This window comes from Epinephelus fuscoguttatus, linkage group LG17 (assembly GCF_011397635.1).
Source record: "Epinephelus fuscoguttatus linkage group LG17, E.fuscoguttatus.final_Chr_v1".
In the NCBI taxonomy this organism is placed as follows: Eukaryota; Metazoa; Chordata; class Actinopteri; order Perciformes; family Serranidae; genus Epinephelus; species Epinephelus fuscoguttatus.
The window spans coordinates 13,023,727-13,164,714 of record NC_064768.1 but is presented as its reverse complement, the minus strand read 5'-3'; the positions used below and the strand labels follow the sequence as shown (position 1 = coordinate 13,164,714).

At 40.7% G+C, this 140,988-nt stretch overlaps 7 protein-coding genes and 1 long non-coding RNA gene across 14 annotated transcripts in view; 1 reads left to right on the top strand and 7 right to left on the bottom strand.

Moving 5' to 3' along the window:
* Positions 1-4,184, top strand: part of bmp8a (bone morphogenetic protein 8a) — a 15,347-nt gene extending 11,163 nt beyond the window's left edge. The window contains exons 3-7 of the mRNA XM_049603084.1: positions 346-494; positions 623-802; positions 923-1,002; positions 1,200-1,310; positions 3,605-4,184. Of these exons, the coding sequence (XP_049459041.1) occupies positions 346-494; positions 623-802; positions 923-1,002; positions 1,200-1,310; positions 3,605-3,754 (670 nt within the window). The 3' untranslated portion in view covers positions 3,755-4,184. The remainder of the gene's footprint in view (positions 1-345; positions 495-622; positions 803-922; positions 1,003-1,199; positions 1,311-3,604) is intronic.
* Positions 4,185-5,204: 1,020 nt separating this feature from the next.
* On the bottom strand, positions 5,205-11,312 carry zgc:91910 (Zinc finger protein 706-like). Its single transcript, XM_049603015.1, has 4 exons — positions 11,184-11,312; positions 8,580-8,730; positions 7,324-7,445; positions 5,205-6,314 (listed from the first exon to the last, which is right to left on the bottom strand). Exons 2-3 carry the CDS (start codon positions 8,712-8,714, stop codon positions 7,350-7,352), a joined length of 231 nt encoding a protein of 76 aa, XP_049458972.1. The 5' UTR covers positions 8,715-8,730; positions 11,184-11,312; the 3' UTR covers positions 5,205-6,314; positions 7,324-7,349.
* A 1,928-nt stretch (positions 11,313-13,240) lies between these two features.
* On the bottom strand, positions 13,241-14,358 carry LOC125904366 (ladderlectin-like). Its single transcript, XM_049601718.1, has 4 exons — positions 14,209-14,358; positions 13,967-14,101; positions 13,431-13,542; positions 13,241-13,311 (listed from the first exon to the last, which is right to left on the bottom strand). The coding sequence occupies exons 1-4, from the start codon at positions 14,356-14,358 to the stop codon at positions 13,241-13,243; spliced, it is 468 nt and encodes a 155-aa protein (XP_049457675.1).
* Positions 14,359-36,718: 22,360 nt separating this feature from the next.
* On the bottom strand, positions 36,719-39,518 carry LOC125904778 (ladderlectin-like). 2 transcript variants are annotated; one of them, XM_049602402.1, is made up of 7 exons: positions 39,233-39,518; positions 38,119-38,898; positions 37,788-37,832; positions 37,454-37,620; positions 37,239-37,373; positions 37,002-37,113; positions 36,719-36,897 (listed from the first exon to the last, which is right to left on the bottom strand). In XM_049602402.1, exons 2-7 carry the CDS (start codon positions 38,165-38,167, stop codon positions 36,830-36,832), a joined length of 576 nt encoding a protein of 191 aa, XP_049458359.1. In that variant the 5' UTR covers positions 38,168-38,898; positions 39,233-39,518; the 3' UTR covers positions 36,719-36,829. The 2 variants fall into 2 exon arrangements, with proteins under 2 accessions (XP_049458359.1, XP_049458358.1); XM_049602401.1 differs by having other exon boundaries at positions 38,119-38,191.
* Positions 39,519-40,396: 878 nt separating this feature from the next.
* On the bottom strand, positions 40,397-47,585 carry LOC125905287 (low affinity immunoglobulin epsilon Fc receptor-like). 2 transcript variants are annotated; one of them, XM_049603194.1, is made up of 10 exons: positions 47,510-47,585; positions 47,302-47,397; positions 47,059-47,085; positions 46,281-46,325; positions 44,717-44,898; positions 44,271-44,402; positions 42,976-43,078; positions 42,818-42,877; positions 40,637-41,011; positions 40,397-40,512 (listed from the first exon to the last, which is right to left on the bottom strand). In XM_049603194.1, the coding sequence occupies exons 2-9, from the start codon at positions 47,351-47,353 to the stop codon at positions 40,755-40,757; spliced, it is 858 nt and encodes a 285-aa protein (XP_049459151.1). In that variant the 5' UTR covers positions 47,354-47,397; positions 47,510-47,585; the 3' UTR covers positions 40,397-40,512; positions 40,637-40,754. The 2 variants fall into 2 exon arrangements, with proteins under 2 accessions (XP_049459151.1, XP_049459152.1); XM_049603195.1 differs by having other exon boundaries at positions 47,059-47,082; positions 47,510-47,576.
* Positions 47,586-48,508: 923 nt separating this feature from the next.
* Positions 48,509-71,243, bottom strand: gsk3aa (glycogen synthase kinase 3 alpha a). The gene is made up of 11 exons (XM_049602263.1): positions 70,908-71,243; positions 63,958-64,043; positions 60,874-60,975; positions 60,606-60,689; positions 60,054-60,164; positions 59,729-59,859; positions 57,834-58,038; positions 57,501-57,596; positions 56,100-56,286; positions 55,762-55,839; positions 48,509-54,833 (listed from the first exon to the last, which is right to left on the bottom strand). The coding sequence occupies exons 1-11, from the start codon at positions 71,080-71,082 to the stop codon at positions 54,772-54,774; spliced, it is 1,317 nt and encodes a 438-aa protein (XP_049458220.1). The 5' UTR covers positions 71,083-71,243; the 3' UTR covers positions 48,509-54,771.
* Positions 71,244-72,106: 863 nt separating this feature from the next.
* On the bottom strand, positions 72,107-123,804 carry cica (capicua transcriptional repressor a). 5 transcript variants are annotated; one of them, XM_049601698.1, is made up of 22 exons: positions 123,679-123,804; positions 115,785-119,501; positions 113,973-114,249; positions 104,559-104,690; positions 102,337-102,490; positions 97,759-97,858; positions 97,462-97,644; positions 95,486-95,612; positions 94,975-95,147; positions 91,574-91,706; positions 91,101-91,183; positions 88,559-89,444; positions 87,903-88,045; positions 85,821-85,981; positions 83,996-84,239; positions 83,103-83,409; positions 82,113-82,294; positions 80,603-80,745; positions 78,532-78,683; positions 77,252-77,386; positions 77,038-77,166; positions 72,107-75,408 (listed from the first exon to the last, which is right to left on the bottom strand). In XM_049601698.1, the coding sequence occupies exons 2-22, from the start codon at positions 119,289-119,291 to the stop codon at positions 75,158-75,160; spliced, it is 7,602 nt and encodes a 2,533-aa protein (XP_049457655.1). In that variant the 5' UTR covers positions 119,292-119,501; positions 123,679-123,804; the 3' UTR covers positions 72,107-75,157. The 5 variants fall into 5 exon arrangements, with proteins under 5 accessions (XP_049457655.1, XP_049457653.1, XP_049457656.1 ...); XM_049601696.1 differs by lacking the exon at positions 123,679-123,804 and adding an exon at positions 122,986-123,157; XM_049601699.1 differs by lacking the exon at positions 123,679-123,804 and adding an exon at positions 122,986-123,157 and having other exon boundaries at positions 77,038-77,163.
* A 4,381-nt stretch (positions 123,805-128,185) lies between these two features.
* Positions 128,186-133,447, bottom strand: LOC125905039 (uncharacterized). The gene is made up of 4 exons (XR_007451615.1): positions 133,359-133,447; positions 132,167-132,408; positions 130,772-130,841; positions 128,186-128,259 (listed from the first exon to the last, which is right to left on the bottom strand). It is a non-coding gene; the product is annotated as an uncharacterized LOC125905039 (long non-coding RNA).
* Positions 133,448-140,988: the final 7,541 nt, after the last annotated feature.

Sequence of the window (140,988 nt, the reverse complement as noted above, 5' to 3'; positions counted from 1 at the left end):
GGTGTGGACCAGCAATTAGGAGCTCCATTCTTCAAACAGACTAACAAGGTTCAAGCCCTTTATCCTCATAAAATAAAATAAAATCCCCCAAAAGATCTGAGGTGCTTATCTGTAGCCGAGTCTGACCTTTGACATCTCCCAGTAAATTCTGGGTTAAAGTATGACAAAAGAACTTCCTGAGAGACAGAGAGAAAACAAAACTAATGCCAGCTTTGATTTTGAAAAAGTGTAACACTGTCAGATGTGCAGCTAATGTATTATTTATCATGACACTTCAAAACATTTTTTAGGTGTGTGCTTTGATTAACTGATTAGATGTACATCATTTTCTGTCTGTGTGCTCAGAGAGCCAGAGCTGGTGCTGCTGGACATGCAGTCGGTGCCTGCAGGACAGGAGGGCTGGCTGGCCTTTGACGTCACCTCAGCCTCCAACCACTGGCTCCTCCACCCCCGCAGCAACCTGGGCATACGTCTCTATGTGGAGACAGAGGAGGGTGGGTGTACCGCAGAACCGTCATAATCCTTTTTTTTTTAAATGTACTTAATGGGTGATTTACACCTAAATTATTTTAAAAAGGTTTATTTTGAAGTCGTAGAATTGTTGCTCTGTTTCTTCTCCCAGACCGCTCCCTGTCTGCAGGCTGGATCGGGCTGGTGGGACGCCGGGGCCCTCGCTCCAAACAGCCCTTCATGGTGACCTTCTTCAGGGAGAGTCAGGTGCCGTGTCGGCCGCCACGAGCTGTCAAGCCACATCCCCGCAAGAAGAAACCTAAATACGACCTCCCAGTCCCCAGCATCCATAGTGAGGCTCCAGGCTGTGTTGGAGTACAGCTCTGAATCTGATGCTTTCATGTTACTTGAATACTCTCATCTTTTGTTTGTGTCTGACAATATTTCTAAATGTTTCGTCTTCTCTGCTCAGATCGAAGCCCTGCGAACAACGGAGGTCAGCCCTGTAAAAAACATGAACTCTACGTCAGCTTCAGTGACCTGGGATGGAAGGTCAGCTCCGACTTTAAGTTTAAGTAGCAGTAAATGTGAAGGATTTTTAATCTCATCTTTTACATTTCAGCAGTTTGATAGATGCAGGCAATATTGATCCTTCCTTATTTTCTGTCATTATTATAATGATATATTTCTTAATAGATAACGTTTCTTGAATTTCCTGACTGCGACTAAATTTCTGTGGTTCTGCTCAGGACTGGGTTCTGGCCCCCACCGGATACTCAGCTTACTACTGTGACGGAGAGTGTTTTTATCCTCTGGGCTCCTGCATGAACGCCACTAACCACGCCCTCATCCAGCAAGTGGTCAGTACAGTGACGACGCACATCTAACACACTGTTGCTTCATCCTGACATTAGACAAGTGAACAGAAAGTAGAATACTAACACATGCTGCAATACTGCCCCTTTCCTGTGTGGGGCTATGGTGCTTTACATACAGTTATTTCTTTACCTAAAGGGTAACTTGTTTATTTTTTTTATTTCCTCAAATTGGTCCAGTATTGAGCAAGTACATTTACTCAAGTGCTGTATTTAAATACTTGAGTATTTCCATTTCATGCTACTTTATACCTTCAGAGGGAATTATTGTACCATTTACTCCACTACATTTATTTGACAGTTATAGTTGCTGGTTAATTTCTAGACAAAACAACATACAGTGGTGGAAAAAAGTTTTCGGACACCCCATGCATTTGTGAAATATTGCATTAAGAATCACTCTTAGGTCTTCAAGTGCAATTTCTTTTAGTACAGTCACAGCTAAAATACTTAATAAATCCTAAAAAAGCCAATTAAAAACTTAAAATTGATTGGTTCCATAAAAATACATAAGAAATTTTGAGTATTGGGTCATTTTGGTACCAGTGATGAAGGTCGTTCTTTTTATTAAAAGACACAATTTTTGTTGCCAAGCTTCGTGTCTACATAAAGCCAGCACATTTGAAAGTTCTTCAGACACAAAAATGGCTAAAACAAGGAACCTAACGCAGGAAACACGCCTGAAGATAAAGATTCTCAGCCAGGAAGGGTACAGCTGCCGCCAGATAGCCAGGAAGTGCAGATGCAGTCCTTCAGCAGTTGGATACACTCTGCAGAAATACAGACGAACCAACAGCTTGGAAGACAAACCAAGCTCTGGGTGTCCAAGGGTTTCTTCAGCAAGAAATGACCCCATCCTGATCCGCATGTGCAGGCAAAACCGCCGAATGACATCACAGGAGCTTCAGCAGCAGTGGTCAAACCAAACTGGTGTCCAGTGTTCCACCCGCACTGTACGTGGCCGACTTTTAGATCATGGCTTAAGGTCCTACAAGGCTATCAAGAAGCCCCTGATCAATGAGAGACAGAGGTTAGCCCGGCGTTGTTGGGCCCAGGCACACAAGAACTGGACAGCCAGGAATTGGAAGAAGATTTTGTGGTCAGATGAGTCCAGTTTCCAGCTTTATCTTCCTCCTACTAATGTGAGGGTACACAGAAGGCCAGGCGAAGCATTATCTCCAGCATGTACAGTGCCTACTGTCAAGCATGGTGGAGGCAGTGTCATGGTTTGGGGATGTATGAGTGCTGCTGGTGTTGGTCATCTCACTGTCTGTGATGGCACATTGAACTCTACCAAGTATTGTACCATTCTCGAAACCCACATGCTCCCTTCTGCGCGTGCACTGTTCCGTCGAGGTAAAAACTGGATGTTTCAACAAGATAATGCCCCTTGCCCCTTGTTGACTTTGATACCGACAATGTTGGGAACTGACATATTGAAACTGTCAAGAATTTAGTTTTGTTAGTTTTTCTTGTAAACAGTAAACAAAAAAATATAATTTGTATTTGTTTGTATCTGTCTAATGCAGCCACACCTTTTGAAACACAAAAAAGATTTTTCCACAAATATTTCATGATAATATTTGAGATTGTGTAAAATTTTAAAGGTGTCCGAAAACTTTTTTCCATCACTGTATGATTGGCTTTAGAAATACAATACAATGATATATATATATATATAAAACCAGCGGTTCACAACCCTTTTGGCTTGTGACTCCTTATAAAAATAGCAGTCTAGTGAAGACCCCTTGTCACATTTTAAAATTCAGCTTTGTTAGCAATTCCCCTGGGGTTAGTTAGCATTTATTCTCCTTTTATAATTTCCTTTTGCATCTATGGCAACTCTCAAATACGACCAAAGCAGAAAAGATTCACAATTTGTGTGGCAGAACTTTGGTTTTATTCTTTCCTCTCCCACTGATCATCTTACAACCCCTCAGATTTTTCTTGTGACATTTGGAGGGGTCCGACCCCTAGGTTGGGAACCACTGGACTTAACTATCTTACCGCATACTGAGTATGTAAAACCAGCATCAGTATTAACGATCTAACGTCAGCATGAGGTGGACATGTGTCTCCAGAATGAGTAATTTTGCCTTTGATACTTTATGTACATTTTGCATGCAGGACTTTTATGTTTAATGGAGTAATTCTACATAGTTGTATTGGTACTTTTACTTCCTAGTAAAGGATCTGATTACTCCTTTCAGTGTAGTAAATGGGCTTTAGTTTAATACCTTAATTATCAATATTAACTGCATTCCTCTCTGCTGCTGCAGGTCCACCTCCTGAAACCTGACGAGGTTCCTAAGGCATGCTGCGCCCCCACTAAGCTCAGCCCCATCTCCGTCCTCTTCTATGACGACAACAACAACGTCATCCTCAAAAAACACCGTAACATGGTGGTTAAGACCTGTGGGTGTCTATGAGAATCAGTAAGGTTCCAGTTGGACCCTGAAGAGTCCAAAGCCAATCAAAAATGTACATGGATGATTTTTTTTCCACCCCAACAGTCATGAACTCTGCAGAAACCTTTAACGCTGGCTAACAGGTTGATTGACAAAGGTAGCAGAAATCTAATTTAACAGGTTTGTGATTATGTGTCAAAGTTCTGATTTAGGAGTTAATTGCAGTATTTTCTGGGTCTTTGGTATCTATATCCAAATTTGCAAACTTTTCCCCAAACTGGGAAACAACCTTTTTATGCCTTTCTTAACAGCAAATTAATTCAGATATCTCCATAGACAGGTTTAAATGGCAGATTACTCAGCAGTACATACCTTTAGAGATGCCTGTTTTATTTTTAACAAGAAAGAAATTAAATGAAAGCACTATTATTGTTGCAACACAAAGGCTATATAAAGAGAAAATGTAAAATTGTATTGAAATTAATAAAAAATTACTTACACTCTCTTGGCTTATGGTTGTAATTCAAAATGGCTGAAATGGGCTGAAGAACTCTAGTGGCTCAGTGTAAATGATACATCGAATGTCAAATCACTGAAGTAAATGTGGGTTTTGGACTGTTGGACTTGGGTTCTGTTGGGTTTAAAGTTCTGTCACAGACTTTTTTTTCACAATTATCTGACATTTTATAAACCAAAGGACTGATCATGAAAATGTCATCAAAAAGCCAAAACATTAAAACCACTGACAGTTGAAGTTTGATTATTTTGTCCCAGTGCATTGTTCTGCTGGGAAACCTTTGGATCTGGCATTCATGTGGATACCACCTGACATGTTCCACCCACTCAAACACCGTCGTGGACCAAGTACGCCCCCTCATGGCATCAGTACTCCCCAGTGACAGTGGCCCCCCGGCAGCAAAAAGCAGCATGCCTCACTACAAAAACTTTTTAAATTTCCCTGGTCCCAATCTGCTCAACGATTCTTGTGTGCGCCAATACGGAGTGTCCTGCAGTGTCTGGCACCAGTGTGTTGGCAGCAGATCCATTTAGTTCAGTGGGTTGTGAGGTGGGTTAATGGCACGTGCCACAGATGCTCATTCAGATTGGGATCTGGGGAATTTAGAGGCCAGGTTGACCCTTGATCTACTTGGTCTGTAACGGTGATTGGGTGGGTAGAACATGTCAGGTGGTATCCACATGAATGCCAGAACCAAAGGTTTCCCAGCAGAACAATGCATTGGAACAAAATAATCAAAGTTACTCACTTCACCTGTCAGTGGTTTCAATGTTTTGGCTGATTGATGTAGGTCATAGTATTGTATGTCACAAAGAATGTCATAGTATAGTATGTCATAATAAATCTCTGTACACTTTCAGAAATTATGCTTTACATCAACACCATAACTGCTGTAAATGTAATTAATCACATCTTTCATGTTGTCATGTACACATAATCAGCTGAGGAGACCAGTCACATTAAATACATTGTTCAATTTATTGAAAAGGGTAAAAAAAAAAAAAAGAAGTACAGTGAAAGCAAATTAGTGAGGTTTTTGCCTGCTAGTGAATATATTAAGAACCTAAAAAGAAAAAATAAAACAGGGATCAATCATTCTGGCAGTTAATGAATTAATTTCTTTACTGTAAATCTAATTCAATTCTTGGAGATTCTTCAAATAATGAACAACCAATCTGCCAACTGCTTAAAGCATACATGTGCACAGAGCAAATCGTGTCCTGGTTAAACTGAAGTGGGACAAAGATGGTGTTATTGCCAAGACATGCCTGAGAAGAACGACTTTAAAAATGAGAAGAAGAATTTTGGGAAAAATAGGACATACGATGAGATTTGCTGTGTGGTTTAATGTGAGGTACTGTTGTAAGGTGTTACTGAGTGTGGACACCTGTGGAGCAGCAGCACAGAGGAGGCAAAGCTGTCGAGTCTGTCTTTCTTGTTGAACCTAAGAAAAAAGTTTGGAGGAGCTAATATTCTGCACTTGCCATTATCAAAAAAATACTGAGCTTACACAATATGATTGTAGTCATTTTTAGAGGCCAATGGTGACGAAAACTCATTTTTCAAATACTCTCTGCCCGAATGAAAATACATGATTGGCATTACAAGATTAAAACTCAACAGCAGTGCCACATCCATTGCAGATGAGTGATTTTACAGGGTCAGGGTCTTTTATGTGCCATCTATTCCTATCAAGCCACATATTCAGATATATGTCGTTTTTTTTTTCCATACCCACGGTAGCGTTTTCAGACTCATAACATCTCCCAGTAATTCATCACAACATCATTGAATTCAGTGTTAGCAGGCAATCTTGCAGGTCCCCTCCTGAAATAGCAAGGTAGTTTTACATAATAAATATAAAAGTGGGGTGCTGGTGTACTTTTGCCCCGTTGTTATTGTTTCCTCTTACACAAACACACATGTACATACACAGCACATACACACATCCACCCCCTCCCTGCATCCCAACATGCTGTCCATGAATACTGATGGGTCCCAGTGTTCGTCATCAACATCCTTCAGGCGCAGCGATTCAATGTTTAGTCCGTGGTCATTGTGCATCTGCAACAGTTTGTTGTTTTTTAGTATTATGGTAATGGTTAGAAAATATTAAGTGTTTTGTTCATTGTACAAAAATAGAAAAGTGACTGAAGTTTGGTGAAATAAAGACCCTGTCCACACATATACAGATTATTGTATATTATATCTGTTATTGCACATTACAGATATTGGCACTTTAGCCACAATTTGGACATGTTCACTGTGGGGTGTACTCACTTATGTTGCCAGCTGTTTAGATGTTGATGGCTGTGTTTTGAGTAATTTTCAGAGGAAGGAAAATCTACACTACTATACAAGCTGTACACTGACTTTAAGTTATATCAAAGTGTCATTTCTATAGTGTTGTCCCATGACAAGATATAATAAAATATTTCCAAAAATGGGAGGGGTGTACTCACTTATGTGAGATACTGTGTGTGTGTGTGTGTGTGTGTGTGTGTGTGTGTACATATATATATATATATTTATAAATTTTTGGGCTTTTGCCTTTTATTAGACAGGACAGACTTAAGCATGAAGGGGGGAGAGGAGGGGGTGACATGCAGCAAAGGAATGGAATCAAATCCACAGTCTGTTATTTGGACCACCTCAGCGTCTGTAATTTCAAATCCACCAGAAACACCAGTTAAAGATCATCAAGACTGGTTGAACCAGCAGATGGTGGAATAACTTTGAGAGTGAGATTGTTGTTGATGAGGAGAGGAAGAAAAACTTGCATGCATGTCCACGCAGCACTCATATGAGTGAGCTTCTTTGTCCTGATTTCAAAGGGGACTGAGATGAGATCTCCAATAGGTGTTTTGAAAAAGGTAATGTGGACAGGATTATTTTTAAAGGGGAGGCTAAAAATATCTGTTTTCAAAAGTATCTGTATACGTGTAGACAGGACCAAAAAGTTGTTACTGATTGCAATAATTTGACTGCACCTTGATAACACCAAATAAAAGGAAACTTTGAGGGGTTTCATTTAACAAGCAGTCAGAGAGAAAACTTTACAACTCTGTCTCACCATGTTTGGATCCTGTCAGCAGTTGTTTATGCCTGAACATCCACCAGCTCAGGGGGCATGGGAGACTTGGGGTGTTTGCTCTCAAAGTGCTGTTTGAAGGTCTTGGGGTCGGGCATCTGTGTCTGAAAAAGACAGAAAAAAAAAATCATAGTTTCAGTTTATTTTATCTAGTCTATTAATAAATCAGTTGACTGAAAGCATTTTAACCTTTGTCATAATTGGAGAGTCCTACAGACAATTATTCTGTGCTTAAACTGTCATTTAATGAACTGGTGTTTTCAACTGTGACGTTGCTTTGGATTTAAAAAAAAAAAAAAAAAAAAAAATTTAAAAGTCAAAACATAGTACATCATAGAAAAAAGAGTCATAGTATAGTATACATACTATGCCATAAAAAGTTTTTTTTTTTTAAATTCATAGTGTAGTGTGCCAGAAAAAAGTTCAACATGAGTCATAGTGTAGTATGTTGTACAAGGTAAAAGTCATAGTATATTATGACTCCATTAGCCTATCAAAGACATACCAGTATCTGCCTATATGTTGTCTTATATGTGCCAATATGAAAATGTTTTTACAGAATTTGAGACATAAAAAGATGCCTGGAAACAAAGTAATTACATTGTTTGTCCGGCAGACCGCGGTAACCTACTGTCTGACTTACAAAGCTGCAGTAATGTCTACTCTATCATGTCATTCAACACATGGAACAAGAACTTTTAGAGTCACTGTAACAAACTATATCTGAGGTCAAGAAGTGTAACAGCCAACTCACTAACAGTTCACACTATAAACCAGAACAAAAATGACTATTATTACCATAAACCACCATGTTCTGAGCAGACACATCAACAAAAAGTAACATCTGCTGTTGAAACAAAAAAACAGCAAACTCAACAAAATATTCAGTCCCACGTTAGGCAGGCATGATGGGAAATTAGGGTCACTGCTATCGCTAACACTAGCAGCGCTGGCAGTGCGCATCATAGCTGAGCAGATAATGGAGTGGTGTCAAGTCTTAATGATTAGTTGCCATGTAGTTTGTGAAATACATTACAGATGAGCTAATAAACGTCATGATCACTTTTTACTATATCTATGACTGAATAACAATGACTGAAATATCTGAGTTCAGGATATATCTACCGATATTTCAATATCAGAATTTTTTACTCCCTAATATTGGAACCGGGATCGGCTCCCAAAATAAATTATCTGTCAGGCTCTAACCAGCAGTCAGCTGCAGGTGTTGTACTCACCCGGCAGACAGGGCAGGTGTGGACCAGTGCAGCCTTTGCTGCACTCTTCTGGTCAGCAGCTTGACCTTTCTTCTTTTCTGCTGCCTTCTTGGCGTTCTTTTGCTGAGACTGAATCTTCTGCTGCCCACGAGCCATGGCCCTCGACTTTGACCTAAAGGAATAACAAAGAGAGACCACCGATTACTTCCATGGCACATATTTTAGATCACAGCCTGCACAGGTCCATTTTTGAAAACCAGCACCCGCCAATCCCCGCAAAGCTGAGTTTGAGAACCAACCCGTTACCCGCCATTATGTCTAAGTCAAAGCCGCACACGCCCACACCTGTTCAGTCCTGCAACCCAACCCCGCATTTGTGATCAAACACACACAGGCTACAGCCACATTAAGTTGGGTTCTCTGCTCTTGAATTACGAATCCAACAGAGTAAAAGTCTCTTTGCATTCGATGCTGAGCAAAATCATTATGTGCAATCACAGCCAGGTTAGGAAACATTTTAGCATGCTCCTTCCACCACCATAGAACCTCAAAAGGATCCTCTTTGGGTGTCTTGAATACGCTGCCACGTCATCCTCGGGCTGTAAAGTTTCATTGCTGGGGTCCTCCACATTGGTGACGAATGTGACGTGAGGGTCAAAGGTTTGATTTGTGTCATTAACTTTCAAAATAAAAGGAACTGCGGCTTCATAATAGCGATTTAGATGTCAAAATATTAATTATATACTGCAGATCTTTTTTTCCCCCATTTGTATTATTCTGAAAAATAAATGCAGGTCGGAAAATGACCAGCAGCAGGTACATTTTGGGTATAAAAAGCTAGTTTAAGTAAAAGAAAAAGAATTAGCTAGATAATATTTTTGAGGTCAAAATTTCATATATAATGATATATAATTTAAATATATTATTATTGGTTGTTTCCTACGTTTAACTACATACACAATCTTATTATGAATGAAAACACTCAATCAGACCCAAAGACTGACACAACTGTCAACCATGTCAATCACTGCTTGTGAGCTGCGGTCAAACTGTTAACCTGGGCAGCGCTGATTAAATATGTATCAACATTCTCAAATCTTTTCTGAAACATATTTTAGTGTACTGTTCAGGTGTAAAATGAGAAAACGTGCTCCAGTCAGTGGGCATTGTTTGATACTTTGGATGACCATTTCCAATATGGTGCAGGACAGGTCAAAAACGTACTAATTTTTCAGCTCAACAGTATGCTAAACGTTTCCGAAAACATCTGAGGTAGGAGGTAGGCAATTCAGGAACTGAATCTTGATTCATATTTAATCAGCGCTGCCTAGTTTGACAGTTTGACTGCAGTTCATGAGCATAATTGACAGCTCCTGTGCTCCACCTTGCTGTTTTTGGTGCACTGCAGTACAATAACAAGAGGGAGAGGAGGAGGATGAGGAGGAGGAGGAGGAGGAGGGACATGAGTTTTTTCCCACAGATCATCTGTCTGATGCACTTGTTGCAGAATATAGTGACAGTAGTAACAAGTATCATGCAAAGTTACTTTTTATGTTACAGAGCTCCAAACTGACTAAACTTAAATTAAACTTAATATTACACGCATCTCTTTATATAACTCTGTTAAATTCAATCATACAACAAATTTCATCCTCCAAAATTACCATAAAATCCTATCAACAAACCCTGAAAATTATGACCTCAAAGAACAGAGAATTTATTGCAGGACTGTTGTATTTAACTGCAGTAATTAAGCCGGGTGTGCCTAATAAACTGGTAGCCCACTGTATCTCCTGGTTCCATTAGTAAGTTTTTCCTCGATTACAATCATTCATTTGTACTTATTCGACCATGTGTGATGTATTTAAGCGAGTATCAATGTGGCTCAAACCCTTAGCTCTTCACTCTTGGAAAAGTAATTATGATACGACATAACTATGTTTATTTCACTAAAACTAGGTCTATTTAAGTCTCGTTCATCCAATGCCAACCCGTTCGCGAGCACAAGAGGGAGAAATAACAGCACCGTTAGCATCATCTTTAGCGAAACTGATGAAAGTTAGGTCGATAGCAATAGTCATCAAATAAACATCTTGCTTTGGCTGGCTGCTTGCGAGGCTAGTGAAGTAGATTTAACCTTAACGTCAAAAACGTAATCCTTTAACTCTTGACTTCACAACAGCAGTGACTTTAACTAGCTAGCGTAACGTTACAGTTATCCATGTTGATTACCACGCTAAAGCACCGTTAACATTGGTCTTTCCATTTAAGTTCTCAACCAGTTGTGAATAGCTTATTATTTATTGTTGGAATGTTTTGGCTAATTGTTCCCGGTCGTTGTTTCTAAATAACTTATTTTAAACAACCACTTAAGCTACTTGTTAGCATCCTCCGAACAGGCCTTTCGTCCACCGGCGCCGCCTTGCTAACACTGTTAGCTAAGCCAGCTAGCCAATGACGCTGAGACCTAAGGCTGAGACGGCATGTGACTCCGAGTTACAACGCAATACAGTGTTGTTGGAGTATAAATGAAACAGTTTCGAATACAAGTCACTATTAGATAATACCGAAATAATTTGCAGCTGCTGAATAAAAGCACAAATTGTCGTTTTCAGTCGGATTTACCTTCGAGATGTGACTCCCTCTTCGCTCTTTTGTCGGTTTCTTTTTATGAAAACCAGAGAAGCGTTTAAAGAGGGTCTTTAATCAGTGAACCAAAACCCGCCAAAGACACGGGCAATGCCGCCAGCAGGCCTGGAGCTGAACTGCAGCTTTATTAGCAGAGGCAGCCCCATTCAGTATTCAGGAAATTTTGGGGCTTTCAGATAGAGTTAAAAATGTTTTTTTTTTTTTTTTTTAAATGATGTTTTAGGGCTTATTATTGTATTATAGTCTATACTTAATAAAGGATTTGGGATCCTATACGGAATTCCCCACCAAAATTCCTTTCAGTGCAGAGAACTAAATCTAAATGTGTTAAATGTTTTAGTTGGGGGAAAAAGCTTATTGACCACAATACTAATACTTTATTTTTTTATATATATATGTTTATATATGTGTGGGCGAAGTATGGCCATACAGTATCTGCATTAGTAATTGGGGTGTATATAGCCTAGATTTTATTTTATATTTTTTACTTTTATCTAATTTGTATTTTTGTAATATTTGTAATCATATTTAACACTAATTTAATTTAATTTAATCTTTTATTTTATTCTATTTCATTTTATTTTTTTGCTTCTGAGCTATCTTATCTTATCTTATCTTATCTTTTTTATTCTTGAAATTTCACTTTATGTACGCAGCTACAGCTTCATTGTATACCAACTTTTGTTAAGTCTAGGGAGGTATAGTGGTTAAAAGAGTGATAAACAGAATGATACTGTTTTACTTCAAATTACATCATAGGTTGAATGAGTCCTTCCACATTATAAAGGATGAGTTTTGTATGAAACAAGTGTCGCCTCACAGCAAGAGGGTTGCCAGTTCGATCCCGGGCGTGGGAGCCCTTCTGTGCAGAGTTTGCATGTTCTCCCCGTGTCAGCGTGGGTTCTCTCCGGGCACTCCGGCTTCCTCCCACAGTCCAAAGACATGCAGATTGGGGACTAGGTTAATTGATAACTCTAAATTGTCCGTAGGTGTGAATGTGAGCGTGAATGGTTGTTTGTCTCTATGTGTCAGCCCTGCGATAGTCTGGCGACCTGTCCAGGGTGTACCCTGCCTCTCGCCCGATGTCAGCTGGGATAGCCCCCCTGCGACCCTCAAGAGGATGAAGCAGTTAGAAGATGAATGAATGAAAGTGTATTTAGATTAGATAATTTAGGTTCAGATACCACATTGTCAGAACTAATATTACTGAAGATGTTAATAAAAATGAAGCTGATATGATGTACAGTATGATCACAGTCTTACATATAAACTGGGTGGCATAGCACAAAAATCTGAGCCCTATGCATATGCAGCTTCAGAGGGCATCTTTTCACCTTTTAATACATCCATCTTAATGCCTGTACATATAACTGAATCAGTAAGTAAACATATACATCTGCGGTGGTCATTAGGCTCATCAATGAGGTGTTTCTAATCTGAAATCTCAGGACATTTCAGACCATTTTTCTCTACTGTTTAAAGCTTTCACTGTGAGGTTTTAGAACATTATAGAAGATTATTTTGCGTTCCTTAAACATTTGATGATGTACTCTCTCTGTCCCCTACCCTGATAATGGATTAGCCTACTGCAATCAGATTTCATAATAAAAGACAACCAAATAACCCTTCACAGTGATATTTTATATATTATATATTTTATATTTTATTTGTAGAATTATGGTAAATTAGTTTTATCAATTATTTTACATTCTCGCTAAGGCCAGCCGTCCAAAAATGAGACAGATTTCTTTAAACGGTTTTATTTTGCTCCACAGAAATAAAAATGAAACTCAGACATTTCATCTTGCTTAATCACTTTTTTTATTTATTTATTTAAAACATTTTTTTTTACAGTTTTTAGACAAACAACACACTGAACATGACTGCTGTTATGAAACGGATGTTACATTATAGTAGTTGATGACTGAGTATAGAATTTTTTTGTATGTTTTTTACATTGTTGTGTGATCCAGTATCTTGTGCCCCCCCAAGTAAAGCAGCAGCTACAATAAGAATTTCTACATTCTGACTACTTAAACTGGTCTTGTTCCACAGACGAAGGAACGCCTCAGCTCACAGTTCACATCCCCCCACAGGAGGTCACCTAAGAGGCAGACGAGACAGAAGAGTTACAGTTAGTATTATAGAAGTGATATTTTCCCTGCAAAGAGTGAGCTGGTTTCATGAAAGTGTGAAGGTTGTTATCGCACAGTGTTACTGTACCTGGTCGGTTCATCACAACACATTTCTCGCTGTTTTCATGATTGTCAGGCTCAGCCATGCTCCAATCATGGTAATAAAACCCTGACCCATCGCTCCAGAGCCATACAAAATCCTGTAAAACGGACAGAATGAATTACTGTCAAACACTTTATTCTTCAGCAAGAAACTCACATTTATTGACAGTGAGACAGGCTCTTAATCTGAAGGGGAGACACTACAGGTACAGATACCACCATAAAATTTTCCCAGTTGATTACTCACTTAAGATATTTTTTGTTACTTTTGTTACTAAATATGCAAATGATTCATTATCTAATTTGATATTTGCCTTTTGCATACATCTCCAGAGCAGAAACCTGACCTGAGATAAACTCCTAAATGTGTATTTTGGATGTTTTCTTTCCATTAGTCTGAAAGAGCACATGTTATGGAAGGAAAAGCCCAGATTCTCAAAATTAACCACCTTCACCTGTTTTCACCTGCTGTCTCCCCTTAAATTTAATCAGCCTTAATCAGAAAAAGTTTTTGTTCTCTACCTTTATGGCATCATTCCCGCCAATCCAGGCTTGAGGAAAGCGCCCTGTGCTCCCCCTCACAACCTCCTGGATGAATTCATACTCTCCTGGGTTATGCACAGAGGCGAGATTGGCACCGTTACGCACACAGAATTTCTGTAAAAGAAGAGCAGCTTTGAAGACATATACATATGTGGATGTATAGATAAACTGGATGGATTTCAATGTGAATATCAGGGAGTGAATGAAGTGTCAGGCTTTACCTCTGCATCTACCCAGGGCACCTCTCTGTGGATGTAGATGAAACATCTAGATCCATATTTGGACCAGCCGGGCGGGCAGCTGTTTCGCTTGGCATCACCCTGAATCTTTTCTATCACCTCCTCCTCCTTCTCCTCTGTCCTGTCTAACATCTTGACTGACCCATCTGGTAGAATAACAAAAATGAATTTATCAAAGACTGGTTCCTTTTATGAAACCGTACAGTGAAATAACATTTAGTGTAATCAGAACAGCAGAAAAAGTGCTGAATGTCACTGTGAAGTTGTTGCAGTTACTTCTCTTACCTTGGTGTGTTTCTGGAGCAGCTGGCTCCTCCTTTACTGGCTCTATTGTGTGAAGAAAGAAGCAAAATTGCAGTTAACAATGTAAAAAAAAGCTACTTTTCGGGTATGCATTTGGGCATTAGATGACAAGATGCACCACCGTTCTTAAGTGTCAAAATCTAAATCAAAACTTAACTAGTCGAGGCTTTTCAAAATATAGAAATCAGATTTCAGTAATGATAATGTATAGATGTGTTGTGTGTTCTGTCCCACCTGCTGCAAGGCTCAGAGCGAAGGCGGCACAGAGAAGAAAAACGGTCCTCATTGTTCACAGTGATGCTGCAATGCAAGAATTCAAACATCATCACACAACATCTGGATGTGCAGTTATTCATACAGAAGTTCAAATGAAACCTCACATCATCATATGCACGAAGCCTGAAAGTCTCACCTGCTTCAGTAGTGAAATCTCTCAGCTGAATGTCTGCTGAGGCGCTGCAGAGCTCATTATATACACAAACAACACGGAAATCTGTTTTTATAACACACGTGTTAATGACTGTCATTATCAGTGGAGTTTGATCTCTGTGGTCACATCAGTTAAGTCTGAGAGTGATGAAATATTTGTTTCCAGGACTTCCTCATCTTTACCGATCAGACTGCTTATCTACTGCAATTTTATTTCTTCTGTTGTATTTAGGGCAATTTACAGCTTACTGTCGCTATATTTCTGATCTATTCCATTTGATTTAATTTTATGTATTTTATTCATTTGATTTTTTGAAAGTAACATTTTAATTGACTTCACTCTGGTTTTTATTGCTTATTTAATGACATTATGCTTTTCTTTGCCTCTTTAAAGTGCTTTGTGTTTGAAGTGACTACCTACTGTAATTAAAGCTGCTTTGCCTTACTGTTCAGCAGCATTCAGTGGCACCCCCAGAATTTTTTCATAGGGGTGGCACACCAAAACCAAAAGCCATGACTGAATTTCATAGGTTTGATTATGCTGTTAAAATATAGGCTAAAGGTGAGCTGAAAAACAGGGAATCACACACTGATATACTTTGTCTTCTTATTTTATGGTTAATATTTCTAATTATCTGAGGTGTATAGAATGATATCAGTGCAGTTAATGTTCTGAGTTCCACAACAGTCCTGTTTTAATGTGTTATGTCTATTAGGCAATTTATAGTTCTTCTAATAGGCTGATTGTCCTTTTTCCTTAAAAAGACAAATATACAGCTTTAATTTGAAGGAGAATATTGATTGTAAGGAACAAGAAATTAATTGGGAGCAACCTTTTTTAAGTTTGAGGGAGTTTGTGAGTACCCACTGATCCAGACATCTTGAGGGAAGAGTTCAAGGGACCCCTTTAATATTGGCCACGACAGTTCTCTAGTCAGAATTTAGAAGAAGAGGACTTATGGCTTATCATGATGTAACGTTGTTGGTTTAAATCCCCAGACTATCAAGTTCTGCTGCAGTTGTGCTCTTGAGTAAAACTCTTAAAGGAAATGGCCACTGTAGAATGAAAATACAGACAGTACTTACTGACCCTCATGCCGACAAGAAGTCCAGTGTGGTTTTTTAATCCACAAAACTCGTTCGGGGTTTAGGAGGATAACAGCTAGCCAGAATAACAGCTACACTTGAAGTGCATGAAACCCACATTTTGATAATGTAATAAAACTCTGCTAATGCTTTTCAAAAACGTCAGAGCGGCTCGTCCGTCATAATTCAAGTGCCCTGAAGCCGCAACATGAAAAACTGACTTGAAAAGACATAATTTAAGACTCAAGAATTAGCACCACCACTAGCCACCAGCTAGTCTCATGCAAGTTGCCATGTAAACACAGTGCGCCTGCAGGGCAGGCTAACTGACCACAGTGAGAAATGATGCTATAAAAGTGGAGTAAAATACGTCTTTTCAAGTCAATTTTGCATGCCGTGGCTTCAGGGCGCTTGGATTATGACGGACGAGCTGTTCTAATGTTTCTGAAATGCATTAACAGAGTTTTATTACATTTTCAAAATGTGGGTTCCATGCACAAAATCTGTCTAGCTGTTATCCTCCGATACCCCGAACGAGTTTTGTGGATTAAAAAACTACACTGGACTTCTTCTCAGCATGAGGGTCAGTAAGTACTGTCTGTATTTTCATTCTAAAAAGGGTATTTTCTTTAATACCTGTCTGTGCAGCAGCAGGGGGGAGGTCACAGCCCCAATGTGGTTAATGACATGAATCATGGATTGATGACTGAGTGGGCCCACTGGACACAGGCCCAGGGACCCAGAGTGTCAGGGGGCCTCTTAAATGTTACTGAAATTAACACATGCTGACCAGTAAAAGACTCAAAATGACCACAGAGAGACACAAACAGACCTCAAAGAGATGCAAAGAAACTGCAAAGACACACAAAAAAGCTATAAAGATGGGCAAAAGAACCTGAAAAAGACACAAAACAACCACAGCAAGACACTAAATGACCAAAATAAAAAAAGAAAATTTCATCAAAGTGACACAAAATGACCAAAAAAGATGGACAGATACCTCAAAGCAACACTACATTACCTCAAAGACACAACCACACCTTAAAGAGACACAAAGAGTTGCAGAGAAACTGCAAAAACACAAAACAGTTACAAAGACAGGCAAAACAACCACAAAAAGACACAAAACAACCAAATAAACAGAACAAAAAATTAACTTTAAGTGACACAGAAGTACCTTAAAAACACACAAAATGACCAAAAAAGATGGAAAATGAACTCAAAGCAACACAAAACTACCTCAAAGAGACAGAAAATAAACTCAAAAAGACAGAAAATGACCAGAAAAGATTAAAAATGACTTCAAAACAACACCATATCACATCAAAGTAACGCAAAAAATTGTTTAACAACCACAACAAGATGCGAAATCACCACAAAGTCTGTGTGTCTTGATCCTATATAAGACAGGTGCTGGGGCCCTTGCATATCTGTACCCAGGGGCCCACTGCCTCATAATCTGCCCATGGCTTGAATAAATCCTACTTTTTATTAACAAAAAATATCACTGATTAAAATTTGTGAATGCACATTTTAAAAATGTCAGTAACAGGTGCAAACTGTCTGTATGTTATGGGTTTGGTGTCATCACCATCTCGAAACAAAATCAAAGCGAATATAAAACATACCTGGAAACACTTTGGAGACTGTCCGTAACTTACCCTGTCATGAGTCTTTGATTGTTTCTAAATTGACTGAACTGAAGGTCAACATGAAAAGAATATGACAGCTAATAAAGTGTTGTAAGAAAAAAGGAGCCAAGTTATCAGTGTCATGACCATAAACGCTCACACATACACAGTCACAAACAGCACAATTAATTATTGGTTTTACGTCAGTGGATAAATGATCTGATGCCCTTCATCCAGCAGTTCAGCCTGAGCAGGTGTGACACAGCTTTTAGGATCCAGTAACACCAGTAAAGTGCTAGGAAATCTGCATCTTTAAAACACACTTATCAGAGTGTTTACTGGTTTATTACGAAAACTGCCAGTATTTCAGATAAACCCTTGTTGATCTGTCTAAATCTAGATTAACAGTAAAGGCAGTCATAGATATCAATCACAATAACAATAATGATTTTATGGGAAATAGGTCACAAACTGTGGCTGAAATGTATAATAATAATAATAATAAGTGTTGAGATAATGTTTAATGATTGACGTCCGATAAAAATTACTAATTCTGAAACTGAAACAAAATTTTAATGTAACTGGGACAACACAAATATAGGCTAAGGTAATTCACTATCAACACAAGGTTAGTCAGCTGAGACTTTTATTTCATTCTTTTTTATTCCTTAAATTCATATTTATACCACAATACTGTGCATAATGGATCTATACACTTTGTTTATAGCATAGCTGTTTAAATGTACTAATATTAGTATTACTTGAACTTACACATGCACTATATATTTTCTACTTCTACCTGCACTGTAATTAGGGGTGTTGTAGTGGAGGAAAAGTGGGACTGATTACACAGGGCCCCATGTGGGGTAGGGAAGGTGGGGGACTCCAAAAGTCTGGAATGAAAAGTTTGGTTTTGTTTGCTTTTTTTTTCATGTCAAAGTGATTAGTGTCATAACTACATTAAAGGCTGAAATAAAACGGTTAAAAGATTAAAATTATTCAAAAGACAGTGTAAGCTCTCTGAGGCCCCTCTCACCCCATTAAGACACAAAATGGTTTAGCCCGCCCCTGCACTGGGATTGATCTTTCAGTGTACCAAAGAGTACGAAAAAAGAAAAGAAAGAATGCAAAGTGATTTTGTGAAAAAAAAATTAAAGGTGTGTAAGAGAGACATGAATCAAGAGAGGAAGGATGGGGGCGGGGGCACAGCGACTACTTATGCACAGGGCCCAGAATTTTGTGCTACGCCCCTGACTGCAACTGATGCACATGTCCATAATACTGCATATATCTTGGTGTATTCACATCTACCCCTTACTGTTTATTTATAGATGCCTCTATACACATTACTCTGCACGTTTACTGCTTTTTGCTCCGAAATGTTTTTTCCCCAACAGCTGTCGGCAGTCACACCAGCTGTGCAGGAGCCAAAAGTCAGAATGACACCAGCAGCTTCCCAGAAGAGGAAGAGAAGAAGAAAGGCAGGAAGAGAAGGAGGAAGGGCCCTGAAAACGGACCGTCTTCTTCCCCTGCATCATGTAGTGCCTGTATCATTACTTACACCTTATTTTTGGTAAGTTCTTAATTAAACCTTCTTTGATGAGTGTGGAGGAAAGATACACATGCACATCCTGTCAGCCATGTGTCTTGTTAATTTTACTGAAATAAACCCAACAAAGGAGCCACAACAGAAATCAGAAAATGAACAGTAGTAGAGTAGTGGTGCAGAAGGATTTAATATTGTTGATTTATTCAGTATTTGCCTCACTGCAGTTTGTGTTCACTTATTAGCAATAAGTCAAGTAAATATACAAATTGAATATAAAATAAGATTCATTTTCCTTGAGCTGCATTAATTCTCCTCATCAGCATTTTGCTCGCTTATGAATACAGATGAGTCAAGCTAAACTACAGAAGTCATGCTTTATTATTACCTTGTATTTTATGATGTTTACCACGGTAATCATAGAAGGTAGAAGTCATATTATTGAAAACCGACCACCCAAATGATCATAAATCAGTCCAGCAGTTATCTACCTGCCTGCTATTTCATCCATTAATGAGTCTGTTCATCTGTTTAGTTATTAGATTATGAAATGAACTATCATAAATTAAAGACTATAACACTAACAAGGTAAAATAGGTCAGAACCAAACCTTAAAAAAAACCCAAACATTTTTTTGAGGGATAGGAAATACAGAAAACAGATATAACAGATGAGAGACAACAGTAAGATATGAATCAGGAGCAAGGGCCACTTTTGCAAAATGACAGTGGGCCAGTTAAAAAACAAGCACTGATGATATTAATCAGTATATATACTTTTTCAGTATATATAGGAAATATGATATTACTCCAGTTCTAAAATCCTTACACTGGCTACCTGAGAATTGATTACAAAATCTTGCTGCTTGTGTATAAATCACTCTGTGGCTCAGCACCCAAATATACCTCTGACATGCTTGTGACATATGAACCTTCTAGGACCATGAGGACATCTGGGGCTGGCCTACTGACCATCCTAAGGGTCAGAACAAAACATGGTGGAGCAGCGTTTGTTATTTAAGCAATATCACACAAGAGGGAGTGATGTTATATTCGTATATCGTCACAGCTGTGAGTAGCTACTCCAGTTCACAAACTGTAATTGTAATGGAGATTGCCGCAACCGGCAGTGCAGCTGCAAGAAGAATGGTTTCAAGTATATCTCAGCATGCAGAAGTTGTAGAGGCATTACATGCAAGAACTGTATCCATAATGATGTCTGGAGAAGACTCAGACCTAGATCCCGGAGACATTTGACATTGTAGAGCAGTATTGTTGTATTTGAGATACTGAAATAAATGAATAAAGCTACTTTTAAGTTTACTAATTCTAATTATAAATATGCAGTTCGTTATGTCAACAAACGTGCACAACAAATGAGAGCGGACTCTATGGCAGAAAAGCTCCTTGACAATGATATTACTGGTTTTTGGAAGGAGGTGAGAGCTTTGAACACAAACACCACATCTTTACCATGTACCTTAGAGAGGGTCTCTGGTGTTGATAACATAGCTGAGCTGTGGAGGAAACATTACTCTGCACTATTTAATTGTGTTAAGAGTGACCCCTACATAGTGGGTGAGATTGTCAATTCTGAGACTATGCAAATCGCAGCTAAGGAAGTTTTCAAGCCATCTCAGAGTTAGCTGATAATAAATCATGTGGCTCAGATGAAATGTCTGCAGAGCACCTTAAACTGGCAAGCCCGAGGGCAGCGGTTCTCCTTGCTATTTGTTTTACAGGTTTCATGAGTCATGGTGTGTTACCAGACTCTATGTTGTCCTTTACTTATCAAGGACAAAGTGGGCAGGGTGGGGAGTATTGATAATTATCGGCCAATTGCTCTAGCCAGTGTGCTGTCCAAAGTTTTGGAGAGAATTTTACTAGACAGATTATGTGTATATCTATACACCTCTGATAACCAGTTTGGCTTTAAGGCTAAACATAGTACTGATTTATGTATCTATGCACTGAAGGAAATGGTGGAAAAATATAGAAGACAGAACTCTACTGTTTTAATTGGTTTCATAGATGCATCAAAGGCATTTGACCGTATAAATTATTCTAAATTGTTTTTAAAATTACATCAGAGGGGAGTGCCTGACAGTTTTATAAGGATCCTGTCTTACTGGTACTCTAACCAGAGCATGCAGATTAAATGGGGAAATGCTGTCTCTGCTCCATTTGGGACAAGTAATGGTGTTCGACAGGGGGGTCTTTTGTCACCATGCCTCTTTAATATTTATATGAATGATCTTTCAGACCAGTTAAGAAATTGTAAAACAGGTTGTATGGTTGGTAGTGTACTTATTAATCATCTTATGTATGCTGATGATTTGGCAATTGTTTCGCCTAGCAGTCCTGGGTTTCAAGAGCTGTTCAACATATGTTCTGATTATGGTGTAAAATTTGATGTGAATTATAACGCTAAGAAGAGTTCTGTTATGATTTGCAGAGTAAAAGGGGATAAGAACCTCACTTTTCCATCTTTTTACCTGTCAGGACAGGTAAAAAGATGGAAAAGTGAGATTAAGTTTAAAAAGACCAGCATCTGCCGTCTGCGAATTTTGTTTGGGAAACCAAGATGGTATAGTGCAAGTGAACTTTTTTTGTAAAGTACAAGTTATCACATTTCATACTCTTTTGAGACAATTGATATTCAAATTTATATGTCGACTTAACAGTTCTTGTAATGCCATTATAATGATGTTGACTAACCCTGTCCTCAGTACTGTACGATACCAGTCTGATATGTGGAAACACTGGTATGACTGTCTTTTTTAAATATTGTATGTTTGTCTGTCTTTTTTAATGGACCTGGAGTCTAAATAAAAAGGTTGATTGATTTTAAAATTTACACGTAAAACTAGGCGTAGCCCTTTTTTCCACCAAGGAGTGGTTTTGGTGCAAAACAAATGCTTGCAATCAATTCAGAATCCTGAAAAACCTCTAGTTTGACCCCTCACAAGCTACTTGAGGCAGAGGTAAACATTTTCAGTTTTTCACCGATAAGGTTCAGGGTACCTGAAATTTCAGCAACTGTCACAGATTTTCCTATGGGAGTTGAATTTAAATCTTTTTATATATGTTATTAGACACCTTTACAAACACATTGATGAAGAAATGTTTTGCTAAGAATTTATTCCCAGATTTTCGCAATATTCCCTGACCATGAATATGTTATGAGCATGATATTAAATATCTATCCCTGTAGCTTCGTCTATCTGCACCCCAAGGTCCTGAGCCCATGTTTGCAAGATTGCACAGTTCACTTTACAGGAACGTGTATAGGGCCTCATAACATCATCTTACTATAAATCTATTGCTTGGTGTTTTATTTAGAATTGCTCCGTTGATGACATTTCCAGATTAAATTTCCACACAGTTTGATTCTGTATAAAACATCTTGTAGGAACCTAAAAAGTGTGTTTGAGGCTGTTTACATTTTAGCCTAAGTCTTTCAGAATTGCAAAAGCTGCATTTTTTCACATGGAAAACCCATTATCTGTCATCCCTGGTGGAAAATCTATCTATCTTATAATCTCTTTTTTATTTATAATTATTATGTTTTTTGTATTTGAGTGATTGGTGATGAAACATCACTTCTTTTTCCCCATTCCTTAATGATATCCCAAGTCTTTAGTGTAGATTTAACAATTAAATTACCATCTGTAATCTCTCATTCTCTCAGATTCAGGATTAATAGGAGACTAGTCCATAGCCATTGGTAGCTTTGTCACCTTCTACCTATGCCAATCCTCAATGCCTATGTGCAGTTTCACATAGATTGACCACGTCAGTGAGTAGAAAAACAAGGGACAGACAGAATGACTGACTGACAGAACGACACACTGACAGTTTCCGTGATTATGTACAGCATACCATACCATGACTTAGTCATACCAAAAATTAGGACAAAAAAAAACAAACCACAGGGGGAGCCACAGCGATCGGTTGCATTTTAGCCATTTTTAAGCATTTTTCTGTTGTTGTAGCGCCACCCAGTTGCCAATTAGAGTTAAATTTCTCCAGTCACCTTGAGGTGTCCTGTTCTACATATCTACCAAGTTTAGTAAAAATCGATATGGCGGTTAGGCCTAGATAAGAAATTAGCTCTCTAGTGCCCCCATTTTGTTTGATGGGGTCAATAATGGAGGGGTCCCCTCAGATTATGTGTGGTCATATGCCTACAAAGTTGCCTGGTGATCAGTGAAACTCTTGAGATGTTATACACCTTTATGTGATGAGCCACGCCCTCCGCAATATTCATTGCCTTATAGAAGCTCAGTTTTATTAAGTTTTCCAACTTTTGCCAAGAGGGAACTTTAGATATTGGTCCCTAGATTATGTTCACCGAGTTTCATGCAGATCGGTCAAACTTCATTGGAAGAGATCGATTTTAAGTGTTTTTCAAAAAAATTCAAAATGGCAGAAAATCTATATAACTGGAAGTTATGGGTTCTGAGGCAAATTTGTTCCTCGTGAGGAGAGGCATCTCTGTGCAAAGTTTCATGTCTCTACGACATACGGGGCATGAGATATGCAATTTCAAGTTTGCAATTTCAATTGGTTGCTATAGCGCCCCCTTTGGCCAACTGATGTAATATTGCTTCATTCGCATCCTCCCATGACCCTCTACCACTGTGCCAAATTTCACATGGATTGACCAAGTCAGTGAGGAGAAAAACGTGGAACAGAGACACAGACAGACACACCCACACACAGAGTTTTTGTCATTATATAGTAAGACTAGCTGGACTACACAGCCTGAATGCTCCAATATCTAACCACATTAAGAATCTGGATCATTCCGTACTCTACCAGATACTAAAAATGAGAAGCTAGCTGTTAAATGCTGGGGACTGCCATCCCTCCTTGATCTAAAGGTAACTGCAACTTACCAAATTTTAGTTGCGGTGTCTTACGGTTCCTAATAAATGTCCTAAACCAACTGTTAACTGTATTAATGGTGTTATTATTTCACAGGAGTGGAGTAGAGACACTTTTGTAAATTCCAGCTTAGTGTAAATTATTAAGTCCATCACTCTGTTTTTACTAAAACTAATTCAACTTATCTCCTCCCACACATTCTACACAGCATCTTCAGACTGTTCTACACAAACACATTACATACATTTTCGAATGATCTATAATTGAGCCCACAGTCAATTATAATGTGTCACCATAAACCGTACTGTAAACAGCTAATGCAATTTCTCTCTAAATAAATCTCCAGTAGTCATGAAAAATATTATTATTATTATTATTATCAAATTAATCTTCAGGTTCCCAGCTTATATGTGGTGTATACTTCTTGAATATGGCATCTACTGCTGACCTGCTATCTTCCCCCCCAGCAGGATTTTTTTATGCCATACCTATGGCAGACTCTCTGCGTCAATGCAGAGGCTACGCTGTACCCTACACTGTAGCCTGACCGTGCACCTTCCCAAAAATGTAACTACGTGTCGTGGCAACGCAGGCCTCCTGTCTATTTTTGTACACTGAAACCATTTCCCTCAGTGGACACAAAGCTTTTATTTACTTTTATTTCACAGATAAGAAACAATAAAGTGTGAAGGCAATAAAACCTCCACACACAAAAAAGATGTCTTGTGTTTGATTTATCCTAGCTTCATACAGTAAGTAGGCTAGGCTAGTCGCTAGGCTAATTTATACAATGTAAAATGCCATAGGCTTGTGCTAATAACGTTACCATGTTGTGTTTGTTTAAAAAAAAATGTGTCGAATACATGACAGTTGTTTTGTCTGCAAACCTTGTGAGCTCTAATGGAACTGAATTTTGGAATGGTACCTTTGTTAAATGATGCTGTTGTCCCTGGCTTCATATGAGAAGATTAAATCTACGCTAGCCTCTTGGCTGATTTATACAATGTAAAATGTCATAGGCTTGTGCTAATAACATTAGCATGTTGTATTTGTGGGGAAAATGTGTCCAAATAAAGACAAGTGTTTTGTCTGTGAATGCTGCAAGTTCTAATTGAGCTGATTTGTGTGCTTGTGTTTAACATTGTTGCTATTAAGTCATATTTAATGTGTGTGTTTGAAACAATTCAACTTTACAGCACTTCACAGAAACTCCACCCCGCTCTAGTGTTTAAGAGGTGTAACTGCAGAGTGACACAGACCACCTCCAAATGCTCAAAACGATGTAGGCTCAACAAAAACATATATTTAGAGCTATGGGTACCTTTCAGTATTCATCCCAAAAAATATTTTCACATACCACATCATATTAAAATAACATGAAGATCTGAATGATTATGGAATATCTTTGTTTAACATTAATAATACCAATTAACACTAACTGCCCATAACCAATATGTGGCCCCTGGTGATGTGAATCTAATTTCAGACAACCCTCTATTTTCATGTCAACAAAGTGCAGGGAAAATGGTGATCACAAATCCTTCAGTGCCTCTAAATCCAGAGGAATCCAGCTCAAGCTATTCAAAGACCCTCGCCCTCCACTAAGGTCTCTTTCTGACAGAAGGGTTTTCAGATGTGTGCCGTACACCTTTTGTCATATCCCCTCCAAATTCATGTCTGCAAGGCTTGAAGGTCTGCCCATTGCACAGGATCTTTTTTCATATTTAACTGTTACTGACAGAGGACCATTACTGTCCAAAAATAACTTTGAGAAACAGATTCTATGTTTGTGAAAACTGTGCAGTCTCTGCCACAGTGTGAATCCTACTGTCCAGGTAAAACTTTTTCTTACTTTTGTTAGTCATAGATTTTATCTGAGAACAAAAGATTATGATTGGTGTTTGATGGAGGAGGAGCCAGTCAGGATATTACTGACAGTCCTCATTCTCTTATAGTTGGATGGAGGTCTGCAGCAGAGGAGGAGTAAGTGAGGTACACATCAGATGTTTGACAGGAAGAGACGATACAGTGTGGTCTGAGAAAAACTGAGGTGAACATCACTCTCTGTAAATCCACAGAAACCTGTACACTGGTGTACCCCATACTGTGGGCCCACTTTACAACACACACACAGTCAAATTATTTGTTTTTAATATTTTATTTTATTGTGATTGTAATTTTCATGCACTTTGTGAAGCACGTTGTAACCGTGCTATACAAATAAAATTAATATTATCACTATTATTATTATTTTCACTATTATTATTATTATTACTATTACTATTGCTATTATTATTGCTATTATTATTAATATTATTATTATTATTATTATTATTACTATCCGCTCTGCCGATGCCTGGTGCAAGACGCTACCGAGGGCTGTACTAGCCTTGCCAGCCACAGAGGCCGCATGGGGCTTTACCCAATCACTGGTAAATGCATCCATCAACTATTACTCAAAAGTAAAATATAATTTAACAGCTCTGGTGCAAGACACTACCAATGGCTGTGTTAGCCTCGCCAGACGCAAAGGCTGCCTGGGACTTTATCAGTCCTTCCAGGCACAAAGGTTTCCCAATCACTGGTAAATGCATCCAGCAATATCAACGATAATAAAATAGTAAAAAGCCCTGGTGCAAGACACTACCGAGGGCTGTGCTAGCCTCGCCAGACGCAGAGGCTGCCTGGGCCTTTATCAGTCCTTCCAGACACAAAGGTTTACCAATCAGGTCCGTCAGTCTTCATCAGAGTGGCTGTCATCCCCCTATCCCCTCCTCGGGTACTGGAAAGAACTCGGCCAATATCTTCTGGGAACGGAGGAGCTGGTGCCTGAAGTGGAGGGTCTTGGCTCTTCATCGCAGTCCTCACAGGTCTTCCTCTGCCTCTTCCCACTTACCTGAGGTGTGTCGCTGTCCTCCCTGCTTCTTTCTGTGGATGAGCTGAGGCCAGAGGCTCGGGGAGCAGAATCTTCAGACCTAGGAGAGACTGGGGGTAGATCTTCAGGACACTCCACTGGCTGTGCAAGAGGCTCCGGGGAAGGAACAGGAAAATAACACCATCCTGGCCGAAATCTGTCGTCATCAACGTCCACCTCCTCCTCTTCCTCCTCGCTGGTGGACCTGGACCCGGAATCTTCATTGTCGTCCTCCTTGGCCTCAGACTCATCATCGTCGAGGATCCTGATGACTTCAGGGAGGCCATCCTCTGCTGGGCGCTCGATGACGAAGAACACACCACCTGAGGAAGGAAAAAATCAAATACTCGAATTATAATATCGGAGTGACTATTTGCACCCCAGTATAAATAGCCCTGGCCTCTTAGCTGGGCTATTTTCACCCCTGTATGACATGCAACAACAAACTTTGCGCATACAAAAAACCTATCTGACGCAGAACATTGTGAGTTGTAATGGAGCCAAACTGTGTGCCGTTACCTTTGTTAAATGTCGCTGTTGTTCAAGTTCAAGTTCAATTTTATTTATATAGCACATTACACACAACAAGGTTGATTCAAGGCAAACACTAAGAAGCGTCCTTGGTTTTATATGAGAAGAGGGAAAGATCACTAGTTGCTAGGTTAATTTATACAATGTAAAATGCCATAGGCTTGTGCTAATAATGTTAGCATGTTGTAGTCCAGATTAACACAAGTGTTTGTCTGTGAATTCTGCGAGTTATAGTGAAGCTGATGTGTGTGTACTTGTGTTTGAAATCATCTCTATTAACTGCTATTAACGCTGACTAACATTAGTGTTTTGGAGGTGCAGAGTGACACAGACACACCACCGCAGAAGTAAAAATGCTCACAACGGCATGGGCGATGTGCGTAGGGTCTACACACAACCATAAAGCCGCTTAAAGAAAGGTCACTTGGCATGGTTGCGTTGTAATGGTAGGATAGTTGACTATGTTGCTAATCTAGGTCCTGAGGGTTGAGGTTGAATAATAATAGTTTAGTTGTACAAAATGAGGGTACAAATATTTGCACCAAGGTGGGCATAAGCAGCACACATCACTATAATCCAGGGTACGGATAGCATGTATTTCTAATTGTACTAGCATACACTGCTATATAGCCTACACCAGAGTACAAATAGCATCCGCTTCTAATTGTACCCCGGTACAAATAGCAATATGTTGTTATTATTATTATTAATAATAATATTAATAATAATTAGCCATATATTATAAGAATTTCTGATTAAGTCTCTCTTTAAATATTTTGGATTAAATAAGCAGCAATCAAAATGTAGATTGGAAAACACTACAACATACACATAATACAGCTGCACTACATCAGTATCAAAGTCCCCCAACACACAAGGGGCTACACCTTCTAACAGTAATACTGCGCAGCCCAGGCTCCTAGTTTGAACAGATGACGGCATGACAATCAATTAATGTTGCATTAGGCTATATAGCATAAAATAAAGCTGCAGTAACAATGTGATCAATCCACATCACTTCAGTGATGACAAAACGCCTGATGGTTTGCAATAAACAGCGTAAATGTAGGCTATTTCATATGCGTCGCACTACATGCGTCATTACGCACAGTGCACCATGGCAACATTAATACAAAAAATACCGCAGTGAGCTCTGGGCAGACCGACCTACAAGTTTATAAGTTTATGAGCTGCAAATCACAGTGCGTGTAACGTTAGCAGGTGATCTCATCCTGGACGCAGGATGCACACACAGTCAGTCACAGAAGTCAAACAAAATATCACACTAACAAGTGAAGCGCATTTCAATATTAAATGTTAAAAATAGGCTAAGTTTATTTAATATGATATAGGCCTACTCTGACACTGAGAGGCCGTTTACACGTGGCCAGCTATTTTCATAAACGGACATTTCACCGTCTCCGTTTTCATGTGTATATATACACAAGGGCATGCCAAACCTGTAGGTGGCAGTGTAACGAGAAGCTCAAGCCTTCCATGTATCCTTTGTCACCATAGCAACATAAGTCGCACTTTTGACACAGGCGCAAGTTCCGGCGCATACTGTGACGTCGGCTGCCTATAACTCCGTTTATCTCTGTTTACCTCAGTTTACATGCAAACGTGCAACCGGAGTTTTCCAAAATCTCCACTCTGGCTGGAGTTTTTAGAAAGACTCATTTTCAGAGGAGAAATCTCCGTTTGTGTGTAAACGAAGGGCACAAATGAAGGAAGATGTCTCCGTTTATCAAAATCACCGTGTACATGTAAACGGCCTCTCAGAGAACCAGATACAAAAAGTCAGTCTTCAAAAATCTAAACAAACAAACTCAGGAGACCGTGCCCTGGTTTCATTATACCTGTGCGTCCTCACATCCTGACGTTCCATTGTTGCCATGGCGCACAACATAATAACATTTTTGATATTTAAAATTCAGCCCGGTCACCATCTTTTTTTTTTCTTTCCCCAGTAGAACTGATCACAGATTGTCACATGTCGATAAATTGATACCCTCAAACAAAATTAGTGTTTTCAACTCACTAGCCTATAGGCCTTTTAATTATTAACACATTCCGCACCTGTCCTGGTAGCTTTAACACATCCTGTCCATCAAATACATCTGTTTACACGACAAACGTGAATAAGTGTGATAACGAGTCATCATACTAATTCACGTTTGTTTGTAAACTGATGTGAAAAGGCAACTAAGTTATCACATGTGATAGTTAGAAATTAGCGTCTGTTTTCACCAAATCTGGAGTTTTCCGACAGACCTAATAACCTAATGCTGTGAACTGTCCAACTTTTAAACTGATAACACTTTTAACAATTTCAGAGGTCGTGTCAACCAGTAAAATGCTAAAATAAATCTGGAAGTTGTGTTACCTGGGGGGTTGATGTCCCTCACAGACAGGTGGTCCGCTGGGGGTCCGCCGGGAGCCATCTTTGGGTTTTCCACAAAGTTGAGTTGTCCAAAAGGTTGAAAAGTGTTTTCGAAAAAGTTCTGCTTTCTACTTTAAATCTCAGAGAGTAATCTTTCCACAGGTTGGTTCTGGTCCAAATCCAAGTGCAAAGTGAGAGATCACAATGATCTGAAGGCCTTATGTACATGACCTCAGCCAGGTCATCGTTCTGTTTCTATGACATTTGATGCCATAGAAACAGCTTGTAAGTTGCCTTTTCAATTTGTTTTTGGAAACACAAGTATTGCTGTTGGAGGGGCTTGATCTCACTTTAACAAAACTTTAACAAAGCTTTATAGCAGGGGCGTAAATATAGATGGTGTAGGCAGTGGTTGCACTGGGGCCCATGGGGTGGAGGGGCCCGACTGCCACCTAGAAATACACCCGTATTCAAAGAAGAACTCACATTAAAACAAAAATGGTGCTATTTTCCATACATGCCCTACATAAGGCAAACCCATCTCCCTTATGGTTTTCTGGTTTTGAAAAACAGTCTCAGTCTATAACAACTTTTAAACTTATTCTACATAAACTATTTAAAAAACTATAATTTACCAATAAAAAAGTATCAAGTTAAACTAATAATTTCCTCTTTTCTTTTGTAAATTTGTCTTATACAGATATGTAGTGACGATTGCTGTGTAATATGTATGTTAATGTGTCCATATCAAGTATATGCAAGTGGATAACGTAAAAGCGGCAGTCAGACACACTGTTGCTAAAATATATATACACCTAAAACTGTGTGTGTGCGCTTCATAACTCGTAACTAGGGCATAATAGGGCCCCTCATAATAGCGTGCACTGGGACCCATTGTAACTACCTTACGCCACTGCTTTGTAGTTAAGAGAAAAGTTCTTCACCAGCTGCATGACTCTGCTATGTTGCATCATGTAACTGTGTAAAAAAAAAAGGAAGATGGGAAGATGGAATAACCAAGGGAGAGATGAGGAAGAGGAGGAGGTATGCGGAAAAATAACAGATACAACAAATAGACTGACAAAAGCAGCCTATAAGTCTATAGCAGACAGTGATGAGAATGACTGGGGAGTTGAGGAGTGCCGTAAGAGATAAGTGAGCTGCACTATGTCTTGTACGATCAGAGAGCTGCTTGAGCTCAGCAGGTTCAGTTCGTCACCTCTCCACAGTGCTGGATGATGGACAGGGAGGGAGAGGAGCTCTGTTACCCTCTGCTCCTGAACTTGTCCTGCAGGGGTTTAATGTGTCCTCGCTCTGGGGCCATCCTTCTCTACACGCTTTTCCCCTTCATCAGTGTGCACTGTGCTGTAGCTCTCAACCTTATGGTTATTATCTCCATGTCACACTTAAGACAGCTTCACACCTCCACCAACCTGCTCCTGCTATCCCTGGCTGTCTCAAACCTCCTAGTTGGGGTTGTGGTGATGCCGGTGGAAAACGTGCGATTCATAGAAACCTGCTGGTTGTTGGGCGATGTCATGTGTGCTCTGTCTTACATTATAGGCTTCACTCTCACCTCAGCGTCTGAACATCGTGTTCATATCAATCGATCGCTTTGTAGCTATTTGTTATCCTCTGCAGTACCCAAACAAAATCACGCGCTACAACAGCCTGATTTTAAAGGACCATCTCAGGCAGCCTGACAGATACAACTCCTGCTATGGGGAGTGTATGGTGGTCATTAACTATATCTCCGGAACTGTCTACCTTGTGTTCACATTCATCGGCCCCTCCTCAATCATCCTCATTCTGTACATGAGAGTGTTTGTGGCAGTGTCTCCGCTTCGTGCCATGCAGTCTCACATTACAGCTGCTGCAGCCAGAAAAGTTCGAGTCACTGCAAAGAAGTCAGAGAGAAAAGCAGCCAGGACTCTGGGTATTGTCATACTGGTGTTTCTGATGAGTTTCTGCCTGTATTACTATCCCTCCCTCGCAGGACAGGAGATCTCAAAATGATGCTTCATCTTGGGCCATTGTGTCCTGGCTGTTGTTTTTTAATTCTTGTTGTTTGAACCCAGTCATATATTTTATAGACCAAACTATGATTTCATTAAACCAGAAAGTAATCAGAAGACTATTTTATAATTAAAATAGTTGTTAGTTGCAGACCTGGTATGATAATAGTTGTATTAAACATGTTTAAATTTTACATAAAGCCATTAGATAAAGTCTATCTATCTAATACAGCATGTTGTATACCTTTCAATATGAGCCCATGTGGACCTTAACAGACTGAACGTGATGGGCTCCCATCAGGTGAACTTTCCTCAGGTGGCTTCAGTTTGGCTTATGCTTCAGTCACAGCATTGTTACAGCACAAGTAACAAACACTGTAATCAGAAGATAATACAAGACATAATTTGGGATTCAGCAACAGAGACTAGAACTGTTATTATTATCTATTTGGTTGGATTTTGCAGACATAAAGCATGACTCTACCTCTGACTCTACGCAGTTACCTTTTTCAAATTGTTTCAAGTATTTAGGGGAAAGAAAATGTGAAAGTATATTCAGTTGGGTGGAAATGTTTTTCATCATTGTCATAGCAACTTCATTTAAACAGGATTATCAAGGTAATGTGTGAATTATAGATGTCAGGTTTCAGCAGCAATGCAAAACTTGTATAAAAACTACATCTACTTAATGAGAATAAATGTTCAACAGCAGGCCTCATGATATTTGTGTCTCACCTGGTTTGGTAAAACCTTTAATGCTGTTGTAATTATAAGGTCTGATTTCTGTCAGATCAAGAACCTGGTTTGAGAGACAATTAAAAATGGATGATGAAAGAAAAGTGTCTTTACGTAACATTTGAGAAGCTTTATTATGTTCTTAATGATTGAGCTTAAAGCAACACATAGGATTGAACAATGTGTAGGGAAAATGACTGCAATGAATGAACAAATGATGGAAACAAACATTCAGGTGCAGATATATTATATACATATATACAGTATATACTTTATTTTTATATTAAACGTTTGGTTTAGTACAAATCATGTTGAAAAAAATTTAACAAACGAACAAAGTTGATGCTTAAGTCTTCATCTTGTGGACTGAGAACGGGGCTGTCTGACTTCTGAAATGAACAGTAAAAATATTTGAAACATACAAGCAGACAGTATTTGCTTGTTCTAGTCACTTGGCAGTCATACAACTGTTCATTTTTATTCTATTTATTAACACATAAAGTAAGACAATATACTATGTGGTTTTAAAAGGTCAAATTAAGTAAAATAAGAGACAAAAGGCCAGAATATTTTTAAGTCCTTTTTCATGCAGTTATCTAATATAAATAATTTAGACAATAAAAACAGTACACCAGCATGTTGTACCACACAATTGCAAATGTATGATTATTTTCCAAAAATCAAAACAGATGTATGTAGGACTTTAAAAATATGCATCTATGTAAGTATCTTAGGTCTAGTAAGTGTGTAAACATTTTGCATTAATAAACAATAATTACTAGGGATTTCATGTGGCCAAAAGTCGTCACATGCCGGACACCGCGGCTCTGCTTTTCCTTTAAAGTATCTGGCCACACATGGGTTGTGTATTTTTATGCCACATGAAGAATTCTCACAAATTTGACACTGAAAAAAAAAAAAAAAGATCAGATCCATAAAGTGAGAAAATTTGTTTTGTAAAGATCAGGTTTGTCACACATTAGCTGAACTAAAGCAAAAATGATCACTGTTATGTCAAGAACATGTCAGCATAACACCTTCCCGCTTAGGTCCCTCTTCACCATGACAGTCCTGCGCAGCACCCGCATCACTGTAGACACCGCACCAAACTATCAATTCAAGCTCCATGCTCCCCTCACTCCTGATCAAGACCCCCAGATACTTGAACTCCCTCACTTGAGGCAGTAACTCTTTCTCAAACCCAGAGGGAGCAATGACAGAACTAATCAATTTCATTCAGGTATTTATCAGGGCGTATTAAGTTTATACATAGAAGAGAAACAGAGGAAACATTTACCTGGAAAGCAAAGTTGTGACAGATGTGGCACACTTTGACCTGGTCCTGATACAATGCGCGCATGTATGGCTCCATCTCTATGATACATTTGGTGGACAAAGTAAATTCACCCCGTTTCGGCATCAATGGGGAGAAATCAGTTACACACCAATAAAGCAACAAAGAGGGAGCAGTGGTCAAAAACTACAAAAAGAGACGGGTCAAAATGTCATCTAGTCAGCAGTCTCAGTAGTGAATCTGATTTTATTCTTCTAAAATATGAATCTAGATAACAAATGTAGAATGATGACTTGTGTTGACGTATTTTACATGTTACCGTTCACATCGTCTGGTTTTGAGAATATGAACTAGTCTGTCAAATCTATGATCATGACCTCCACATGTGAATTTTAGTTAGTCCAGTTGTGCTTGCTCTGTTTAAAGGCCAACAACAAACTGCAGTTCAGCAGTGAACAGGTCAGTGTTAAGATGGAGCATTACTAACATCTGCTATATATTTGTGTTGTTTACTTTTTCTTATGAAAAACATACCAGTATTTGAGTGCCTTAACTGTAGCAGTGAGCAGGGGTGCAAACTCATCAGGGGTGAAAGAGGTGACAAGGATGCTGTGGAGGACGGGTAGAAGACGAAAATGGACACAGAGAAAGCAGCAGGTTGTGTTTGCTGTGGTGGAATGTAAGTAAGTACATTTGCTCAAGCACTGTACTTCAGTACCAATTTGAAGTATTTTACTGTCTGTGCTACTTAATACTTCTACTTCACTACATTTCAGAGGTAAATATTGTACTTTTTACTCCACTACATTTTTCTGACTGCTTTAGTTAGGCCTACTTTTCAGAGTACAGTTTTTTGTTCACTTCCTGTCCAGTGAAAACCATGTTTCTCCAAATGTGTTGACGTGTTTGTGATAAAATGAATGATGTAATGTTCCTCTATGTGTTGAGAAAATTCTCTTACTTCTAGAGCGAAATAAACTAAATAAAGTTGGCGTTTTAGAGATACGTGGTTCTCACAGGACAGCTTCACTACAAACATTTAATGATCTTGCAGAATATGATGCATTCCTGTAGATTAAACTACCCAACAATATATAAAGGAGTTAAAATGAATTATACATTAATACAGCAGTAACAGTGATCCCAAACCATCAGATATGACAGGAAACATTTTACAGCATGATGACTACTTTTACATTGAGTACTTCAAGTACATTTTGTTAATGATACTTAACATTGTTACTTTTACTTAAGTATCATGTTGAATGTAGGACTTTCACCTGTAGTGGAGTATTTTACCGTGTGGTATTATTAATACTTTTACTGCAATGAAGGATCTGAATACTTCCTCCACTACTGCCTTTTTGTCAAGTACATGGGGACAAACAATACACCATGTTTTAGCCTAAATCCTTGCTGTAGTTTTTACCTGGGAGCTGTGTTCACGTGCACTCCATCAGAGCGAAGAACCTGAGGATTTCGGCTAAAAACACGGTGTAAAAGTTGTCTTTTCAAGTCAACTTGATATTTTGGGGCTTCAGGAGACTTGGATTACACCAGACGAACAGTATGGAGGCATTTTATGTTTTTTGAAGTTATTTTTTATGTTTGAAACTTCCCCGTTTACAGCAGTTGTTGCATGCTGTTGTTGCAAACATGCTTTGTCTTTCAAGATACACTTCTGTTTTCACAGGTAATTTACGTCGGTACAAACCGCAAATTGACATGGTTAGGTTTAAGCAACAAAAGCATGTGATTAGGTTCAGGAAAAAAGAACAGGGTTTGGCTTCAGAATCTTACGGGACACAGTCACCGCTCTCTCTGGTGAAAGTTCGTGTTTGTTGGACCCATCCACCACCCCTCCTGCCCACCCCACTCGGACTTCAGCTGCCGCAAAATGCACCCAAAATTGAAATTTCACCCGTTATCTACTCACCCATATGCCGAGGGAGGCTCAGGTGAAATTTTAAAGTCCTCACATCACTTGCGGAGATCCCAGGGGAGAGGGGGTAGCAACACAACTCCACCTAATGGAGGCTTACGGTGCCCCAGATTCAAACGTCCAAAAACACATAATTGAAACCACAAAATATCTCCATACTGCTCGTCCGTAGTTATCCAAGTGTCCTGAAGCCTTGACATAAAAAGTTGTTTGGAAAAACGTCATTTGATCCCTGTTTTTAGCCTCATTGTAGCCTGTAGCTCTAACTGCCTCTCTGTGCACCACGCTCATGTGTGCGCACTTGCGTGAGACCATGAGACATGGGCACTGTCTTCATGTGTGTTCACGTACTCAAGCGCACACACAGTTAGAGCTACAGCCTACAATGAGGCTAAAAACAGAGTTCAAATGACGTTTTTTCAAACAACTTTTTATGTAGATAATGGCTGAATTTTCATTTTTGGGTGCACTATCCCTTTAAGTGTTCTGCTCTATTTGAGGACCTTGGTTGTTTTGTTAGCACTCAAACACTACACCTCCCACAATGCCTTGTGAGCTTGATAATGGCTGAGACTGCCAGTGTTGAATGCTGACAATATACATATATTTTTTCATGTTTGAAACTCAACTCATCACAGAGAAATTAAGTCAGAGACACAAGCAGTGTTTTCAGTAATCAAATCTTACTTTATTACTCTTTAAATTTTATTACATTTCTAAGAACAAACACCTTTATGTTTCACTAAACTTTGTGAGGTCTAACATAGATTTATTTTTCTAAGTGATGTCCGGGCACTCACATGTCTTTCTGTGCATTTTAAACAGTATTGTGTGGCACAGGGTTTGTGCACACTTGCAGGTCAAGACACAGAAATAAGGATTCTAAAATACTTTTAAACAGAACTTTATGGTCTTGTTCCACAGACGAAAGCGAGCTCTAACTCACAGGGCAGATCGTTCCAGAGGAGGTCCTCTGACAAAGAGACAAAAGAGAAAAGTCACATTTAGAATCTGAATTTCACAACAATATGTGGTTTATGTAACACACTGCCAGGAGTAAAAATGACCTCACTGTACCTGAGTGGTTCATCTCAAGGCACTTCTCTTGGCCACCAACATTGTTGGGCTCTCCTTTGCCCCAGTTCTGGAAATTAAATCCTGATCCATCACTCCAGAACCAGGTCCCGTCCTGAAAGACAGTTTCATCAAGTTATCTCAAAGACTGACACAACCTAAAATCATTTACTTTTACACTTACTTTGACTTAAACCCTCTGCTGTAGAATGATTTTGGTCATTTTAAGTTCCTCTTTACCTTAATTCCATCGGTGCCGCCGATCCAGGCTCGAGGGTAACGACCCGTTTTCCCTCTTATCATCTCCTGAATGAACCCATACTCTCCTGGGTTGTGGATGGAGGCCAGGTTGGCACCGTTACGCAAACAATATTTCTATAAAGAGGAGATATAGTTTTGTGTACTTGAATACAGACACCATATAGTATGTATATATGTGCAGTATCAGGCTCTACCTCTGCATCTATCCAGGGCATCTCTCTGGGGATGAAGTTAAAACATCTGGATCCATATTTGGACCAACTGGCAGGACAGCTGTGCCAGCTCTGCTTGTCATCATCTGGCATCTTGCTCTCTTCCTGTTTCTCCACCACCGACACAGCCTCCACCTTCTCAAACATTCCTGTTTTTAAAGCCAGAGAAGAAAGATATCTATTTAATGGCACTTTAATTTCCCTAAATATATTACTCTGAACTGCTAGAAAACATCAGCCAGTGTTCTTGGGAAAACAGGATTCTGATAAAATGAATTTTAACCCATTAAAGGAATAGTAATTGGCAGAGTCTCACCCTGCTGTATGTTCTGCTGGACATCCATCATCTCCTCTAATGGACCTGTTAAAGAAGAAGATAATTATCCTCAGAAACTTCTGCCATGTACTTTGCAAGTTGGTTATATATCAGATTTTTTAAGCTTAATCAAAAGTGCACCAGTAATGTAGATGTGGTTTATTTGTTTGTTTTTGAGTAAAGAGAGTTCATGTCCACGTGGTCAATTCACACCTTTGAGAGATATGTGCATATATTTTACATTTCGCTATAGTTTTCCATCAGGACCAATCGGTGTAACCTTTTAAAAGATGAAAATTATTTGAAGTTTCATCCTCTCTCTACACCTCACCTGCAGCACTCAGAGCGAAGGCAGCACAGAGAAGAAACACGAGCCTCATTGTTTACAGCGATGAACTGGACAGCTGCAAGAGATGATTAAAAAGTCACATGTAAAACAAACAAAGCGATGACTTTGTCTTATGAAAGCAGTAGATATACAGATATCTATATAAATTGCATGCAACTTTACAATCTCACCTGCTTGAACAGAATCAAATGTGTCAGTGTCTGCAGGAAGTAGCGTGAAGAGAGCTTATATATACCAACAACAGGGAAATAAATATTCATTTTGAAATAATGATCCAAAAGTTATCACACTTCCAAAGTTCACTTTATTTATTGACTGCAGCTATCAGTGCAGTTTGATCAATTTATACTGCATCTTCCGGGCAGATGGATCAACTCTTCAGATCAGTTCCCAACTGAGCGTCAGATTTTATGGCGGTATTATGTTCTAACTAACCTGGAAAAAAAACTGATTGGTATTGGTATTACTGGGTTCAGTCAAAGATAACTCACAGCTGACACCATTTAAAAAAAAAAAAAAAATCACTCCAAAGTTCAGAATTAAAGTTCCAAAGATATCAGGTTGACAAAGGTTTACAGTGGGAATTTATTATTGGGATGATTATACATTAAGAAAGTGTTATAGCAGGTTTAAGAGCTGTTCAGATGAACCATTACTGACAAAGCATTACCAGTAAAGGGGTCACACAAGGACAGATTTATAGGATAGGAAGGGACCTGTTCACAACTTGGACGTCACAGCTGATGAAAAAACCTAAATTACCTTCATAAACAAAGGAAGTAATGCATCAATAATACTCTTACATGACAGGTCCTCTATAAAATGTTGAAAAAATGAACAAGTATTGGTAATAAAAGTTTATATTGTGAAGAGTGGATGTTATCAGTGATGACCCAGTAGCAACCTCTGGGGCTGAAAACTGAAGCCAACTGCAAGAGTGCCAAAACCTGCAGTTCCTCTAATGGCCACTTGAGGCTGGCTCCAGAAGCGAGTCGGTCCCCATAGACCCCCATGTTAAAATGCCCAAACTTACAGCAGAAATAAACATGTTTACAACCTGATACAAAAAATGTTTTGGTTTCTACAGCTAATTTACCTCCCCATGACAACTGTTGCTCTGTGGCGCTGGCTTGGGGTCCGCTCTCCCCTGGTGGAGTGGAGGGTGGCCCGGTTGCCAGGGGTAGCGGCTCCATGTGATGGTGTTTCCTCTCTGGTTCTTCCGTGCTCAGCCTTATTTTTTTTCTTCTTATTTATATATTTATTAGTGGTGTTTGGATTCGGTTACGGCAGACGGACGGCAATCTGAAATGGAATGAAGCCCACATACGGCAGACAGTAGCTACAAAACAGTAGTGGAATGCACCCCATCTGCCCACAGCACAATGCTCTTAAAGTCCTACGCTATCAAAAGCTGGCAAATACATTTATTTTATTTTATGGCCTTGACATTAATCTGTCATATTGTTGAGTTATCAAGGACACTTTCGTGTTTTTGTGTGTATACAGGAATGTTAAAGATATCACTGAGGAAAACGAGGTTGATGTGATGTTGTTGAATCAGGGAATCTGTGTGTCCACCACGACAATGGATCCTAATTGACCTTACACTGGCATTGTTTCCGTGGTACCGGCACGTAATTTTAACTCATTACATGCTGCCAACCCAGAACACGGTGTTAAGAGGTCATGGTCATTTCACATATTTCTGTGAGATCAGGTTGGGAGAAAGTCTTTTTGGGCAGTGAATTGCTGACAATATACATATATTTTTTCTTGTTTGAAACTCATCACAGAGAAATTAAGTCAGAGACACAAGCAGTGTTTTCAGTAATCAAATCTTACTTTATTACTCTTTAAATTTTATTACATTTCTAAGAACAAACACCTTTATGTGAAGGTTTCACTAAACTTTGTGAGGTCTAACATAGATTTATTTTTAAGTGATGTCTGGGCACTCACATCTTTCTGTGTGATTAAGACGTATTGTGCGGCACAGGGTTTGTGCACACTTGCAGGTCAAGACACAGAAATAAGGATCCAAAATACTTTTAAACTGGACTTTATGGTCTTGTTCCACAGACGAAAGCGAGCTTTGACTCACAGGGCAGATCGTTGCAGAGGAGGTCCTCTAATAACGAGACAAGAGAGAAAAGTCACATTTACAATCTAGATTTCACAACTATTCGTGGTCTATGTAATAAATCGTCAGATTTCCTATCCTATCTATCAGAACTGAGTAAGGAGAAAAAATGACCTCACTGTACCTGAGCGGTTCATCTCAAGGCACTTCTCTTGGCCACCAGCACTGTTGGGCTCTCCTATGCCCCAGTTCGGGAAATGAAATCCAGATCCATCACTCCAGAGCCAGGTCTGGTCCTGAAAGACAGTTTCATCAAGTTATCTCAAAGACTGACACAACCTAAAATCATTTATATTTACATTTATCTTGACTTGAACCCTCTGTTGCAGCATTATTTCAGTAAATCAAGTTCCTCTTTACCTTAACTGCGTTAGTACCACCAATCCAGGCTCAAAGGTTAAGACCTGTGTTCCCTCTTATCATCTCCTGAATGAACCCATACTCTCCTGGTTTGTGGATGGAGGCCAGGTTGGCACCGTTACTCAAAAAATATTCCTGTAAAGAGGAGATACAGCTCTACATGAACACACACATATAGTATGTATATATGTGCAGTATCAGGATCTATCTCTGCATCTATCCAGGGCATCTCTCTGGGAATGACGGTAAAACATCTGGATCCATATTTGGACCAACTGGCAGGACAGCTGTGCCAGCTCTGCTTGTCATCATCTGGCATCTTGCTCTCTTCCTGTTTCTCCACCACCGGCACAGCCTCCACCTTCTCAAACGTTCCTGTTTTTAAAGCCAGAAAACAAAGATATCTATTTAATGGCACTTTAATTTCCCTAAATATATTACTCTGAACTGCTAGAAAACATCAGCCAGTGTTCTTGGGCAGTTGAAGTTTTGGGAATTGAAGTTTAACAGTAGCCAACTGCAGAGGTGCCAAAAACTGCTGTTCCTCTAATGGCCACTTGAGGCTGGCTCCAGAAGCGAGTCGGTCCCCATAGACCCCATGTTAAAATGCCCAAATTTACAGCAGAAATAAACATGTTTACAGCCTGATACAAAAAATGTTTGGTTTCTATAGCTAGTTTACCTCTTTATGACAACTGTTGGGGCAGACTGTGAATCGTTGCTACAGTATATAAGTCATGCCCACCCTCTTGTCCAAATATGGTCATCTCTGACTCCAAAAACAAGATTATGAAGCTAAAAAGCTTGATTTGTGCAGTTTGAATTTAATCGTATTGAGCTGGTTTAGCACTCTGCTCACTTGTACGGGGATAAAACTATTTAATCGTGTCACTTTTCTAGACTTAAGAAATGTTATAGAACTGAACGGATCAAATTCAGATTAAATGAATCATTTTGCAGGGGTTGTGACTTTAAGAAAATGTTATCCACTGATACACAGACACCACTCTCCCTGGTAAAAACACTGACTAAAGCTAGTTCACATTAAGAAAAAATCAGTAAACTACAGTGGCTGACACTAAAATATGAACATGCAAAACTGCGAATGGTCCTGTCTGGAGCCAGTGTTTGGTTTGTCTGCTCTGGCTACTGTAGAAACATGACGGGGCAACATGGCAATCTCTGTAGACCAGGATCCACTCCCTATGTAGATGTAAACAGCTCATTCCAAGATAAAAAAAACCCCACAATGATTCTTCTTTTCAGATGATTACACACTAAAGAAGACATATAATATTATATTGAATTTCTGTCAATATATCCTTGTAAATCTTAGACACTGTACCTTTACATATTTTCTTTAAGTATATTTTTCGTCATGTAGCCCATTATATTACTATATAAATAATTTTGTGTTTATAAAGCGTCATGTTTGATGAGCTTTTTTCTTGTTTTGAAAGTGGAGTATTTCCATTTGATGAGCTTTTACACTTCACTACACATTGTATTTTTTACTTCACTACATGTGTCTGATAACTTAAGCTACTTTTCAGATTCCAGTTTTATATATGGCATAAAATTCTGCCACTACTTAAGCTAAATAAACTCTCTAGAAACCCTCTTGGATCAGCTGGAAAATGCATTGTCGCAAAGCTGAAAACAGGGCAGGGAAAAGTTGACTTTTTAGAGGTATGTGGTTCTCACAGGACAGCCATGCTACAAACATATAATGATCTTATAAAGTATGATGCATTGCTGTAAAATTAAACTACCCAACAGTACATGAACTAGCTCAAATGAGCACAACCTGAAACATCGACAGCGGTAACATGCAACATACACATGAATGCAGCAGTAACCCAATAACATCAGTGAGAAGGGTAAAACATTGACAGGGAACATTTTACTGCATGATAAGCTCTTTTAGTTTTGATAAGTACATTTTGCTGTTTATAGATGGAATTTGACAGATGTTCAGACAATCATCATAACTAACATCCAGTCCCACAGAAACTGCTGTTATTTTTATAATTACAGCATGTTTGAATGTTATACTTGGTTTTAAAATGGTTTCATGTGATTTCTCATGCAGACTGGAAGAGACTGCACACACTTGGCTCTAAAATACATAATGATGTTTTTCCTGATTAAGAGCATTGTGGTATATTTAAAACAGTCCACCTGGTCTCGTTCCACACACAAAGGGAAGCATGTCTTCACAATACCACTTATTCAGGAGGTCTAAGAAGAAAACAAGACAATAAAGTCACTATTTTTATTGATTTAGAAACAGGTTTACCACATTTCCTGCCCAGAGTCAGCCGATTTAGGAACTGTACCTGACCGACGTATTGCAAGACATTTTTTGCGTCTATCCCAGGTGCTTGCGGCCCAGCTCTCCACATCAGACACTGAACCGTCACTCCATAAGCTGTCCATGGGCTGTGAAAAAAACACAAGACAAAAAGCATGTAAATAACGGCCGTTAAACATTTTAAAGGGAATTCACCTCTAAATCAAAAATACCTAATTGTTCTTCTTACCCGTAGTGCTGTTTATCAGTCTAGACTGTTTTGGTGCAAGTTACTGAGTGTTGGAGATATTTGCTGTAGAGAAGGCAGCTTGCTCTCGGATATAATCGAACCACATGGCACTCAGCTTGTGGTGTTCAAAGGACCAAAAAACCCCAAAGCAAAACAAAAACAAACATTTGACTCAACTCAACAGCAATGTTCCTTTCCAGAAATCACGACCTGGTTACTCTGAGCTGTAGTATTAGCTAGCTCAGTGGTGCCATAAATGTATAATAACCAGATACTGGACTCCAAGATAACGGTTATTCTTTCAAAGGTAATTACTTGGCTGGTGCGTACACCAAAACATTTTTAGCTTCTAGGTTTACTGGTATGCGGGCCATACCAGTAAACCTGGGTATGCGGGCCACTGACTATGTGCAGTAGTGTTTCTCTTGCTGGCCCCGCCCACAAGTTCTTGCTCACCTCATAGAATTTACATTGTGATGATGTCAGTGATTTTAAAACCACTTTTGTTGGCTTGAGGAAAGATTTACAACTAGAAAGCCTCCATGGATCAAAAAAATCATGATAGAAACAGTTAGAATGGACCTTGTTTGCAGTTCAAGGTGTCCTGTCAACAATTTTACAGACATTTGGTTTATAATGGTGGCCTATGGGGAAAATGTTTTTTTGGGCCAAAGGGGATTTTTCTGCCGCAATAGTGGCCCAGTAGCCACTGGGAAAAATTGAAAGCAACACTGAGCGGCATTCCTGGAGGCCTGGGTAGTGATAGGTGAGCTAGCAGTAAATGGATGCTTCCTTGTGCACAGTGATACGGTTGGTGGATGTAGTTCAGTAAAAAGAAAGTTCCATGACCTACTCACAACAAGGTCTGTGGATTATCTTGAGTAACCGGGTTGTGATTTTTCTGGCTCTTTGATCACCACAAGCTGAGTGCCACCTAGTTCCATTATACTGGAGAGAAGGCACACATCTGTCCCTTTAAAGGTCCAGCGAAACAATCTAAAATCAGTCAAATTAACTTTAAGACATCTGAATTTACAAATATATACAAAAAAACAGGGATACATCTCTGTGAACTGATGTTTGCATATTACCCTGACTGCATCAGTGCCACCGATCCAGGCTTGGCCATAGTATCCTTGGTCTATTACAGAGTCCTGGATGAAACTGTACTCCCATTGGTCATGGATGGATGCAAGGTTGGCACCGTAGGGCCAACAATGTTTCTGTAAAGAGAGATTAAGAGATCTTACTGTACACAAACATAGTATGGCCTCAGGGCCGTAGCACTGACTTGGAGGTTGAGATAAAAAGTTTATATAATCAGTCTGAGAGTAATGCGCACATTTTCACACATTTTACCTCATTTTTAATTTTTGTGGGAGCAGAGTCAGACATAGCAGGGGAAAGACAAATCTTTTGAGTTGTGCTTTTAAACCTATTGTGTTTTAAAGTTACTTTAAGTATCACTTGAAACAAAATATGGCATTTGGGAATAATTTGGGGAACACCTGTATGTGAGAGTGGAACATCAGGCTACCTCAGCATCTACCCAAGCCATTGGGCTGTTGATGAAGACAAAACATCGGGACCCATATCTTTGCCAGCTGGCTGGACAGTCATCCTCCCCACTGTAATAGTCTGGAAACCGGTTAATTCCTCCATACTGCCATTTGGCCATCCTTCCTGCTCCCCGAGACAGCAGCTCCCCTCGTTTCTCCTCTGGAGGAAAAAGTCATGAACTTCATTCACAAGAAATTATTCTATAGCTGTTTGCAGATAATTTCACATGAGCGCACTGGCCAGAAGAAAATGTTGTTATTGTACGTTCCTGCAAACCACAAATATGTTACATTTACACATTTTATACATATCATATCAACTTTCCAAAGTAAGATAGTGTATGAGCTGACTTTTTTGTCATGAGGCGGAGGGGATGGTGGATGGTGTGTGTGATGTGATGTGTGTGCTGTTAACCACAGCGTTAACATGGTCTAGATTCAGTTTTCACAACTAACACTGGTTTTACATGCTGATAAAACTGAGGTTTTGCATTTCTCAAATGCTATGAAGAAGCCTGTGAACACTCCTGATGTTCTTACTGCTCAGGGAAAAAGGTAGTTACTTGTTCCCAATATCTCAGTATTTGGCTTGATGACTCCCTGTCTTTTATACCTCAGGCTAGTAATCTTCTGAGACTGAAGCTTTGGTTTTATTTCAGGTCCTGTTTCTCCTGTGAGGCCAGGGAAAGACTGGTTCCTGCTATGTTTCTACTGGTTCTGGATTATGGTGATCTGTTGTACATGAATGCATCTGCACATTGTTTGCCCATGTTAGATACTGCATATAGTGCACTGAGATAAAACCCTCACTTATCACTGTACCTTTTATTCCAGGGCTGGTTGGCCATCTTTGACCTTTCGTAGGCTCAGTCACTGATATGTGTTCATTTATAAAACCTCACTGGGTAAACTCTCTTTGTACATGTGTACTTTGATTGACCAGAGATCTCACAGTAGCTACAGTCTGAGATCCAAAGACTTAATTTTGTTGTCTGTTTCTCGTGTTCAGACTGAGCTACGTATCGTGAAAGCTCCCATAAGTACAAGGATGAATGAGTCGGTTGGTTCCTGTCATTGTGCATAGGCGTTCTAATATTTTTACATGTCACTGTGTATCTTTCATGTATTAACTGTGTGGTTGTTTGGCTGAAATTTTTTGTGTGCTGCTGTCTTGGCCAAGTCTACCTTGTAAAAGAGATGGCTGATCTAAGCGGGACTTTCATGGTTAAATATGGGTTAAATAAAATGAAACAGCGTTGTTGAAATGTGAAGTTTCAACATCAACATTATATTATTACATGCAATTATAACATATCCATGATTTGCAGAAAGGTATAATACCATTATTTTTTCAAGTGATTGGGGTCTAAGTGTTATATCTTATAGATTTTGAGCATGATTTATGGAGAGTTTCGGTCTTAATTTTCACCTCTTCAGCTACATTTCAATCTGTTATTCAAAATCTCTAGCTGAGTCCAAACAACTGCAGACAGGACAAAAGGTTTGAGGCTTCTATGTGTAGGCCAAAATATTCGTTCTCACCTCCAGTCTTATTTTGCTGAACAGGGACAGGTTCCTCCACCGGCTCTGCAGAGGAATAAGAACAGCAAAATATTATATAACTGCTTTTTTTTTTTTTAAATCTATTTTTGTTCTACTGTCACATTTGTGCAGGTTCAGCAGAACAGGACTCACAGTTTCATCCTGTGTCAAACGCATGGCTGTAACAGCTGGACATACCAGCTTAATTACAATAATCCAGCTGAAACAGTTAAATGCCACCATTTATACACTATTTTCTCCAGTCTCCATTTTTTAAATGTAAAGTAAAGCTACAAAACACACAAATAGTTTCAACTATTGCCTTCATTTAGTCTCTGAGCTTACTGTAAACATGAGTAAATAGATCACAGACAAACGTTAAAACATCTGTCCTCACCCTGTGCCTCATAAAGGGTGCAGGATGGAATCATTTACTGAACAGCATCTTTCCCAAAATGTTTTTCAGTACCAAAATCCAAAATACTGCATCGTCATGTTTTGTCCAATCACTGTAATTAACTGTAACTATAGCTGGAGGAATAACCTGACTTTAAACTGTGACTATAAACAGTGACAAGATGCATCACCACGTCTTTCCAGTCTTCTTGTCTCTCCTATTATTATTGTTAAATATATGAAATTACTGTTGGGTATTTCCTTCCATTTTATTTTTAGATAATTTAAATTGATTTTGTTTGCCTCATTGCATCCTGGTTTGAGCACTTTGTAACGTAGTTTTGAAAAGCGCTGCATAAATTGAGTTGTTGTTGAGTCTCACCTGGCTTCATCTCCTTCACTGGATCTGCTGTGGACGAAGATTCAAATCACAATTAACCATCTTTGGAAACTAGTTTTAATGACATGCATTTAGTTAGTTGGTAAAAAGATGCACTGCCTCCCTCAAGTTCAAACAAAACTGGAGCTGTGATGTTGTTGATCACGACTTTTCAGTTTTTCCCACTTTTTTTTTTTTTTTTTTAAAGTTGCATCACACTTCATGTTTGGTGTTCAGTGTTCTCACCTGTTGAAATCCTCAAAGTGAAGGTGGCACAGAGAAGAAAAATGACCCTCATTATTTGTGCTGAATAATGGACAGCTGCAGGACAAATCTAATATTCTGAAAATTACAAAAAATTATTCATATTAAAACAGGGTACTGGATATAAATACATCCATGAACTGTAACAGAAAACTCCAGATTAACATACAGTATAATCAATAAATCTAACCTGCGTCAGTAGAGTCGAATCCGTCAGCCAAGTGTCTGCAGCTTCTGATACACTGCCACTAAAAACACTTAAATACCAAAAAAACAAGGAAATACTCTTTGGATTTGTAACTGATCAACTTTCAGACATTTTTTGAGGTAACGGATTTCCTCTTGTAAGATGAATCACTAACTAACAACTAACTTTTAAAGAATCAAAGACATGTTTTGGCAAGCACACAAACATCATCAGCATGGTTAGTAATTAACACCAGCTGCTGAGTAAATGCTGGGAAAGTTTCTGGCCTGTGGTAAACTCTCGACCTGCTGGCCACCGTCACTGGTAAAAGTGTCCTCCATGTGCCACACTATAGTCGATATAGAAATATAGAGAAGCAAAGCAAACATTATGTCCTAAGGATTACATAAAATACATACACATATACATGTTGTTGTGCTTGTAAGACAGACTCTCCTCCCTGACCTGCTGCCTCACACTGATGACTTCCACAGACACAGTAAAGATAAAGAAGCAACAAAAATATCAATCAAATGCAATGCTTCTTTTACTCACTCATTCACGGCAGCTGCTCTCAAGTAAACACGTCAGTAAAATCTGCACAATAATTTTCAAGATTTAAATTCTGTAAAATTGTTCTGGACATTTTGTCATTGTGAGCTGCCAACTCCAATCTGAGTATCAAGGAAGTAGGACACTGATTTGCAAATATTGTACCAACATAACTGGTCAGCCTTTAATTGAGGAGACGTGGTGTACAGAGGGAGAGGTCATGACTTTACAGTGATTTATTAAGTCAGACTCTGCCAAAATACATCATGGCACACAAGTCTGGGTCAAATGACCATGATGTTGTTGGATCTGTTCACGGAAATGAACCAACGTGTCTGTGTGAAGAGGAGTCTGTTTGTCTTTTTTTGCATATTCAACCACACAGAAATGCAGTTTCTGCCTCTCAGCCGCAACCGACTTCGTAAAAAGAAGAAGTGCACACAATCTAAACACAGTTTCATCACTTTATTACAGTAAATGAGTCCATATCATACATACACAGAACAGAGACGGACAGGTTTGTGTTTCTTTCTCTCTCTTTCTCAGTCTATCTCTCCATCACACCAACACATCAGCTTGTAGAGATGCAGTAACCTCCCTCAGTCACGAGGAAGGTAATGTTAACACAACTGAGGTTTAGGAGAATTTAAAACCACAAAGTACAATTTCTCAGATTCAGTTTGAAACAGTCTGTCAACATTTCGGCGTATTAACTGGTAACAAACAAACACGCACACACGCACACGAGGTTGATAGGTGGCTCTGTCTGCAGTCACAACACAAATGTCTACTTCTGCCATCTTATAATCATAAGCAGCGATTCTGAATGCCGTGCGGCACATAATGCAAAATGCCCGTGTTGAGTACAACATGAGAACACATGATGCGATTTCAACTAAACAGTGTCAAGATCAAGTCAGACATGACGCAGCACTTTCTCTATAAGCGCCAGTGACCTGTAGGCAAAACATTTTGTCTCAATACTGCACAGTAATAATATATTGCAATCTTTCACAACACACCAAGTTCTGTTCCAAGATGAGAAAAGTCAACAATGTGGGAGTAAAACTGAAAAAAAAGTGATTTTAAGTGTCAAAGCTTTTTTGTGCCTCCAGAGGAGCTGCGTGAAATCTGATGAAACTGCCTTGATGTCAGATGGGATTGAAAACTTTCGATTTGAGAATGAAAAAGACGTCTGCAGCCTGCTCCCCATCTCTGCTGTGGGCTTTTCATTTTTATAGCTGCTGTTTTTAAATTAAAATTCATAATTCAAATTTGCAAAAATGGAACATATTTTCAGCAACGAAGTTCACATTGCTCTTAGTGTGCCCTATTTGCTGGACAGGAGGAGGTATTTTTATTGTTCAATAAAAGGGTAGGAGGCCTGAAGAAAAAGTAAGAGCTGTATCTTGAGTATGTTTCACTATAATTAGCATGTGTGGAACATCTCCCTCTTGTGGAGGATCTGCAGTCTATTAAATGTGATTTTGAGTCAGTTACAAGCCTCTTCAATTAAAGGGATAGTTCAGACCTTTTGAAGTGTGTGAGGTAATTCTCCTTATTGAAAGTATTACCCACAGTAAATGGCAGTCGGTACACCCCCAGTTTGTAGATAACAGGCTGGAGTAGTGACACAGAGGATAAGCAATGTACTGCTGTGGACAGGGGCAGCAGCAAAATGTAGACAGCAATTTGTGGAGGGCAGATGACACTGTGATATTGCTTTATATAAAGGCTGACTTGACCGGTTTATTTGTGTTATTGTGTGCCTTTGGTGTTTTAGAGTGTTGGTTTAGATTCACCGAAGTCACAGGGTTTTTGTATTTTTAACAATCATGCATACTTAAGAGGCCTCTTTGACAAATTCTGCATTTTCTTCTCCTTGACACTTGGTCATTGTTCTGTCCTCAGGATGAGGCAATTTAGCAGAGAGTAAAGGCTCTGCCACTATAGCAAGTGTTCAGCTCTTTACCTTGTCCTTATCCTGTGAGATGTATTTTAAGTTTTCACCTTAAATAATATTAAAAACTTTATGACAAACAATTTTTTACTATTTACCATTTTTTTTACAGAAATAAATGAAATACAGAGATGTAGGCCTACACCTCTTAGAATAAAGAAGGACTAACAGCCCCACACAAAGCTTGGGCGACCCCTAGTGGGGGTTGGGACCTCGTGGTTGGGAGCCACTGCGGTAGACCAGCAGCCCTCGAGTGCAATGAGCCAAAATGAGTCTGGTGGCTTTGATTAGAGCAGAGATGGGGAATCTGAGGTGTTAATGGCTTCCCTGTCAGAAGGAAAGGTAGAGAGGTGATAATATTCTAAATATAGCGCACACTTAAAATGATATTGATTTTTTAGGTGGCTTAAATGCATTTTGCTGCTGAGCCCTCCACAGCAGTACACAGCTTAGCTAGCCTGCTTCTCCAAAACTGGAGGCATACTGACTGACATCTACTGTAGGTCAAACAACCTCACTTGAAAAGATCTTATCTCTTTAAGGTGCTTTACAATAAAAAAAAATAAATAAATAAAAAAAGTAAAATAAACATAATTTCAAACGTTTTGCATTTATTATATTGTGTGGATCAACAGTAGGTATAGTTGAGAAGATTGGAGAGAGTGCTGTCATGCATCCTCGGACAGATTCAAACCCAAGATGCTGCTAACATGACTTGATGCCTCCAGCCGTTAGATTTTAGAGAGATCACATACGGAGCATTTTGGAACAGAACCTTTGAAATATTCATTCAACAGTAACTTTGTTCTACAGAGGACTGAACAGGGAGGACAGCTGATGATGTTAACAGCTACTTTTACAATATCCACTAGACTACAAGAAAGAGAACGAGAGAGAAAGATCATCAACAAACATGAGGAGTAGGCTGATTTTTTTTCCTTTGCAGTATTTACATTTTGACTTGTGAAAAAAAAGAAACTTATTTACAAAAATGCACAAAATAAGACTACTTCATCAACAGGATGGGAGGGGTGGGGGATAAGATATAAACAACTCTGTAATAAAAAGTAAAAAGAGGAAAAATAAAAATCAGTGATATTTACACGTGCGACAAGAGAAGGAGAGTGAAGGAGGGGGAACAAAATGGCTTCTGAGATTATATGAAGAGAAGAATCAGCCATGTCTGATTCCTCTTGGCTGGCGTCACACCTTTTCATAGCCGCAGAGAGTCTGACAGCTCTGAGTGTGATGCACCCTGCGGAGTAAATCAAACATGCTGGTTGGACTCTTTGCAGCAAAGAAAGCAGAATGAGAAATGCTCTCCACTCTCCTCGTATAAAATCAGTGTAAATGTGCCGAATGTGGTGGATTAAGAAAAAAAAAACAAAGCAAAAAAAGCATCTTCACTGATATTTAAAAAAAAAGAAAACATGGCTGCAGTTTAAAACCAGCAGGTGGAAGCATGGAACGACAGTATCAAATATACTATACTACAAACTTTCAAGTGGTCTGTACTGCTTATAAAGATTCTGTATTGTTGACTGATCTAGTCCCTAAAACACTGGCTGTTCAGACTGCAGGTTGGAACATGGTCAGACACACGTTTGCACTTCTACACTTGAGAGGACTACGATAATACATTCTCTAACCCGTGACCCTGAATCCAGCCTCGACCTCAAACGTCTCTTATCTCACGCTTGCCTGGGTAAAACTCAAACTGGTCCTCACAAAGATAGAAGCACAAGGGGCACACAAACACACAGTCACCTAACAGGAACTCCCCTGCTTGAAATTCAAATTGAACAACTATTCACATTAAGCCTTTCATTCATCTTCCTTTATGCTTCGCTTCTGTGAACTTTTCACAAGTGATGGCCAAATGAAGCCTCACGAAGCATTTTCTTTATTTTCTGAGCCCACTAGATGGTACTCTTGGTTTAAACAGAGAGGCTCAAAGGATGGCAATTCAGTGTGTTATCAACTTTTTGTTGAACAAAAAGCGCCATTTAGTGGGCTCAGAAAATAAAGAAAATCCTTCATGAGGCTTTATTTGGCCATCACTACTTTTCACTCATTTCCACTGATGGAAGTTTCCTAAAGAAGCTTCAACAATTTCAAAGCCCTCTTAAAGTAACGGACATCCAACTCTCATCACAAAAACAAATAAATAAATAAATTTACATGACGTATCCCCCCCTCCCCCACCACCAAGTTTAATAAAGCATTACATTTTTCTGTCCGCTGCATTTAATCAACAAGAGGACCAACATTCACTCTGCTCTTGGAGTAAGAAAGCATTTTCTTCTACACTAACAACAGGACAAGGAAGATCTTTGAGCTGAAGGGGAACCCCACCCAAAGTGACTTTTTGACTGGACAGCATTTGTGTTGAGTCTGCCAATATTTTTCAGGGGATTTTACAGGTTTTTCTTTTAGAGACATCTGTAAATTATTGTGACATTACAACAGAGTTTAAGACCACTAAAACCAGCCTATGGTTTCCTGTATGGATACATGTCAACAGACAGTTTGGGGGGATTGTAAAGGGAAGCCATCAAGTAACTATATTTACCACATTTAAATACTTTTCAGAACTTTAAAATGCATCATTTATCTTAAAACAATTTCAGGCTTTTTTAAAAGCAACAGCGTTTGCTCTAATACAAAAGTTTTCACTTCTTATCATTAACCACATCATGATCGCAATGTAAGGTTTTTGTTTTTTTTTCATTTTAAAAGCTCGAAATGAAAAACAGAAAAATAATCTTTTTTATTCATTCATTTAATAAGGGTAAGTTCACCCCAAATGAAAAAACAAAATATTTTTCCTCTTACCTGTGGTGCTGTTTATCAATCTAGATTGTTTTGGTGTGAGTTGCTGAGTGTTGGGGATATCGGCCATAGAGATGTCTGCCTTCTCGCCAATACAATGGAACTAGTTAGCTGTTAGCTTTGTTAGCTGGCTCAGTGGTGCTAGGTGAGCTACCATTAAATGCTCACTTCTGCACGTTGATATCATTGCCAGGTGTAGTTTGGTAGAAAATATATATTACACTGGAGAGAAGGCAGATATCTCTACACCTGATATCTCCAACACTTTGTAACATGCCAAGCAATCAAGACGTATAAATAGCACTACAGGTAAGAGGAAAGAAAGGTATTATTGATTTTAGGGTAAATTATCCCTTTAAGTCATTTCTGAATCAGCCGTTTCCACCACTCACTAACACTATTTAGGACAAGTGAAACCCGTGATGGCTTTCAGGTTTCTTTTTCTTTGGGTGTTTGAATAGGGTCGTAAATTTGGTTATTTTGTTCAGGAAAGAAATTATGGTGACAACTTCTTTAAGTGGAATTGATGTCGTCATCTCTAGTTTATTAGAAGAGCTCCAATATCTGTTTTCTATTGTTGCAATGATCTAGGACAGAGGCATCCAGACCACTGCTGGTTTTCATCTGATCATTAAGTGAATACAACTAACTAGTTGGCAGGACAGAGAACAAGCAGCGCAAGGTGCAGCTTCCAGTAACAAACTACTATTCGCACTACTATGGTTCTAATTTGTTTGCTTGATTTCAAAAGGCTCATTTTCTATATCTGCTTTTGCTGAGCAGCACATTCACACTTTCTTTACAACTGGACATTTACAGGCCTACACTAATTTTCCAGGTGACAAACAAGAGCAGGAGTTGAGGATTTTTTCCTCTGGAAATAACGTCTTTCCAATAAATTAACAGCTCTGCCCTCCTGAATGTGGAAACGATAAAAAAAATAACCTAAATGCATGAAGGGTTTACCCATATTTATACTAAAACAGTGGGCATGTAGGGGAACTGTTTCTTTGAGGATTTTTTCCCTCTTTTTCCAGACAAAACTCTCTAAAACAGGAAACAAATGGATACGAGACGCGGTGACTGGTGGAGTGTGGTTATTTCCAGTCCAGTCTGTATAAATGCAGCCACTGAACGATTCACATAAGGGGCAATCCAGTACACCTCCAACCAAACACTGATAACTGCTACCTGGTGCTGATGAGGTTTTCTACTCTACCCGCCATATAAGCAGGTAAATATCAAGATGAGGAAGTTTAATTTAAACCTAAACATCAGGCTGGATTGGTGAAACAATGTGGCTGGAGGATTTAGGAATTTATCAGTCCCTGCATCCGCTCTCCCGCCCTGAGTTGAATAAAACATCCTTTACCCTGATGGACCAGTTTGAGGCCAGTTCTGATCTTCTGGTCAGGCAGTGTACAGTTCACCCCTCACTAACAGGGATGCAGAAACACTGAAGAATATAAAAAAATAATCTGAAGTGGAAAAAAATCAAAGGACTAAATGTTTTTGTGACCATACGATGCTTTCAATTAGTCAAATAAATAAACACAAATATAAAGAAGAAGAAAAAAAAAATGTTGATTTAATAAAAAGGTTATATTACAGAGGACCAGCCCCGACTATTGAACCTTCACTGACCACCCGAGCAGCAGCGAGACGACTCTGTGTGTGTGTTCAACAATCACCTGCCGTAGTTTCAACCCTGGCAGCTAAAGAACTAATGTTTAGTTTGTTCAACGCATTTGCTGTACAAAAACAGATCATCTAAGAGGAGAGCAAGCAGCATGGAGGAAAGCCGTAGTGTGTGTGTGTGTGTGTGTGTGTGTGTGTGTGTGTGTGCGTGTGCGTGTGCGTGTGCGTGTGTGTGCGTCTGAGATAAAGGTGAGGCTGGCAGGCAGGCAGGTGAGAGGCTGCTTCAGATGCTGTTAAGAGATCCTGGTACTGAACTGTGTTGAGATGAATCTGAACCGGTACCATCTGAAGGACACAACAGGAAACAGAAAACAGTCAGTCGTAAATTCAAAGTCCAGCACTTAAAGGTAAAATTATATTAAATATTACACATTATGAGCCTTAAAGCTACAGTAGGTAACTTTCATAAGAAATAATCTTCTGTCATATTTGATTAAACTGTTGCTCAATCCTGACAGTGGCACATGAATTGGAGAAAATGCTTCAAATATGAGAACCAACTTATCTTGGGACTAACGGACACTAGAGGTGCTGTCCATCTTTCCAAAAAATAGTTGTTGGAAAAGGGGTCATAATCATAATCAAGGTGTCCTTATTTTCAAGCCAATACAGTTCATATTAAGTACGTTTTTATATTAGACAATGTGAGCACTCTGAAATCTGTCATGTCTGCATAAGAGACAAATATTTCATATCTAATACTGCCATCTTGTGTCAAAATACACCCATTACTCTGGTTACAACAAAAATATGTAGTTACAGTTAAAAATCACTTTAAAATTAAATATGCTGCATATCTTTGGTCATTTGCTATGTAATTAGTGGAAGGATGTGTAGGGATCAAATCAGAATTATATATTCATTCCATGAAATTCACAGAAAAGTTTCACATTGCTAAAAAAGGCATTTAAAATTATTTTTCGATACACATGTTCCAAGCCAGAATAATCCTGGAAGTCTGTCAGAACCAAAACTAAAATAAATATAATAGAAATAAAAATAAAATGATTCCATTCACTAGCTAATTAAAAATGAGTACAAAATAAAATCTAAATAACTGTGCAAAAACAATTGTTACTCGTGATGTCTTGGATTTTTTTTAGGTACTGATTCTGCACATTAATTAAACACATTTTTTCAGACATCACAAAACCATGGGATTAAAATTTACAATCTAGAAAATGACAATAACATTAACATAAGAGTTTCCTACCGTGGGCGGAAGCAGCTGTATGTGAGCGAGCGTGAGGAGGAATGAGGGTTGAGTTCAGCTGGGGCTGGATGGACAGCTCTGCGGAAAATAAAGAGGAGTTTTTTTCTAAAGATGAGTCATATATCAAGAGGACAGCATCACACAACAATAGGATAGTGTATGCTGAATTAATTGCACCTCCTCTGAGGTCGCAGCGTTGGCCCAAAATAAACCAAGAAACACCACCTGATTGTATTTAGCTGAACAGATGGTCCTGATTTGAACAAACACAACAGATCAATTTGGTGCTGAAATTAATTCAAAACCTTTAAGATAAGTGCGCTTGAATATGTGTGTACCTGTGGTGCTGAAGTTGAAGAGCATCGGCAGTTCTCGGCCACTGGGCAGTCGTGTGTTCGGCTGTCGAAGCTCGTCGAAGAAGGCGTGCGAACAGGCCTCTAGTGGGGAGAACCGTGAGGCCGGCGTGTACTCCAGCAGCCGGGAGCAAAGAGCAATGGCCTCGGGAGGAGTGCGAGGTTTAAACACCTGAGGAAAACATGATTTTGAGCCAATCTCTTCCACAATAGACAATTTCTATCATCAAAGTAAAGCACTCTGCAGTTTTTATCAAATTCTACAAGACAAAAACACAAAGTATCATTTATATGAAGGACATTGGCTCACTAAATTTACACTTAATACTGTTTCAGTATTTATTAGTATTTTATTCCAGTCCATGTGGTAAATGTAGGGCCTTAAAAAGAAAGACAATCCATACAGAGGAGTTCTGCATCTAAAAAAAGCCACTGCCCGCAGTTTTTGGAGTAGAAAGCTATCCGCTTTGTAGTAAATGTTAAAGGGCCACTTCTCTTGGTTTTACGTTGTTTCTGTGCTCTTAAGGTGTCACAGGGTTAATCGACTTGCAGAAGGAGGGCACTGAAGCACCTCGACTTCCAGATTTAAATAGACCGTGTGGGCAACGGCACATCCACAGGTATTCTCTTCTTTTCCTCTTGTAAGCTGGATTGGCCCAAACACCTTTGTATGTATATGGATGTCTCACACCATATGTAGAATGTCATAGAAAGTAAAATAACAGTAATAAATGACCTTTACCTCTGAACATTTTCTCCATATTCACAGATTTTCTCTCCCAATTCCATTGAGCCTGCTTATACCATGCATCTTGGGTAATATACTCACAAGTGGGCTCGAAGCCTGTCTGTTCATATCTGGCATTAGAATACATCTTCATGTGCCTCTCTAATGACAACTAGTGACAACTTTGTTCTATATGCAAATAACACATACATAAGTACATTCTGCTGTGGGAGAGTGAGCTCAGGGCAGGAATCCGTTGGTGAGAGTCTGCCTGCACACACACACAAGTATTGACAGGGCTAACTGTTAGCATCACATGGTTATTCACAGCTTTAACGAAATAGTCAAGCCGTTTCAGAGTCCATGTGAGTTCAGTGGGACTACTTCACAGCTGCTGCTTTGTTAGCTCATAGAACTGACTTATTACCAGGAGGATAGTGGCTGTATATGGTCCTTCAGCGTGGTTCTAACTTGTGTAAAACCTTGTTTATACTACCACGAGAAATCGTAGCACAGGCCTGTGAAATGGACCGCAAACTGTCCACCTGTGATCTGATGTTACAGCAGGTGTAAACAGGGCCAGAGACACATGGATTCATTCTACATGCCTTTCCAGATAGACCTGGTGAATACTGACTGCCCTGCTGGTGTTTACTCACCTTGGTCCATGGATGAGCTTTGATCTGAGGAAACTTGAATTCTGTGTAGTTTGGGTTCATCTCTCGGATTTGTTCCCTTGTTGGGGTTCCTAGCACCTGAGAACAGTTGTAGGAAGAGTATGAGCAGTATTCTGTAGACATGCAGGTCATGTAGGTGTGTGACTGACTGTGAATCTGAGTCTTTTATGATCCCAATACAAAATGATGAATGAGCATCCCCGCATGCACAAACCAAGTTAATGTCCTACAGAGATAACCTCCACTGAAAACAAGAATTACAAGTGGTCCTACCATCAGTGCAGTAGCACACACATGCCTATTAAACACACTCACCTTGATAATTTCTACGAGCTGGTCCACCCCACTGTCGCCAGGGAATATGGGCTGTCCGAGCAGCAGCTCAGCCAGTACGCAGCCTGCTGACCAGATGTCAATGTTTGCCGTGTAGTCTGTGGCACCAAAAATTAGCTCAGGGGCACGATAGTACCGTGAGCAGATATACGACACGTTGGGTTCACCACGGACCAGCTGCTTGGCACTGGGGAAACACAAGAAGTTTAATTTATGTTATAATGATTACTGCAAAGAATGACTCAGCTGAAAGAGGATAAAGAGTGTTAACTGTTGTGGAGGAAATAATTATTAAGAACTGGGGAGTATGGAGTTCCTCAGGGCTCTGTCCTTGGGCCAGTCCTTCAGTCACTAGTTATAATATTAATATAACCTCTTAATTGTACAAGTGTAATTTCCATTTTTTCGCAGATGACAATGTCCTATATTCCTGCTCAGACTCTATTCATGACGCCACTCTAAATCTACAGCTATCATTTCACCACCTTCAAAAGCACCTCCACAATCTGAAACTGGTCCTAAACTATGCAAAAACAAAATGGATTTTATTTTTGAATGCAAGAAATACTGACTATAGTAGTTCCGAAATTTGTTCTGCTAGAAATATCATAACAGAAAGAGTGCATCATTGAAAATATCTTGGCATTTGGGTTGATGAAAAACTTACTTTTAAGTCTATACTGACGTGCTGCAGTCAAAGTTGAGAGCAATCATGTTGAAGCGATCTTATCTCTGTATTGGATTATGGAGGTGTTATTTATGGGCGGGCGTCCAGTTCCACTCTCCAACCTTTACATTCAGTACAGGGTTTCTCACACATTTATTAATTTGTGGCGGCCCGCCCAGTCAAAACATCTGCTGCCACTAATAGATTTCCTATTTTTTTTTAGGATGGACTATTCATTAGGATCGCTGTTGAAATACATGTACTGCTTGGTTATTTATAGCACCACACTGTCTCAATGCAGAGTGCACTCTTGGCATAGATGGAGCAGCAGAACATCAGGTGCACTGACAGTGAAACTAATTGTTCATTCTGCTGGGTTCTAACTGGCCTCTGCAGCAGCTGCTCCTCTCCATTGATCTGATCAGATCAGCTCTGAATGGCTCGAAAGAACACTTTATATCTTCAACACTGAAGATATTTATGGGACTCACAATTGCCTAGTTTAAAAAAACTGGCTTGCCTCCTCTTTCAGTGAGGAGGGATCAGTATTTATTTTCATTATTTATAAAGCTCTTCTACGAAACCTTCACCCCTATCTCTTAGCCATGCTTTCTTGGAATGCTAGTAGCCACTGTACCCACTTACAGACATGGCTCACCCTGCAGATGATTTCATCTGACTTCACTAACACTGCAGAGATAATTTCAAGGTTTAATTGGTAACCTTACTGACTGTATCTGTTGTTGTTTTTAGTTTTTGTTTGTTTATTTGGTTTTACATTGAAAAAAAAAAAAAGTATATTTCTTGTATTACTATTGGATTTAAGTTGTATATGTTGTATGTACCTCGGCACCACAGAAAATGAGGGTTCTTCCTCAATGTGTTTTCCGTGGCTTTTAATCAAAATAAATGACAATGGTGAGATTACAGAAAATTTTGTCTGCCAGTGTTAAATGTCCCACCAAACATGGTCAGGATTAAGAGGTAGGTCTACCACATTGTATACAGTCCCATAATGCCACTGGGCTGCTTATAATTGTTAAATCCAGCCTAAACAGTTACATGTTATCTGGAATGTCACACACTAAATACCCCATGGGAGTTTAGATACAGATCTGTTTAATTCTGTTCTTTCTGCACATAAAAACTTGCTGCATCTCTAAATTTTGCTGATGTTAAAATCCTTCTTCCATCTGTTCACGCAGCTCACCTGCCAAAGTCACACAGCTTGAGGATGGCAGTTTCTGGGTCGACGAGCAGGTTTTGAGGCTTGATGTCTCTGTGACACACGCCCTGGGAATGGATGTAAGCCAGACTGCGAAACAACTGGTACATGTACACCTGAGGAGGGCACAGCATTAGAACAGCACTCTGTTTAAATGGAGGCAACCAAAAAGATATTGCGCTTTGAATCATTGTGTAAATAAAGATGCCTTTTTGTGAAATGTTAAAGAACAACAATTTCCAAAAACCTTTACGAACATTACAGTAATTAAACAACACAGAAATGTCTCATGGGAAAAGGATAAAATTACCTTCACATATATGATAGGAATGATGCTCTTGGCCTTGTTAAAATGCCTGGCAACCCTGTAGACCGTCTCAGGGACAAAGTCCAGCACCAGGTTGAGATAGACTTCATCTTTCTATACAGCACAGAGACAAAGAGAGATCACTTAAGTTTAAAATTTTTATGTTTTGAGTTTGAAACCCCTGCCCAATGTTATAAGTACCAATGTTATAGGAATACATAAATGACAAACTGCCTGCCTAGGCTGTTCATTCACAAGTCAAATATTTTTCTATTATTGTTTAAAAATAAAAGGACCACATAAACAGAATTTACTTCTCAAAAGTGTTCCTATATTTATACGTCCAAGAAATGGATTGCTTCCCTTTTTAAAGGCTGGGGTATTTCTTTTTAAACAACATCTGAGTAATTTGATGTTTAATGTGCATTTTAAGTGAAACTGTGATGCTGTGAGAGAAGAGTGTGTGACCATGGTGACGTGCCAAATGTTTATGTGACCATAAAACAGAATTAGATTTTTCTGCAAGAACAAATGAAAAAAGAACATGAGCTGTACCTTCTCTCCACTGGAGTAGAAGAAGTAACGTAGTCTGACAATGTTGCAGTGATCCAGCTTCCTCATGATCTGTAGTTCCCGATTCTGCAAAGACAAGAAAACATGAGTGAAGGTAGGAAAGCTAGAAAACAAACCAGGCATGAGAACTTGAATGTTTTAAATGCATTGTCTGACAAACAAGCAAAACAAAATGCTTGGAAGACAAAGTCTGAAAGGAAATGGAAAGAGAAAAAAGAATATGTGGAGAGTTAGTATATTATAGCCCTACCTTGAACCTCTTATCCTGCAGAACTTTCTTAATGGCCACCATTTCCTGGCTGTCGATGAGGCGAGCTTGGTACACCACACCAAACGACCCATTGCCAATCACCTGCGAGGTTTTCACAGAGGAAGAAACAGTGAGATGCTGGACTGAAGAAATCAAAGACAGTTCATCAGGTGAGGTGCAAATACAGATATGACTTATGAGGCTGTTGTTTCTGACTGCTGATATTACTAACTGATCTGAGTCGGTCCAGCTACAACTTCCCACCTTATATTTTCAGTGTCTAATGTGGTGCAACCTGTTTAAAACAATGACTGTATACAGATGGGCAGCATGACAGCTCCCCATAACACCTTGATCGCTCCCTAGTGGCTGGCGGCACTATAGGTCATGAACACCGCCCCCTTCATGTGAACAGATGGGACATGGGCCAGAATAAAACATCAAAATACACGTCAAATAAATTATTCCCAATGATGGTTTTCATTTTTTTATTTAGTTCTATCACACTGATGTTGTTTTAAGTGTTAATCTTTCTGACAAATTTGGTTTTAATTAGTCATTTGATAATATAACACAGGAGTTTGATGTTATGACATACAACTAGTATGCTCATGATCAATGGCGCTGCTCGCAATTGGTTGGACAATAGTATGTGTGAGAACTTAATACCATGGAGGTCACTATTGTGCAGACTCCGGTTCCAAATGATGTCACCAGCGCAGGATGGCAGTTCTTGTATCCAGGATATTTTGGCTTCACTTTATAAATCCTGAGGAAGTAAAGCTGCATCGTCCATCTTTATAGATAGTCTATGGTGTAGAGTAGGTCAGGAACAAATTGTAATATTGGTTTTGGGGGAAGAGTCTGTCCTTCCTGTGTTTTCCTAAGAGCCGTGTTCAGCAATGCAAAGCAAAGACAGGTTTATGCTTAATCCTCCTTATTCAGTGAGTGCACCAAGAAACCAGATTTACTTTACTTTACAAAAACACACAGCAAACAGGATAAATATCTTAATTTTAAATGTTTATTTTTCACTTATTTGTGGTTTTACTAACACTAGACTTGCATCAAAAAATAATGGGTCCGAACAACAGCAACAGTTACTTTTTTTATTAGCTTGGTTAAACTTTAGAGACCAATAGATCTCATTCAAATCGTATCTAAACATCTGTATATTATAAGTCGTTGTAACTGATAAGTCCTAGGGCTGGGCGATAAATTGATTTTATCGATTAATTCGAATGTGCAGTGTAGGCCGATTTGTTTTAATGAAAATCGAGTTTCTATTTAAAATCCGCCACCGCCGCTCCACGCTGGGCTCCGGTAGTTCAGAGTGGGCTCTCCCCTCTCCCCCGTGCGCTTGATACACAAACAACATGGCAGCGAGCGGGGAAGAACTCCTTCTCAAGAAAGGGAACGAGTTCTTCAGCGCTTTTGTGTGCACACCTGTGTCTGTGTCTGTGTGTGTGCGCGCGCATCAGGGCCGAACTCCGCTGTGCGCGACACAGAGAGCAGAGGAGGATTTTAGATGCGCACCATGCAGGGACATAAATGACATGCCGTTGTGTAAATAAGATGAATAAGTGTTACCAATGCCAAGCTGGCAGACCCCCAAACCGTAGTAAAGGGACCTCCGAAGACCATTAGCTCCTTTAGCTTGTGTTAGCTCCTTGTGGCAACAACACATAAATAACGGGACATCGTCTGCGTTAAAGAATGGCACTTTATTTTCAGCACTGCAGGGATGATGCACAGCCTCTCTCATCAGTGTCTGACTTTTACATAGAGGGAAATAACTCAAAAACAGCATGTAGAACTGCGTAGGCTTCTTCACTGTGGCTGCTCGATGTAAACAACATAGCACAAGCCTCACTTTCTTCCTGGGGCGCATCCGTCTGACGTCACACACCACAACCGGCGCACTAACGTCTCATACCTCCTACATCAACTACACACATACACAGCTCCACACACACACACACACACACATACACACACACACACAAGCCACACACATCAGGCTCAGCCTGTAACATAAGGCTATTTAGTTTGTTTAATAAAAGGACATGGTATAGATCTGTTCTATAGGAAAGGTAAACTTAAATGACTTCTGTTGTGAGCCAATATAATGGTAGGAGAAACACTGCCGTATGATAAGAAAGGGGTCCGGTGGAAAGCGATCACAGATGCAGTCGCAATGTATATTGCAATAGATGCCCATATATAGGCTACCGTGGAAAAGCTGGGGTTTATTCACATGCTGAAAGCTTTGAACCCCAGGTATGTGCTGCCAGGCCGCAAATATATATATATATTTTTTAACTAGGAGGGGAAAAAAATCGATTTAAATCGTGAATCGGATTTTTTGTGAAAAAAATTGGAGATTTTTTTTGTTTAGGCCATATCGCCCAGCCCTAATAAGTCCTAAATGAATTTCAGCTGTAAAATTATAACTAAAATGGCAATTAATGCACAATGACAGGTGATCATAATCACAGTTTTATCCTCATAGTTATTAAAACAAATCTTACAGTACAACTGAAATATTTCAGCACCATTTTATGACACCTTGATAACCTTTAACTGCTGCGGCAGACATTGAAAAAGTGAAATATTTCTCATAAGCCGGTATAATTAGACCATTAACTTTGAGATATAAAGTGTGACAAATGTATGTTAACACACCATTAAAGAGACATAAAGCAATCTTAGAGGTGATCAAAGGAAACTACCATAAGGACTTGCAAAGGTGCAAACAAAGCTTAACACCAATCTCATCCCGTGTAATGTCATTAGCCTCAAACCGAAACAATTATGTCACATTTCCAGATCAAAGACAAGATAGCAGAGGAAAACAGATTACAGAAAGAAGGCTATAAAGTCAGCACTGAGTGCCATAAATATCAGCAACTGGCAAAGTAATTATGTAGCCACTGGTATTGATCAACTACCTTATCGAGTTCAACCAGATATACTGCTGTCATTGTGTGTAATGACGTGATAAAAGTCTTAGTTCCAGTAGTAGAAGGTGATAAAGTTGTACTTTTACATATGAAAGAACAGAGCTTTTAGTTGTTTGCTCACCTTTATGTCAGTGTAAGAGACTTCCTGTGGGCGGTCCGGTCCCTGACCTGGTGTGGCCACAACTGTAGTCACCTTCCCGCTGTCTCCTAGGAAACAAGCAGAAACAGGGTAAACATGAGGCCAAGGGGATATGAGAATATAGTGTTATGATTCAGAAGACATAAAAGCAGGTAATCTGTTAATTTGCGTTATTGTGCTAAAACTTTAGGTATGAAAAGGATTAAAATGTGGTCCCTCTGGCTCCTTATTACAAGAGGTAACGATATGAAACCACTTCACACCATAACCACAACAATAGCCCTGACATTCAACCCAGGACACTCGCTGCGGCTTGCCTTCACATCTGGGCCGTCTCTCGGCTGGCCGTCTGAATATTTAGGTTAATGACAGCCTAGTGAACGGACGTCAACTTTACAAAGCCTCCAAGGAAGTAAAAAGGAATGGCAGAGTTCATATTCAAGACACTGTGACTAATTAAACTGGGAATGAACCCAAAAATAGACCGACCACTCTCTCTGTCCTGATAAACTGTTTTAGGTGATAACAGCCTTTTATGTGGGGATTATTTTGTTATACCCAGAGCGTCTCCAGGTTTAAACAAGTTAAATTTAATACTGTTTAAGACCTTTTCACTTTCACTTTAAATGAAATTGAAAGGCCAAACCTGTCATGAAAATACCCACCAAAAGTAAAATATAGTCTTTGTAAGTAAACACATTGATGTTTACTGTTCAAAATGAACAGTAAGATACAATGACACTGATAATACTCTCTGTTCTTACTGCTGTAAGCACAGAAAAAATAAACCGACAAGCTGGCAGCCTAACAATGCATTAGTTTAAAAATGCAAACTTATTGCATTATCTAAATGCACAGAGGGGGCAAAAATAGGGGTGCTGCATAGTGCATACATAGAGTTGTTATGTCAAAGTCTGTTCCCCTGTGAAAAAGTGTTTCTCTCCTATAGGATGTTTCCTGCCAACACTGGAAAATCTCACCGTGATTGACTTCACGACATTTAAGGCAAATCCAATCTGCATTTAGAACAATTTCATACTTTAAGGCCTTTTATCAGTAAATGTATAGTTTAGACAATTTACAAGGTTTCCACACATTTTCATGGACACAATTTCAAAACTTTTTCATGATTTTTCAAGGACCCATGATAACTTTTTTTCCTTGCCCCACTTGCTTGGTGTTTTTCAAACATATCAGATTAGATCATATTGGAGCTATGTTGTGTCATTAACTACAGAGAATAAATATGCTGTTGTGTTATTTTACATGGAAGGTTATGCACAGAATAATTTCATTACACACAACAAAATTCCATGACTTATTTTTTACTAGTTCCAAAATCTCTCAAGACAGATTCTGCAATTTACATTGTAGAAAGGAAGAAGAAAAAAAAAGTTTTTGTTTTTTTTTTAACCAATGGATTTCCAGATTGCTAGTTCCATGACTTTTCCAGGTTTCCCATGGTCGTGGGAACCCTGATTTTAAGACTTTTTAACAACCTGGGGCGTCAGTGGCTTAGTGGTAGAGCAGGCGCCCCATATACAAGGCTGTTGCTGCAGCGGCCCGGGTTCGAATGCAGCCCGTGGCCCTTTGCTGCATGTCGCCCCCCCCCCCCCTTTCACGGTTACCTGTCCTGTCCAATAAAGGCAAAATGCCCTCAAAAATATCTTTAAAAAAAGACTTTTTAACAACCTGCAGCCATGCTGATATCATAAGCACACATATCAGGTATAAAACCTTTTATTGCGTAGCTTTGCAGCATTTTACTCATTTATTTTTACCTCAGGGGATGAGTGAAGAAAAAATGCCACTGAAGCTTTCACAAGTTGACAAATCCTGCCTCAAAGGAGCATAAAACACTTTGTAATGCCTTTGCATTTGATAAAGTCCTTAAAACTTTATGGTTCATATGTTGTCATCTCAAGTGTGGTCAAAACATCTGTGTTACAATAAAATCGTTGCAATAGAGGAGACTGTCCCAGCGTCTGATTCAAAAGTAGTCTGAGGAGCCGATAGACACAAGTTGCTTTAACTGGCTGACTGACAAAATACGAGTCAACTTCTTTGCAACTGATGACTCAACTCGTCCAGTTTTATGGGGCAGTCGTCGTGTGTTCATCGTCTCATCAATGTTCACTGGAAAAGCCCAAAGCTATTGTGGAATTCTTTTTCTGCATGCCATCGATCAATAAATATGCCTCAGTGCAATATATAAATATACACTCCTGTACTGATAAAACACTTTGTACCTCTACTCCAAATCTTCAACAATCTTCTACTTCACCCTTAAAAAATGTCACAGAAGAAGATAGTACAAGGTTCTCTGGTTCCCTATGAGTTTAAGGCACAGATTATGAACAGCAATATCCCCCAGTTGAAGTCTAGCCTTGGATTTAAGTTGCATGTCAGTCCCCGTTGCCATTTCTGGTGGTTCAATACATGACAATTAAACCAGAATGTAGGCCACTGGTCCATCTGTAGCAGGTTTAGAAATTTACAAAGTTCAAATGGTACAATTCTCACTTGAAAAGGCTAAATATTCTGGAATAAAATTCCATACACTTGTAGCTCAAATTTTGTTGTTTAAGGAACAGTGTGTAAGATTTAGGGGGATTTGGTGGTATGAAGCAGTGAGGCTTGCAGACTGCAACTAGCTGAAAGTTCTCCTGGTTAGAATTCCTTTAGTGTTAATTGTTCTGAAGGTTTTCATCTGGAATCGAACTATCTGCAGAGGTGTCTTCCTCTCCAAAACAAATGGATGATTATGGATGATTTAAACTGGTAAAAATACTGAATAAAGTGCTTTCACATTAAAAAGATTTGTGTTTTTCTGACACACTCTTTGCGGATGGCCTGTGAGGTATGATGGCTGATGCCAAAACACGAATGGCCCTTTCTAGAGCCAGTGTTTGTTTTGTCCATTCTGGGCTGCTGTAGAAACATGGCAGTGCAAGATGGTGATCTCTGTAGCAGAGGACCTGCTAATGGCTGATTCTAAGGTAACAAAAACATAATGATTCTTATTTTCAGGTGACTATACGCTAAAGAAAACACACTTATTACATTATATTCCATTTCTGCAATATATCCCCCTAAATCCTACACACTGGACCTTAAAAATATTTAAAACACTGAAACAGTTAAAGCTGAAGTAAAAGTGGCAGTCCAAATACAATTGCCGAGAGGAGTTGAATAAGCAGTTAAACTGGTGATGCTGAAAGAAATTAAGAGAAAATTGCATTGAACAGTGGAAGTTCTGGGAATCAGAGGAGCTTGGAGGTTGACATTTTTGTTGTTGCTGTTGTTTTTAAGTGAAGACCTGAAAGAGTTTGAAGCGTCACAGTGCAACAATAGATATTTCAGTTGCAGAGAAAGAGATGAATGAAGTTGAAATGTTTGTTTGACTTCAGATGAAAGCATAAACAATCTGGCTAATTACGCTGCATAACACAATATAACTTTTCCCATGTGACAAGAGTGCCGGAGAACTACAGGGGCCAAGCCGAAAATGCTAATGACCTTATTCAGAGCCAGTGTTTTGTTTGTCCCTTCTCGGCTACTGTAATAACAACATAGTGGACTCAGTGGCAGAGGACCTGCTCCCCATGTAAATATAAATGGCTTATTCTAAGGTAACAAAAACACAACTTTTATTTTCAGATGATTATAAACTAATGAAAACATAGTTATGAACATTAACTCTATTTTTGCAAATAGACGCCCCTAAATTCCACACACTGGACCTTTAAATAATGAAGCAGCCTTTTGCCATCTAGCTGTCATTGTGCTGTATCACTGGAACCCTGACCATGTCCACATACTTAATGCTTTGTTTACCAAACAAGACAATGCACTTATTGATATAGCCCTCTTACAGCCAGAGCTGCATGTCCTGGTGCTCTTGTACGTCCATAACTACACACGCACAGTAAACTGTCCTCAGCCACAAAACTGTGGTGGTCATCCAATAGGCAAGCTGGTGATATCTGTTACAGCTGAAAGTGTGAGGCCTGCAGAGTGACTGGGTCACTGGGTTCTCTTAACTCAATAACTGGGTTCATGAATACACACTCCCATGGGGCTCCAGGTTAAAAGTAGGACAGATGGTTAAAGGATACTTTATGCCAACTGTCCACATTGCCCCTCCTCTTACATTTTTCTTGCTGATGCATAGTACAGTACACCTCAAGATATCAGGGCTCTCATTATACTGCCATTCATTTTTTTACAGTATGGAAAAAAACGACTTTCACAGGATTGAAACTTCCCTGGGGTCAATAATCTATCTTAATAAAGACGATGCCTCAGTCTGGCTTCCTCAGTGTGTCTGTTTTATCATTGTTTCATTGTGTCGGAGTTCACTGTTTGTGTCACACTCTGCTTCCTGTCATTCACAGAAGGAAACTCCAGTACCTAGGAGGAAACAGTCCCTTAAAGACATGCTGTTTTTTTTTTTTTAACTTTGTCACATCCATGCCTATATATTTTGTACTCTTAAACCCAGATAAGTCTTGGAGAGATGTTACAACAAGAAGCACATGAATACACACTGTCCACCAAATTCACAAATGAAATATTCAAACGATTCTGATTTATGCATTAAATGGCAGATATTCTATGTTAATGTCTTCATACACAAAAAACACACTGTACTTACATGAACTCCATATATTAAAGCAAAATGTCTTCAAAAGAATTAAATTTACCTTATTAATATGCAGTTTAATGCAGCAAGATGTTCCAAAAATCAAACCAGGTCATCTGCTCTATAGGGAGAACCTCTGGTTTAAGTGTGAGGTTTCTATCAATTATCTATTGTTCTGGAGTTACTGTGCTCATGTGACAGCCTGCCACAAAAACAGAGTCAACACAATGACCACTTCCCAGTGATTCATGATCATGCCTCTCAGTAAACAGTAGGTAAAATTTACATAAACCAATTGTTATTATTGTGCCATTAAAGGGAAAATCCGACCTCACTGACCCCCCACCCCCCACCCCCCACCCCAATATTTTATAGCTCAATTTAATTTGTGAATTTGAACATTTCTCATTAAGCCAGACAGCGGAGAGACAGAATGTGGTGATGATGTCATCCAGACACAAATCCTGGAGCTGCTCCATGGACAGTGAATAATGGAACAACTGCTCGGACACTGTCAAAGCAGCCGTGGTAATTACACTGAGATGTGGCGAAGTTCTCTGATTTACTGCCTTGAGTCTTATTTTCAAACCCCCTTGGGTGTAATACATTTACAATATACCAAAAACTCTGTGAACACAATGATTCACTGTTAGTGGACCAACACCAAAAGTGTCATCTCAAGGAATTATCAATTGATGACATGACGTTTAGTAAGTGGAATAAAACCAGTGTCTAATTAACTATATCAGGAAAAATGCCATCACATTTCAATAGTTCATTAAGTGTCATTCTGGTAGTACACTGCCACCCCTTTATTGGCTCTTTCACTGACACTTCATGTTTGGGCTTGTCAGTTTCTCCTTGTGACATTTGCACCAGCTGCTATATTGTGTCAGACACTGTGTATCTACTGGGTCTGCGCATTACAACCTAATACCTCAACAAATGGATGGGTAACAAACATATAACCACTCCAGCCCATAAAGTGGCTGATCAGCAGTTAAATATTTTTGTTTAGGTTTACACTGTGTTACCAAAAAAAGAAGTTAACTTCCAGACTATAAGTAAGTACCAAAATACCACACTTTAGAGTTACAGCATGAGGAGAATTTATATATATATATATATATATATATATAAACAGGACCATTAACATTTCATCATCAAACATCCTCCACTGTTTTTCATAATGACAGACCACTGGTTGGTATGGCAACACAACATCCTTAATGTTCCATGTCCAAGTTTAATTTTACCAGTAATTCAAAGTGTCAAATCACATCATTTTCTCTCACAAGTAACTGGCTAACTGGGTTAATCCTGCCTCTTGAAATAGCCTCCAGGTCTCACAAACCTGACCACAAATCCATCAATCATCCACAAAGAGTATCTTTACCAGCAACATTTGTGGCTTTGATGGCCGACAGTGCTGCAAAAGGAAAAACCAGAAAACAAGGGTCACACTGCTTTGAACTGCAGATGACCCCCTATTTGGGCTCTAATATCAAAGTCACACACCACTGCCTGCTAATGGATGATAAGGTTTGGATTAACACACACAGATCTCAGCTTACACCTGTCACTATGGTGATAAAGAGGCATACTATAACTCCATCTCAGACAGATGAAACCTACTCCTTGGCATCCCAGCAGACAGCCCAGCTCTTGAGCTGGATATGCATCACTTGCATCCTCCAGGCGTCGGCCACCTGCTGCTAAGCCTTTGCCCCACAGGTGACCTTGGTGAAAAGGCAACTTTCCGCCCTGACCCCTCTCCAGGCGAGCCAGACTGATAGCTGATGCCACACTCTCAACGACACCCGCAAAAAGATCCTTAAATGCAGCACTCAAGCTTAGGTATTAGGGTCTGGCTTGGCCACAAAGAACAACAGAGCCCCGTTTTACTGCTCGCTCATATTGACCACAGTGAAATCAATCACATCCTCATCTTGTATTTTAATATCAGTAAATCAAATTACTCGTTAAAAAGCCTAACGTTACACTGGGTTATAGTGATGACCAGGCAGATGCTTAGTTTGATATCAGTAAGGCTAAATACATCTATCGGCCGGACGGGGAACTAGTAACATACAAAACAAGTGGCTAACGTTAGCAGGCTAGCTAGTTAGCATGCTAGCAAGTTGGTTACCGCTACACAGGAGCAATAACGACTTTCCACCGGGTTGTGATACATAACACTGGTAGACATTTTTGAGGTAAAAGCACAGGATAATATTTATGATATAGACAGACCTCAACAAAAAGCTGGTGGCTAATTAGAACTTACTGGCAAGCTTAAGGTTCGAGCATCCCGACGAGCTGCTGCCGGAGGCCTGCGGGACCCCGGACTTTCCTGTGCTGCTCCCCACGGCAGCGGCTGATCCGGTGGACGCAGCGGCGGTTCCTGGAACACCTGGCGGCTCAGCAAACGAGCTGGTCCTGGGCCGCCCGCTGCCGCTCATATCTCTGTGCAGGGGTCAGGGTTGTTTTTTCCACTATTTTCAGCCAAGCGACTATTAATTATGAATACCTGGCAGCGAATAATCGTGGAAAGACACACCGAGAAATACCGCTCCCGTTGCCGCCGGCTGTCTGGGCTGATAGCTGTTGCTAGACACCTAGAAACAGACCGCTCGCAATGCCACCTGGGAGATGAAGTTCGGAGTAGCTGTTGCTCAGGTTTGCTGCACAGGCGTTCACAAATCAAAACAACTACAAATTTAAAATGACTTAACAGTAGATGTAGGCCAGAGAAAGAGCAGTATATACTGCAATAAAAATGAAATGCTCAACATCTTCTTAAGATAAAATTCCTAAATAAATCACTGACTTTACCTTGTTAACTGCAGTTTGCACAGAGATCATTTCTATAATACAGATGAGACAGATATTTGAAACCTGCTAATTAGCACTGTTAATTGTAAAATTACAATGGAAAGGAAATACTTGCCTGACACTTGGGAGGTTCATTGTTGTGATATTGTTTAAAACTTCAACAAGATTTGCTTAAAACTAAAGGTGTTTATGTAATCTTTTGAAAAATAACTAAGGGTGATATGTTTTGTTTGGGCAAAAGTATCCACAGATTAAGTCATAGGGCTTGTTTGGTTTGAATTGGGCAGGTTGTCATAACTTAAGGCTTCCCACAGAGTGTTTTTGCAGATAAGGAAGGCTCTCTGACAAGGTCCCCTCACCTCAACCCACCTCTCACCCAATATGACCTGAATCTGAAAGGCTACTCTAATCCAATAAGCACTCTTAACACTGAGATGCTTGATAGAGGGCAGCTGGAGAAGTGCATGCTGTGTGTTCAAGGGATTTGGGGGACTTGCCCAGTGGCTGCATCTGTGGATCCTGTTCATTTGTCTACAGCCAAATTTGTTCAAGTGAGGATTAATTTGTGTCAACTTTGCACCCTTTGCCTGTGGACTGATAAAAACTTTACAAACGTGAGAGAGTGTGAAATAAATTCAAGGACATACAACATTGTGTTAGATCTTTAATATTTTCAATATTTAGTTTTTTTGTTGTTGTTTAGAAATATTGCACATGGTCAACATGCCTGCTTATGAGATAACACTCACCTCGCTCATCCTAAAATTCCTTCTCCAAAGTAAGGACAGTTTATTTTTAAGCACAATCATACAGTGTACACGCATACATGTGTGTGTATGCACATTTGTCTGTGTGGGTGTGTGCACGCCCGCATGTGATTGCACATGCATGCAGATGGACACTTTACAGCCCTAACCCCATAGAGATGTGAATTGACAGTCCTCTATTACCTGTGTGTGTTTATATATATATTTATATATTGTATATCCTGAATATATATTTCATATATATCCTGAATCAACTGGGTTTGATAACAGTCAAGATGGCGGACAAAATAGTCATGGTGACTATAAAAATACTGTCTCTAGAGTAAATATAGAATGTAGAATACAATGAAAAATATACTATTGATAATGTTGCTGTGTGGAGAAAGAACAAGAGGTTAGTTGTGTTAACACACTACCTGCATGTGCCAAAACATACACACACACCCAAACACAGACCTAAATGCACATATATGGAAATACCGGTATATATATTTTTTTTCACACATCCAACTGTATACAGAGAAATAAAAGAGATACCCATAATAATAACTACCCCCACTCTTCACCAAGGAAGCAAAGAGCCAAAAAGTGCTATTCAAAAATTGTCTTTGACTTTTAGTAAGTTATACTCTCTATCTCTTCAACAATAACAATAATTGTGTGATTCTTTTTTGTTTTGTTTTATACCATAGTTAAAGACAGTATCACAACAGCTCATTCCTCTCACTGACTGACTGCACTGGATTTAATATCTATGGCACAGAGCCTTCCCCCCAAAAACAAAATAACCCACCCATTTCCAAAAAAAAAATAAATGTCCTATTGCACCATTTGACGGGAAAGGATAAAGTGTCGAGAAGAGAGGGAAGAGGGGAGGGCTCCAGAGACTGCCCTCCAGGGCTGGTCTAGGATCTGCTTTCCCTGAACTAACCCTAACCAAAACCATCCTGAGCTACATAGCGCTTGACCCGGGACCAGTGCTTAAGGGCACTTTCTAACAACACTTGAGGGGGGTCGAGGGAGGTAATGAGGGGAGGACTGAGGAGAGATGGGTTGAAAGGAGAGGAAAAGCAGGGAGAGCAAGGGGAGGAATAAGGTGGTTGATAACATACGGAACAAGGTTATTATTTTTTCTACTAAAACAATCTCTAAAAACAATACTTTCCTGATTTAACTTGCGGCGAGAAGGGCCGCACAAATTGTGCAAACACCTGATTTCAACGTTTTTACAAAACGACAAACGCCCCTGCTCCCCCACTTCTGTGTCTGGTGAGAAAACGAAGAGGAGGGAAGGGGGGTGACGGGGTGCGGGAGAGATCCGCCCCAGGTACAATTAAAAGTGGGGGGGCACAGACTGATTTTGTCCCCTTCTTTGTCCAGAGTTTTTTTGTTTTTTTTGTTGTGATTTTTTTTTTATGCTGGAGAAGAAACACAATAGAGCCACAAGAGAAAAACAGGCCACGGTAAAACTGGTTATTTCCACGGCAACGATAACGAGAGAAAGCAACATTATATCCACGGGGAGATTCAGAGAAGTTTGGTTAAAATTCTACTTTTTCTCTCTGTTGGTAAGCTTGTCATGTTGTTGTTGTCCTTATTCATTATTATTATCTGTCTTCCTATAGTTGGAATATGAATCTTCCATCCAATGATCATCATCCAGGTTCTTCTTCTGCCTTTTCTCTGCGCTCTCTCAGGAGCCGGTCAGTGTCGAACATAACGTTGATTCTTCAAAGCCTCACAACCAATAGTCTCTTTACATAATCTCTTTACGGTGCCTGTTCACACAGGCTTCGGGGTGGGGACCCCAACAGACATACAGACATATATAATCAGCTCCCGCCAATGAGGACTCAGTCTTTCATAATGGCAATAACTGAAGGTGCAAAGATTGGTCACACTACATCCCAACTCCTGCCTTCTTTTTGTTTTCCAGGAGCGAATAGATGTCATGCTTTCAGTTTCTCTTCTCACAACAATCACTAAAAACTGTGCAGGCCAATGGCTTGGTCAGACCAGGGTTGACTATGTTTGTGTACGAGTGCTCACACTGCACAGACATGTCCATGCACTGCTTATGTGTGTGTGTGTGTGTGTGTGTGTGTGTGTGTGTGTGTGTGTGCGTGTACTGTATATATGTGTGTGTGTGCTGTCTGTCTTGCAGCATCGAGGGGCTGTGGAATATCAGTGGAGGTCGTTGGGGTTGTGTTTGTGTCCCGACCACTGTGCTGAGGAGTGGAAGGGCGAGAAGGAGGTCAAGTCAATGGCATCTGAGGGCTGGCTGGCTGGCTGGCTGGCAACAGCAAACTGCATCTGCACAATAAGTGACAAAGTGCCTTTGTGTGTCATGGTCCTTGGTGGCCGCTCCAGGGGACTGCCAACCAAGAGTAACAGTCTGATTTGGTAAGGGTGTGTGTGTGTGTGTGTGTGTGTGTGCGCGTGTGCGTATGTGTGTTTATGTGGGATCATGTGCATGCTGGAGATTACATATGCACCAGGGTTTGTGTGTGTGTGCGCCAGAGAGTGTGTACCACAGAGTTTGTGTGTCAACCTACAAACTACTGTACAAATGTGCTGAGAGCAGACCTGGGCGAAGTGTTAACTGAAAATATTCTGAATACTTGGAAATAAAAAGGGAAAACAATACTCCAAGACACACTTGACTCATCAGGACTTGCATGGATGCATCCACTCTTGAGGGTTTTTTTTTTTTTTTTTATTAAGTCTGATTAGATGAATCAAGCGCACCTTGAGTAGTTTGACTATATTCAAATGTATTTCTGCCCAGGTCTGGTGGAAATTAGTGCCAGTAGAACGGATCCTGCTGGAGCCCATCATAGTACTGGTTCAACACATACAAGAACATTCTGCGGGGATGACACACTCCTCTCTCTCTTCTTTTCCTTGATTTTTCCTCTTTGTCATCCTCTCCAGCTTATGATCCTTCGCTTTTCGGCTCCTCAGGGCTCCGGCCTTTGTCTCCTTGATGCTCCGCCCCTCCGTCCTCCCGGGCTGATTGATTGAAAGAGGAGCTGTGTGACGGAGCGGGGCTGGCTTCAGGCTCAAGGGTTCCGGGCGTGGCTGTCTGCATGATCTTCTGGCGGACCTCGCGGATCTTCAGCTGCAGACACACCTTGGTGGGGAAGGTGTCCGAGTAGCGTGCCTGGAAGGCAGCAGTTGCCTGAGCTGGAGAGGATGAGACAAACAGGAGGGAGGAGTGAAAACAGGGATAAAGGAAACAGAGCAGTTATAAACTAATTAAGGCTGCAACTGCTACTGATTGCATGTGTAGGTTTTGTCTTTATTATTTCCACCTAAATGATGTTTAAAAAAACAAAAAAAAAAACAAAAACACCCCACTGTCAATCATTATAATGAGAGACTTTCTCAAGATAATGACTTAGTATGTCAAACGAGAATTTTTCTTAAAAATAGTGGGTTAGTATTTTAAAAATGAGTTAGTATCTCAAAATAATGAGGAACTTTTTCTTACATTAAGGACTCATCTTGAAATAATTACAAAGTATCTTAAAAAATGAGAAAGTTTCTCGAAAAAATAATGAGTTGCTTTCTTGAATTAATCCCTTAGTTTTTCAAAATAATAAGCTTTCTCAAAATAATGACTCAGTGTTTCAAAACAATAAAAGCACTTGCTCTCTAAATAATGACTTATTTCTAACTAATTACTTTGTATTTCAAAAACAATAAGAAGTTTTCTCAAAATAGTGACTTAGTATCTCAAAATAATAATAAGCTTTTTCAAAATAATGGCTCAGTATTTCAAAAATAATAAGAAACTTTCTCTCAATATTAGGACTTTTCTCAATATAAGGACTTAGTATCTCAAAACAATGAGAAATATTCTTAAAAACAGTGAGTGAGTATTTCAAAAATGAGTTGGCATCTCAAAAATAATGAGCGTTTTCTTAAAATAAGGACTCATCTCAAAATAATTACAAACTATCTAAAAATAATGAGTAACTTTCTTGAATTAATTCCTTAGTATTTCAAAATAAGAATAAGCTTTTCCAAAATAAAGACTTAGTATCTTGGAATAATGACTTAACTCAAAACAATAAAAAAATGTTCTCTCAAAATAAGGACTTTGCATCTCAAAATAATGATTCACTCTCAAAAATAATAATAAGCTTTTTCAAAGTAATGAGCCAACATCTCAACATAATGACTTAGTTTCTTAAAAAATAATGAGACACTCTGGCAATATTATAACAGCATCTCAAAATAATGAGTTTGTATCTCAAGATGACAAGTTCCTATTGTTTCTCATTATTGTGAGATACCAACTCAGTCTTATTATAATGACTTAGACAATCTTTTTTTTATTTTTCATATTGTCAGAAACAGGCTTTTATAACATAGACATAATGATGATTGATTCAGTTGTTCCTCAGTTTAATGACAAAGTAAACTGAGGGAAAAAAAGAGAATAGATAATGTCACTCTGACAACTCACACAAATCTGTAATTTTTTCACTCATATTTGTGTGATACTGTGCTCTGATTTCAACCTGCAAAGTTTTCAGTTGGAGAGAGTTTGTTTCAAAAGATTAAGGTCTTTTTACATAACGGGAAAATAGATAACAATAAATAACAAAAATAACTTGAAATGACAGAAAAATGATTCACATTGTTACGCTGTCCGCTTCCATATCCTCAATAAAGGCTAAAAAGAGGCTGCCAGATAGTAAGACATTTCCCAGCAGACACCCTGACAGTAGATCTAATCTCCAAATTAAGGTGGTACATGCCTTCTGATCTAAAAACTACATTGTGTTCTATCTTCTGGTGGTTTACCTGAGGGAAAGAATCCATGTTCCTGAAACAGCTGCATGACCAGGGCGCGGCGCTGATCCAGAGTTCTACGCAGAGACGAGTAGGGGACCCGGTCCAAATCTCCAAGAAGATCCTCTCCTTCCATACCTGCTTGAATGAGGTTAATACTGTGTCACTTTCAATACACCTTTTGGTGCGATTCTTCCAGCTGCTGCACCTGATGTACCTGTAGTACCTGCTCTGTCGAAGGTGAAGATTTCTCCCTCACACTTGGCGGCACTCTTGGGGGTGTTGGGCTCCGAGCTGCAGCTGGAGAGACGGCGGGTCTTTCTCCTCGGGGAGCTGGGGTCTTCTGCTGTCACCTCCAGCTCTGGATACATGACATGAAGGATACGGAAGGTGAGTATGGAGGAAAAGGGGGAACATGAAGAGCAAGAAGGGCACGTAAGAAGAGAGAACAGGGTAGAGGAGTGGAGGATGGGGTTATGAGGATGGAGAAGAAAGAGAAAAGAAAGAGGAATCGGAATAGGGTAGGGTGCTAAAAACTGGAGTAGGCAGTTTGATTGTGGCTTCATTTGGCAAAAATCCCATAATAAAGTTTGAGCATATTGTAATACAAGTGTACTCAAGTGTATTCAAGAGAAAACTGGACTTCTTTCTGCACCTCCTCTTGGCTGTGTTTTTAGGCTTTAGAAAATATAGTCCATGGTGGGAGAGTCTGGCAAGTCACAGGTCATTCAGAGAGAGGACGTTCCTATTGGCTGTTCTATAAATGCAGATGAGCACGCAAGTCACTTCGGTGAAAGCTTGATTCAATGGTGGAGAATCCTGCAGAGAAAATTGCTACTCCAGCATTGGAAACAAATGCCTATACTGCAAAGCAATCAAAAAAGGAAGATGACCATATCAAAAAAAAGAGTCTGCAAGAGAGTCTGACAATAAACAAATGAAAGGGAAAGGGTTCTGCTAACTTGAGCTAAAGGCTCACAGTTGCAGTTTCAAGGTGACATTTTTGTAGCTAACGATAGCGAGAGCTACAATAGTCTTTTTTAAACTTATTATTTTATGTAATTTTTCTAGTATTGTCCAGTAACTGTCCAGATTGCCCATGTTTTCACCTTGTGTGAAGGAGCTAAGCAACATTCGGTCGTAAATTCTATTACAGAGGACAGCAAAAAGTTCAAATATTTTAACTTTGGACTGTAGTACCGTTATTAGTATGCTCTGCCAGCCTCATCTAATTTTACCGTCCTGCTCTCATGCACTAAAATGGTATCTTGTTTGCTGTCTACTGTCTCTCTGATTCTATGTAAATGCAGCATAAATAAATGTGTGGAAAACACGTTTACTGTATAAAGCATGTGCATATTCCCGTGGTCGTCTGGAGGGAAAGGCAGAGAGAGGAGAGCTGCAGGAGGAGGGTGTTTTGCTTTGCCTTTTCCAGATTTCTGCCTACCCCAGCTCAAAGTTACTTATTTGCTTCAAAGACAGCATCTCTCTCTCTCTGCATCTCACCAGTGGAGTTGCGTCTCTTCCTGCGGTAGCTCCCCAGGATGGCTCTTGGCGAGGTGGCCAGACTCTGCAGAGTGGGCGAAGGGAGGACCTCCTCTGGGTTAAACTCTGGAAGCTCAGCGAAGCGTTCCTCAAAGTACGTCTCCGACAAGACTCTGCACACAGAGAACACAGTGGTTGTGTCACTCCTCAGTCCAGTAATGCAGGTGGTTAGAATATCAAGGGACGGATGCACATTTCTCATGCCTTAGGGCTGAGTTCTGCCAGGGCTTTCTCTTTTCTGTGGCTTCCCCCACCACTCTCCTACTGTCTAAATAAAGAATAGAAATGGTGAGCACTCTGCCCACTCACATTCGGTAAACAAAGAGTTCCACCATCATTTTATGAAGTTGGAGATTTTGGTCACAGACTAAAAACAGAACTTGATGCCACAATGTGTGAAAATCAGTGTTAAATGAAGTCGACAATTGGAGTCCTGTCCAGGGTGCTGCATCTCATCTTCAAGCTGCTTCACGCTATAATTACAGAAGATAAGCTACTGTTACATGAGCTCTCTCAGCTTGAGGACACGTAAACTGTTAAAATAGAAGGAACATTGTCTTACAGCCACCAGAGAGCCAGAAGGACCAGACAGACTTGTTTTATTTTGCTTTGGCACTGATTCTACCAAAGCCATAACTTAAGTCTGATCAGCAGGAACGGCTCTGGACTTTAATAAAAGCTCATTTTGTCTACCATTCAGATGTGTTTGAATAAAGACCCCCTCCAGTGAAAATCAAGTTTTTAGCCTTTATGGTGTTTTTATTTGCTACAAGACATTATGACCAAAATTACCAGTCAGTGCCATGACTGAGCATTTTCGCCTTGAAACTGCAGTGTACCAATGACAGTCTCAAAAACATGGATTCTCACTTCCAGGGTTTGCTACGTAACAAAACCTGAGGAACTAATCATGTCAACTTGCTGGGTTAAGCTTTCCATATCATAAGCATAACGAAAATGAGGAGAGCCATGCTTACTTTCGGTATTTTGTAAGTTAAGTTTCATTTTCACTTGAGCTTATCAGAGCTGGCGATTGGAAACATTCCTTCATTCATTCATTTTCGGTAACCACTTATCCTGTTGGGGGGGCTGGAGCCTATCCCAGCTGACACTGGGCGAGAGGCGGGGTACACCCTGGACAGGTCACCAGACCATCGCAGGGCGATTGGTAACAACTGTTTGATATTAGTCGAGCTGAATGGCATTTTCCTAATAGGTACGATTGATTTTGTACCCTACCACTCAGCTTTCACATTCATAATATTGTTCCCTAGTACCCGAGTACACTTGTGTCACCATCTACATGACATTTTTTGTTGTGCTACAATGTAGAAAAAGGTGCTGCAGACAGACACTGGTGCCCCTGGGACTGCTGCACCTCGTCAGAGCAGTGAGGTGAAGCTCTGCTCCTGGAGGAGACACAGAACTCTCTGCTTGCCACTGGAGCTCCAACTGCCCCAACTGAGGCATCAGTATTAAATTTCATAACTCGTTAAAAACTCCTTGTAGTCGTGTTAAATTAACAGCAGTCCAAAATGATGTTTTGGCCCAGTTGGTGTTTACACCTGATGCGTACTGTACCTGAGTACACATGAACTCATGACGACCTTTTCAAGTGCACTCGTGCAGATTGTTCACACTTAACCAAATGAACAGGACTTTGGAGTCACATGTACTTGGTGATGTGAAAGCCCCCTCGGGCTCATGTAATCTAATAGCATTTACGAGTTTGTGTGTTTGTTGAGCAGAGTCAAAGGTGAGCAGCCTGAGGAGTGAGGCTTATTTGCATATTCATCCATCTGCGCATAGCACATGCCGCAAAAGTTGTAGAGTTGCATCTAAGCCATTTTAAAGCATGAGGGGATTGTTTTCATAGAAAAAAGCTTCTTAATACGTAATTTTGATCAAGAGAGATTTTAGGCATTCAATCAACAGCTTGAGAGGAACTAAAAATACAAGATGGAAGAACTAATGTGAAGTTTCCCTCAGCTAATGATTCATGCCGCTCTAGTGCCAATACTGTCCCACTTACTTTTCAAGAGAATCAGGGGTCTTTTTGAGCGGTGGGGGTCTGAACTTGGTCTTCTTTGAGGAAGTGGGGGGCTCTCTTTCTGCAGGAGGAGGGGGAGGGGGGTCCAAACCTGAGGATGGAGGAGGAGGGGTGCGAGGTCCAGCCTGGGAAGAGAGCGCGAGAGATCAAAGATAGAGAGTGGTGAAACAGGGGTCGCACAACTTTCCTTAATGTTTCTGCAGTCAATGTCAGAGTCAAACGGCCCTATTCAAATGGTCTATTTAGTAGTATTTAAGGTTTGCTCAACTTTTGCTTATTGTGTGACACATAATCCGGGTGCAAACTAAGAGGCAAGGGGGTTACATTTAGTCCCTTAATTACACATAGGTGTGTTTTGGGCTTAACATGAATTAAACCAATTAGAGTGTCATCGCCCACTCCCTTTAAAAGCCACCTGCACCTAGCGCACTGCTATTTATATGGCAAATTGGAAAAGCGAGCGGTTTTCTGCTGACAATAATGCAGTAAGAGCAGTAATGTCACCGCAGCAAATATCGTGGGACATTTAAGTGACAGAGGAAACAGAACTGAACTTTTAGCATCTGAAATAATCAGTGAAGTTACAGTGCTCCTTGTGTGAAAATGTTCATAGCATCTCTCTTAATGTGGAGCCAGACAGCAGCTCTGCGGCTGTGCTCTCCTATGTTCACATTTTCTAAAATGTGATTCATATTTTACTCATTAATGATGTATTATTTCACCCACCTGCAACCCATCTGCAAGTCTCTGTGTGTTCGAAGCAAAGTGTACATGAGTTGTATACTGCCTATGGAGGAGCATTTTACCATCTGAATAATGCGTCCTTTAAATAGCAGAACGACACTGTGCCATTCTTACCAGGTTTTTCTTGGTTAATGGTGCACTTGCTTTCTGCTGCCTTGAAATAACAACATGCCAACAATGCGCCTGACAACACCTCATTTTAAGACATACACGCCCATGGGTGCACAGATGGCTGCAAGTGCATCTGCTACTTACACAATGTAGCTGTGGAAATGATAACTGTGTCAGTCTGAAACAGCAATGACAGCTGCGGCGCTGTGCTGTGTGCTGCTTTGCGCTGGTTTAAGATAGGGCCCAAAGTTTCTCGCGTGGATTTTTTGATTCAATTATTTCGACATTTTTTTCTTACAAGATGCTTTCGTTTTTTTAGGGTGTGAAGAGGTGTTTGTTTTGTCACCTTTAATATTGTTTCCAGCTCAGAAAAGTTCTAAAGGACTGAACAGTCTACTTTTCTGTAGAGAAAAACTGCTGATGTCAGTAATAAAATGCATTGTGGTGTACTCCGGTAAAACTTTCAGATATTCTCTGACTTTCCCAGAGAAGTTTTTAGAGAAGAGGATGAAAAAAAGTCGAACCTAAAACTACCTGAATAGGCCTGTGAAGATCTTTAACCGAAGCTTTAGGAAATGTGTGATCCGATGCAACAAACGACTGAATGAATGGAGCTGATATCGATATATCTTCTCACCTCTTTGCTGCTGTCACCCATGCTGTGGTCCTCTCTGTCTGTCTCTCTGCCTCCTTTTTTGTCACTGGTCTCCTTCATTCCTCTGCCCTGCTCTCTGTCCATGTCGCTGCGTCTCTCTCTGCTGTGTCCATCTCTGAGGTTCTCTTCCTTGATGTACACACCGATGTCCTCCTCTTTTTTGACTGCAACAGATTAAGATCATTTCGAACTTTCATGTTACAACACTGTATCTAAACCTCTTTTATCTCATTTGTTTAAAAGATTCACACTGCAACTGTGGTGACTTCAAAAAATCACCAAAACCCGACTTCGAGCAAGACACAACTTGTTCAATAATTTGGCTGTGTGCTTTCTTAATTAGTGTTCGGAAAAGTGTTCTGCTCCCTCTCACACCTCACCAGGTGTGCCTTTCACAGGTGTCATTAATCATAGAAAAACTCTCCCACACCGTCTAATTTACAGGATTAAAATCGTTATTTTTGCTAGTTAGACAGTGTTCGGGAGTTTTTCTTCAAGCTGTTTTCTGCTTGTCTCTCTCCTTATGCAACTGTTTGGAAATAAATGTGCTAAGAATTCTTTTGTAACAAGTGTCATTATTCCCATGATTAAATGTTTGCACTCATCTTACAGCATCAATCTTAATCCTGCAGGATCAGTTTCACTACAAGATGTTAATATGGAAACATTCACTGAAAAACAGACTAATTATACAACAAGGCCTATTTTTATGAATTAGATAGAAAGAGAAAAGTTAGAAAATATCTGATAATTGGGCAACACCAAGTTTTCAATCTAACAATTCAAAGTGAAGACCAATCGTATTCAAGAAAGTCTGCCTGTAGGGTTCATGTTGATGTCATTATTTGATTTTAGATGTTGAGACAAAAAGGCATTTTAAGGCTTCACGCTAGACGAAATGATAACGAAGATAAACTTGACAGCAACACCTAAAATTTAAAACCAAACCAGACAAAACCAGTAGAGCGTTACCTGCTGTGACATTAATCGGACAGGTGACCAAGGAGGAGCTGGAGGCAGAGCTCGACAACCCCTGTCCTCCGTCCTCAGTCGGACCATCTGGAAAGCTCTCCCTCTTCACCTCCGCCTTCAGCTCCACCTCCTCTGCCACATTAGGCTGGGGGGTCATCCCCACTGAACCCTGCACCCCTGTCGCCAACGGAGAGGAAGGGCTCATCACATCCTGGGCCGGGGCTGCCACTGCGGGTGGTATTGTTGCAACAGAGACCATGCCAGTGGGCAGAGCAACAGTTGGTGCAGGGTAGATGGCAGTTAGTACCTGATAGAGGAGATAACAACGCAGACACGTCAGTAAAGAAGAGACTTTGTGTGTTATTTTCAGTCGAAAAGCTGATCTGGCTTTCTTAGTTTGACCAGTGGTGGAAAAAAGTTATCAGACATTTAGCAAAAGAACAACAGTAAAGAGAAGAGTAAAATACTCTGTCACAAGTTAAAGTCATACATTCAAAACTTTATTTAAAATAAAAGTACTTATAATGCAGCATGATCCACTTAAGTACAATACTTGAGTAAATTTACTTAGTTACATTCCACCACAGGGTGTCATCTATGTTTGGTTGTAAGAGCAAGAAGAAGAAGAAGAAGAAGAAGGATAGGAGGTGAAACAGCTGTTGAAAATAGTGAACACGTGATGAGAAGGTGAGCTGAAGCAGTGCGAAAAGTATGAGTGAAATTTAGTTGATTTTTCACACCCAGAGAAAATATTGGTTCACTTTTGTTACAAAAAGTCAACTAATATTTGCGCTGTAAGTCAACCCAGCTGTGTTTTCCAAACTAATTCTCTTAATGACCACACACCTTTACACTGCAGTATTAATACTATACAGTTCACTGTTCCTCTTTACCTGACGACCAGCGACTCCCGATGCCTGACCTGGAGGCGTCTGTGACTGACAGCTCAGGGGCGGAGCTGGAGCCAACAGTGGCGGTTGACCGACGATCGGCTGAACCAGGGTTTGCCCGGCTGGGGCGATGGCGGTGAAGCCCAGGGTTGCCAGGGATGATGGGAGATATGCAGGGCCTGGAGCAGGCGTGGCCTGTTGGGGTGTTGCTGTGGTAACACCTGGGCCGGACTGAACATAGGTGATCCTGACAGGGGAAAAGAGAGTTATTATAGTTTTAAATTTTTCATCAGTTTTTCATTATTGTTTTAAGTGTAGTTTAGTTTCAGTTGGTTTCCAGAGTGAGTTTAATCGTTTCAACTGCGTTTTAATGTTTAACAATGTTTAATTTTAGTTTAGATGTTATTAGTTTAATTATTAGTTTGAGTATTTTTTATATTATATGGGAGGTGTTTGTTGGGGGCAAGATTTAAGAAGCTTAGAATAAGTATTACAAACAAACAGGCAGTTGACTCAGAGACATGTACACATCCCATGTCCCAATAAATAATATAATAAACATATGCTCCAGCGCCTCCCAATGCTTCATTCATTCATTCATTCATCTTCTAACTGCTTCATCCTCTTGGGGGTCGCAGGGGGGCTGGAGCCTATCCCAGCTACATCGGGCAAGAGGCTGGGTACACCCTGGACAGGTCGCCAGACTATTGCAGGGCTGACACATAGAGACAAACAACCATTCACGCTCACATTCACACCTATGGACAATTTAGGGTTATCAATTAACCTAGTCCCCAATCTGCATGTCTTTGGACTCTGGGAGGAAGCCGGGGTGCCCGGAGAGAGCCCACGCTGACACGGGGAGAGCATGCAGGCTCTGCACGGGGGGGCTCCCACGCCTGGGATCGAGCCGGCAGCCCTCTTGCTGTGAGGCGAGGGTGCTAACCACCACACCACCGTGCCGCCCCCTCCCAATGCTTATGTTGACAAATTTGACCAAATTGACTAACACTTATACAAAAGACATTTTCTATACATTTTTATTTTAATTTAGTCCATTTTTTATGATTGACTACCAGTTATTCTTTATGATTGATCATTCTGCCAATTATGTCCCTGAAAAGTATCAGAAAATAAAGTAATATATCTATCACAATTTTCCAAAGCACAAGCTGGCTTCAGGTTGCCTGTCTTGTTCAACCAACAATCCAAACCTAAAAATATTCAATTTATTGTCACAGAAAACAAACAAACAAACAAAGCAAATACAGCAAAGATGGAACCATTAAATTTTGGACATTTTTGTTTAAAAACAACTTAAACAATTATAGAAACCGCTGCTGATTAATTTTCTGCCAATGTATAATTTCAGCTTGAATGAAAACCACCTAAATTTCACTTTTTTTAAAAGATATTTTTAGGGCATTTTTTGCCTTTAATTGACAGGACAGTGAAGGGGGAGAGAGAGAGAGAGAGAGAGAGAGACATGCAGCAAAGGGCCACAGGCTGGAGTTGAACCCAGGCCGCTGCGGCAACAGCCTTGTGCAGGGGGCACCTGCTCTACCACTAAGCCACCGACGCCCCCTAAATTTCACTTTTGCAAGTTTGCAACCAAATGTAGCTATATTTTCTTTTACCGTCTAAACTTCACAGTTTTTACAGCTAGTACCATAGTTCACATCGCCCCATTTACTGCACAAAAAGTATAATTAACTTTATGACCCGTCTAAAATCGAAATCTGACAGTATCTTTATATCTGACAAGTTGAAGCAGTAACTGAGGAAGATAAAAGCGGGTATATGTTGCTGTCTTTCAAGAGTTAGCGACCTGGTGGGTGGAGAGGTCAGAAGAACCGTCTGTGGGGGCGCGGCACCGGGAGCCATCACTGTTGCCACGGAAACAGGAAAGGGGCTCCCAGCATGCACTGCTGCTGCGCCGCCAGGGTGAACGTTAGTCTGGACCACAGGCATGGGAGCGATCTGGATGATCTTTGGGAGGAGAGGAAAACATAAACAAAAGGATTTTCTCATCAACTAATCTAAACATAAACTCTTTTCAGTGAACGCACATCTGATATTTAATCTTTTATTTGTTATCCAGTGAGACAAACTTATAAACGTCAGATGTGGTTTTATAGTCCTCTGAACAATTCTTGCTCTTTGTTAAAGTAAGTGGCACCTTCTGAATGAAATGCTGCACAGCAGCAGGGCTACAGTTACAATTACTTTCAATTGCAATCTCATTTCATTTCACTGGTTTGGTTAATTGAATAATCATTAAGGAGCTGAATGCAACAGCAAATCTATGACTCAGAGTCTGAGCTGGGATTGCCTGCACTCAGCTCTCAACATGAAAGTCGCTGAGCCTGCGGCTAGCAAAAAGTGCTGACAGTCAACAGTGTTAACCTGAGGGTGCACCAAAAGTAAGCGCTACATTTCCACGATTATGCTGTTCGGCCATCACTGTCTGTCGGGACAGACTAGCTAGCCAGTGGCATACACACATACAGACTAACACACAGTAACATGCAGGCATGGCTGAACTGTCTGCTAAAACAAAGAACAGAGAAGCTCAGATAACAACACATGCAGAGGGAACGTGACTTCATCTTCTGCACAAGATACCATTACTCATCTATAGCTTTACATAGCAAATAGTGTTTTGCTGCTTTATTAATCAGCCCCTCCAGGATGTTGCAAATGCAATTAACACAAATTCAGGCAATTCCTGGTAATTCTGCGTGACAGTGCAATTTTGTTCAATCCCCACAAAAAATTACACTAAAGAACGTGCAAGGCTATGCCTTGGTGTTGCGCACGCAAGTGGGGGTTGAGGGTTTTGCACCACAGGCAGGGTTGTGGTGGAACACAAACAACACTGACTGACAAACACTTTTTGCTGCAAAACACACCCAAATCACTGAAACACAAGGACAACAGATGAGATAAATCACCATGACAGAGGCTGTTACATCCAAATCTATTGCATGTATTGAAAGAATCAAAGTTAGTGGTAGTGTAGTATAAATCACTTAAAACAGTGCCACTGTAGTTTATTGTCATTGAAATAAGTTCTCTTGAATTTTAACTAAATTACACACAAACAAATTGTAACTATTTTTGCAAATTTCACTTACTCCTGCAATTTTGTTGCAAAAAAACATTTAAAACATCCCAACATGCATTGCAATATTTTTACAGCTGCTCTGAAATCAAGCATTTTAGGCCACAACAGAAAAGCTGCAAAATCCTGAAGGGACTGATTAATGCACTGAATGTCGCATACAGCAACTTTAAGTTAATGAGGGAAAAACAGTCAAACTAGAAAAACCAACTGAACTGAAAAAGTTCCTCAAGCTCAAGAGATCTTTATTAAATTGTTTTTTTTTTGTTGTTGTTTTTTTTTTTTAAATCTGACTAATAGTTCAAAACCCAAAAATATTTGATTTAGGATTATATCAAAAAGAGAGAAGCAACAAATCATCAATATTTTGTATTTTCCTTAATAAATGACTTAAATGATTACTCTACAATGAATTTATTTTCTGCCTCATCACTTAACTTTCGGCACTGCACAGCAGTTTTCATCAAAGTGTGTGAAGGTACTTTTCTGGACTCAGAGAGAATTATTTAAAAATGTTTTAGTTGAAATCAGAACAATCAAAAATGGATAAAGACTGCAGCACAGAGCAGAAAAACACAAGCAGAAAGCAAGTGACCGGCTGTAATCCACTTTGTTCCCATCTGGAACATGTGTTGCATCATGTGTCATGTGTTGTCTCGTCTAGTTTTAATGCTGCTGATGTTGTTGTAGATTTAACCACTTGTCACTTGTCAGCAGACAGGGTGGTGTCTATTTGTCTTTGACGCTGCTGACACTTGTTTTAGTTACTGTTGTTAACGTTGTTACCTTGTTTCCTGACGCGGGGCCGTTCTGCACAGGAAGAGGTGGAGCGACCAGGGAAATGGAAGGATGAGGAGGAGTAGACCCTGTTCTCACTGTTGCCATGGGAACCAACATCTTGCTCTGCAAGACCGGTGACTGGGTTTGGACTAATGAGTGAGAAGGAGAGAGAGAGAGAGAGAGAGAGAGAGAGAGAAAATTAAAACACTCAGCGTGAGAAACAGATGAATCGAGCCAAAAGAGTGGAGGTGAGGACAGTACAGGAGCGACGGGTGGGTGGAGACACTCTGGGACAGAGAGGACATTTCAGCTACTGATAATAGTGAATTTCCTCTCTGATATCAAGGTGGAACAATGTTCTGTTGCTTCAGACTCTTATGAATAGAGAGTGATTAAGGCATGGGTGGGCGTCGGGCGCTCATACTCATGTCAACAGTGTTTCTCCTGTCAATCATTTATCTCTCCTTTATGTAAGCCAATCAAATCTATTTTCAGAGCTTCCTGCGGAGATGATTAATACAAAATAAGGGAACTATAGCAAAAAGAGAAATGTAAAAAAGACTTTATTTTTTTTTTTAGTTATCAGTGGACCAGTGAAAACACTAGGAGGTATAACTCTGATTTGTTTTTGTTTGTCGGCCAATCGTTGCTCTCTGTCTCACCTCTGGTCCCGGGGCTGACTGATGAAACTCTGATTCCTGCCCCTGAGTGCATGCCATTGGCCAGGGCTGCATTGGCGGGCAGGGAGACAATTTGCTGGTGGGTGAGCTGAGGGGAGGAGGGGCTCTCGGTGGGCAGGATGTACTGGACCTGTGCTAGTGGCTTGGGGCCGGCGGGAGGTGTAAGACTGGAGGTGGCAGCAGTGGGGTGGAGCTGGGGCTGGAGGACAGGTAGGGGGGTTTGTGCATGCGGCGGCGGAGTGAGGAGCTGCACTGGTTGGGCAGCAGGAAAGGACCCTCCCAGAACTAGGCTAGTGACCAGGCCGCTGCCCCCCACTGGAGTGACACTGACTGGACCGGGGGAGGAGGATGAGGACAGGTACCCACCCCCTGCGGCGACTGGCAGCTGCTGAGGTCCGCCTCCTCCAATCAGGATAGTGGCTTTCTTGTCCTGAGGCAGGGAGCTGAGGGTGACGGCTCCTTCGACCGGCTTGCTGGCGATGGGGATGGGTGTGCTGGCGATGGGTCGCACCACATTGGTCACCATAGTGGGAGCCATGCGGACGGCGCTGAGGACCTGGGTCAAACCCTGCTGGGCCAATGTGAGGGAAGCCTGGGTGCTAGATGTTGAGCCTGCGATGGACAGAGAGGAGACAACACCTCCTCCACTCCCTTCTCCTCCACCTGCTGCTGTTTCTTCTCTCTTGGATCTTACCTCGCTCCCCTCCTCTCCTCCATCTGTGCCTCTCTTTCTCTTCCTCTCAGACCCCTCTTCACCACCACCACCACCTCCTCCTCCTCCGTTGCCTTTAGCTGAGGTGGAGTCAGAGTGAGGGATGGAGGGAGAGGAAGAAGGGAGAGAGGAGCGAGCCACTGGCTGGAAGCCATGCTGGAGGGAAGAGAGAGATGGAGAGAAGGAGACATCAAAGCTGTTAAGTTCTTCTTCTCGTCATCAACTCAAAGTTTCTCAGCTTACAGTAACTCTGGAAAAATCTGTTGGTTTTTAACGCATGGTGGGTCAGGGATACCACATGTACCAGTATCTAACTTATCTGCTGATGAAGACCCAGATTCAGTTTCTAATAAAATATTTTTTGCTTTGCAGCTTTTTACTAAATCACGTACCGTATACTCTACCATTCCTTGATGCAGAGACTATAGCCTCCTTTCCACCAGTGTGATTCGTTTTTTTTTTTTTTTTTCAGCTCAGTACATTACACATTAGAACAGTTATTATTCAGTCCCGCCAGGATGCTGCAATGTTGAGATCGCATTAATCAATACAAATTCATGCCAGAATTCTTAAATTCAAGTCTGGGACTTCAACAAGAACTTGCAATGTTGTCCAATCAACATAACTTTTCTGCAGATTTGACCAATTGTCACCATTCACCAAACTCAGTCCCTTGTTTCTGATGGTGTAGATACAGTGATGTGCGACATGAACATCTCAGATTTACCAACATAACCTTGAGACTGTGCAAAGCAATTCCCTGATGTTCTGCATGAAAGTGGGGAAAACTGTTTTGCACTGTGTGCAATAATGTAGTGGAACACAAACAATATCAATTGAGAAACACTTTTCTACTACAAAACACACCTGGAGAACAACTGAAACATGTGGACAACAGACAAGACAAGTCACCATGACAGAGGCTGTCACATCCAGATCTATTGCACGTGCTGGAAGAATCAAGGCGAGTTCGACTATTAGTATAATATAAATCACAGTGCAGTTTTCTCTTACTGCTGCCTTCAATTTATAATGAGTTATACACACAAAAAAACACAACTAATTTTGCAATTTTCACTTGCTCCTGCAATTTTATTGCAAAAAAACACCTAAAAACATTTTTTAAGTACAAAAGCCAGTGAAATCCTTGAGGGAATGATTTTTGTATTTCCATTGTCAAAAGTTGTGGATGGTACGAATAAAAAACCGCGCCACTTCGTTCTGTTTTTTTGTTAACCCTCTGTTGAGTTACCTTGCGCAGATCCAACACTAAAAGGTGGACAGAGAAGCACTGCAGTCCATTGACTGGTCAAGAGAGTATCATCAGTCTCGCTTCACAAAGACTCAAAGTGCAAACCCGCTATTCTTAAATATTCTATTGATTGCTACAGAGACTGTTAACACTCCAGCCTGTTCTTTTTTGTTTTGAAAATATTGGAGCGCTACCTGCTTTCGTGGACTATTAACGAATTGCAGATGTCACGCTACTTACTTGGTTGACATGACCATTGCCATCCGGTAACAACCCCACCTACATCAAGAGTTTAGGTACATGTCCTCATGGGCTACATACAGGTTTCATGGGTACTACTCCTACAGTATTTGGTGGAAATACAGCTAATATATAAATCAAGAACAGGTACTGAGTAGCAAATAAATAAACCTATAAAAATCAGTCAACACATCCTTTATGTTGGATGCATCCAGTACAAAATGAAGGAAGGGAGACAGATGGCTGCCCAGTAAAATCTAGCTCAAAGTAAAGTCCACTGTGGATAATACGTAAAGGTAATTGATGATCACTGCAGCTACCTGTCCGTCTGGTTCGTCCTCATCGCTGTCCGTCACTCTCTCTTTACACTTGAGGTCAATGGAGCCTTCAGGACAAGAATCCTCTGAGGATGAGACATGGATATCAGAAACTAGTGCTTTAACACATTTCAGCAAAGGGTTCTTACATTCTTTTAATTGCTCCCTGTGAGGAGTTTCATTTGCAATCAGTGCCTTCAAACCACCAGTATCACCATCGAACAGTCAATTACGTGCTATTGTTATATTCCAACACTAGCAATTAGCAGTTCAGGGCTGAAACTCACTGGATGACACAGCATCTTTTTCTAGCTTTTAGGTGTTTTTCTGAAATCGTCATTCTGACTAAGAAGGCTGAAGTTCACAGTCTTTTTTAAAGATGCACCGATCGCTGTGGGAACTGAAACTATGACTCTGTGGTTGTGCAACTGTCTCTCTAACCACAACTTGACCACAGTACTCATCATCTAACTCACCCATGACATCATCGTCCCCCTCTTCCTCACAGATGACCATGCGCTCCTCGTCACTGGTCACGTCCTCGCTGACGCCGCCCTGGTACAGGGACTGAGGCGGGGACCGGTGGTGGAACAAACTCGCCCCGTCCTCCTGACAGAGACGAAAAGAGAAATTTTAGTTTTACAACATTTAAAGGGGACCTATTGTGCTCATTTTCAGTTCATACTTGTAATTTAGGTTCCTGCTATGTTTTAATGGTCAAAAACATTTTATTTTCCTCAAACTGTCTGTGCTGGAACACCTGTGTTCACTCTCTGTCTGAAACGCTCCATTTAGCGTTTGTTTCTTTAAGCCTCTCCCGAAAAAGCCCAGTTTGCTCTGATTGGTCGTTTCCTGGTCTTTCATTTCTCAGGGTTTTTTCGCCATCGTTGCAGCCGTGGAATGACTATAACCCCATTTCGACAGTCATGGGCTGGCTTGGTTTGACTTGGCTTGGTTTGGTTTGGCCTGTCAGCCCAGCGCGGCAGGGGTTTCCATCTCCATTACAACAGGGCTACCCACTTGAAGGGATGTCTTTGACTGATGATGGCTTGTCTTGAGTGATGATGTTTAAAAGCACCAGGCTGATCCACGGCTTAAGTGCTCCGTTATTTTTGCTGCAAGTGTTTTTCCTTCTTCTGGAGGGGAGCTGTTTGCAGAGGTGCAGTAAGAGCCTGCTGCTGGAGGCGGCTTTTTGTTATTGTTTTTTATGAGGATGAAGCTTTTTGCTCACAGTTTTGTGTTGCAACGCGCCTCGTGTTTCTGCGCTCTAGGTGCCTGGCATTTTTTTCTAAGTGTTCTTAACTCCTCGAGTTGAAAAAACTTCAGCTCAAAGTGGAAAAGCACCCCACGTCATCTCTTTTCCCATTGTCCAATTAGATAATTAGAACAATAGAGGGAGGCCTTCTGTGGTGGTCACAACAAGTTTACAGTTGGTAAACAATGGATAAGAGACTGGTGGAAGCAGTTACTGGATACCCAGAAAGCAGCCTGACGATAGAACATCGTCAAACTGCCCTTGAGTCATCCAAAAATATGCCTGGCAGTGGCCATCACTGAGGCAAAGCCGGACCAATTGATGGAACTCCCCACGATCCACCCTCTTTTTTAGGGTCTCACATACCCACACAGATCTCTGTTTCCCTGTGCCCAACAAACTATTTGCCCACAGCCTTATACCCATACTTGTTTTTAATGAAGAAAAGCTGCTAACAATGTTGTGCTTATTCAAATACAGGTTTTACATAACAAAATAACGGGGGACTTTTATTGTGAAGCAGCAAAATAAGGAAAAGTTGGGTTTTCAGCTGTAACTTAACAAGACTCATACGGCTGAAAGTAAAGATGAAACAGTAAAATAAAGCAGATTTCTTTAGTAAAAGGAGAGACGAGACACTTAACTTCAACCCACAGAGATTCAGTTAGAAGCTATAAAAGCACTGAGAGCTGAACACACAGAGACTTTATAGAAACGTCTTTCTCCCTGTTCTCCTGCACAGACAGAGGTGAGGAGAGTCTTGCAACACGCTTGTTTCAAAAAGAGAAGGGGGGTCATTGGGGGTTGGCTGCAGTCGGCGAGACGTCAGTGCTTCCCGCTTGTGGGCGGCTTGCCGGCTTTTTGACCCTCTTCGGAGAAGGTCCATCTCTGGCGCGACTTGGCGTGGCACGGCGCCTCTTAACTGATAATTGAAAAGGCCCATAAAATGGAGTATAGCAGCACTCTCCACTATGAAAAATCACCAATAAAAGCTTCTAAAGTAAAATCTTCACAACCTGACATGCTCCAGCACGAATATAATTCAAAAGAGAGATATTAACAACACCTGCAAGATGACATGTTTCCAAGATGTTAGCATTTACTAAGCCCGGGAATGACTAAAAGGGAGGGAGGGGAGTTGTGGCACTTTCTCAAAATAAAAATCCACCAATAAAAGCTTCTAAACATAACTGGACATGCTCCGGAAGGGATATGACCCATAATCAGGGGACAAATTTACAACATAGGCAACTAAAATTGCATGTGTCCTTGACATGTAGCAGCTAGGGAATTACTGTATATAGAGATGTCTTTCTCGAAAAATCACCAATAAGAACTTCTAAACACAAGCGGACATGTTCCAGCAGCAATATGATCCTACATCAGGGACAAATTTTCAACATCAGCAAGCAAGATCACATGTTTTTTTTTTAAAGATATTTTTGGGGCATTTTTAAGCCTTTAATTGATAGGACAAGTGTGAAAGGGGGAGAGAGAGAGGGGATGACATGCAGCAAAGGGCCATAGGCTGGATTCGAACCCGGGCCGCTGCGGCAACAGCCTTGTACATGGGGCGCCTGCTCTACCACCAAGCCACCGACGCCCCTAAGATCACATGTTTTCCTGAAATTAACATCCAGCTACATTTACCACTGTATGCTATGTAATGTAAACTTTTGCAGTTAGGTGCCTGGAGCAGATGACCATATAAAGAAATGCTCCATGAGCTGATGTTAACTTGTACCCGAAGCAGAAAAAAATGAGAAAAAGAGTATTCAAAACAGTCTATAGCCTGAGGTTGTTGCTCATAAGGATTACTTTTACATGTTTGCCTCATTACTTGAAATTTCAGCCATGTTGAAAATAAAAATCCGATATTCTGACAGTAGAAAATAAGGAAAAGCATCATAGGTTCCCTTAAAAAAAATATTTGAGTAGTTCCTGAGTGACACTGCTTCTTAACATTAAAAACTATACAGAAAAACCTTAAGGACTTCAGAACAACACTTCAGACAAGAGTAATATTATCAAAACATGCATACGTACACAGCTTTGCCACCAGCATTAAATAAATGCCTTCAAAACAAAAGAGCTCACATGCAGGCCTATCCCTCTGTGATTAGCAGAGACGCAACAAACACCACAATGCCTTCAAAGGCACTAAAAAAGTAGAAAGTGAAACCTTTGAAGTTGGAGGCTGAGCTCCCCCAGAGCTTTCAGTCGGGCTTTCAGCAGCAGCAACTCAAGCCCTCACACAAAGAACTGAGAGAGTCCATTTGAACTGCTTTTGAACAGTGTACTTTCAGTTGTAGGGTTCATCCGAAATGCTCTGCAGTGTGAAGGACACACGTCTGCTGTCTATTAATATACACACGTGTTGGTGCGTGGGCGATTTACTTCAGTCTGGTGCTTTTATTTTCTGCATTTTCATTTATTTTCTTATTTGTTCTTTTGAAAGCAACAAATTAGTTTAGAGTGCAAAACTCAACTGAGAGCACATGATTTTAATTTAATCTAGTTTTAAGATTTAAATTAGCTGGTGATCTCGAAACATTTGCTTCACATTCTTAAATCTCCAGAGTCTCTTTGCTGCCTTTGAGGTACAGATTAACAACCACCTACCTTCTCTAGGTCTCTCTCTCTCTCCCTCTGCTCCAGGGTGTGCACCGCACTCTGGGAAAAGGCTCGGGGACGGGGGTGCTGCCCCGAAAACAGCCCCCCTCGACGCTCCGATCCCCCTGGCCAGCCCGAAACCCCTCCTTTCCCCTCTAGCACCTGAGACTCCGGATGGGGATCTGGAAAGGGGGGAGAAAGACTGATCAAAGATCAAACATCACAGCGTATCATCATGGAACAGATCAATAAAACTGAGAAACAATTCCATAAAATCCACCAACGCTCTGTCTAAGAGCATCAGCAAAAAGGCTGTGATGGGCAACAAAAATCAGTATGTTTCTATAACTATACTGATTTTTTTTAGACAATCATTTAATATGCCTGAATATTTTTTTTAATTGACTGAAGGATGTAAAACAGACAAAAGATTCAAAGCAGCTGATGATTCACTGATCTAAGACGTTTTCCCTTCTTAAAGGCATGCTAATCAACACACATACAGTACATATACACACACCTATGCTCTCTGACATGCTCCTCTCCCGTGGCTCCTTTGGCGTCCCACGGCCCTCAGACAGCGACTTCCTGCGGTCCTTGTTGCACCACTTCCAGTCTGGGTGGGCTCTGAAATGGGCCTCTTTCACCTGGAGGAGGAGGAGGAGGACAAGGAGGAAGGGAGAGCCTTTAATTTCCTGTTGAGTAGGGCTGTAAAATTGGCCGATAATTATGTTAGATTGTTTGATTATATATAAGTTCGAACCATTCGAATATCTATTTTTATCAATTATTGTGTGGCTGATTGGCTGGAGTTTCAGACATTAAAGGGAAAGCAGAGCTAGATGGTAAACAAACATGGCACCACACCGGTAAGGTACGGCAACACGTTTACATGTCATTTTCTATATGTTCTCTGACATTTATCCTAACGATATGAGGCGGTCTTTGTGGAAAAAAAGCTTGTTTAGTGGACTAACTTTGCACTTGAAGGTATGCCCGTTCACTTACGTTTTAACAGGTCTGACGCTACTATGTGCCCCGGCTGTATCTAGGCTAACAGCTAACATGCTAACTATTATTTCTATGTCACTAGTCACTTGAAACAAATTTAGGACAACAGGAGACAGGTTGAAATAAACTGAAATTCCCCTTTAAGCCATGCTCTTGTGGATCCATATTTTCATGACGTGTCCTCAGGTTGCTTGAGGTGAAATGCAGGGAAAAAATAGATTTTTAAGCACTGGCCCCACAGGCCACCAAGCCCTGGAATTTGGTGGTCAGAGTTCACTGTAGATGGCCCAAATGTGAACTTCTCTGTAAGTAACATAGAAAAGGCAATATGATGCAACTTAACAAAGCTGCTGACACTTAGTACATTTTTGCGCTCTCTCTCACTTGCACCCAGCATTGTGCCTGGGTCAGTCATATCTGCAATAAAAACATCATGAAAAGAAGTAGAAAACCTAATATACCTTAAACTTCTGCTTCCATTCACTTCTAAATTTTTGTTGCCGTTTTGTTTTTTCATAGTCTTGCTTTTGTGTTTCTGGATCTTCTGTTAGAGATCGCATTAGCAGTTTAAGTGAGCTTAATAAACCCATACTTCAGTAGCCCCAACATATGGGTAGCTAGCCAGTGACGAGTACTGTTCGCTGTTTTCATAGCATATTGAACTAAAAGGTGTAAATGACAACGGATGTTTGTGGAACTGTAACACTGTGTTGTCGAAGGCTCGCAGTATGTGGATACTTTTAATTTAACCTTAATTTAGAGGTCATCTCATAGAGACACACAGTCTCTTTCTTAAGAGAAACCAGGGGCCACCTTCAGGGGATATTTGGTGGCCACAGAGTAACTTTTTGTGGCCATTGGCAATGGTTAATGTTGAACACTGGACTGGAGGGCTAACACTAGCTTACAAGCTTGCATACAATTTTGTTTCTAGGTTCCACAATTTTGTTGTGTACTAACCAAAATACATACATACAAGTATTTCCTAACAGGGCCTTTCAGATTGCTGGTAGTGCAAATGGCTCTCTCTGTAGCTGAGCTATCTGCCACCATCACCACACGTCTGTTGATGAATTTTCCGCTCTTTTAGCTTAGTTTACATTTTATTTTCAATCAGTGAAAGCTACGTTGTGTGACTCCTGTCATGCAGCACATTCAGTGCAGCAGTCCAGGTCCATGCCAGCCATGGTAGTGCTGCCTTTTTTTTTTTAAACAATCAAATATCAATTTTCACAGTCAAATGTCCTTTTAAAAAAAAATACAATTCAAGTATACACTCAAATTTAAAATATTTGATGACAGCCCTACTGTTGATGCAGTTTCAGTTTCTGTAGTTCAGCAATGATACTATTCACTGCTCATGGAAACTAACCAGTACCTGTAAGTTGCTTCTGCTGTTGATGAATCTGGAGGTCTGGAGCACAAAATTAAAAGCTCTAATATATTGGCTAAAGATTCACTACAGTTTTATGGCAGAGTGTTTACCTGGAAGGCTAGATCGTGGTACTGCTGCTTTTCGTTGGGCCCCAGAGCGTACCACCACTCCCCCAGGATCTTGCTGACTGTCCGGTTGTCCTGGTTGGGATGTCGCTGGTGCACCAGGGCCCGGTGGCGTTTACTGAAGATCATGAATGCATTCATGGGTCGGCGGATGTGGTCCTTCTCCCTCTGATTAGGGTTTGGAAGAGGACACAAAGTTAAGTTTTATGGTAAGCATTAATCTTTCTCTGTTTGTATTTTTCTGCCTTCTGTACTCATTGACTGTCTGCACAGCCAACTAACCTTTCTGTCTCCATCCTTGGGCAGAGCGCTGAGGGACTGTGTTCGTCTCTTCATGGGGCCAGTGGAGGGCGCCGGATCATTGGCCACACCTGGGGAGAACCTGCATTCACACACAGAGAAAAAGTGAAACTGCTGAGTCCACAAGAGATGGGAAATCAAGGGAAATTCCTCACTTTGAGGGACTTTCACAAAAGTGACAAGAAGGGCTGTGAAGGATTTAGGGAGGAATTCAAGACATACTGGTCCTAATTTATTAAGATACTGTGTAAAAAGCCTAGGCTTTGATCTGTGTATGTATTTTGCATCTTTTTGGTCTGAAGACAAGATTCCATGAAGTTTTATTTAATGTACGTATGTTTAATGTGTCTTCTTTTGACCAGAAATGCGGACTTTTCTTGCGGGTATGCATCTCTACTACGGTCTTACAAACTGTTGGCCAGATGGTTTGAGTACAACGTATCCATGACAACACACAGAATAGGCTGTAAATGGACATGAGACCGTGTAACACAAATTACGGTGAAAACCCCAGTTGAGAGACACATATTCTGAACGTGCTGTGTGCATGTTAAAAGAATGCTATTAAAAGCAGAATAATATCTGTATATCCCACGTGTTAATCGGAAAATGCTACATTTGAAAAAAGTACTAAAATTCGGACTAAATATATGCTATTCAAATGACCCACGTCAAATTCAGAATCTAGTCATATTAGAGAAAAAATGGAATATTAACGTGTATCATTTTCCCTTTGTCTTCCTGACTTTCTTTTCCCTTTATTGACATTAATGTTAATATCTATGCACTTTTTTTCATCTGCTCAGCCTTGGATATTACCACTATGCATGCCAACTACTCAGTTAAGACAAAACTGCTATTTCTACTTCTACTGAATTGCATTCTTTCTGTGAGCCACTGGATTTTTTCGAGGAAAAAGCAACCAGACACACAGTTAATATGAAAAGAACAAATAAATCCAGTTTGTGACAGAAAACTGGGATAAGTTTAAATTATTATTATTGTGTTGCAGCAGCTGGAGAAACAGAGCAGTAAAACAGACATTCATTTGTATACAAATTCTTATTGTCATCACAATAATGGTGGTTTATATTAGAGATGACACTTGCAGAGAGCCAAAAAGAAAGCACGAATAATAAAACATAAATCAAGACAGATGCAGAAAAAGGAACCCACCACAGGCTTCCCAACTATTAGCGACAAAGCAAAACTGTAGACTGATAAACCAGGGGTGAATAAACTCGGAATAACTTTTTCACGGCTCAACAGGCAAGAAAACAGTTTAAATTGTGTGCATAGCTGTTATGACCATTAAAACAGTCTTTTGAAACTGTCTTCAGAGAGAAAGTCTGAACCTTTCAGCTGTTCGAAGGTGAACTCTGCATCGAGTCGTGACTTGGCATGAATGAGGCACTTTTTTGCCTTTTTGTCTCGTTTAACTTAAGTTCTTTTGTTATATACAGCAAACACATAATGCAGCAAAGACTTAGAATGAGAAAAAAGGGCAAAAGAGTAACACGCACAGTGTCCATGAAGGGAGAAATTAAGCCAGAGCCAGCCAAGTTGTCAGGGGGATGTGAGGTTGATAGGTAAAATACAAAAGAAACACAAAAAAGGAATCAAGAAGGGGTAACAGACAAAGACTGGACAGATGAGAAGCAGTAAATTTAAAAAATACAATAAAACAATATAACTATATATTCTGTTTACCCAGTCCTTATATAAAAAGGGTGGACTTTAATTTTTTGTTCCATGATTTTGAGTTAAAGTGACTAATGGGCTGCAGCTGGAAGCCACCAAACAGCCTGCAGAGAAACAATTCAGGGCATGTTCGCACCATTAATATATGTCCACTAAAAGTGCTTGTTTTTGGCGCCGACAGGCTCAGATTGTTATTCTAAATGTCTGACAACTTATGGAAAGGACCCCTACATAGATGAACCTTACTCTTTTTGTTTAAGAGTAAGATTAGTTCTGTTTAACTATGAAAAGTCCTGAAATTGATATCACCCCACCAGACTCCATTTAAATAAACAATAATTTTATTAGCGTAAACACACTTTATTCAAAGCTGACGGAAACAAAACCAAACTCAGTAAATACATCTTGGTTCATCTTTCCACTGTACCAACAATCACCAACTCTGGCTTGGTTGAAGTAAACTCTTAATGCACCCAGTTAGATGTGAAAATATGCTGCCTCTATACACACTAAAATTACTGTTTATTTAAATGGAGTCTGGTGGGTTTGGTTTTAACAATTTCGGGGCTGTTTTTGGTAAATAAAATGATCTTTCTCTTTGACAAAAAAGTCTTTCTCTGTAGGGATCCGTTCCATAATGTTGTCAGAAACTTAAAATAATAGTCTGAGCCAGTTAGTGGCAAACACAAGCACTTTTAGTGGATGTAAATTGATGGTTCATATTGCCCAGAGTGGTTACATTGCAGCCTGTGTTGCGGCTGTGTGGCTTTCCTTTTACATATATGTACAAAGATAAACTGTATCGTCCCATTTATACTTCCACAAAATATTTATGTGAGCGTATCCTTTCGAGTGTATCATGTGCTCTGTGCATCATACATTACAGATCTAAATCAGATGTTTAGTAATTGTGGCCACTGTGTATTGTTTTAGTTGTATTTGTGTTTATGTGATGAAAAGCATGATAAAAATATTGTGAAAAAAGGAGAATGTACACATGCTTACATATGTATGCATCTGTAAGCATGTGTACGGTGGTGGTGTATTCAAGCAGGGTAAAACAGCTAAAAAATGGAGCTGAAATCTTGTTAAATGAGTCGACTTTGTTTTTATTAATGCCATTAGTCTCTCCATTGAGCTGCAGCCAGATAACAGGTGTAACCACTGCAACATTGAGAGATTGCTGAAGCACTTCTTTCGGCGATGGCGGCCTTTGTGAGCACAGTGACCCTGAAAACATTCAAAACCACACTACCAGCCAGACAGCCACGCAGCCCGTCTGAGTCACTCTGAAAGAGCAATAACCCAGCCAGACGCAGAGACGCAGCCTGAGACTGAGTGGAATGAACAAGCACAGACTGTACAACTCTCTGCCAGACACACACACACACACACACACACACACACACTGATGCAGCTGGTGGAAAAGTTGTTTGTTGTTGTTTGTTTCTTTCAAATTTTTGCTGTCAGAGGTGGATTTCAGTGCACCTGTTCTGAGCGTAGCGTCCTTGAGAGTTTTAAAGGCGACGATTCAAACTACGCCGACAAACTGTGTCTAATATAATCTACAGTTACTATCTGTTTTCTGGTGAGTCATACCAAGAGTCTCAGAAAGGAAACACAATGTATAAAGTGTTTGCTCAAAATGAGTTTACAACATTTAAATGTAACACCTAAACTTTTTTAGAGGACAGAGGGTTAGCTCAAGACACTATTGCTTTTTGTTTTTCCCTCTCCGTATTTTAAGTGTATAGAACAATGAAATGTAGCTACAGACTTTTTTTTTCCAAAATGAATACATATAATTTTGGAAGGAAACATTAATGGTCCATTGTGTAGGATTTAGGGGGATATACTGGCAGAAATGGAACATAATATAATAAGTATGTTTTCTTTAGTGTATAATCACCTGAAAATAAGAATTGTGTTTCATTACCTTAAAATGAACTGTTTATATCTACATAGGGATCAGGTCCCTGTGCACAGGGATCACCATGTTGCACCGCCATGTTTCTACAGTAGCCCAGAATGGACAAACCAAACACTGGCTCAAGAGAGAGCAACACATGTGTTGGGGTCGCCCACCGTAACAACCCCTCCTTGTCAAGCTGAACAGCATCAGAAAACGTGATGGTGAAACTGATTTTTTCAGTGTTTTTAGTGGTTTAAATCCCTGAGTCTGTTTGTTTTGGAGAGAAAGAGACCTCTGCGGATGAACAATGAACACTGAAGGAATTCTAACCAGGAGAAAATTCAGCTGGTCGCAATCCTCACCGCTAGATGCCACTAAATCCTACACACTGCTCCTGTAACACTTTACCAAAAAAAAAAAAAAAAAAAAAAAATCACAGTAGTAGTTAAATCAGGAATAAACTAAATTCCAAATTAAACAAATTCCTCCATACTATCTAAATAAACCAGTATCTATTCTAGAAAATAAATTGACAAGAGTTACGTCCCACTTCATTGAGTCTTTATGGGAATAACAGACAGGTTTAAATTATTGCACTTGCACGTAAACATGACCTAAATTAGATCAATGGTTGTCTGGCAGTTTCCTGTGTCTGACTGGCAGACTGGCCTCATTTCACAATGTGGTCACTGTGCCACAGCGCTACTCTACACCTGAATTTAAATTCAATCTTTTGTTTCTTCTTCTTCTTGATTCTATTTGCCATCTGTAGTCACCACTAGACTTTGATGACCAACACAAAATACACTGCTGAGCACTTAACTGTTGCAATGATAAATATTTTTTTTAATCGTATGTGCCAAAAAGGTATTTGCAGAAAATGTCAAAATAATCAAGCACCATGATAATATCAGGGAGGAGGGTAAAATCAGCCTTTTTGTACTTACGGGTCGTCTGTATCACTCTCTGTCTCGCTGTCAGCCCCACCCCTGTCTGCAGGAGGATTGTCATTGGTAGGGGGAGGGCATGACGGCGATCCCCTCTCTAGGTCAGGAGGGCCGGTCCGTCCGTCGCTTACCAGGGCCACACCGCAACGAGGCTCTGAAAAATAAAAGACGTTTAAAAGCCAGTTAATACAATTTTTTTTATGTAAGAAGTGTCATATGTGTGAATGTAGGGCTTCCCTAAATGCAGCCTGTTGATGGGCAGCTTTATTCGGGCTGTGGGAGGTGTGACAAACTCTGACTACATCTGTGTTATAATCTGTGGCAGTAGTAAGAAGAACAACATATAAAGGGAAATGTTCCGTAAGAGGTTTAGTGACGACATCCAAACATTACAGAAGTATTTTGTCATTAAATATAGTAATTACAAAACTGAGTTGACACATTTTTTTATCTGCAGGTGTCTTTTTAACAAAGTTTTCTGTATGTATTAATGAGCTTGCTTCCTTTTCTATGTTTATACAGACAGAGATTAGCCACTACAATCCTTATAGTGTTTTGGTCTCTTCAAACAAATTCTTTTATGCTCATAGACCCTAAAATAGCAAACTGTCTACTGTTTTTAGAGATCAATAATGTGACACAGCTTTGAATGGGATGCCTTCCTTTCCTAAAAAGCAAACTGGTTTATTTAACAGTCTAGAGCTGAAATGATTAATCAGTTGACAGAAAATGACCCAGCAATCAGTGGTGTGCTGGAGGGCATACGCAGATCTACGACATATACCCACCTCTTCTTCTGGCCATTTATACCCACCTATCAGCCAAAAGGCTACCAGCATGTGATGGAGAGTATATCCACTTCCTCCTCGGTAAACTACCCATCTGCCTAGTAGTACACCCACATCATCAACTACTACTACACCACTGCTGGTAACTTTTGTGATTCAAAAACAATTTGCTGCTTTTTTGTCATATATTTTAGCAAATCAAATATCTCTGTGCTTTAGATTGACGATGTGGGCTCTAAAGGTCCGGACAAACAAAACCGACTTTAAAGAACCAGTGGCAACCAAAGTCGAGTGTTGTGTTGCCTCACCATACCTCCATCTCTCCAGCCAAAAAGCTGCACATGAATACACCCCAAAGTGAGAGGAAATAACTCTCCATAACAGCAGATGACAGTAGTCTATATGTGTCATTCATAAAGGAAAAACAGAAGACCATCTTGGTGCTAGTTAGCCAGTTAGCACATTATTACCAAGTTCCCATGTTGAAGAAACGAGCATATTTACTGTGTGCCAGTGAACTATAACAGAAACTATCACAGAACGTTTCTGCTAAAGAGCTCAATGGCTACAGAAAAAGTATCATACCTTTTGTAATGAGTTTGTTTTGTTCTAACTACCTCTTGACTTTAGCTGTTTGTTTACTTTCCTCACTTCCATTTTTCTTCTGGAGTGCTGAGCTGAACTCCCAATCAGAATGATTTAATTCAAAGACGGGGCAGCAGCGAGGGAGACACTGCACTGACTAGGGCAACAGATGCTTTATGGCGATGATTTATCAACTATTCGCTGAAATGAATAATCAATAGCTGAGCCCTTATAAAGTCTTAAGCTAAGCCATGCTAAGCTAAGCTAAGCTATGATAAGATGTGATGAGATAAAATAAACTTTATTGATCCCACAACAGGGAATTCATGTGTTACAGAACCTTGAGAGTCAAAAGGACCAAGGAAAGAAAGTGACTGAGTGACAAATTAAAAAAACAACAACCATGAAACAAAAAACACAACAAAAATACAAATAAAATAAAATAAAAAAGGAAAGCATAAAATCTATATACACCACATAAATAAGGTCTGATGAGGCTCTGTGGAAGATTACTGACAGTCTCCACCAGTCAAAATGAGTCTCTGAATAGATTTTAGCACTCCAGTCAGTAAATAGTGTCATCAACAATATTACTGGAACTATATTGGTGTGAACACCAACTGTGCTGATTTGCAACTCAGTCGAAACTGTTTTGGGAAACACTGACTTGGCTGCTGGTACGGCCGACCAACATTTGTACTTGAGTGTTTTGGCAGAAACAGAAACCCTGCATATTACTTCCTGTTATGATTATTATATTGAGGGAAATACTTGTTTATAAGGTGTAGTTTTCTATATTTTGGGCACAGGCAGTGGAATTCAGAGAAAAGGAATGGGGTCATTCGCTACCTTTGCTCTGATTGACAAGCTGTTGGCCATCAGCAGGCTGGGCAGCCGCTCCTGATTGGCTGGGCTCCAGGAAAGGGACAAGCGAATGCCAAGGGAACACTGGCACCGACCGAGGCTCCACGTTGGTCCAAACTGTGGGAACACGAAGGGAGAGAGGAGAGAGGAGAGAGAGAGAAAGTGAAATGTCATCATGTTTATTCGTCTCAGTATCATGGACTGTAGACAGAAGGTAACACTCTGCCCTCTGGCAGCATGTGAAGCCCTGTGTGATCGTCAGCCAGCGATGAGCTAAAGCGCTACTAAAAACTACACTTTCATAGAAGCTGAGGACCATGAATGGAGTTGTGTATTCAGTCACCTACTCTGCCCCCATCTCCAACACACACACACACACACACACACACACACACACACACACACACACACGGACCATCCCTCAGGATAATGAGAGTTGAGGGGTCATGTGGTGTGATGTGATGAGGGAACCTGTTATTTTGTCCACAGAGATTCCAGACTCCAGACTACTCGCTGTCTAGACTGGTGCTGAGCTTCACACTCTGAACTGTCTCTGCAGTGGGAACCATTTCAAGACAAGACAGAATGCAGAGCAGAGTTACTACAGTTTTTAAATTTTCATTACATTTTATTTTCATTTAGACTTTCATGTTGTTTTGATTTGAGTTTAGTCTCAGGAGTGCACAAGTACTTTTAGGTTTATTTTGAGGAATTTACTTGTTTTTAGTGAAGTTTTCATTTAGTTTTAATGTCTTTTTGGAGTATGATGAAGAAACCCTTTTTAATATGAAAGCTACCAAAAGCAGTATAAGAGAATGTCTGACATTAAATAGAAAAATGGGTTTTTACACCAGTCTATAACCATTATGTTGAATTGTTGTCCCCATCTGAAGCTAGTTACTGTGTCATCAACAAGTCAAACACAACGGGACAAAGTGGTATACACAGGAAACAAACCAAATTTTACCTGCAATTCTGCATCGTTTAGTTTGTGTTTTTAATTGTAGTTATCACCAACAGCGTCAACATTGTGAAAGTTGGTTTTGTTTTCACCTTGTGAGTCTCAGAGTGTGTATGTGTCATCACAGCAAAAGCGGAAACTATCACAGAAGCTGTTTTGAGTACTTTGAGGTGTTTCTACTGTCTGTCTGTGGATAGATTTTATCACTGCAAAAGCATCACAGCCATACAAAATACAGTCAGTAAACTTGAAAGGGGTGTAGTTGAGATCAAAATGAGGACTAGTTTGAAAATGTGTGTGGTCCGAGTAAGGGGTGCAGTAAGTTTTCAGTAGTGTATAATCACCTGGAACTAAGAATCACTATGTTTTTGTGACCCTAGAATGAGCTGTATATATTAACATATGGACTGAGTCTTTTCCCGCGGAGTCCGCCATGTCATTTCTACAGTGGCCCAGAATGGACAAACCCAACACTGACTCTAGATAGGGCCATTCACATTCTTGTGTTGGCTACTGTAATTCTCCTACACATTTAGACACACAGGGGAAGTTTCACTTGGTTTCAATCTGCAACCTCACTGCTAGATGCCACTAAATCCTGGACACTAGACCTTAAATAAGACACAATCTCGCCACTTAGTTGCTGTCTAACAAAAACCCTGTATCACAAAATTTTATCATTTTGCTCCCTACATGAGAATGTTAATGTTGGTCTGTAGGTTCACCACTTTGATCCAAAGTGAAGTATCTGAACAACTATTTGATGGATCCCTCTGAAGTTTTGTGTAGACATTCATGCTCCCGAGAGTATGAATCCTAATGACTTCAGTGATCCCTTAAATACACTGCCATCAGCCTCAGCTGTACTTTGTGTTTAGTGCTAATCAGCAAATGTTAGCATGCTAAACATTGTTGGTGAACATGGTAAACAATACACCTGCTAAACAGAAGTTTGTGCATGTGAGCATGCTAATTTTGGTATTTAGCCATCAGCATGGCTGTAGACTCTTTAGCCTTAATCCTACTTCTGAAGGCAGATAAATCATTTAAAAACATGTTTTCACAGGATGGCAACAATGTGTAAAACAAATCCTTCAATAGCTCATTTTGTTAGTTTCTAATTAATATTTCCTCAGTATCATTAACAGATGACACAACATGTTTATATCATAAAGATAAAATACCACAGAAAGCCCTGCTACAGCTAATACTACCACTACTATGACTGTATTATCACCATTACTACTACTGCCAATACTAGTACTACAACCACCATCCATACGACTACATCTTCAACGGCTATGAGTGTTACAACTACAAGATGACGTCATCAAATGTCTTGTTTTGTCCACAACCCGAAGATGTTTAGTTTATTGTCACAGAGGAGTAAAGAAACTGTAAAATATTCACATTTAAGAAGCTGGAGTCAGAGAATTTTGACTTTCATCTTTAAAAAAGTATTAAACTGATTAATCAATCATCAAATCAGTTGAATTAATTTATTAGTTGACAACTAATTGATTAATCTCTTTATCGCTGCAGCTCTAAACTACAAATATTACTGCAAATTTCATCACTGCTGTAGTTGTGAGCAATTCTACTTTGGGAATCAGTGCAATAGTTCATGGTTTTATCAGCAGCAGTTCATTCTAAGTGTCTGTACATTCATATATACAATACATAAATTTTTAAACATTATATAATAACGATTTCAGCCTCAGCTTCACCCTCTACTCCTTCCCTGACTGCAGTATTCCTCATACAGGTCTAGCCTGGTGGAAATAAACTGGCTATGAACTCTGCTGCAGCACTGCAATGTCCAGTTTCCATTAATAATTTTATAATAAAGTATTAAAATGATCTATTTTTAGCTAACCATCCAGCAGCTGTGGTTCATCTAAAATGGAGATCCAGATACTGCTGAGCTATACAACAAAGAAAGTGTAAACATATCCTGGATGTACGGTTCACGCTTCGCAAGAAGTTCACTTCTGAATGCAGATTTAGGCATCACATGACTGTTCTCACTGTGCTCTCATGTTTGCACTTCTTACTACTTACTGGCAGTTTGCTGTTTGCATGAGGAACTTCAGCTGAGGAAGTGAGGCTTATTCAAATGTTTTACACGGCAGAAGTTGCTTTCTTAAGGGACCAGAAGTAGTACTGATGATGTACTTTGTTGTAAAGAATATATATCTTTTTGCGTTTCTACTTATTTGACCATCCACAGGCAGTTCAGAGGTTTGATATAGAACGCATCAGCAGTATAGCCCAAACAATACAGTTTTTAAGGGCAATAATGATATTAATATTTGGGAGTTAAACATTTTTACAATATATCAAGACAGCTGGTCACCGACGATTAGCTGTTGCTGCCATTCAAAGCAAAGCTGAACCATTAAATAGTCACAAAACTCTCACACTGATAACGAAGAGGCTCAACTCTGTCTTTAAAACCGTTAATAAACATTGGGTGACATTAGTGGTGTGATGCTAACAGCGACGGGCTGAGCAAATAAATAAGCTGCATGCAGGTCTACAATGAAATTAGATTTTACCCGTTTTAAAAAGTCAAATTCACAGTAAAGCTGCGTTAACTGGACAAAATATTGAATTAACAGCCATTGGCTGGATTAGTTATAACTGTTGTGGTAGCAACATCCTGACAGGACTGATACTAGGAGGGTATGTCAGAATATTCTGTGAGGCCACAAAGCAGTCACAAAGCAGGGAAGACAGCAAACATAAAGACATAAACACTAGAGATTATCAATCATGTTAATGACAACTTCCTTGTTCAAAATCCATTTTATTGCTATCTTGAGCTGAATTTAAGACCAAACTAACAACGACAATAAGGAGCGTATGCTGGCAGAAACAAACTGTTTCCATCTGAATGTAGCAAACGACATTTCTGGGACTAATCTGAATGACAACAGGAAATATTTACAAGGTCAAGAGTGTATTAAACCTGCCTTGTGTTAATGCAACAGTGAAAATGCATTTGAGTCAGAATGTCACCCGGTGGAAGTGCAAAATCAACACTCTTCACTGCTTCCACCCACAGCTGTGGTCAAACACATACACATAATTACAATTCAATCTGTCTTACTTTCCAACTCAACCAACTATCGCTGTGTGCGGACTGACTGATTAAAACATCATCAGTGAGAATAAACCTGTAGCAGGTGACATTTCAGCACTATTTCAAAGTATATTTTTCTCACTGTCATGAAACAGACCAAAACTAACAATTAACTGATCACAGACAGGTGTTATCTGTTTTTACCAAAGCTTAACAAACCATACTCTTCTGTGCCATAGAGCCCCACTATTTCCATAAAGTATAGGAAACACTTCAGTGAGCAACAGTGTTGGACTGTATGACATTTGAAATTCTTGCAATAAACATGGGCACTGTAATTTAGGTCAAGTTTATCTGTCAAACACCACACTACTCCTGTAATTACCCACAAGAACACCAAATGTGCATTCATCCACCGTTAAAAATAGTCCCCAACAAATGCACAATTTTCTCCTGTTTGAGTAACATTTGGTAAAAACTACAGTGCCCTGATGTTTCCGGAAATTGCTGAGCCTTTTTGAAAAATGAAACTATGTACAGTGGTGGAAAAAATAATACTGCAATGCTACAATACTGTCCTCTGAAATGTTGTAGAGTATAATGTAGCCTAAAATGGAAATACTTAAGTAAAGTACAAGTATTAAATTTAAGTGTACTCAGTTACACTCCATCACTGACTACAGCCACTTTTATGCTGCCTGTTCAAGGCGGTAATGTTGTGCCATTACTTTGGCTCACCGTTCTGTATTAAAAGTACAGTTGCTAAATGGAAGGACAAAGTTGTCTCGCCTTTAAGTTGGCAGTGGACGTAGTAAGATGTCTGTGTGAAAGGGACAGCCGGCCAGACAGGAGGGGTTTTGGCAGCATAGAATGTGCGCAACCCACCACCAGGAGATGTAAAAAGCAACCATTTGATGTTAGCAGCTAACTCAAAGAAGAAGAACAACAGCGGAAAATGTAACGTAAATTGGAGAGACAATGAGGTCTGGGAGCATCTCATCCTCCAAACAGACGACAAGATCAGCCACCATTTTACAGGGATGGTAAATGTTTGCTATTGTCATGGTACACTATTGTTATTGTTTAATAAACACTAACCAACGCTTATGTCATATATCACACTAGAGGGCAATGCTAGTGTGTCACACATCACGCCCATTATGCCTCTTTTACTTCTGCAATGCTGTCATGCTATGTAAAATTACACTCAAGGGTGGCATTAGCGGACGTAATTAAGGGACTCTGTCACCGTCCTATCACGGGATCTCTGTGTGAAATGGGCTTATATACTGAAGACAATGTGTTTTTTTAAAGTACATTTCAGAAGGCTTGAGGTTGAGTATCAGACTGGGGAAGTGAAAAGAGACACAGACATTGTTGGCTCTTAATTTTTCAGGAGATCTGATGACAGTGAAAAAAAATAACATATTAGCTTTATCCTTTAAGGTGCTAAACAAATCTTCAAACTTTTAAAGGACCTGCTGACACCCTGAAGAGGTGAGGTATGAATATTCCGGGAAAACACTGACAGTTGTGAGTTGTGAAAAATATCAGCGACAGGAACACTGTGCAGATAATCATCTGTCTCTATTGGTTTACTTGAAGCGCTGACAGTGACAACTAGCGAGAGGCAGCAGTGAGAGAGCGATACACCTGACAGGTTGAGCAGCTGTTTTCAGGCTTTAAGGTTGAGAAATTATGCATCTCATCTGCAGATATCCACCTGTCCTTTGACTACACATTACCACCACTTGGAGAATTTTTCAAATAATTTCTCCTGTGGGTCCAAAAGCAATAATACAGTTCCTGAGCTGTGTAACAAGATGGGACTTCAGCTACTCTTATCTCTCCTTCACTGAAGGCTGCAGACGTACTCAAAGCGAGCAGTAATGAAACTTGTGATGCTAATGCAGCTGCACTCGAGCTGGGCTATATTTAGGAGAGAGATCTCAGCCGTGGGGGCCTCCACTGCCTTCTGCCTGTGTTTGTTTCTGTGCTCGCTGTGGCTCTAGGTGTTTTTAAAAATGTATGGCGGAGGAAACGTAACGCTACAGAGGCAGGTGGCTGTTAGAAGCAGTGCGAGGGATGTGAGAGAGGGAGAGAGAGGAATAAAAGTGCACTCCGGTAATCAGCTCAGGCCTCAACGCTTTACTGCGCTAATTCTACTGGTGGAAACCGTGTATCCATGACAACACGCCGGCAATATGATTACTCCTTTTTCTGCTGAGAGTGATGAAACACATTCACATCACGCTGGACCTGCCCTTGATGCCCTGTCTGAGGTTGTTGATTGTCTGGAACAGCGAGATGAGTGTGTGTGTGTCTCTTTGTGTGTGCGTGTGTGTGTGTGTGTTTGTGTCTCTTTGTGTGTGTGTGTGTGTGTGTGTGTGTGTGTGTGTAGTGCAGGAGGAGGTGTGAATGTCCTTGCTGCTCTCTGCACTCTGCTCTCAGTCTTGCATGTCTAGACATGTCAATATTCTCGCCCTTTTAAAGTTTCGGTAAAACACCCCTTAACTCTCTCACACAGACACACACCCACACACACAGATATGAAAAGGGTGACACCCCCTGCACACGCACACTCAATAACTCCGACACTACACACATTACTGAGTCACAAATTACACACAGTGAGCAGCAGGTCTGGGTGGCTGCCTGTGCTACTGATATATCAAACCTTTTCTGATCCTGACGCCTCAGAGGAAAAAGGTTTCACTCTGAAGTCGTCTGAATAAAGTCAAGAAATTATCATTTAATCAGAAAAGGGTGAGGAAACACTGAATGTTGAAATTTAGAAGTCAGAGATCCTCATGCTATTACTACTTTTCACACAGGCCTCTCTAGCTGCAACCACGCTACATTTCCTGAACGAACATCTGCACTGTACTGACTTAAAATACAACCTTTTGTTTTATCAAATACCAGCGTGAACACTGAAACTGAAAGACCTATAAATTGCCAATATCCCTGTGCACTAAATGCCTGCACATTTATGCCACTTTCGATTTTCAGATTTAGAAAAGTGTTGTGCTAAAATGACACCGTGCATTTCAAAATGGAAACTATCTTCCTCATTCCTATATTCAAAGTAACATTTCTGAGTTTGGGCTGTAATATCGCAAGGTTGGCATGGAAACAAGCACACAGTATATGATTAACCCAAACACCTCTATTTCTCAGTGGCCAATTTTCTTACATCCAACAGAGAGCACACAGAGCGGACTGATTTTTGCCCAGATGCATACTTTGAAAGAGGGTGCACAAAATGCTAAAAAGGGTGACTTCAGCCTTTTTCATCCTCCCTCAAACAACACAGTGATATTTCTGGCATTTAGAGAACAACTGGTGTGTTAGAGAGTTAGCTGATGGTATGATTTAAGAACATAATGAGGAAATTAAACATACTCTAAAACTGTAGAACACCAAAATCTACATGCAGAACTGAAGCCAGAGACGTTTCAGAAAGGAGACAGCGCACTTAAGAGTCATTTCCTGTATCCATGTCACGTAGGTTTTGCCACTGACCCACCCCTTTAAGAAACTAACAGCAAGTCCTGATTCTGTTCACTGCAGCTGGTCTTTGTCAGTCACATGCATATACAGTCTGAGATGTCACTGAGTCACCATTTTGGAGATAAAGCTACAGTTAAGCAGAACATGACTAAGCTAAGTTGTATCCAACCCATGACATCATCAGACTAAAGGAACAAAAGCAAACTGAGAGAATTCAATACTAAGACAAACTCAACGAGGACACCAGGGACTGTTATTTGACTAGACTGTTTTCTTCTAACACTGATCCACACGACCTAAAAGCAAAAAGTTTGAAAAAGAAACAGATGGCCTCTGTGGTCTAACTTAGACTAGATCACTCAAGACCATTGAACAGAGCCAACTTTTTTGTCTTGTCTTTACTCGTCACTGCATAATGAACAGAAATTTCACCATTTTTTTTGGTTAATATTTTGTCATTTACATTGTTGTTGCAATTTAGTCGTGAAATAAAAAATCACCAAATGTTCGAAAAGGAGCAGAAAGAAATCTAATAATGAAGTTATTTAACGCTATATGCTTTAAACATAAAAGCAAATGCAAAGAAAATGCAGAATACCTGAAAAATGGCTATTAAAACCATAATGAACGGTTATAGCAAGTTTTACGTCATCTGTCAAAGACCAACGAGTGAAGTGAACGTGAACACAGAATATGACTGATTCTTCCACACTATAGCCACCCAAGTAAATACTGGACCCATTTTCCACAAGACACAGGTCTTTCGAACATTCTGAATTCCAAAATGGCATTTTTCAGATGGACAAATGAGGAGAAAATTAACTTTGTTTGAGACCTGTCTCTGTCTCAACAACACACTCTTGCGTGATCTTGGACCAACTCACGTGATCTTGTACTGGGTTGATATCAGAATATCAGATTTCACGCTGGCAGATATAAAATGAGTAGCAAAATAAGAAGCAAACATTAAGTTTGTATTGTTATTGTGTTGTAGTTTTTTGAAGTCTGCTTTTATTCATCTACACAACGTTTACTTCAAAACCAAGTGTGGGGATGCGGGGGAGAAACAACCATGCCCACTTAGGAAGTGTTTCATATCTGTGCCGCAGCTTATAATGCATCATCTTTTGTTACAGAGCATCTTTACTTAAACTTGGATCCAAAATTAAAGTTCATAAAATGCCAACAACTTAAAATCTATTTACTTGTGATTTATCTTTTTTATCACCAGTAAAATGTGCATAAATGCATTTAGTTTCCCTGTGTCTGTGTCATTGATTTGAAGGGAGCCATTGACGAAGTTAACTGTATGCTACCAGCAATAAAAGAGCATTTCTTAGAGAGCAACAGCAGTCTAAAGCAGCATTTCTGATACTCTTGCTTTGTTGAATTTGTCCATCATGGTAAATTATAATTTAAAATAAAACAAACTATTGTGAAAATTGGGTATTTGCCACATACATGCCTAATAAATATGACTTTATAACCCAGTAAAAATGCTCCCAGAAAAGGTCAAACTGCACTAAAAGTCAAATCAAGGGGGCAAAAAAAAACCATCCCGTGAATGTGGTTACTTTCTTACACTGCAAGCAAACAATAGTAAAGTGTATATGAGTCATAGCCATAGCACTCTGATGACACTCCTGTAACTCTAGAGAGATAATGAAAGCGAGAATAACTGGGCTGGAGTATACAAGCTACAGCCTGCACATCCCTTCCTACTTTACAGTATTGCAGTATTGCAGTAGTGTAGCTCAGCAGACTTGGTGTCTGACATGAACAAAGGTCAAAGCCACAGAGCTGTGGTGATCTCTCATTCCATTTCCAAGTCTTTACTCACCAGTCCCCGGCCTTCCCATGATGATTTGCTTGCGTGGAGCAGGGTGTGGAGACTCAGCTGGCAGTATGAGCGGCAGCAGGGCGGTCGGTGTTGGGTGACAGGCTACTGGCTGTGGCAGCCCCCCTCCAGAGGCGTCCTGGTGTCCTTCGGGTTTCCTCTCCCGCTCCCTGCCTCCAGAACCAGAGGAGGACAGGAGGGAGCCTGATGAAGTGGACATTGACCCGGGGGTGGAGGGGCTGGACAGGGCAGCGTGGCCCACTGTGGCTGGAGTCAGGGACTGGGAGGAGACATAAAAAAATATTTTTTTTTTTTAGTAACTGTAGAGAACTGACTCATAATGTAGGAGTATCAGTAGTAGTATCAAAGATGTAGAACTAGTAAAAAGACTTTGAACTGTTCGCTGTAGCCATTTGACTGGAAAATGGCAATTGTTGTTATGTGACAACACACGTCAGTGGGGCTGTAAAGTTTGTCTGATCACTAGTTTGAGACCTCCATTTTAGCCAACTGTAATTTAGTAACATTTTTAAATAAGCAGTCTCTTATTTTTAAAACAGGCAGAGAGAGACACCGGGGATTAACAGCGTGGGGATCAGCACATTTTCATATCTAACTCGGTGAATTAAGGGTTTATTTTAACCAAACCAGAGTTGGTGATTGTTGGATCAGTGGACTAACTATCTAGATGACCAAAAAGACTAACCAAAATGGTTCTGGCAAGTTTTATTTTGTTTCTGTTGAGTTTGAATGAAGTGTGTTTAACGATGGGTTAAAAAGACAATCAAGCTAAAGACAGTCTTAGCTCTGTGAAAAAGAGAAACTTGAATTGTTGTATTTTTCTGTTTAATAAGGAAAACAGGTACAAGACTAGTTCCTTTCCTTTTGTGAGTTTATTTTTTTTAATTAGACACATATGATGGTGGTGAAGTCCCTCCATGAACACATCTCCCGGCTGAAACTACAGGGGGTAACACAAAAGTACCCTAGCAACTTATTTTTTATCAGATGATGACACTGTATCATAAATCCAGCAATCCTCAATTCTTTCAAAATAATACTCAATTAAAAATATATCTTCTGAGAAATAAATACTCAAAGACAGCAGCTCCTGCAGCATATTGCACTTCTTCACTGTAAATTTATTTGTTCCAGACACTCGAAAGTCTTCACAACATAGCAAATGACACCACTTCCATGTCATTCTATTGCATTCAGTGCCTTCAGTTTGAAGACTCTTAATCCACATTGGACTCTGCTAAGAAGCCGAGCTGCCTAGGACCAAACTTTTGAGGGCCATCTTTAAGGTTTATTGCAGTTGGGCTGATACTAAAAATATGGTTTTCAGAGAAGTATTCTTTTGATTCAAGGTGGAGTTTCTCAGTCACTGACAAAATTAAAGATATTATATAACTCCCAGGTTACTATGTCAAAATGGCATTCTGAATCAGTGTAGACAAATACTTTTGCAAGATCAACTTTTGACCAACAGAAACAAAAAACATTTGATGAACTTCCCAAATTATCATCACTTAATATATGTATATACGATTTAATCTTTTTTAGGGCCTGTGGCTTAAGAAAGCACTTAATACAAACAGTACTTGTTATGGGTGATATGACAATATACACCATGAGCTGATAAAGACACTATTCTGCTGTACCATTACTATAACAAGGTAGCTATGATATAATATTGCTATCGCATTATGAGATTACACATATTGTGATGACACTGTGTCCACATGGCCCAGCTCTATAGTGTACATGATCATATTGCACACAAACTAAACAAAAACATAGTGACTTTCTTACCGAGCTGGAGGTGACCAGGACAAGTGTGGATGTGGGGTTGCGCAGGAGAACTGCACCGTTGGTGGTGGCCCCGTTGATGGGGACGGGGACCTGCAGGCCGGGGGGACCTGTGTGTTGAGGCTGGCTGTGCTCTCTGGACCTGCTCCTCTCTCGCCTCCCTAACGGGCCGTCAGAGAACTTGGCCAGGGGAACATCTGGGTTGCGAACAATGACTGGGGAATCACGGAGGGGCACAATGCGGCGTGGAGAGGGTTCCTGCGGCAGTGGGGAGGGAGGAGTGGGAGACACAAGCATGGGTGGAGGCGTGGAGGCAGTGGAGGATGGTGGCCTGCTGGTGGCGCTACGAGGCCGGGGGAAGGAGAGTGAGGAGGGGGTTGTGGGCTGACTCTGGGGGGAGAGGACTCTGAAGGCGGCGGGGCTATGGCCAAGGGCCGGGTCTCCCACCACCCCTCCACCCATACCCACCAGTTGCTGTTGCTCAGGTTTGCTCTGGTAGTCCTGGATCGCGGGCAGAGGAGGGGGTGGGTGGGAGTCGAGCTTCCTCTTGCTGGGGCTCATGGGGACTGTGAAAGTGAGATTAGTCTGAAAAGTGGGTACAATCCCAGACAGGTGGCGCTCCCGTTCAACACCTGGCGTACCCATCTTAGTGCCGCTAAGTTGGCGATGGCGGCGTGGAGTAAGTGAGGCAGGAGCAGTGATGGGGCTGAAATTGGCAGGACGAAAGCCAAAGAGCGGAGAGGGTGAGGGTGATGGGGTAGGGGAGAAGGGCGACTGGTTGGAGATAGGGGAGTACGAGGGCGTGCCTGAGCGGGAGCCCCCCAGGGAGACCAGCATGGTCGCTGCCTCACACTCATCAAAGTCAAAACGAGAGAGGTCCTGGGGGAGCAGAGAGGGAAGGACCAGACGGGGGCGGGAGTCTCCTCCACGGCTGCTGGCCTCGCTGCTTTCACGTGACGTCTCATCCCAGTCAAACTCTGAGCTAGCTCTTCCTCCGCTCAGTCGGAGGTCAGATGGCGTCAGGGTCCCTGTGCTGCTAGCTCCCCCTCGTTCCCGACTGCCTCCACTGGCTTCCATCTCCTTGGTCCTCATTGAGAGGTGTCTGGAGCAGTATCCTCGGCGCTGGGACTCTTTAGAGCAGCCCTCCCTGGAGCACAGCCTCCTCCACTGCTTCCCATTGAACTTCTTACGGATGCCTGTTGGCGTACACACCACATCTCCCTTCTTGTACTTTTGCTGGGCAGCTGTCAGTGGGGTGCGGGAACGCGAGGAGGAGGAGGAGGTTGAACCTGATCCAGATCCACCGCCACCACCTGCTCCTCCACTGGAAGAACCTCCTCCTGAGACCTTCTCTACTCTAGAGGAGGATGCAGTGGAAGAGGAGATGGGAGGAAGGGGAGGGAGCTGAGGGGTGGTAATGACAGCACCAGCTGCTGCAACTGCTGGGTCAAGGCCTAATAAGACAGGTGAAGGAGGGGGGTGGGGGTTCAAGGCCAGGTGGGCAGGGGGAATCCCGATGCCCCGCACCACAGACAGGTGGGGATTGAGGTAGCCAGGCGGGGGCTTAGAGACAATGTGGCGGTGTTGGGGGATTGCCATTGGTTTGGCCCCAGGTATGATCGCCCCCATTGGGAGCATGTTAAAGTGGGATACCTCCATGTCTTCTTCGGGGGTGAGTGGCATGTATGGGTGGTGTTGCTGCTGTTGCTGCTGCTGCTGCTTTGCACTGTTCTCCCTTTCTCGCTCTCTTTCCCTATCTCTTTCCTGTATTCTCTGGAGATCCCTCTCCCTCTCTAAGTCTTTCTCAATTTCCCACTCTCTGCCTGGAGCCAGGCTGAGGACTGACGCTGGGGTTACTGGGGAGGTAATGTTGTGGCCCGATGTGGAGGAAACAGGCACCATGCCTGGGTAGGGGATTCCTCTCCCCATCACTGACCCCACGCTGGGTGTCATCCCCCGGCTCAAACGACACACCTCCTGCTCCACATCTATTTCCTCCCTGTCCTCCCGCTCCCTTTCCTTCTCTCTGCCCCCCTCTTCTCCATCTCGCCCTCCTCCAGACGGTAGATCCAGGTCCCAAGGTGGCACCAGAAGCCGGAGTGTTTGTCGTGAGACCCACACTGCCTGGGTACCACCAGCTGTCCCTCTGCCATCCTCTTCCTCGTCCACAGAGTGAGGTCTTTCCTCAGACAGCAGGACACGGTAGCGGTTGGCCACTGCAGGGTGTGTGTCCACTTGAGTCACCACACCTTCTCTGTACCACTGCCACTGACCCTCACCTCCCTCTTCATTGCCAAATGGCACGCAGGCACGAGTGCCAACAGGTATTGGATGGACACCAGGCGGCGGGGCATCTAGAATAATGTCCACCACCCCTGGGGGGCTGTCATGTCGATACGGATAACGGCACAGTGTCTTCTCACCATTCAACTGCACCTCCAGGCTTCCATATTCCCCGCTGACCTTACGGACCACCCCAGCCCGGAACACTAAGTCAGAACACCCCCCTTCTTCCCTCCTTTCACCTCCGCCTTCCTCGTCACTTCTTCTCCTGCGCTGGCGGGCAAGGACACGCTGATTCTTCAGCCCTTTGGCGAGGGCGTCAGACAGCGCATCAGGGAGACTGGGTGGTGCGTGTGTAGACATCTGTGTGAGGGCGTGTGAGTCGCCAACTACCTCCAGGTCAGCTGAGTGCTCACTGGCGGTGTCTGTTGAGGAGCAGCGGGGCAGGGGACTAGGTAAAACTCGGTCTTGATCTCTCACCTCTTCACCTCCTCCAGGCCTTTCCCTGTCTCCTCCTAGAGACAGGGTAGGGGGTCCTGGGGAGCCGTCCTGAGGCCCCTCCCTGCCAGTGGTCCTGCTGTGGAAGTCATCCATCAGGCTCCTGCTCTGATTGTTGCTATCAGAGTGCAAGACACTGATGTCGCTTCCCGAACCTGTTGACCCGTGGTTAATGACCCCACCACTAAGAGGAAGAGGAGGGGGTGTGCTGGATGAGGGGTTGCTATGGTTACCAGTAGCAGACAAGCAGTGTTCAGAGGTGTACTTCTTTTTGGGAACGCGGGCTTTGAAGGTGGCTGTTTTTCGACTTGAGGCAGGGTTTGGGCTGTTGTTGGCGCTTGGTGTACTGCTGTTACTGCAACTGCTACCACCACTGTCACTGTGACTGCTGCCGCTCACAGCTGCCCTCCCTGACCTATCATCCGAAGATGTCAGAAATTTTCCAGAATCCATCACAAGTGTCGTCTCTGACAGTCCTTCTCGGTGAAGCCCCTCCCCCTCTGAAGTGTCCCGTGCTCTGATTGGATCTGTCTGCGAGGACTCTGAGTGTGAATTAGAAGAAAATGAAGATGAAGGTGTTCGGTTTTGTGGGGATCTGCTTCTGTCTCTGTTCTCATCTGAGTCTCTCTTCTCCCCTCCTTCAGGGGCATCCCCTGCTCCACGACGCTTCCCCCCTTTGGCCCGGGTGGAAGGAGGAGAGCGCCGGCCCTGCTTTTTAATCGGCTTCATCTTTTCATCTAGCTTGCCTTTTCTCCAAACAAGTCTTTTTATTTATTTATCCCAGAGATACTCTTTGGCGTTCCAATCTTGCTCTGCCTTGTTTTTCTTCTCCCTCCTTCCTATTCTCTTTAGTTTCCTCCTCTGCCAGGGCCTCTCTCTCTCATCCTGTCTTGTCTTTGTAGCGCGACTTCGGCACTTGCCCACCTTATTCCAGAGACTCTGGAAAAAAAGGGAAGAGGGAGTGTGGGTTACTCATGTGGCAAACACATTCAGACATGCACAAAGCCCATTCACCGATGAAAGATAGCTACTAACTTCATGGCCGTGAGAGGAAAAGTGACCATTCAAATAAAAATCAAACACCTATGAAAACAATGAACTGACATCGAAGTAATTTAAAATGAATCAGAAATTTTAAAATAATTTAAAAACAGAAAAGCCGCACTTTGTGACCCTAAAAAGTAAGAGTAATGAACAGTGAAACGTTAATTCTAAAAAACAAATTCCCCGCTAAATGATGCACCATCATACGGGAGTAGTAATGAAAATGACTCATCTACAAATTCATTACACATGAATTCATTACATAACAGGTTCTACTCACATTACACAAGGCCTGCATCCATACCAGGTACATATTGAAAACAGGAGGCCATATTGTAGGGTAAACACAATGTAGGCTCACAACACAGTATGGAAATAGTGAGGAGCACTTTGCAATTTGCCCAGACAAGCCTTTCTGCATGCACACACTCTCTCACACACACTACTTCTTGGCCGGGGCAGTAGAGGCGGGGGAATTCCTTCTTTGCTCGCATACTGAAACCCTCCCTTTCTCTCTCTCTCTCTCTCTCTCTCTCTCTCTGTGGCGACCTTTATCTATGTATTTCAAAGCAGAGTCAATCCGCCCCTACAAACTCCATTTCCTGTGGAAGACCATTACCTAACTTCCCGTTACTTTATTCCTCCCTCTCTCTCTCACTCTTTGCTACTATTACGCTTTCATTCTTATCCCCTGCCTGCCTGCCTTCTTTCCTCTCTCTGATATTGATTTCTACCTCTCATCTCTCCTTTTCTCTCCTCTCCTTCCACTTAATCTCTATCCTCATTTTGTGCTGCAGCCATCCAGAAAAGCAGAGTTGTTCCGAATAATTGTTATTCCACACCAGAGTCATTCAGTATCGCTCTTAGCCATGCCAGAGTCATTCAGAATATCTCCTATTCCACACCGGACTCATTCACAGTTCTGCCTCCGTTCGGAAAGTAAAACAGATTGATTTTGCTGACTTGTTGAACGGGGAGACTGTTGTCATTTAACTGGTTTGTTTGCTGTGTGGCTGATACGCGCGGGACTTGCCTCGGGTCCTCGCTGCTGTGTGTTCTGCCTCATTTCTTCCAATACAAAAGTCTCCACAGAGCTAAGAGTGCCAGAAAGACGTTAACAACAAGTGTATAAGAGGAGAGAATAAAAACAGCCCCTATATGCTCTGTAGTCTTTCAGAAATCCCTCACTCCAACTGTGAAATTCACTGTCAAAATGTTCTGGATTGATGTCTATCATCCGCCACTAGGCATGTCTACTTGTCAGTGACTGTTTGACTGTCTGTTAACTTCCATGTCTGCCTGTCTGTCCCTGTTTTACATCCATCCTCCCACCAGTCTCTTTCTCTCTGTCTGCCTGTCTCTTTTCCCTTCTGCTGCCTTCCTGTTTGTCTGTGAAGGCCTGCATTCATTCAGGTCCTTTTAATATCTGCCACATCATATGGGCTACAGAGAAATCCATTTTCAGAGATGAGTGCTGCCTGTCTCAAGGCCACACACACACACAGCAAACATCTATGTGATGATAGTTGATAGTGCACACGAAGAGCTAGAGAGCTAATAGCCACCACTGTGCTCTATGTAAATCCCTATTTAGGACAGACAGCCGTAGAGCAGCCACCATAAAATTATTTGGCAGCCGGCCTTACTTGGTCACGATAGAGGTATGCTACGTGTGTTTACTCAGTAGTGCACTGTGTACAACAGCTGGTGTCAGAGTCATGGGCCTAATGATAACAGCTTAAAGACAAACTGACGCAACTGACTCTCCCCTCGGTGAAATATGGAGCAAGGATGTCCATATGGAAGCTATAGTAGGCCTCCTATATTTCATGCTCACTGATCAAAGCTGAGCACTGTATGCTCATCAGGTATACACCATGTGCTGGTATTAAGTTCTGTCTTATTTTACTTGCAGAAAAGCTTTCATACATTCCCACAAATACATGGTAAACATGACTGTAGACAGCGGCATCAAGCTGATGTAAGTCACACAAGGTGACAATAATATAACTGCTGCTTTTCTGGTTGCAAAATTTAGTTCAGCTAAGCAATTGTCTAGGTAAAGGTCACAATTTAATCACTTTTTCAACCAGGTGGTTATATGTTTAGATATATATTATAAAACTGCACATAACTGTTGGCAAACCTTGGCATAAACCCGCTATAATTCACTGTCACACACACAGAGTCTAGCAGTGACCTTTTCACACCTTTCAGTCCCTTCAAATCCTTGTTAATGAGATATTTTTGACCCTGACCAAACTGCATTATATTTAAAAGTTTTGTCATCTGCACACACCCCTTTCTAAAAGTGTACAACAGGATTACTACAGTGCTTTACTCACAACAGGCCGGGGTGTATAAATGTATTGACATAATCATAATCCAGAGCAGATAACAGCTGTTAATTTATCTAGACAAGGCCAAAAGCACAAAATGCAAACTACTGAAGGTGATGTCGTCACCTCTGGTTTAGCTGGATAGTACCGTGTATGTGTCAAGCCCTCGTAGTACCGCGATTACTACCAGTTTTACTCCACAACACAGCAGGCCGTGGCGTGCAGCGACCAGGCCTCAACTACACACAAGGCCGCTTGGAAATCCTCAACTCCCTGTCACCGGGAAATAACCGGTTTAACGGGCATATTAACCCTTAATACCATGTAATACGACCCATATTCCCTGTGCTGCATGACACTGTGAAATGTCCCAAACAGATGAACGCGTTAACTTTGTCAATCCACTCCACAGTCACACACAACACAGCGACAAACAGCAGACAAAGTCGGTTTGTTTGGCCCATCCGAAAGTGACAGTCGTCAGAAAACGTAGCTAAAGCTGCCCCGATAACTTTGTATTCACCCTCGTCGTCGTTTGCAGTATTGCAACCGAGGTACAAGAAAGAGAAAGTGTCAATATGTGGCCACAAACTAGTCCAAGCACAAGGCCCCTCGAGCCCCTCGGAAATACATTAATTCAAACAGCCACGTTGATTCAAGAAAAAGAGGAAGAAAATATGTTGAGAGAGAGGAGGAGGGAATGACAAGCGAGTTTTCGAGGGTTTGATACAACGCAGGAAAAAATAACAGTTGTTCTAGGAAGTCCAACGGCAGTTATGGCGTTGAATTTATTTCTAGTGGAAAAGTTTCAAGCTCACTATGTCTATCCGCACCGCTCCCTTTTTTTCGCAGAAGACACCCAATCCGCCCTCTACTCCTCTCCGTAGGCCACCCAGATATCGGAAAATATGCTGATCAGCTCAACTGCTAATACTGTTTATGGCCACAGTAAACATGAACAACGTTAGCAGCTCGGCAAAAGCACAACAAGCCCCACTGCAGTGCTGCAGGAGAAAGATTTGTGGGCAGCTTATACTCACCAGAGCTATTATAGTACCCCTGTGTGAATCTCTGTTGAGTCCGCCGGGTAAAATAGGGCAGGGTGGCCGGTCGTCCGCAGCTGCCAATTAGCGGCCGTTCATGTTTCTCCGGCAAAGCAACTTAAAAGGAGGAAAAACTACTGCCCTGTACATTCTACACTACAGTCGCAAAATGGTGAATGAAGCCCCAAAGCCTTGACAACCAGCCCGTGCGACCAATCGCGGAGCACGAACGCGTACAGTAGCCAATAGGATGCCGCGGAAGGGGAGCGGGGGCGGGGCCACGCGTCAAAGTAAAATTGAGCGACGGCTCGCCGCAGCCAATCACAGTGTGGGAAAACACAGAACAGCTGTTGGGAGAGCGAGGCTGCGGCGGCCAATGGGGCTCCTCTGTGGGCATGTCTGTGACTTCCACAGGCACGCAGGACGGGATTGAGATCTTTCTCTCTTCTTCTTCTTCTTCTCATCCCCTCTTCATTTGTCTACAAACATGAATAGACAGACGGCGGACTGTCTGTCTTATTCAAACAGGCTGGACTTATGTCAGCCGACAAAAAAACACTGACATGACACTGTCAAATTTAATATAGCTTATCTCTCAGGCTGCCTCGTGCATTATAACTTCAACTTACACTCATATAACAGCTTTAACAAATTTTAAAAAAAATTATAAAAAAAATTATAACTATTTACCAATTTATCTGTATGCATGCAGTGTCGCCATTATGATCCATGTGAGCCACAGGTTGAGTGTAGTTTCAGACAAACCACACAGAACACCAACTCCCAAATTCTCATGCCTTCTCTCCATCCCCTCTCACAAACTCACTCTCTCTTACTCCCTCCCAGCTAATCAGAGGTGCTCAAAACAGCACAGCATCCCTATGTCCCGCCCCCTCCACCAATCAGAACAGCCGCTGCAGCCTATACGTCACCAGAGCAGCGTGCGATTGGCCGAGAGGCCTGGGGTCTGCAGGCCAATGACCGAATGCTGCGGTGAGGTCATTATGCTTGTTGCCATCAGCTTGGCCAAACAGGAAGAGTGAAACCCCAGTGAGAAAGTTGGTCCAAACGTAGGATTATGGTTCCTAAGAGAGTGACCCATATACACCGTGGGCCTCCCTGCACATACACACAAACACACACACACACACACACACACACACACACACACACACACACACTGTGAGCGAGCAGGGAGTTGTGCATGTGTATGAGTAGGTACAGGCTGTAATACACTAATGAATACAGGATAACATGCAAACAGGCTGGAAAAAAATACAGTTAAACACGCATGAGTGCGCACACAAACACACACACTTACGTGTATGCGCAGCACACTCACAAGCAACACAGTGGCGTCCCACTGTGATTTCATAAGACACTAATGGTGTGTGGATTGCTGTGTAGCAGTGTAACTCGCTGTTTCTATAGCTTACAGGCACAGATGGCGAGTTTGGTCAATGATGATACAGAGCTGGCTGGTTGCGGCATTGCAGTCTGCCTGCACACACACACACACACACACACACACACACACACATGCACACAGGCGAGCGGGTACACTTACCACATTTACACACAACTGGGTGCACGCATACAAGCAAGCACCTACACACACACAGCAGGCGCAGTGGAGTTATAACATGCCTAGGCGTTACATAAGACGTACGTGTACTGGAGCGCACACACACACTGCGCCTAGCCCTGTGCAATCACACACACACACACACACACACACACACACATACACACTTCTTTGTATATTGTGCAGACTAGCCTCGTTGGAACATACAGACATGCACTGTTGCACATACAACAAACTACAGTACAGATTTATTATTAGAATTTAGTTTGCATATTCATGCACAGGCAACCCCTCTACCCACACACATACACACACACAGCATTCATGTAATTACTGTACATACATCATGGCTGTAACATATACAACTTGTGACTCATAAATCTCTGAAAATGCACCAAACACACACACAGACACATGTGAGTGCAGAGTGAGTGGGATCTCCAGACATCTCCCACACCCCTGATAGTGAAGCACTGCAGTCTCTGTCTCCCTCTAACTGACTGCTCATTCACCATAGACAAGTGTGTGTTCAGAAATGTAGGGCGAGTACAGCTAGCGCGCAACTTTGAGGGGCGGCTGGTTTCGTAAGGCACCATCGAGAGACATTAAAGACACCCGAGACTGAAGACTCAGAAGAGCTTTAGCATGAGACTGGAGATGAGAGTGTGAAAGGAGACTTGAGTGGTAAAAGGTAGACGTTAGACAGATGGCAAAGAGAATTATGAAAGACAAAGGGAGAGGCATGAATCACGCTGGTGACAGGAAGAGACAAATAGAAGTGGCCACAGAGGTAGACTAAGAGACTGAGAGTGACTCTTTGCTGCAGAAGTCGAGCGGTTTGTGAATGAGTGCCATAAATCCGGCTGGTATTAGCACCTCTGAGCACTTTCTAAGAATGAGGCGGAGAGCTGTGGCTAAGCCCCCCAATCCCAGTCACTTTACACTAAATGCATTATGGCCACTTAACTGCTAAACAGCTCCAGGGACCCTGCACTGTACCTGACCCAACACTCTAACACTCTCTAATTCAAGAGTGTGTGTGTTTTAAAAAAAGAACAAATGGAGAGTGAGTGATGATGGACCAGATGAGTCCAACCCTACTCGTCTCCATCCCTACCAACATTTTGAGGTTGAGTAGATGTAGTCCAACCCTACTCATCTCCATCCCTACCAACATTTTGAGGTTGAGTAGATGTACAGTAGATTTAACAGCCTGCACCTGCAGTGAATAATGAAACTGAGATGAGTGTGCAGTCACTCATAGCCACTGTCTGTATAATTCTCTGAGTAGTTTTGCAAAAATGGTAATATTTTTCTGGTGTTGGATGAGTACACTATATCCCTAATTAATTTATTTACAAATACTATAGATTATTTACTCTGTATTAATATTTAGAGTAAACAGCAAGGTATTACTTTAAAATTCCACCATTTCAGAGGTTGACATGGTCAAAGGCTACAGAAAAAGCAACTAGGTGGACCTTGAGGGGGGATTGTGTTGTCAGCTGCTGTTTCCAAGGTAAAGAACAAACTGTCAAGGTAAACTTTTAAGTCAAGGTCCTGAAGGTGCTCATAAATCAGGGAACATTTCATGGCAACTGAGCAAACTCAGTTTACCGCTGAGGACCAAACGATACAGTCGGGAGCTCATTCAAAGGTACTGACGTATCATCAGGAGTGTACTTGAACTTTTTTTTGCCACTTGGAAGCAATGGATCAATGCCTGGCACAACACAACATTGACATGTCATTACCTTCACCTACAAATGACCAGTGTATACCAGTTACTCTGTGTTACCTTAAATTTGTGAAGAAAACGTTGTTTTTCTTGCATGCCTCCACAGTGAATTAAGAATCTTTGGTGAACTGGAGTCATAGGTGACCGAACTTAACAGCGGCAAAACTACATCAAACCATCCGTTTACGAACTCTTACACAAGGTGTGCGGTATAATCCAAGTCTCATTTATCCAGTCATATGCTCAGTACCTCCCAAACCCACAGCCCTTTCTACGGGAAACTACCTACCTCACTGAACAAGGGTGCTGCTGGTCTACTGCTGCCTCCATCACTTAGGTAGTTTGTGTTATTATTATATGTGACTTTGGTGCTTTAAAGGGTTAGTTCAGATTCACCAAAGTCACACAATACCCCAACTACCAGTTGAGATAGCTTTAGACCAAAAGCTCTCGTGTTCAATGATGTAAAATTACTGATTTTGTTAATGGAGTTTGGCTTTAAAGAGAGCATAGTTAAGTTTTACATTCTCTTCAGTTCATCGTTGTCTGTATGGTACTGAGCTTATGACTAGATAAATGAGACTTGGATTATACTGCACGTTGTGTGAGAGTTTGTAAAGAGATGTTTGATATGCTTTTGCTGTTGTTAAACACTGAAACCTTTTACCTCAATTCATGAAGAATTTTCTCAGTCTTTGGATTCTTCATTCACAGTGGAGGCATGCAAGAAAAAAAAAAACATTCTACATAACGATTCTACAATGGTCATTTAGGGAGGTGAACTATTCCTTTAAATCTGCAATAACTTATTCTTTTGGCCTCTTGGGGGCAGCGGAAAAAAGCTGTGACCAATACTGACATGTCATCATCACCTTTTAAGATTACATGGTGACCATATTAGCAAACAGCTGCTTATTTACACCTAGGCAGTTATAGAGCAACACTGTCATTCATTACAGTTGTGTTTGTGTCCACCTGATGAATGTAAGTCCAACATTCCCTCTCTTGTTAGCCCTGATTTTGGTTTCTTCTGTGTCAGTCTGCGGTTTGGTATTGAGCAGGTAGCTTACAGTGTATAAAACAGCTGCCTGCTGCAGCTGCATGAGAGTGGTGAGAGTGAACCTAAGCAAAGTTGTAGCCGGACAGCTAAATAATAAGCTGTAACACTTTGTAAAGGTTCATAACACTGAGAGGAGCTGTAGATTCGGGTGATAATTCTCTGTGGGTTCATCACTATGAGTGACCCTTGTCACACCGTTTTCACATTGTCATTTGAAACATTGTTGTTATAAAAATATTACCTACAGCTGCTCAGAAGTGTCAAAAGAAAAAGTATTTATTATGTAGAACAGCCCCCTTTTGGAGGATTATTATTTTATTCATTCATTCATTCATTCATCTTCTAACCGCTTCATCCTCTTGAGGGTCGCGGGGGGGCTGGAGCCTATCCCAGCTGACATTGGGCGAGAGGCAGGGTACACCCTGGACAGGTCCAGACTATCGCAGGGCTGACACATAGAGACAAACAACCATTCACGCTCACATTCACACCTACGGACAATTTAGAGTTACCAATTAACCTAGTCCCCAATCTGCATGTCTTTGGACTGTGGGAGGAAGCCGGAGAGAACCCACGCTGACACGGGGAGAACATGCAAACTCCGCACAGAAGGGCTCCCACGCCCGGGATCGAACCGGCAACCCTCTTGCTGTGAGGCGAGAGTGCTAACCACCACACCACCGTGCCGGTGCTATTATGTTATTATGATTTAAGTGATTTAAGAGCTAATTTAAAGTTAAATTGGTTATTACATTTTATTTAAATCTTTAACAATTTAAGGGTTCCCCTGTAGCTCACCAGGTTTAGTGCGTACCATTAAGGCTGAGTCCGTACCCCATTGCTGCATGTCATCCTCTCTCTGTCCTGCCTGTCCTGTCTTCTCTCTGACTGTCAAATAAAGCAAAAAAGCAGAAAAGAAAAATCTTTTAAAAAATCTGTAATGATGTGTCATATTTTACACACTGATTAGAAGTTGTTAAATCTTAATCTGCAAAGTAACCACAATGACTCAAAGTGCTCACTTTCAGTTGCATGTTGCATTGAGGGTCAAAACATGCCCACCACAGACAGAAATTTTAGTATGGGTGCTGGTGTTGATTTATAGATAGAGAACGACATACACACAAAACTATCTAAGATATAATATTTGGTTGTCTATGTAATGTTTGTATGTTGGCCTCTCTTCCATCATGTTGATCCCTCATCTTCTTTCTTTCTGTCTTCTCTTTGCTGGACCGTCAGCAAGGGCAGGTACACTGACTTGCATCCAAAAGCAGAATAACTACATTCTGACTTCACCTGTACCTCCTCAACAAGATTGAGAGTGCACATACACACTTTTATGGCCATGCAGCTGTGGACTGGTCTGCACGCCCATGTTATTTGATGGGCCCTTACACAGAGCTTCTAATACTGTCGTTTTGCACTTGCTTTTTGGATTTCTTTCCACAAAGTTGAAGGGCCCATATTGCTGAATTCTCCACCCCTCTGACACTCTATAGATAAACTGAGCTGATAAAAACCCACTTAAAATGTATCATGATGGTTTCTGTTTTGCGACATCTTCAAAGTGAATGCTTTGGCTATTCCTTTAGTTTTTGATGAGGACATTTGGGGTGCTGTCACTGACATGAATGACTAAACGCTTTGACTATGAAACAAGAAATGTAGAGTTAATAACAGCAACCTCACGCAGAGACTCTGGCTTAGGAGCCTCCTGAACCCCTGGGCCTCGGCCTGATAGGCCTGCTCAGTGATCCACCTGTACTCATTCCTCATGTTGGATCTGGATCTTCATCCGCTGTGAGGAAGTGTGGGTCTGAGGACAGGTGCTGTCATATGCTTGAGGCAAGTTTGTGATTTTGTGTCATTGGGCTATATAAATAAAACTGACTTGACCTGAGTCACTGATACCCCCAACTATTTGGTAACTACTTAAAAAAAAGCCCTCTTCCTCTGCAGCGCAACAGTACTTCCTCACTGTTTCTATCATATGCAAACATTGTTTTTCAGACATGATTGTCCTCTTCCAACATGACTGAAAAATAAGCAGTTAAAGCTCCAAAGGAAACGTTTATGCAAATTTCATGTTCGTTCTTATTCAAATGAATGTTGAACTTTTCCACCTGTTGCACGTCATCAGATGGCTGCAGGGAAACAGCGTCACGCTCTTCTTTACTTTCCTGCTCTTGACCTGTTGTTATTGCCTTTTATCTACTTTTTATTATAATTTATTTATTATTTCACTTTTATTTATTTGTATCTTTAGTCTCAAACTGTTTTACTGATTATGTTTGCACTTTTTTGTCTCCTTGCCAGTCTCCAGAAAAGCACTAACCTGATCCAAAATACTTCAAAATAAAGGCACTAAAGCTGATAAATTAGTTAGACATGGTGGGATCTTTTTCTTTTTTTTTTAAGACTGGGGACCCCTTTTCATTCAGTCTGGTCTGTTGTTCAGATTTACTCATTCAAAAATATCTGCAGCAGTCTCTGTTGCTCAGTAGATGGCACTATATCCTAAAATTAAAATGCCCTGACCTGCATGAGCCAGTGAACTTGGATGATCCTGATATTTGTTAGTTGTGTGACACTGTCATCATGACTACAGCTATTAGAAATAGTTAAACTGATATACTTGATATATGTGAACTACACAGAGAAATAAGCAGAGAGCTTGAAACTAGAACTTTGTTAATTTTCTGCTGATATTTTACATTTGCAGCCAATTTGCACTTCATAAATAAGTGGAGGTAACTTCAAAGAGGTTTTATAATAAAGATATTTAATAATTTGAAATATATAGTCAATAATGATATATTTGAAGGAGAGTTTCTGTAGAATCCCTTAAATCATAATGTCTGATATTTGAGACCAATTCAGGATGTTATTTTCTTGTTTAGTTTGGTTTTGAGATTGATCGGTGACCGGTCCAGTCTATTACAGGTAGGCTCACTGCTCATGACTAAGTGTTATTGAGCTAAACTTCGATCCCTCCAGGTATTCTGCGGAGCTCTCAGGGTTGAGAACAGTCAGGTGAGAACATCCTGATGAGGCAACAGATCCAGCAGCAGCTAGTGGACGCTCTCTCTGCTCGTGACTCCCACAGATAATGAATCCTTATTACTGAGGAGGCTGCTCTGCCGGCTCGCTGAGCCGCAAGGACAATCTGCCTCCAGAAATACACTCACACGCCTGGTGCTGCACAAGTACTCAACTGACAGCCTGTAATCCTCCACGCATACTGACTGCCTGACTGCCTGACTGACTACCTGCTAAGGCACTGAGTCAGCCTGTCTTCAGTGAGTTCTGTGTTTCAGGAAACTTTTATTCCAGTGTTAAGAAGTCAGCTTTCTCCCTTTCTATATGTTATTATCAACTTCATTAATTGCATCCTTACCAGGTTCATAACCTCCGAGTCAACAGCTGTGGGCGTAATAGTGTCGACTCCAATCATTCAGTGAAAGTTGCTGTAATTGAACAGAAAATGGGAAGAAAAAGGAAAAGATAATATAAAATAAAAGGTGAGTTCTTCACAAAGTGAATCCCCTTCACATTAATTCATATATCAGGGGGAAAAAGGAGAGATGTATAACTTATTTAACCTAACAAGTGAGCTTCAAGTGAAACTTTTGAAGTGGGATTGTATGAAGTACTTATCCATAGTCAGTGTTTTACCTACTGTAGATATTGGTTGGCATGACCCTAGTTTGAAGAAGCAGGCCAGAGTCTGACAAAAAAATGTATTGCTGTGACGGGGGCAGCATTTAAATATATTTTAGCCACCCAAAATAATCAGTATCAGTTCTAGTGTATGCTATATTTAGGCTATTTTCAAAGCTTTACCTCGCCTTCTGACAGCGACTTATGAAGGGGAACCAAGGCCGTTGTATTGCTCTTTTCAAAGCCAGACTCCGGGTCTTGGACTACCGCTGCTTCGATCAGTTAAGTCTGTGTTTTTGTCTGACTTAGTCGTCTAAAAGGGTTAGTTCGAATTCACCGAAGTCGCACAGTAACACAAACAAGCTAACTGTTTCGAGGCAGTAGTAGACCGGCAGCTCCCGTGTTTAGCAAGCCAAAATTACTGTCGTTGTCATTGGAGTCTGGTGGCTTTGACGAAAGCACAGATGGCGAACTGAGGCCATTAACAACCTCCCCGCTTGAACAGGCTGACTTATGGAAAGATTATGTGGTGAAAATACTCTCAATATAGCATACACTTAAAGTGTTATTGATCTTTAAAGGTGATTCCTTTTTTTAGGTGGCTAAAATATGTTTTGCTGCTGTCCCCATCTATAGCGGTACATTGCTTAGCTTTCATGTCAGTACTCCTGACACTTCTTCAAACTTGGGACCAGCCAATGGACATCGACTGTAGGTAATACACTGACTGTTTATTTATATACGATTATGTATCTAATTTATTTGATATAATTTAGTCTTATCAGAAGTATAGCAGTGCAAAAATCTGCATTCATTTGTTAATTTTTAAATAACAGGTTATTATGTAAATTTCTTTAGTAATTTCTTATTAAAATAGATTTTTATTTAATACATATTCAATATATTATACAATATACATTTCTTTAAAATAGTTTACTGTTTGCAATCTGATTAGATCTTTATAAAATAATTTGTCAGTTACTTTATAATTGGAGAGACTGTCTTTGCTTTTAAAGAAACTACATGTAGTCTAAGCTATTTATTGCGCTGCCCCTTCACACTCATACACACAAACACATAGTCAGCACATAACTTATGTAATAAGAAATGTTATAATACTCATGTATCTCACCATGTGTTGTAAATGTTGGAGGTCCAGAGTTTTCACTGTGACCTGCTGGTGAAAGTGCAGGCGGAGTCCCAGCAGGAGCCCGGCAACAATGCATGATAATTGGCCTTCTGTTGTGATCTGGTTTCTGTCTCAGGCTCTCTGGACTGTGACCTCTGATCTCGTCCCCACAGCCAGACAACAATCCCTCTCCGCTGGAGGCCAAACAGCCCGTCAATCAGCCTCCTATTAATACAGCCCATCCCCTGTTGAGATCAGCAGCCAATGAATGCTTCAAATCAGATTGCAGGGGGGCAGGGGGGAGGAAGAGAGGCGGATGGGAGGATGAGAGCTAGTGGTTGAGAGATGAAACAAATACTGGAATAAAATTAAAAATTATTTAAAAAATGTGAACACAGGGAGAAGTGGTGCTGCAGTCAGTCATGGGTCAAATAGCTGATAAATGAATAACATTTAGCCAGCGGTGTGATGTAACTAAATACATTTACACAAATACTGTAGTTAAGTACAATTCTGACTGACTTGACTTGAGTATTTCCACTTAATGCTACTTTATATTTTTACTCCACTAAATTTTGGAAGCGAACACTGTACTTTTTACTCCACTACATTTACTTGACAGTTGAAGTTACATTGCGAATTTATATTATTAATGCAAAAAAAAAAAAAAAATCAACTAATGATTTATAATATATTATTTTAGCTCATCAAGAAAATGAGCTCCACCTTTACCAGCTGCAACATAATAGTGATGGTCACATTCATGCATTATAATAAACCCACAAATACAACATATACGATTCTGAAATGGGCTATTTCACATAATAAGGCTCTTGGTACTTTAGGTATATTTTGATGGTAGTAGCTACTTTTATCCGTTTATTTAAGTAAGAGTTTGAATACAGCACTTTTACCTTTTTTATAGTGTTACTAGGCTATTTTAAAAGATCTGTGTACTTTTACATGGACATGAATAACCATTTATGATCAGGAGTATCCTGTCCATGTGTTTGAGTATGCTTATCTTAGCTTAGTTTTGCTTAGCTTAGGTTAGCATAAAGACTGGAGATGGTAGGAAACAGCTAGCCTGGCTCTGTCCAGGTAACAACATGAGACTGGCACTTGCAAAATTCACTCATTCATAAAGTATATCTGGTTTGAATATTAAAACCAGAGTGTAAAAGTTATATCTCACCTTTTTACGGAGTTTAGCTAAATCCCGCTCATATCTTGGATAACACTGAAAGCAGAAGGGGAGTCTCCACTGGTTGCCTTGCAACCACTGATCAACCCGTGATGTCTGGGCTTTGTAGTTTTTTAGTTGGTGGAGGAAGCACTCAGATCCTTTAAAAAGTAGACCTAATAATACTTTTTTTTTTTTTTTTTTTAAATAATAATAAAAATAAGTTAGATTAAAAAAATAGTAGTATTCAAGTATTACAAGTACTCCTATACTATCTAGCATACTAGTCACTAATATATATAATTAGACCATTATAACTCGTGCATTATGTAAAAGCATGATTTTACTGCCCTGCAATTGATCATTATTTTCATCATGGATTCATCTGCTGATTATCTTCTCCATTATCAAAAAAATGTGTCAATTAATTTTCTGCCAATCGATTAATTGACTAATCTATCACTGTGCTCACACAAAATATTTAAATGTTAAAGTAACTGTAATTGCAGCGGAGTTATAAATCTTGCCCTCTGAAATGCAGTGTAACAGAGCAGTGGCATAAGGAATAAAATATTGCCGTAAGTACAGGTAGGCCTACCTCAAACTGCACTGAAATATTTGAGCAGATGTAGCTTCTTAGTTACATTACACCACTGCTTTAGTTTTACGGATAAAGACCAAGGCCAGACTGTTTCCCTGTTTCCGAACTACAGTAACCACCTGCTTCAGTGTTGAGAGTGTAAAAAATGAAATAAAATCAAATAAAATAAATAACTTAAGTAATTAATTGTTTAATTAAAAAAAAAAAGAAGTTCAAATCGCAATGTTATTTCCTTCTTCTATATCCTGCCAAAATCACGATATTTAAATTGATGATTTAACAGCCTAAGTTCACACAACATGAATATTTCCATCCTAATACCTGACATAATGAAGTACTGTGAGAGCAAGTTTCCAAGCAGGACACATCAGTCTAGACATAAATGTGTGTTTACATTTTTATGTAAACAAACTTCAAGCAAACACTCTAATTACAGAGCCATTATGGTTTCATATGCCATCCCGAGATTTACCGACAAGTCTCGCGAGAGTTTGCAGAGCGGCTGCAGTGAAAGGTGCACTAGAACATGTACTACTGTGAACGTACAGCAGGGGGAGCCAGAGATTCAGAATGAAGTCACCAGGAGAGAAACCAGCTGCTCCAGCAGTCGCTACACATATACTGTACACTGGGTTTTCAGCTTAAAAGTATGGTTTAGTTACGCTTTAACACTTAAAAGATTGTCTCGTGATTGTTATATATATAGACAGGAACCATAAGGACACCTTGTTTAACTTCTATAGTTACACAAGGGCCAAAATCTGTCCATGTGATTTCAAAGGCATGCACAGTGGTAGAAAGTAATACATTTACCCAATAGTGTACTGTAGTAGCCTACAATTTTGAGGCACTTGTACTTTACTTAAGTATTTCCATTTTCTGCTACTTTAGACTTCTGCTTCACTGGAATTCAGGTGGAAAAATTGTACTTTTGACTCCCTTTATTTGATGAATTTAGTTACTTTGCAGACTCAGATTGAAGTACAAAATATAATCAACAAATATTTGATGATGTATTATTATGGATAAGACTGTACTGACCCTTGATGAAATTCACAAGCTCAACACTGACTAGCTGCAACATGAAAGCAATGTACACATTAGTGCCTCAATAATTAAATTCCAAAAATATATATTATTCTGAAATGGGCTGTTCTGCATAGTGATTACTTTTACTTTTCTGTACTTTAAGTATATTTCTACAAAGATCTGACTACTTCTTCCATCATGAGGTATGAATGAGATTTGGGTTAACCTTTTTGTATGTCATTATTTAGTCTCACATATTAACCTGCAGCTAACATTCCTGAGAATTTGTGGTCAAATACAAGGAACATATATATGTAATGTATGTTTACTATTGTTATATATGTAAACCTGTGTTGTTTGGCTGGAGCTGGCAACTACTATCACAACAGATTATCATTTAAATCATTTTAAAGCTAGAATTCACTGGGCCCAGCCTCTCAAATGTAGGGTTTGCTGTTTTTCTTCTTCTTGCGTTGCTGTAAGGGACTGTTCATCACTTGGAGGGTGGGGGATGCATTTTGTATTAATTACTTTATTTTATTTTATTTTTTTTATCAATACCCTCTGAACCCCAAATCCCGCTGGCAGATATGAAAGACCAGCCCGTTCCCATTCCAAAGTCGTTAAATACTGCCACCTTGTCAATGACTTTGCCAAAAGCCACCTTTCACGGTATAATGATACACTGCCGGTCAGGCAGACAGCACCTGATGTAGCAGTATGATACATGGATGGGCGGTGTCGGTTCATACACAGCTGGATGGCACCTGTTGTGGCTGTATGATACACAACAGGACAGCATCAGTTTGAAACCCTGCCAGTAACGACATCATATGAGGAGCTGGGGAGTTCCTGTAAGGGTGGGCGGAGCCAAACCATGATGTTTTTTTCTAAACCTCACCAAATGCTTTTGTTGACGTCCTGGCATTGGTTGCGGTGTCCCTGAACGTGAGCAGCAGATGCAGGAGCACACCTAGCATGTAATATGTAGATGTGAAGGTCCACTGACAAAGCAACAAGTGGGTCCAGTGGGTTCATGAACACGACATGTGCGACCAAGGCTTCAGTCATCAAACACACTTCATTCTACATGTCTCATTTAATATTTTGCCAACAGTGTGCACTAACCAGATCGTTTAAAAGAAAATGTGCATGTGTGTGTGAGATGTGCAGGCTCATTAAATTTTGTTGGTGTAGTGTGGTAGGACCAATGACGGGTCATGCACATACACTCCTGTAATGATGAGATTTATAAGGAGGATTTGCATTTGGCTTAAGATTCATTGTTTGTTTCGGCTCCAGTATCTATATTTGGTGTGAACATTTAAAATAAAAGTGAATATTTATGAAGGAGGGAGGGCCATGCATTTTCTCCCACTCACTCAAAGAAGAAGTTAAAAAAAAGAAAAGAAAGATAAAAAGCCACACCCCAGCCAAATCCTCCTTTGATAAATGATGTACAGTCCCTAAACTGAATGTCTTTTGAGGGTTTCACTGTAAGTTAGCCAAAACAATTTCAAGACATATTTTGTTTTCTGGGATTTCTTCCAGTACTTTCTAACATTTCATTGACCAAATGATTCGTTCATTTTTGTCAACGACAGAAAGCTTTAATTGTGATCCCTATACAAACAAAAAAAACCATCATCACCATTATCAGCACATCTAAATACCAGCCTTAAAAATCAAACCCTAGAGCACAAATTCTGCCCTTCTAATCAAACAGACACCAGGACCACAGGGCAACCAGCACCCACAGAGGGGGCACAATCATGAGTCTGATTCAAATCATGAGCTGAAGCAGAAGATAAACCCACGTCGTGTATGGAAGAGATTTGCCAGTCTGGTGAGTAATTAAAACTTCCATTTCGGCAGAAGTAAAAACATGAGGTGGGTGGACCGCCGAGGTGTCATCTGGGACACAATTAGCATCATAATTATTTAAGTTCTCAGGGATTTTGTCGGGGCAATCAGAACTAATACTGACAGTCTAAGAGCTGAAGCATATTTACTCTGCTGCTGTACTCACCAACATCTGGAAAATGCTATAAATCTGGTGACAAAACATTAATGAAAATTAGAGTAATTTAACATGTTATATTGTATGTGTTATACACAATAAAAACTCTGTATTTTAAACAAAGACCACCAATCTCTCCCAAATACTTTCCTGCACCTGAATTAAAAGTAACAAGGTCTTCCTCACTCAAACATCTGTCCTTCCTCCTGAATCATTCCTATTGTCATAACCAAATCCCTCCCGTCAAGGTCTTTTTGTTGCAGCTGTCTCCCAGACGGGGACAGAAAAGTAAAAGAGAAAAAATCTATCACGGGCCTATTGTGAGCTTAGTGAGAAAGCTTATCCCTGGATGGTTTTTCTTTCATAAAATGTGCCAGGACTTTGACAAGTACAAAGTACTTGACTCGTTGTTGACATGACTTGAGTCATGAAGCGTTCAGAGAGAGACAGAGAGGCGGGCTGGCACGACGAGGATGCAGGTTGTTGAATACAAAACCACCAGCATAAAGGAAGGAGATCTGACTCAGTAATACAAGATGGCCAATGTGTGTGCGTGTGTGTGTGTGTGTGTGTGTGTGTGTGTGTGTGTGTGTGTGTGTGTGTGTAAACTTTTTTTTTCCCAACAGAACAACTGACAACAAAGCCCAAATTCTCCTCTGGGTGACTAATTAGGGCTTAGACTAACAATTAATGTCACTGTTTAGTAATAATAATAATTGTTTGGCCTATAAAGTGTCAGGAAAAGATAAAACAAAAACCCTGAGGCCCAATGTGACATCTTGAAATAGCTTGTTAGCCTGACTAACAGACCAAAACCCCCAAATACTCAGTTCATCATGATCTAAGACAAAGAAAAGCAGCAAATCTTTACAAAAGACAGGCCAGTACAGGAAAGTATTTGGCATTTTTGCTTGAAAAAGTAACAAACTTTAACAATTAATTTATTATCAAATTAGTTGAAAATTAGATTTACAATTTTATAAGCTAGGAAAGGTGAGGTTTGCTGTACGAAGACCTATGGATTATTTTAGCAGTGTGTGGCAACCTTTCATTACATATCTGCATGAACAGCTGTGAGGCCATCGAATTTTACTCCAAACCACAGGCGAGTGCTCTCACATGATGTCAAGCTCAGCTCACATCCCAGATAGATCAACTGATCTCAAACAGCCCAATCAACTAATGGAGCAGCTATTGATGGAAGGGAGTCAGCTGATATATCACATGATTCCTTTCTATACAACCGATTAGCGAATCTCATTCAGGGCGCCTTACTTTAACTGCTCTGGCCTGCCTCCACCCCAGCTCCTCCTTTTCATGTTGTATCTGACTTATCAGCATCATTTCTGTTTGTCACTGATGCTGCTCTGTTCTGTTCCTGGGGGGGTCTTTGCTGTTGCTCTCCCTGTCTTCAGCTTTCCATGTAGGCACATGGAAGGGCAGGAAGGTTTGCTCTCTCTGCCTCATGCTTTCCTCGTATGCCTGTGGAAGGGCAGAGAGGTGTGCTGTGTCTGCCTCAAGGCCTTACCCATGGGTGTATGGAAGGGCGGAGAGGTGTGCTCTCTCCGCCTTATGCTCTCCACGTAGGCGAGTGGAAGAGGCTTTCTGCGTAGGCCAGAGGAAAGGCAGAGTGGCCCCAGAACAGAGCCATACCGCCAAATAAAATACTGCAAATGGAAATGAGGTTTTCTTTGACAAAAGTGTTCCTGACTGAACTAAAAAACAAAGTGGGGTTGTTACAGTTAACAATTTAATGTCATCATGAGTCAGTATAATGCACCTTAAAAGTGAAAGTAACATCCGCTAGTGGGTTGCAAACCATGAATAAGACTATGAGTTATTTTTTCCAATTTTTTTCTCAGATGAAGCTTGTAGGAAGAAATGATGAGTGCAGAGGTGGAAGAGGTATTCAGAACTTTTAGTTAAGCAGCAATACTATGGTGCAAGTAAGAATCTTTTTTAAAGAATTATTTCACTGATGGAAAGATGGTCTTTTGATAAAACTGGGCTGTCTATGCAGTGAAGCGACACAAATACTTTTGAAATAGGTGCTACATGACCAGAGAAAACAGAGGAAAAGTAACAGTATGCACAGTGAAATCTGGTCTGCGCTTACTGAAAGGCTCAATAGCTGGTGTAGTATCATAGAACATGGGGACACCTGATTAATTTCACATCCATATGTGCTGTCACAAGAAGGTTTGCTGTGTCTCCCAGCACAGTCCCAAGAGCATGGAGGAGAAACCAGGAGACCGGCCATTACAAAAGGAGAATTGGATAGGGCCATAGAAGGGCATCAACCTAGCAGCAGGACCAGTATCTGCTTCTTTGTGTGAGGAGGAACAGGAGGAGCACTGCCAGAGCCCTATAAGATGACCTCCAGCAGGCTACTGGTGTGCATGTTTCTGACAAAACTGTCAGACATCCTGACATGCCGACATCCTCTAGTGGGACCTGTGCTCACAGCTCATTATCATGCAGCTTGATTGACGTTCACCAGAGAACACCAGAATTGGCAGGTCCGCCACTGGTGTCCCTTTGTCTTCACAGATGAGAGCAGGTTCACACTGAGCATGTGACTGGTGTGAAAGAGTCTGGAGATGCTGTAGTGAATGTTATGCAGCCTGTAACATCATCCAGCATGACCAGTTTGGCAGTGGGTTGGTGATTGTCTGGGAAGGCATATCCTTGGAGGGTCTCACAGACCTCCATGTCATAGCTAACAGTACCCTGACTGCTGTTAGGTGGCGGGATGAAAACCTCATAGCGATTGTCAGAACTTACTCTGGTGCAATGGGCCCTGGGCTCCTCCTGGTGCAGGACAATGCCCAGCCTCATGTGGCCAGAGTGTAGGCAGTTCCTGATTGACTGGCCCTCTCGTTCCCCTGACCTAAATCCAATTGAGCACCTATGGGATGTTATGTATTGGTGCATCTGACACCGCTAGGAACTGCCACAGACTGTCCAGGAGCTCACTGACGCCCTCATCCAGGTCTGGGAGGAGATTCTCCAGGACACCATCCGCTGACTCAACAGGAACATGTCCAGACATTGTCCAGAATGTATACAGGCACATGGGGGCCATGTACACTACTGAATCACATCATGAAATGCCGTGATAAAATTCACACAAGTCTGATCAGCCTGTGATTCAATTTTTCACTTTGATTTTCTGTGTGATTTTGAATCCAGCCCTCATTGGGTTGATAAATTTAATTTCCACTGACCGTTGTTATGTCATTTTGTTTTAAACAAATTATTCAGTATACTTCAGTAAAGATTTTCAACTTGAATAATTCGTACACCAAGATCTGATGTGTGATTTCAGTATTCCCTTAATGTTTTTTGAGTGGAATATATCAGCCGCCACACAACTGAATGTACCCAATAGTTCTATCAGGCTGAGCGCACCCAGAGAGCATTTGAGCAGACACCATCTCCTTATTTCTAGCATTGTCTGCTGTGACCCTCCAACATTGAAGCTCCAGTTACATTGCAGTCATGGGGCCTCCATCCAAGTTATTCAGAGGGCTAACCGAAGTTATCCGCTCAGCTTGCAAAAGTGTGCTTGCTCTATGGGCCCAAGCAGGACATCAAACTTTTTTGGCTTCACGCACCACTAAGAAACTTTCATAGAAATGAATGGGGCAACACCTCTACTGTATCCAGTTCTCAACCATGGTTTTTACAAGGGAAACCTTTTGGCGACAAAGTCTTGAATTACAGTTAGAGCACAAAAACATGTTTCTGAGGACATTTTAGGTGAGAACTATGCAGCACAGTAACAAAATCTTGGTTTTTAGCTTAGTTTTCCAAGTTTAAGAGAGCAAGAGCAAAAGAGAGGGGCAGTTGTCTCGCTCAATCCGCCTCTATACTCTTTGTGTCCGTGGTGGCGGGGAAACGAAAATGCAGAAGCACAATTTGTAATTTAAGCAACTGCCCAAGAGCTTGTGAAAATCCACCAGATGATGCATATATTTACGCTGGGAGAT

Bases quoted from the DNA above. Each gene is read 5' to 3' on its own strand.
- zgc:91910 (XM_049603015.1), bottom strand. From the start codon at position 8,714: ATGGCTCGTGGGCAGCAGAAGATTCAGTCTCAGCAAAAGAACGCCAAG. The intron at 7,446-8,579 runs GTGAGTACAACA...TGTCTTTTTCAG, and splicing joins ACACCTGCCCTGTCTGCCGG to ACACAGATGCCCGACCCCAA.
- LOC125904366 (XM_049601718.1), bottom strand. From the start codon at position 14,358: ATGTTAGACAGGACAGAGGAGAAGGAGGAGGAGGTGATAGAAAAGATT. The intron at 13,543-13,966 runs GTAGAGAACAAA...TCCGTTTTACAG, and splicing joins GCGGGAATGATGCCATAAAG to GATTTTGTATGGCTCTGGAG. The intron at 13,312-13,430 runs GTACAGTAACAC...TCTGCCTCTTAG, and splicing joins TGTTGTGATGAACCGACCAG to GTGACCTCCTGTGGGGGGAT.
- LOC125904778 (XM_049602402.1), bottom strand. From the start codon at position 38,167: ATGAGGCTCGTGTTTCTTCTCTGTGCTGCCTTCGCTCTGAGTGCTGCA. The intron at 37,374-37,453 runs GTAGAGCCTGAT...TCCTCTTTATAG, and splicing joins TGCCCTGGATAGATGCAGAG to AAATATTGTTTGCGTAACGG. The intron at 37,114-37,238 runs GTAAAGAGGAAC...ACTGTCTTTCAG, and splicing joins GCGGCACCGATGGAATTAAG to GACGGGACCTGGTTCTGGAG.
- LOC125905287 (XM_049603194.1), bottom strand. From the start codon at position 47,353: ATGAGGGTCATTTTTCTTCTCTGTGCCACCTTCACTTTGAGGATTTCA. The intron at 47,086-47,301 runs GTGAGAACACTG...CTTCGTCCACAG, and splicing joins CACTTTGAGGATTTCAACAG to CAGATCCAGTGAAGGAGATG. The intron at 41,012-42,817 runs GTGGACTGTTTT...CTTTAAAAACAG, and splicing joins TGTGTGTGGAACGAGACCAG to GAACGTTTGAGAAGGTGGAG.
- gsk3aa (XM_049602263.1), bottom strand. From the start codon at position 71,082: ATGAGCGGCAGCGGGCGGCCCAGGACCAGCTCGTTTGCTGAGCCGCCA. The intron at 60,976-63,957 runs GTGAGCAAACAA...AAAACCTCGCAG, and splicing joins TCTCTTACACTGACATAAAG to GTGATTGGCAATGGGTCGTT. The intron at 60,165-60,605 runs GTACAGCTCATG...TGTGCTGTATAG, and splicing joins TCTACTCCAGTGGAGAGAAG to AAAGATGAAGTCTATCTCAA.
- cica (XM_049601698.1), bottom strand. From the start codon at position 119,291: ATGAAGCCGATTAAAAAGCAGGGCCGGCGCTCTCCTCCTTCCACCCGG. The intron at 114,250-115,784 runs GTAAGAAAGTCA...GTCTCCTCCCAG, and splicing joins TCCTGGTCACCTCCAGCTCG to TCCCTGACTCCAGCCACAGT. The intron at 95,148-95,485 runs GTGTGTGTATAT...CCCCCTTTCCAG, and splicing joins GAGCATGTCAGAGAGCATAG to ATCCCCATCCGGAGTCTCAG.